The following is a 120,269-nucleotide window of genomic DNA, read 5'->3' as shown; positions in this document are numbered from 1 at the left end:
ACTTGCTATCGGGTTTTTTGTTTTGTTTTTCCTAGTTCGTGGAGATAGGAGAAATGTCAACACACTCATGCTTCATAGATATGTAAGTCAGTTTAATTTTAGAAGCTTTAGAACGTCCCATCTAACTACTTCAAGAAATTATCTGGGGCGGGGGGCACTGAACAGATGAGATGGGTCAGAGATTAAGAGCACTCATTTCTTTTCCAGAAGATTCAGGTTTAATTACCAACACCCTCATGGCACCTCATAACCATTCCAGGGGATTTGTCGCCCTCTCCTGGCCTCTCCTCTATAGGCACCAGTCACATGGATGCATAAACATAAGAGTAGGCAAAACACCCACCCATATATATATATATATATATATATATATATATATATATATATATATATATATATATATATATATATATATATATATATATAACTTTTTTTCCTTCTTTTCGAGACACGGTTTCTCTGTAGCTTTGGAGTCTGGCCTGGAACTAGCTCCTGTAGACCAGGCCTGCCTCTGCCTCCCGAGTGCTGGGATTAAAGGCATGCACACGGCCCCTCCATATACATAAATTTTAAAAAAAAGAATTGCCGCGGGACAGTGGTGAAGCGGGACTTTAATCCCAGCACTCCAGAGGCAGAAGCAGGCGGATCTCTGTGAGTTCTGAGCCAGCCTGGTCTACATAACCGGCTCCTAAACTACACAGAGGAACCCTGTCTCGAAAAACCAAAAGACACAAAAGAAGGAAGTAGGGAGAGACGGAGGGAGAGAGACATGGGGGGGGGGGAGAAAAGAGAGAAAGAGGCAGAAAAGAAAGAGAAATTGCTTTCTAAAAAGGATATCGCCAAAGACCTGTACCTAACAGTATACACTGATGTGTCTCCTATTCCAGGCTCTGAATTACTGGAGATGGTAGGTTTGCAAGGGGTAAGGATCCCTAATATCAGTGTTTAGCGGTAATTGAACAACCAATGTTTAAACAGGAAGATACCTGTGTTCTATACAGCTATGTATTAAAAGCAAACGTATAAATCTCGCCCGTTGATACAGGCATCAAGGATACTACCAACTGGCAATAGTAACCAGAGGCCTTAAGCCTCTAGCCTTTGAACCACACATCATAGATCTAGTGAAACTTAAAACGGGACTTCCAAATTAATTGTCTAAACTGGAAGACAGGAATGATCATGTAACTATAGAAACAACGGATTCTTTAACTCAGCACTATTAATAATTTGTGATTTGACCTGCTGTAACACTAATAAATGGCGCCACCTGGTGTTTTCATATAGTTGCTACAGAACCTGGTCTTTGCTGCACACGTTTAGGCAAATTTCTATTTACTAATAGGTATTCTCACTTCTCTTTCAATGCTAGTGAGTGGGTTTACAAAGTGTAATTGCTCATCCAAAACTACTTTAGCTACACACACACACACACACCATTACTCTCATTTGATCTGAACTGCATGGGCAAATCTAAGTGATTGCTTTCCTTGTCTAAAGATGATACTCAGTTGAAAAACAGAAAACATGAGGGATTATAACTATTGAAATTGTGTATTTTCAGGCTAAGGCTAAAAATAACTTTTAAAATTCTTCCCAATCCAAGCAAGCCGTCTAAGTATCATGCTCCTTTGAGATGCTAGTATGGCAACAGGTTGAAAGTGTTCTCTTTCATGTACGAGTGAAGAGAAGCGACTCCCTTTACAAATGTCATCCTTCTCTCCAAGATGCAGCTGACCTCCACGCGGACGTGCTGGTTGTGCATGTCCAAAGCAAATATACATGGTGTTCAAGGTCTCCAGATGTTGAGATGCTATAGTATTTAGTGATTCTTATTTATTATGTACAGTGTTCTGTCTGCATGTATGCCTGCAGATCAGAAGAGGGCACCAGATCTCATTACAGATGATTCTGAGCCACCATGTGGTTGTGAATTGAACTCAGGACCACTGGAAGAGCAACCAGTGTGCTCTTAACTGCTGAGCCATCTCTCCAGCCTGAAACTGTTATAGTAGTCTTGTTTAAAATTATTAGTTAAGATTTTAGAACTCATCCTAGGCAAATAAGATGCAGAGGTCCTAGAAAATTAACATGCTAGAGCAAATATTTGCTCATCAACCCAAATATTTATTGAGCACCTTTACATTCAAGGTACCGTGAGAAAGCTTGAGATTAATGAATGCAGTTGTAAAGAAAATAGCTTTCAAGTCAATGTTTCTAAAGCTGCTTTCCTCCTGGTGATAGTGCTATCTTATGAGCAGTCTACAATGAAAGAATATTTTGTCTCAAATTTTCACCTTGTTATGGTTTAGCCTCCTAACCCCACATCTATCACTGCTGCCTAAAACTGTGTCTCTGTAAACCAGTTTTAAATATACGAAAATTAAAGATTTTAAAATTGTGTATTAATTTTATTTCATATATATAATCACCTTCTTCATCTACAGGCAATAATTCTACCTACCTTCGCCTCACTATGTTCTCTCTGGCTAGCCTGAAACTCACTATATAGAATAGGCCAGCCTTGAACTCACCTGCCTCTCTGACCTCCCAAGTCCTGGGATTAAAGGGATGTACCAAGTCTCTTTTTAGAAGACAGGGTTTAACTACGCAGTCCTGGATGGCCTAAACTACATACAACAGACTATAAAATGGTTTTGTTGTTGTTATTTCTACATTGAGGGGTTTGCACATACCACAGTGCAAGTTCGTGGTAGAAGCTGATTTTTCTCCTTCTGGGGACTGAACTCAGATCACCAGAGTTGAATGCAAGTATCTCTACCCAACAAGCCATCTCACCAGCCCTAGCTTTAATTTTCTATGTACTAAGTCATTCATATATGTGTAAATTTGTTTGTGCAAGCAGGTCATCTGCATTTGTATGTGGAGCATGGAGACCAGAGAACCAGCTCTAGTACCATCCTCATGAATGCCACCAAACTTTTGGGACAGGGTCTCTCACTGGTCTGGAGCTCACCAATTTGGCTAGTCCAGCTGGCCAGAGAACCCCAAGGATCCCAGTACTGGGATTACACACCTGGCACTTTTACTTGGGAGGGAAGCACTTTTCCTAGTACATGTGGATGTGAGTTTTAATTAGCAAGGATACAACACGGGACTATCAAAAGATCCTTATAGCACTTTCTTCAACAATTCTATTCAATCAATTTTATTGATTCCTTGAATACCAGCAATTCTCCATGAAATGAAGGGATAAACCTGAAGTTCCTGAAAATGAGCTGCCTACACTATCCACAGCTTAATTCTGGAAGAGACAAAGATATAACTATTTTGCAGACTTGTCCAAGGCACACTGATCACACAATTTCACTATAAATAACTACTACAGTCAGGGAAAATGTATGAAACTTTGCCAAAAATAATGTATAAAGATGTGTGTGATGGCACATGTCTTCAATCCCAGCGGGCAGAGGCAGGTGAATCTCTGCGAGTTTGATACCAGCTTGATCTCCAGGCCAGTCAGGGTTGTATAGTGAGATCCTCTCAAAAAAAAAAAAAAAAAAAAAAAGGCCTACTATTTTCATCCATAATGTTGTGGGAACAAAAACCAACTGCACTTATAAAGTACACAAAGTAAACACTTCTATGAAGTTTATATAACTAAATTTGATCTGTTAATTATCTTAATAGCAATGTTTAAGACTCCCATAAGAACACTTTGTAATATTATGAAACCCCTTCACACCTTGGCTTAAGAACATCTATTAGACTATCAAGATGGCTCAGTGAGGTTAAGTCTTTGCTGTGAATGCTTGACAAGCTGAGTTTGATCCCTGGTAGGAGAGAAGCGAATCCACAAAGCTGTCCATTGATTTTCACATGTGCACCATGGCACACGTGAATACGTATTTTAAAAGAACATATACAAATTTTAAAAGAACATTATTGTCCCTAGCCACAAAGACTGTGTTGATGTCCTATTGCTCTCCCAAGGCAACGCTGAAACTAGCTTTTACTAAAAATGGTAAATATTTGTCCTAAGATTGTACATAATTTTGAAGTCCCCAATAAGACATGCTGCAAGGGCTACACCACCAAAGGTCTCCCCAAATGGCACATTTTTAAAAAGCTTTAAGGACAAGAAGCTTCTAAAAAGATCTTCCAATGGCATCCTCTCTCAAATGTATCTGAGGACATTGAATTCTCCATTCAGGCATAAACCTCCCAACACCAAGTTCTGATTTAATTAGTATAACTGGTTTATTTTGGGTTCACATGTCTTTCCTTTCAACTGCCAAGCCTGTTATTTCTAAAAAAATAATCACTTTCAAAAGCAGAAATGAAAGATATATATTTAATATATAAAAGAAAATGCTAAATCTGACATAATTATATTCTTAAAAACATTCCATTTATTTACAGGTGTATAAAAAGGCGAGTGATTGGTCTACTGAGATCATGCTTAGCTAGGATGGGAGTTTTTTTTCAGGTTCCTCCAATGTTTTCACTTAACTTCACCTTTCACAATCATACATGTAATTTTCATAGACCAGTTTCTCATAATGTAAGGTTACCCTAATGCAAAGGGTAGGAGTTTGGGGGAGATTTTGGATTTCTGTCAAGACTACAAGATTGTTCTGAAGACTAAGCCCTCCTCAAATAGCCCTGATAGCTCCTAAATCTGTCTTAAGAACAATGCATCTTGGGAGTTTGTAATACCATCTGCAGCTTTCCCTGAACACCTAGAACCAAACTTCATTTCTAACTTTCTACATCTCTCATAAATGCAACCAAGTATTTTCCAATCAAGAATAAACTCTGACCTGTTTTGCCTATTTTTTTCAAATTATAAAAAAAAGGAAAAAAAAAAGAGAAAAAAGAAACAAGTGTTAGAGCTAACATACATGGTCCTTCTTTTCCTGAGGATTATCATTCACTCCCTTGCTGCTTCTTGTCTGACTTTCTAAAGCCAGAAGGAAACACGGGAAGGAAACAGGCAATAAAACTGCTGGAAACTGCCATACCCGGGCTAAAGAACTAGGTCTCCGAGGACAGCTGGTAGCAAGGGTGACAGGTGCTGCACTCCTTGGCTAAGGCATTGGATGAAGTCAGCTGGGTAAAGGACAGAAAGGACAAAGGAGAAGCTGAGAAATACTGTTTTTACTATGTCAGGCTTTTGTAGTAAACAGGGACGGTTAAGTGCTGATGAGCTGTCCAGGAAGGCAAGCAGCACAAAACCAATGAAGAATTTACTACCACTGCATTTTGCAGTGGAAGATATTTTATCATTTCAATCTGATGATTATCAGAGTTAATCTAAAAAGGGAATCAAATATGGAAGTAATCATTCACTGGCTAGATTCATTCCAAAGTTGGTCTCACAACCTAGGTCTGAAGATACTCTGAGTGGGACTTGAGATAAAGAAGGCAAAGATGTAAAAGAAATAGAATTACCCAGGCACGGCCCAGGCACCGGAAGCACTTGTGTTAAAGTGTTTTACAACACAAGCAAATCCTGTCACTGAAGACAGAACGGGTTACATTCCAAAATATAATTATTTAAGAAAGGCAAAATGCAGCAGCTAAATCTCAGTCTATACATTTTCAGAACAGTGATTCTTGCCCCAGGAGCTTCCAAGAGACCCCTCAAATGCACCATGATTATTTACAAACTAGATAGGAAACATTTCTATACTCAATACAAATCTCTTCTAGGTTGAAAACTTCATCCCTTGAGAAATCTATGAAAACAACTATACAAAAATATAAATATCTTCATCTTTACAGGTTGTCAGTCCTTCACATTCTGACAGTTACTGAGTGAAAAAGCTCTACAGATCATTGATGCCATGGCAGCAGATAAAAATATATCTTGTGACTCAAACACTGCCTTGCGTCCCTGGTAAAGAACGACCACTGTGACTCGCCTTTCTTGTCACATCCTGTGCAGGTGACAGTGAACAAAACCTTCAAGCACCTACAGGCTGGTTCCATTTGGGAAATATCCAGCCTCACAAATTTTTATTTTGGCTATGGCCTCTGGTCTGGGGAGAAACTGCTTTTCATTTTAGCTGTTTCTGGAGTGGCAATGATTTTGGAAAGGGAACGAATGACTCTATGTCTACCTTCAAAAAACTAATAATGGGTATAAACCCCTGGCATCATGAATGGATCTTTCAATACCACAAAAGACAGCAAGGAAGTATCTCTTTTTATGTGTCTCAAAATAAGTACATTAATAGTAAAAGTTAAAAGTATATTCCTACTTTACTAGAAAGCTTAAAGTTTATAATTTTGACTGAAAGGGTAAGGGAACAGCTATTCAGGATATCAAACAGTCTGTTGAATGACAAAAACCTTTCACTTTGGTATTCTATAGTATCCATCCTACCTAGCATAATTCTTCCCTCCCCCCGTCTGTGGTGTGTGTGTGTAGGGGGGTCCTTTATAGACCAGGACAGATACAAACTTGCAATTCTCTCTCTTTAGTCTTCTAGTGGTGGAATTACAAGTGTGCACTATCATGCCCTATTGTTGAAATAATAACTAAAAATTCTCTCTAGCTCCTTTTATACAACTGTATCACAAGTCTCAGAATTTAGACCTAATAATTATCACTTACAGTTTAGTTCATAGTAATTCCAAGTCTTAAGCATTTTCTCAGGGGAAAAAAAACAGGGTACTCGATGGAGCCAGATTCTTATTATGAATTCCTTGGGCAAGAGGGATCGCACCTTCTTAGAGAAGATGGGGGACCCAGCACCACAAGTGAGGTAACATTTTTAACATGATCAGAATTTCAAACACCAGGACCAGCACCCTAACCCCCCTTTCTCCATCAATATCCACACATAATCAAAGTCAAAGATTATAGTTCCATAAGACAAACAAACAGATGCCTGCAGAGAAAGGAGGTAAAATTCAATTCCCCCTCATAGCCTGGCTTCTGTATGAGGATGAATGAGTTCATTTCCCTGAAGAACTTGATGGAATCCCAGAGCTGCCTAATTTAGCCACAATAGGTGCCAATGTAGGCATCACCTTGTTCTCTCGGCCTTCCTGGTCATTCCCTGTTAAGTTCATTTTATGTCCAACTTTGGCAGCTATAGGTGCCAAGGAAGGCATCACCTTGAGACTTTGACCATCTGTGTCACTAGGAGGATTAGCTGCTTTTAAACCCAAAGGGGCCAATTTTGGCATAGGCCTCCACAAAGTATCTGTGTTGCTGTTCTCTGGACCAGTCTTCATGTGTAGGATGGGTGGTGAGGATACACCTTCAGGCTCTGTAGGGAGACCAGAAGTACTCTTCCCTCCATCACTAGATTTCCTATGGGGAACAAGAGAATCCTTCATCTCAGAGTTGATAACAATCTTAAGGACATCTGGCTCAGAAGCTGTGTCCCCAAGTTGTTTTTCATTCTCAGAAAAGTCATCATCTTCCAAGTGCAACAGGAGGGGGCTGATGGATTCACTCTCCTCTTGGACATCAGGCAACTCTTTCAAACCCGTTCCCAAGTGTCCAACTTGGAAAGTTGATCTGTTCCCAGGAGCAAGTTTATTGATAAAAGCTCGCTGAGCATCCTCTGGGAATTCTGAATCCATAGAATCAGGCATTTCAGCCAGGCCAGAGTCATCATTTAGTTGCTGATTAAGAAAGGCAATTTCATTGAGCAGTGAAGTCAGTGTCTCATCAGTGTCATCCTCATCTTCCACGTTAGTCAGCAGCTCACTGGGATCAAGGGCTGCATCCTCAATAGCTGAAGCTACTTTCCTCAGTTCCATCTCAATGCTTGAGTCCTTGAGCTCCTTCATCTTTAATTTATGAAACTGGGGTTCCTTTGACTTCAGTCTCTCTCCTCTCAGTTCACACTCTTTCCATTTATACCGATGTCCTCTCATATCACCAGAAATCTTCTTAGGTACAAACTCCTGTGCAGCCTGCATACTGGGAACGTCAACTACATGTGGAAACCCAGGATCCTTATTTGCCAAAAACACTTGTGTTGGAGCCCGGGCCGTTCTGCCATCTCTATGGTTTCCTCTGGAAGAAATTCTATCTGTATCTGCTAGGGAGCTAGCTTCATTTCCAACAATGTCTCTCAGGTGGTCAAGTGGCTTGCCATCAGGAACTTCATGAGGGTATTTGCTGCCACCTACATCTATTAACTCTTCCTCTGCAGCCAATGATGTCACATTAACAATTCGTGGCATCATAAATAAGTCATCATTCTCTGAAAATTAAAAATAAAATTCGTTAGATTTATAGTAATGAGAATTTCTTATCTCTTCCTCTCTTTCCCAAGTCATTCTACCTAAATTCATCAGTCCACTTTTATCAGAAAGATGGATGAAATAGTAACTCAAGTAAAATCTAGGCAAGACACTAAGATATTTCATTATTAGTAATAGCTCCATTCAATTATAGAACCCAGGGCTTTGCCTATACTAGGCAAGTGTTCTATCACTAAACTACATTCCCAGCCCTAAATTTAGACAGACTTAGAATTTTCCTATGTAGTCCAGGGTGGGCCTCCAATTCACAAAAATCTTGCCCTAGTTTCCTGAGTGCTGGAATTATAGGCACAGGCCACCATCAAAAGTCCAGCCTGTCAAGCTAATTCTTGCCCCAAGGTAGAAAAACCTTTATTTTGTTAACCCAATTAACTGCTAGTTAGAAGACAAAATGGAAGTCTAGGGTCAGCATAGTGAGAGAAAAGGGAGTTCTCCAGAGTAGGCTTGGCAGCAGAGACAAGTAACTGTTGTTGTAATGGCAACAAAAACACGACAGTTTTACGAGTGATGAGAATACCCTTTCTTAAGGAGGTATGAGTGCTGGGAACCCAAGCCACCAAAGTAATACTTTAGTCTTTGCTATGAAAAGGGTGGTACTCAAAACAAGCATTGTGTTGTGATCCAGCTGCCCTCACTCCCCCTGACTGACAGCAGAACTTCCTTGTGGTCTGTAATTGACAAGGACCTTTGTGTTCTTTCTGGCCAGTGGGTCTCCACAGAAGGAGTAGAGGTATAAACGGTTGTTGGGCAAAATAAAGGTTGCTGTTCTTCCACCTGAAAAGAAGCCTCCCCCGGCACCCCTCTCCCCCGCCAGTCTTGGCTATCCAGGCTGAGCTGGCCGCAGCAAGTGGAGGTCCCACTGAGATCTGGAAAGTGGGGATACGTGAACGGGGTTACTCCAGCCGCTGGCTAAATCAAGGAGCATATTGGGGAAGGTAAAGTGTTCTAATTTTTCATCCCCCAGATATAACTCTGAGGGATATCCTCCAAAAAATAAGCAAGTATAAAAAAATGGGAGGGTGAATTGAAAGGCCTCAAAAAGTAACTGAAACTCTTAAAGCAACAAGGCACGGAAGTAACAAGGAAGACAGCCAAAGATTTTGTACAGGAGGGGGTTTAAATGTTCCAGACTGGGAACAAGCCAAGTAAGATTAAAATGAGTATGTGTTTATTCATCCCCAGAGACGCTCTGAGGGGTGCCCTCTGGCAGACTGGCCAGTAGGGAAGAAATAAAGAGGAGGCAGGAGGGTGAATTGAGGGCCTCAAAAGATAGAATGTGTAAAAATGTATGTTATTCTGTTGATTGTGTTGTCGTTTGTGTTCTGGACTGGAGAAAGACATTTGATCTGGGAACTGCTAAGAAAGGTATTTTGACTTTAAAAATACAGGCCTAAGGATTTGATGCTTTAGAAAAGAGGTTCTGCTTTTGTCTCCACAGAGGACGAGAACCTGTGGATTCATTACAAATTTATGTGGTTTGAATCACCAAGAATCCCTGAAATGTTCATGTAAAATACCACCCCAGAATGCAGCACTCCCACTCAGCAGGAAGTAGCTAGGTTGACGATGCCCAAACTCCCTAAAAGATTGTTAAAGTGGAGCCCCTTCAATGGTTCTGGAGCAGGAGCAGCCAGCCTGCTTCCCTGAGTTCTGCTCCTCTCCACGCAGCAATTTGGATCCAGAGAGAGTGCAGCTGGGGCCAGAAGGAAGCTGGAGCAGAGCTTTGCCACCACAGCTACTGCTGCCGGACTTGCTCTCTCACAGACTGTGCAGACGGCTGAGACTGTCAACCAGCTTGCTGAAAGAGTCAGCAATGCTTTGGACATATTCAATTGGGCATATTGACCTTAAACCAACAAGTGGCTCTGGTTCAGGAGCAAGTGAACTATCTTTGGACTTTTCAACAATTAATCATGTTATGTGAGTAACTCATGGCACTGTATTACATGCTTCTGCTACTGTTATGGAACTCAACTGTCATATGAGAGGGCTTTGGAATACTGCTTTTGTTAATTTACCACCCAGTTAGTGCATGCTAGATGGTTGCAGTGCTGGTCTGGCTCCTTGGCACCGTCAGTCCTGGGGATACTTGGTTTAGGTCTATGTGTCTGGGTAGCCACGGACGGGCAATACTTTGGGGGCAGGATGCTACCTAAGACAGGGAATATTAGAGGGCTATTCCCCATGACAGGCAAGGTATTATAAAATAAAACAGGGGGGGGTGTTGTTGTTGTTGTGATCCAGCCGCCCTCACTCCCTGACTGACAGCAGAATTTCCTTGGGGTCTGGAATTGACAAGGATGTTTGTGTTCTTTCTGGCCATTGGGTCTCCACAGAAGGAGTAGAGGTATAAAAGGTTGCTGGGCAAAATAAAGATTGCTGTTTTTCCACCTGAAAAGAAGCCTTCCTGTCTCAATCCCGGCACCCCCCCACCCCCCCCACCCCCCGCCAGTCTTGGTTTTCCAGGCTGCGCTGGCTGCAGCACATTGGACTGGTACCAAGGGAATACAGCCCTTCTGAGGCCAACACAAAACAATGAATGATCAATACCAAAAACATAAATATCGGCCCTGCCAACATCATCATTTTGACATCGTTTTAATTCTTCCCCTGCTAAAAATTTCACTAGAGTTCACAAAACAGTTTAAAATCCCAGGTAAAAATAAAACTTCCCATCAAGCTAGATTTCTTACCAAGGCAAATGCCAACAGACCAACTCTGGATCACTAAAGAACAGATCCAAAGGCTTCCTATCACTGAGATACCATGGATCTTTTTTTCCTAACCACAGAGGATACCACCACATACCTGACTGAGCCATAGTACTACTTGCAACTTGAGGCTTTAGATCAGCATCTAAGAGAGCAGAAGGAACAGCTACCACTGGTCCTGAGAATAAGGGGCCTTTTAGGGTAAGCAACTGTCCTTGTGGAGTCATCACCAGGTTGGCAGAGGAGTGTGAAGTGTTAGAAGTCAAGGCATTTTCTGCAAAGAAAACGAAAAATTAATAAAACAAACTTTCAATTAATGCTGGTATCCTCCAGAGAGAGGCAGCCGTAAACCCTGACTTCAAAGATGCAACGAGAGCTTAAATGAAGGTAAATACAAGCCTATTCACAGGTTTCCTGTTCTATATACTCTTATAAAAGTCATTCAAGTTTCTAGGCCATAGTTCGTGTCTTTCCATCTGTGAATTCAGGTAACTGGTCATTTAACTCTTTTCTTAAAACACTATTATTTCACTCTGTAATGTTAACATTAATTCTTATTTTAGAACCCACCTGGATCAATAGACATCAGAATTCTTTTTGTTTGTTTTTGTTTTTCGAGACAGGGTTTCTCTATAGCTTTGGAGCCTGTCCTGGAACTAGCTTTTGTAGACTAGGCTGGCCTCGAACTCACAGAGATCTGCCTGCCTCTGCCTCCCGAGTGCTGGGATTAAAGGTGTGCGCCACCACCGCCTGGCTAGAAGTCAGATTTTTCTGGTCCATATATCAAGCTATCTTAAGAGTAAACGAGAACACTCCCCCTCTAAGACATCAGCAAATAACTGTGAATCACTTCCAAAATCAAGGTAAGAAAGAAATTAAAGTCAGTTTCCTTTGCTCTTTAAGAGAGATAATAAAAAATGGACTAGTTCAAAGAAATTAAATTATTCCTTAAAAAAAAAATAGTGTCACTTTTACCTAGGCTGACATCAATTCTGAGCCTTAAACAACCTACCTGTGTTAGCTTCCCAGGTAGAGGAGACTATAGGTACATACTACCATGTCCAACTTAACTTAAACAAACAAAAAAAAGTTTTTAAAAGTTCCAATTTATTTAACCCATAGTAAATTCAAGAAAATCAAGTGTTCACATACACAAACAGCTATGTATTTACTAGAAACATGTACTGTAGACACTGCTATCAGAACTAGAACTCATACATTAGAATACTAATGTCTTAGAGTTATTATATGTAAAAAAAATTGAAATTTACAACTTAAGAGTTGTTTTTTTTTTCTTTATACTTTTGGCTTTTGTTTGTTTTTTGCTTGTTAGCAAGACAGGATTTTTCCATATAGCCCTGGCACTCATTCTGTAGACCAGGCTGGCCTTGAACTCACAGATATCTGCCTGAATGCTGGGATTAAAGGTGTGTGCCACTACCACCCAGCTATAGTTCTTTTTCTTAAAACTCATCCCAATTCAATTAATTAGGACTATAGGCAAGAGAAGACATTCAGTCCAATAAAATAAATTGATGTATACCTACATTGAGGAAAACAAAGATATCCATCCCTCTTACCTGTAGCCTGATCTCTTTTTCTGGAAAGAATCAAAGGTTTCCCCCTCCTGTTATTTATGAACATCTGTCCAAGATCTACAGATGATGTAGAAGATCCCTCCAGCTGTTTGCTGATTCTAGCAGACACACCAAACTCATCTGATCCCATCTTCTTCTTTCTTTTTTGTGCCTCTAGTGCTTGTTGTTTTGCATAAATATACTCTAGCTTCTTCAGGACCACTTCTTCTGTCTTACCTACAGATTGATAAGGAAAAATATCACTCTCTGTATGACCCCTAATTATGAGAAATAATTAGCTGAAATCTAATTGATTTAACTATATTCCCCAAAACTACAGAAGGCAAGAGTGAATACAATTTAGAAGATATAACCCACTCAAAGGTAACTGTGCTGCACACCCAGGATGCCAATCCTTAAACTAAACAGACTCTGAAAGAACCAGTGAGCATTTCTCCTTGCTAAGGCTGTTTATTATGCTCTTTCCCACATTTACAAAACTTACCTGAAAGAGATGATACCTTCCGTATTAAAATACTTCGTTTTCGACTCAGCAGATTTTTCTGTCCTATCAATTTATCTGCCTGGTCTGTTAACCCTTGAATTTCACTGAATGCCTAAAATAGAAACAGTATGTCAATGGAGCACTAACTCCTAAAAGTACAGGAAGCCTACATAATTTATTTAATCGAAGTATTTTAAGCTAGTATATTAGAGACAATTATGAATAACTACTGATGTTTCAGAAACTGGTTAATGGACCAAGTCACTGACTGTGGTACTGGAAATAGAAACTTAGGGTCCAGTACATGCTAGGCCAAGGTTTACACACCCCAGGCTCTATCACCAACCCAACATTATTTGTTAAATTGTTTTCTAGCTTATATTTTTAGGGAATGTAGATAATGATTATTTCTAAGATCATCATTGAGTGGTAAACAGGCCTTCAACTACTACAAGGAGATATAAAAATTCATTTTGTGCTCTCTCTTCCAGCCCGGCAAGATGCCCAAGGGAAAGAAGGCCAAGGGGAAGAAGATGGCCCCGGCCCCACCGTCGTGAAGAAGCAGGAGGCAAAGAAGGTGATAAATCCTTTGTTTGAGAAGAGGCCTAAGAACTTCGGCATTGGGCAGGACATCCAGCCCAAGAGAGATCTCACACGCTTCGTCAAATGGCCTCGCTACATCAGGCTGTAGCGACAGAGGGCCATCCTCTATAAGCGGCTCAAAGTTCCTCCTGCCATTAACCAGTTCACCCAGGCCCTGGACCGGCAAACAGTTACCCAGTTGCTTAAACTTGCCCACAAGTACAGGCCAGAGACCAAGCAGGAGAAGCAGGGGCTGCTGGCTCGTACTGAGAAGAAGGCTGCCGGCAAAGGGGATGTCCTAACTAAGAGACTACCTGTCCTTCGAGCAGGCATCAATACAGTCACCACTTTGGTAGAGAACAAGAAGGCTCAGCTGGTGGTGATTGCCCATGACGTAGACCCCATTGAGCTGATGGTCTTCCTGCCTGCCCTGTGTTGGAAGATAGGGGTCCCCTACTGCATCATCAAGGGAAAGGCCAGGCTGGGGTGGCTGGTTCATAGGAAGACGTGCACCACTGTTGCCTTCACACAGGTTAACTCGGAAGACAAGGGTGCTCTGGCCAAGCTGGTGGAAGCTATTAGGACCAATTACAACGACAGATATGATGAGATCCGCCTCCAACGTCCTGGGTCCTAAATCTGTGGCTCGAATTGCCAAGCTGGAAAAGGCAAAGGCCAAAGAACTCGCCACTAAACTGGGTTAAATGTACTGCTGAGTTTTCTGTACATAAATATAATTATAAAACTTCAAAAACAAACAAACAAACATTCATTTTGTGCTTAGATTTTAACCAAATTTTAAAATAATGTTTATACAATCTGTTTCATTTCAAGAGAGGAATATGAATGTTAGATATATACTTCCCCAGCTTCTACTTATTAAAAGTCATGAAACGGTATTAATTTAAATGATTTATGCTCAGAGCTAAAACTTCTGCTAACTTGACCATTTCATTTTCTTTTTAAATGACTGTTAGCTATTAAGAAATATGTTAAGAATTATGGCTGTAGTTAGTTGGTAAAGGACTTGCCTCACATGCATGAAACCCTGTGTTCAATTTCTACCCAAAAAATGGTGTGTACTAATACTCTTCTGCTATGCATTTTACACTATGACAAACTGTTCTAAATGATATGGGCAATAATATAAAGACACTCGCACACAGACTTAAGAATTTCTGACTTGATAGTGCTTTCTATATATTTTTTTGACATGGTCCCTTACAGGCTAGAGTTCACCAAGTAGGCTAAGCCGACTAGCCAGTGAGCCTGGAATCTGTTTATTTCTACCCACCCAAAGCTGACATTAAAAACATGTGCCACCACATCTAGTTTTTCTGCAGTTTTTTTTTCTATTTATTTGTCCATGTGTGTGTCTATCACACGTGTGGGTGTGCTGTCAGAAGACAGAGTGTTGGATCCCCTTTGAGTTACAAGTGGTTGAGAGATGCCCAACAACAATGCTGAGAACTGAACTGGGGTCCTCGAGTAGAACAGCAAGTGCCTTTAACCTCTGGGTCATCTTTCTAGCTCCACCCAGCATTATTTTTAAATGTAGCTTCTGGAGTTCTAGAACTCAGGTCTTCATGCTTCCAAGGTGAGCACTATGTCAACTGAACTATTCTCCCAGTGCTCGGATTCTGACTTAAAAAACTTAAAACATTTGTGGTTAGGAAGATGGGTAACAATAATAGTACTTACAAGCATGAGGGCCTAAGCTTGAATCCAGAGCACTCATGTAAAAAACTAAGCATGGCTACACAAACCTGTAACTCTTAACATCGAGATGAGGAGACAGGCAGATCCCAAAAGCTCAATGGCCACCAGGGCTAGCCACAAAGGCAAGCTTCCAGATCTATGGAGAGACCCTATCTTAAAGTAATGAAAAAGAAAATGATAAAGGCAAACACCCAACAGCTTGCTCTCATCTCTGTATACATACTCATGGGAACATGTATCCATAGACTCGTGTGCTTACACACCACACACACACAAATCTTCCCCGCTCTCCTGCCTTCAGACACAAAAGAACTTAACATTCAATGTAAAGTTATTCTCATTTAACATAAACATTTTCCCCCCTGAAGTACTTACTGCTAATTTACTGGCCCTGCTTTTGACACAGCATCACTCTGTAGCTCAGGATGACCTTACACTGAAGGCAATCTTATTGTTCAGCTTCTCCAATGCTGGCATCCTAGATATGAGCCACCAGGACCAGCCACTAGCTTCACTAAATTCTTAAGTACAAGTGACTCGTTTCTATCCCCCTAGGTGACAATGGATTTCCTTTATCATAATATCCATATGACTCTCTTAGTTGAGTGTGCATTTACATGTGTTATTTACAGAATGCTTACCCGAGTAAGAATGAGACTTTTGGAAACTTTGGAAGAATGAAGTAATCCCAATGTAATCTTCAATTTTTCAAAGAGATCCCTCATTTCACCACGCCGCCGTCGCTCATTGGCAGTATGTGTCCGACGGTAATATGCAAAGGCTTCTGTTTCTTTCTGGGGTTTATCACTCCAGCAATCATCTTTCAATTTTGGAGAAATTAAAGGAACCTGTCCAAAAACATTGTTTCCTCAGCATCTTTCACATATACTTGCCCTCTTCCTCCATCCCAAATGATACACTTCTATTTCAGATATACTTTCTGTCTGAATTGTTATAATGTCCTCTCAGTTGTTCATTTTACCAACCTATCATTCCTCCAAATCTCTTTAACAATACCAACAGTATGAATTCTAATATATATTAACATAATCATATTGCTTCCCAGTTCAAGTTTTGGTGATTCTCAAATGAGGAGGAAGCACTGGGAGTTAGGAAGGAAAGACCGGGAAAAGCTTATTTATATAATTTATCATCATTAAAATTAGTTTTCAGAACATAACAAAAAAATATCACAATCCTATGTGTGTGTGTGTGTGTGTAAATATATATATTTCCTAAGACAGAGTTCCTCTATGTAATAACCCTGACTGTTGTGGAATTCACATTGTAGACCAGGGTATTTCAAATTCACAGAGATGCCTGCCTCTGTCTCCCAAGTGCTGGGATAAAAGGCGTGTGCCACCACCAGAGAAATTAAATATTTTAGGGCGACTATAGAAATGGCTCAATGGGGGGCTGGAGAGATGGCTCAGAGGTTAAGAGCATTGCCTGCTCTTCCAAAGGTCCTGAGTTCAATTCCCAGCAACCACATGGTGGCTCAAACCATCTGCAATGGGGTCTGGTGCCCTCTTCTGGCCTGCAGGCATGCGTACAGACAAAATATTGTATACATAATAAATAAATAAATATTAAAAAAAAAAAAAGAAATGGCTCAATGGTAGGGTAGGGTGCTTGCTGTGCAAGCATGAGGACCTGAGTTGACATCTCCAGCATCCACAGAAAAGCTAGGCAGTTGAGTGTGTGCCTCTATAGGCTCACCTAGCATTGGACAAGTGGAGACAGGTAGACTTGGGGCTTACAGTCAGTCAGCTAGCCTAGCTCCAAGAGTGAATTCCAGCTTTTATGAGAGACCTTATCTCAAAAGAAAGGTGGAGGACATTGAAGAGACACTTGATATCTACCTTTGGCCTCCATATCGGGCAAGTATTGCACATACACAAAAAGAGCTTTCACAATTTGGGAAAAGAACAATTGCCATTATCTTATTTTTGTTTTTTGAGGCGGGGTTCCTCTGTGTAGCCCTGGCTGTCCTGGAACTCAACTCTGTAGACTAGGCTGCCACGAATTCAGAGATCTGCCTGCGTCTGCCTCCTGAGTGCTGAGATTAAAGGTGTGTACCACCACATAACTGTTTCCACTCTCTACTAAATAAACTTTCTATCCAGCCCTTTCTTAAAAAAAGAAAAATATTTATACTTAATTGTAGTGCTAATGGCAAGCAGATGACATACTGCATATGCGGAGATCAGAAGACAGCTTTCGGGAATCAGTTCTTTCCTTCCAACTCATCGATCCTAGGGCTAAACTCAGATCATCGGGCTTGGGGCTGAGCCATCTCACCAGCTCCTTTGGTCATTTCTAACTGTGAGAAATTCTTCAGACACATTACCCAACGCCACACTTTCTTGCCTAAATTGCTCAGGCTTTTGAGTGGCGTGGATTCTTTATCCCTGGTTCCTCCCAATCAATGTTACCACCACACATTTTTTCAGGGAGGTCTTTCTTGATTCTCAGCATACAAGGTCTCATTTGTTTTATTTATTCTATTTCAATTTTAAATTTCCTCATTTATTTATTCATTTGTTGTTTTTCGAGACAGGGCTTCTCTGGGTAGCTCTAGCTGTCCTGGAACTCGATCTATAGACCAGACTGACCTTGAAGTCAGAAAACTGCCTGCCTCTGCTTTCCAAGTGCCAGGATTTAAGGCGTGCACTACCACTGCCTGGCTTAAATTATTTTTTTGAGATTTATTTTTTTTTAATTATGGGCTTGAGTACAGGTGCCAGCAGGGGCCAGAATCATCAGATCCCCACTGAGTTGGAGTTACAAGTGGTTCCAAGCCTGACATGGGTGCTAGAACCCCAACTTAGATCCTCTGGAAACAGTACATGCTATTAACTGCTGAGCCAACTCATCAGTCCTAAAATGTATTTTTAGAAAGAAATTACCGACAATACATAAAGTTGTAAATACATGCCAAGTATATTGGATATACGCCCTTCACCTCTAGCAGGATCCTCAGGAATGACAATGTGTCACATGTTTATGTGTGGCTTCTTTTGATTCTTAAGTAATAATATAAGCTTATTTTTGCTGTTGCCAATGATTTTTGACTTTTTCCTATGCATAAAAGGATTTTGTTCACATTACTCTTGTGTATCTCAGCACTCTCTAAATACAGTTTCTAACTCTAGTTTTTCTATTCATTTTGAGCAACATACATAACACATCTTGTCCCTTTGCTTTCAAAATGCTATTAATATCTGTATCTTTCTTGCTATTCTTCCTTTTGAACATGTTTTAAAAATTGTTTTCAAGCCAGGCATGGTAGCATTCCTTTAACCCTAGCACTCGGGAGAGAGAGGAAGGACCCCTGTGAGTTCAAGGCCAGCTGGATCTAAGAAAGTTTCCAGACAGCTGGAGACACACAGAGAAGCCCTGTCTCCGGGAGGAGTGGGGTAGGGATTGATAGTAAATCTTCCATATTTTAATCTTGGGTTAAAAATGTCTTAATTTATTTATTTATTTTTTTTTGATTTTTCGAGACAGGGTTTCTCTGTAGCTTTGGAGCCTGTCCTGGAACTAGCTCTTGTAAGACCAGGCTGGCCTCAAACTCACAGAGATCTGCTTGCCTCTGCCTCCCGCGTGCTGGGATTAAAGGTGTGCGCCACCACCGCCCAGCAAAATGTCTTAATTTTTAAATCTATTATTTTACTTAATATGTACTTTTTTTTTCAAATAAACAGATCTATTTTCATAAACTATATTCATTTAACTCCTCCAAATTTATTCTATCCTCTGAGAGGAGTAGAATTAAGAAAGGAAAAGAGCAGGTAGCATAATTTTGTAGAAGGGCCAAGTTACTTTTAATAAATTAAAAGTCCTTAAAAAATAAACTAACAGGGGGCTGGAGAGATGGCTCAGTGGTTAAGAGCATTTGCCTGCTCTTCCAAAGGTCCTGAGTTCAATTCCCAGCAACCACATGGTGGCTCACAACCATCTGTAATGAGGTCTGGCGCCCTCTTCTGGCCTGCAGGCATACAAGCAGACAGAATACTGTATACTAAATAAATAAATAAATATATTAAAAAAAAATAAAAAAAAATAAACTAACAGATCTTATGTTTTAATCATAAAACAAATGTTATTACCAATTTTATTAAACAATTATGTTAAATACATTCTAAATACCTTTCGACTCTTTTCAGAAGCTTTCTCATCTGTAGAGATATGGCTATGACACCTAGATAAAGAAAGGAGTTTTAATGTTTCACTGAAATCCATTAACATCAATCTATTTCACATCTTTATGAAACTATACCATGCCAAAGTTCCTAAATTACAACCATTTTTCTCCAAGGTATACTAGATAATTTTCTCCCTACTATCCAAATAGTTACTAAGATTACAAATGACTGTTTTTCATCCACTGTTTATTTATTGGCAGGGTCTCATCATGAAGTCCTGACTGTTCTGAACTTGGTATGTGTGGATCAAGCTGGCCTTAAACTCAAAGAGATCTGTTTCTGTCTTTAAATTTAATTTCTGTTCTTTTATAGTTTTTGATCTTTGCACAGTAGTTAGTTATTCTTGGCTCTTTATTATCCCAATCTAATAACACGGCATATGTATTTACTGAATTCTTCATTGTCTCAATATAATTTTCTTCAAGCTTTACACAGCTTGACAGCTATATTACAGAAATATATACATGGTTGCAATCATTTCAGAAGTATCACTATGTAGTCCTCGCTGACCTGGAATTAGCAATGATCCTCTCACCTTAACCTTTCCAGTACAGGTATGAGCCACCAAGGCAGCCCAAAACCATTTTTAAATATAAGAATTGTCAGGCACATCAAAATCCATTTTATGAATCACAGTGAAAATATAGTATATGTGGAGCTAGAGATGGCTCAGTGGTTAAGAGCACTGGCTGCTCTCCCACAGGCCCTGAGTTCAATTCCCAGCAACCACATGGTGGCTCACAACCATCTGTAATGAGATCTGGTGCCTTCTTTTGTCTAACATGCAGACATACACGCTGGCAGAACATTGTATACATAATAAATAAATAAATAAATCTTTAAATTAAAAAAAGAGAATAGTATATAAATTGTCAGTGATTTCTTTTTAAAGATTTATAGCCTATTAAACTATATTCCCAGAAAGTTTTTATTGCTGTCACTGTTGAAAATGGTTATTTTAAAAAAGTTATTTTTAAGATTACATTTTTCTTTGTTGCTGTTTAGTAACTTGGGTTTAAAATGCAGAAGTTTCCAATTAGCTATCTGAAACACTACTGAATTTAGTAAATATAATTAAGTTTTAAGGGATTTAAACACGTTCACCTTAGGCAATAGGTAACTGAAGGAACCTGTAAAACAGCTATGGAGTAAAGATAGTCACTTGGAGACTGTCTTAGGAAACAAGATAAAGAAGCTGGATTTTCCTTCCTGTCTGTTTTCATGCCAATCCCCAATCCCTACAGAGCTTCCAACATAGTGAGATATCATACCACAGCACACTCCTGTGTCTTTTATCAGTGACATAAGTAGAATTTCATACCTGTATCTCATTTATTCATCCAGTACAATAACTAAATTTGTAATTTTAATGCTTTATTAGTAAAATATAGAACAACTAACTTGTTGAGTAATCAACTCATATTAGAAATTATGGAAAATGTGTATGCTATTTCATCTTATACTCTAAACAGAGGGCATATTGGTTCAAAGAAATTATAAACTTGTCCAAGGTTAAATACCTATAAACTTTCAAAACCAGTATTTCATTTTTTTACTTATTATTTTAAAAAGGATCTCACTGTATATCTCTGGTTGGTCTAGAACTAACTATCTAGACCAGTCTAGCCTCAAATTCAAGAGATTGCCTGCCTCAACCTCTATCTCCCAGGGACTACCATAAAAACTAGTATTTAAACACAAGTGTACCAGTCTCTAAAGCATGTTACTCATATTTACATGCTACCTGCTAGCAAAGGCCAAAGCAAGTAAATTACTTCCTTATTTCAATGGCTCATCTAAACTACCCAGGAGGAAAGAAAAATCAGAATACAAACCAATAAACCCTAGGAAAATAATGGAAGTGGGTCTTTCCCCAGGGCTTTTAAATAAAGTATTTGGTTTCATCCCAAACAATAACCCAAAGGTTTTAAGTATGACTTACTGCTGTTTGAAGGAGTATGTGTGAGTTGTTGTGGTCTTTTTGTAGGCAGTGTTAATTTCTTCTGAGAGCTCTTCTATAGTCTCAACATCCACCTGCTCATCATCCTCAATATAGTCTACATAGTTATTCTGAAATATATTATTAGAACAGTAAATAATGTATTGGGAGACACATACCTCAAATTTTCAAATGCAAGCTCCCTTAATAAACCAACTAGTTCCAAAGAAAGAATTACCTAACCTGAACTTATAACCACACACAGAGATTATGTCAGAAAGTTAACACAATTAGAGTTAACATCAACAACCATATTAAGTAATAGGTGTATATTAAACGGCTATCATTAACCTTAGGCTGGAGAGTCTCTAGAAGGCTATATTTGATGTTTTGATATTATTTCTAGAGGATAGCATTCACGTGTGATGCATTAAGGCTTTGACTAAAATCTTAAGATCAAATATGCTGAACCCCTCATTCCTCCAAACCCATAAAAGCCTGTTTTAAGGGGTGCTTTACAACTAATATCTGATCAAATGCCCATAAATCAACACACATTAATATAAGACAGACATGGAAATGGGATACAACTCCATAGAGTAAGAGCTTTTAAAGAACTTCAGTTTTCAAAAGTAATCCCAAGTGTAGTTCCCTATACTAGAACAGAGGCAACTGAGTAAAACTGAGCACCTGTCCCAGAAACTCATCCAATTCTTTTATAAACTTATATGCATGATGTGAGACAGACATTTTCAAGTCCATCTTTAAAAGCAGTACTTACTACATCAGAAACTAAAAATGTATTATCTTTATATATATTTGCACTGCACTTCAGAGGCATAATTCAAAATGAGGTATCCCAATCACCTTATTAAAACTCTTACACATTTATAATTTTGGAAAAATCATCGCCAAATTAAAGGCTCCATAAGGCTAATAGACACTAAATACAAGCTATCATTATGGTGCCCACTTCAATGTAAGCATAATTTAAGCAATATATGTTAAATTTAGACAATGTATATTATAATTACTCCTACGGAACAAAACCGAACAGAATCTAAAGTTACTAATGTAGGTTTGATTTATAACACTTGAACTGAAGGATGTGTGCCTATTTCATAGATTTATGACACATGTATTTGAGGATAGCCTCAAATCAGCAATCCTCCTGCCTCTACCTCCTCACATATATGATTATGGGCCTGCACCCCACATCCATCTACTTCAGATTTTAACTGTAGGCTTTGTAAATAGTATCCAATAATCTCAATAGAAGACAAAGTAGTTATTTCCTCATACCATTCAAACAGAAGTCTAGTAGTAAGTGTCAAGAAAATTTTGACATGGTATATGCATATAAATGATACAGAATTTAGACTCTTTAGAGATCATTCACATGCTTTCTTTTAGGAATCAGTGTAAAAATTTTGTAAGATTATTAGTATATCCAAGCAAGAGCCCCTGTAAGATGAAGGCATTCTACAGGTTCTTCAAAGTTAGTTCCACTGATAGCTACAGTCCTCGCTAATTTTAAAGTTGGACTGTTTTGTTTTTGTTTATTGATGCAATTACTTAGACTAACCAAAAAAGGAGACTGTAAAAATACAGTAGATTTGTAATAGAACCTTACAAATTCCATATTCTTGGATTTACATCCCTAAAAAAGATTAGCCCACAGAAAAAGTATAAGGCAAATACACATATAAATTATCCAATTTTAGAGCTATATAAGTAAATTATTGAAGTACAGATATAACACAAGATTAAAATGTTTTAGAGGGTTGTTTTGGTTTTGTTTGTTTTGAGGGGACTGTTTCTGAGACAGGGACTCAAGGTTGGCCAAGTCAGCCTCAAATTCAAGAGACCCTACTGTCTCTGACTCAAGAGATACGGGATCACAAGAGTGTGCCACCACACTCAGCTATCTTAGTTTAAAAACACTATCTTTTTGTTGCAATTGATAAAGCAATTAGGTATTAACAAGGAAATAACAGTAGATACAGGAACTAAATATATCTCAAGACAGAGTCTGAAATATAACTGGTGCAAAGGTTCCGATCATCTGATCCTGAAGAGAGTTGACCATTAAGTTTCCGGGCTTCCTGAAGCAGCTGTCTATGATAGTGGTCAGGAAACCAGAGCCCACAGCATATTTTGTAGTTTTACTGGAATACAGCCACATTCATTCACTCTCATGTCTGTGGTTGCTTCCATACTACCACAGCAATGGAGTCATTTAATCTGTAAAGCGTAAAATATTTACCACCTGGCCCTTTTATAGGAAAAAACATAATGTCTTGCTCTATATCATGCCAGACCCTCAGTTACTTAATTCAGTTAAGAGACTCCTAAATAGAAAACCTTTCAAAAAATGAAAAGAACTTGAATTAAAACATAAAACTATAATAAAAGTCACATTGTAAAGGACAATGATCAAAGTCTAGACTATATAAATTATAGCTATAACATACTTAACACTAGAAGATACAAAGCAATTTTGGACAAGATTATATTGAAGTGCTAGGTACTTTGACATTTTTCTCCTAGAAAAAAACTTCCCTCTAAACTCCTTCTCTTCCATTTCTAAGATGCCCCCATTCATTGTTTCTTATTTTATCTGTTATCAGATGAGTGTCAACCACATCACAAACAATGTGACAGAAACTACAGGGACTTAAAAGATACAAGATGTCTTTTAAATTCACCTTGGTAAGCACTCTATACCATCTATACTCCAAAGGATCAAGCCACCTTTATAATAGCAACAAGCAAAACACGGTGTTGCCTTAAACACTAGCCATTTAATAATGATCTAAACTTAGGCAACCAAATTAATATATTAGGTATTAGTGATACTCTAGAAAAGCTACTATCTCTAATCATTTAAATCCATGAGGTTTCAGTCACAACAAAAATGGGCTCACCACCTTTTCTACATCAACCTCCTCACTCTGGTAGCCAGAAACAACATCCACAATCTCATCAATAGAATCATCGGTTTTCTCATTCTCATCTTCCTCATCCTCCTCTTCCAAATCCAAAACAGTGAAGTCAGCACTGCTTCTCCCACCCTTTGTCTCTTGCTTTGGTTTTATCTGTTCTCTTGGGAGTAGGAAATGACCCTGAAAACGTCTGCTCCCTCTTCTTCCTTTTGTAGCTCTCCTAGGAATGATAGAGAAGGCTGCAGAACTAGAAATGCTACTCCAAGAACTACCCTCAGGTTTTAAGATTACATCACTCTCAGTAGTTCCGCTTTCCCCAAGGAAATCAGAAATGTCCCGGTCAGAATTTTCTTGACATGGCTTTGTTTCTGTAAAGAACTGCATGTTTGCCTCTTTCTTAGATTCTTGTGAAATTCCAATGTACTTCTGAGTTAAGGGACCCTTCAAGTGTTTTCTCCATCTCTCTCTAAGACTGTCCTTTCCCAAAGAATCTTTACAGTCCTTCTTGGCCTCTGCCTTTGAGTTAGATTGCTGTTCCTTAACTTGGGTCCCTAATAATTCAAATTTACTTTCTTCCTTAGTGATGAATAGAAATTCATCTGGGTCCTCTGGATTGTCGGATCCTTGCTGCTGTTCCATCTTCACCCCAGCGCGTCTTTGAGGCCGTGCTTTACCGGCATGCTGGACTGTCATCATATTGACCTTTTCAGAAATGCTCTTAACTTCCAGGAGAGTCTGTTTTTCCTTTGGATTGTTCTGACTCCTGTTCCCAGATCCTTCATCACCATCTTTGTCTTCATCTGTGTGAGATCCAGTGCTAGAAGAGTGTTCATAAGTTCTGGAATCTTCTATAAGGGTTTCTTCATCCAAAAGATCACCCCCATCATCAAATGAATCATTCAAGTTATCTTCTGAGGCATTAATTCCTGAGTTTTGCTTAATTATATCAGTCTCAGTGTCTACAACTTCTTCTTTTGATGTTAGAGTTTTCTTAGTTTCCTCCTCTCTTTTGATGGAGTTTATTTCATCTTTCTGGTCTGCATTATGAGATTCCTTTTTTACCTGAAGGGAAGCAACATGCTGAAGAATGGAGCTAGAAACAGGCTTTTGTCCTGGGAGCTGCAATAAGGCAAAGCTACCTGACTGCAAAGGAATAAGACTAGCAGTTCCAACATGCTGCCCTCCAGTGCTCGGTGTTATTTTGCTTTCAGAGACTGTTTTACTTGTTAAGTTTTGAGGTTCAGGAGGAGAAATCCTCAGGGTCAGTGTACCAGCCTGAGAGACAAAATTAGATGCAGAGGAAAGCAACGAAGGTGCCTGAGTAATGACATTTACTGTCGGAGAAGACCCAACAGCCTGAATTACAGGATTCATGACAGAGAAGGCAGAGGATGAAGTAGAAGATGACGGGGTCTCAGAAGATTTGGAAGGAGCTGGTAGTCGGATTCCCACCACAGATCCTGGTAAGAAAAAAGAAAGAATTTAAATCACCACTGCTCATCTCATTGAGTTTTTTAAGGTATGATTCCCAGTTTAAGAGACTGAGAAAGAAAAAGTCTAGTATACCCAATGCACCACATGGTCAAGTGATTCAAAAACAAAACCCATCAGAAAGACCTCTAACTTAATACCTGGGTTCCGAAACACCACAGGCTGTAAACTGGGCTGGGTATTAGAGCCTCGAATCTGATGTAAAGGTAAAAGTTGAACAATCTGCCCATTGGGGTGTCTGAATAGATTCATTCCACTTGGGCTCCTAACAGGTTGTAAGACCATCCGCTGTCCTGGAAGCTGTGGGTTTTGAACTGGTCTAAGAGTAGGAGAACCCTGTTGCACTGGAATCAACAACAATCGAGGTCCAGTACGTTTCACATTATTAGGAGAGATCTGTGGAGTAGTCACTGGAATTTGAGGGGTATTTTCTGAAAAACAGAAAAATGAGAAGCTACTATCAGAATTTATCTTTCAGAATACATGGGTAAAAATATGAGATTAGATCTAATAATACTGCAAGTAATGTCTAACTTGAATCATAAAGTTAATGAAATACTGTCCCTCTGTAGTACCCTATTCAAGTTAAGAATATAATTTGTTTTGTTTTTATATCTTGACACAGGGTCTCTTTATGTAATCCTGACCATCCTGAAATTCGCTATGGAGAACAGGCTGGCCTCAAGCTCAAAAGGACACGCCTGCCTCTGCCCTAAGAGCCAATTTAAGATGTGCATCACCATACCTGGATCTTTATTATTATTATTATTATTATTATTATTATTATTATCATTTTAGAAATCACATTGCCAGTGACGGTGCATGCCTTTAATCCCAGCGTTTGGGAAGCAGAGGCAGGTGATCTCTGTGAGTTCAAATCCAGTCTGCTCTACAGAGTGAGTTCCAAGATAGCCAGGGCTACACAGAAACCCTGCCTCAAAAAATAAAAAAACAAAAACAAGACATTTCATTCAAACCATTAATAGTAACAAATGAGATTTAATGTTTAGAAGAGCAATTCAGAAATACAACATGAGAAAAGATAGTATTTTAGGATTCTGGGATAAAGAAATGGGTATAATGCTAACAGTAAGTACAAACAAAACTTATCTGTTATTGCTAAAAAATCTCAAGTTTGCTATTTTATTGTCTGTGAAAATAGCACTATGCAACTTGAACAAAAACATGGACCTGAGAGCTAGAGAGACGGAACAGAGAATGCTACTCTTGCAAACGACAGTTCAGTTCCTGGCAACCATGTTAGGAAGCTCCAAAACTGCATGTAACTCCAACTCCAGGGAATTAAAAGCCTCTCCTAGCCTCCAATGACACAAGCATAAAGGTACACATCCACCTTTTTAAAACATGCATGTAAATGGCTCATATTAAGAACACTGGCTGCTCTTCTATAGAACCCAGGTTCACATTTATGACAACTCACAACTGTCTGTATCTCCAGTCCCAGGGGAAACCAACATCCTCTTCTGACCTCCATGGGTACTGCACACATGTGGTGTATAGACACACGCAGGCAAAACACCCATACAAATAAAATAATTTTTAAAAATGCACCTGTTTGGGCATAGTGACACACATCTTTAATTTCAGGACTTCGAAGGTAGAAGCAGACAAACCTCCAGGAGTTCAAGGCCAGCCTTGTCTACACAGAAGTTCCAGAACAGCCAGGAATACACTGAAAGACCCTCTCCTATGGGAAGTGGGCATCTAATATGATTTAAGAAACATACACATTAACTTTTCAGGTAATTAGTTTAAAGTTCCAGAACAGCCAGGGATATACAGTAAGACCCTCTCCTATGGGAAGTGGGCATCTAATATGATCTAAGAAACATACACATTAACTTTTCAGGTAATTAGTTTAAAGTTCCAGAACAGCCAGGGATATACAGTAAGACCCTCTCCTATGGGAAGTGGACATCTAATATGATCTAAGAAACATACACATTAACTTTTCAGGTAATTAGTTTAAAGCCTAATATACTACTTCATTCAGACAAAGAAACCTTTACTATCCTCTGAGTATGTGATTATTCAATTAAATGTGCCAAAGAAATAGGGGGAAAAGGTGGGGGTAGAACAAATAAAAGGTCAGTTACAAAGTGTCTAAGCTGAGATTCCCTTTAAGAGCTGAGAATATATTCAATTTAGCTCTATTAATAAAAATGAAATTTCTTAATTTTACATTTCAAGTAGTATGTGAATACAGATTATTATTATTTTATGGAAAGATTCCATTTCAGTTTTAATCCTTTGATTAAATAAAATAAAAATAAACATCTTTTTTCCTGCAGTATTGAGATTTGAACCTAGAGTCACACACATGCTAGGAAAACGATGTATTGCTGACCTCTCCTTTTTGTGTGAAACAGGGCTGGAATTACAGGTATATACTTCTTTATCTAGCACTAAAGTACTAATTTGTCTTATTTTTTATTTTTGGTTTTGCTGTGAAATAATCCTTTTATATGCTGTAAAGATTTGTCACTTATATTGATTTAATAAAATGCTGACTGGCCAGTAGCCAGGCAAGAAGTATAGACAGAGCAACCAAACAAAGAATGATGGGATGAGGAAGGGTGGAGTCTAAGGAGTCGCCAAACAGACAAAGGAGTCAGACATACAAAATAGGACAAAGGTAAAAGCCACAAGATCCGGAGCAGCACATAGATAAATAGAAATGGGTTAAGTTGTAACAGCTAGTTAGTAAAAAGCCTGAGCCATTGGTTGAGCATTTTTAACTAGCTATATTAAGTCTCTGAGTCAATTATTTAGGAACTAAAAAATAGGTAGAGGACTGCAAAGTTGGCTCAGCAGACTACTCTTGCAGAGGATCTGGGTTCAATTCCTAGAACTCACATAACTTGTTATCAACTATAACTCTGGTCCCAAAGTATTCAAAGCCTCTTCTGATCTTTTCAGGCACCAGGCACACATGTGGTACACATAGATACATACACACATGAACACACACACACATACATACATGAAGGCAAAACACAATACATATAATTAGTCTTAAAAAACAATTTAAATAATCGATATAAACAGCAACATTAATGTCCTCTATACTATCATTTACTTAACTAGGAAAAAATATCAGTAAGATAGAATTGCTGCTGAGCTGTTTCTCCTATACTCTTTCCTCACATTAGTACTATTAATACTTGTGTGTGTTTATGGTATGCATGCGCATATGTATGCAAAGGTCAGAGGATAACTTTGTGGAGTTGGCTCTCTCTTTCCACTTTTATATGGGGTTCCAACAAATGAACTCAGATTGCCAAGGTTGGACAACAAATGCAACCCACTAAGCCGTTTCCCTAGCCTCCCTACATTAATTCTTTGAGAGGACTCAAAAGAATTTATTTACATATTTTTAGCTAGTTGTAGGGGCTGGAGAGACAGCTTAGCACTTGTTGCATAAGACCTACATTCAGAGGACCCCACAACCTCTTCTATAGGCACTTCATGCATATGGTCCACTGACATACAAGGATACATAAAATAAACATACAAATAAAAATTTATTTAAAAACAATTACAGTAGATAAGTATACCATTTTAAATTCATGTAACCTAAGCCAACTTAAATTTGGGGCTGGTGAGATGGCTCAGTGGTTAAGAGCACCACTGGCTTTTCTTCTAAAGAACCCAAGTTCAGTTCTGCATACCTACAAGGTGGTTCACAACAGTCTGTAAGCGGCACACACCCTTAATCCCAGCACTTGGGAGGCAGAGGCAGCCTGAGCTCTGATTTCAAGGCCAGCCTGGACTACAGAGAAAATTCCAGGATAATCAGGGCTACACAGAGAAACCCTGCGTTAAAAAAAAGCAACAGGCAGACAGACAGACAGACATAAAATAAAGCAGACTGTAACAACTACTCCATACCTGGTCTCTGGCTCACTGGTGGGTTTCCATTAATTCCTGAGAGTATAATAGGTACAGAACTCAGTGATGAAGTTGGTGTGGTCACCATGGAGGAAGATGCAGCTGTGGTTACCATGACTATGGAGGTGGAGGCAGTGGAAGCAACAGGAAGAGTTATAGTTGGAGATGCTGCCAATGATTTAGGAAATGCAACTGAAGCCACAGGGCTAGTAGTAATCCCAGTAGTTTTTATAAGGTTCACAGTGGCTGTAGACTGGGTAGATGTTACAGGGGTAGTGTTGTTTGTTTCAGAGATCTCAACAACCCCAGGAACAGAGGCAACAGAACAAGTAGCTTCTTTAGCTCCCGCATCAGAAATAGCAGTCATAGATGTCACAGCAGGAACATTTTCTAAAAGCATTTGAGAAGTAGTGACAGCAGCAGTCACAGTGCTGCACACCTGAACTGGCTCAGAAGAAACCACAGGTGTGACAACCATTACTGGAGAAGGCCTGATACTGAACTTCTGTGGCCCTGTCAGGGGTTGGGGTGTGCGAACTCCAGGTATCTTCTGCTGCAGGGCTCCAACTTTGCTCATCACAAACTGTGTGAACACACCGCCAGGAGAGGGCCGAGCCGCTGCAAATAAAAATTTCCAGGTCAAAAATGTTCACTTCTCTTACTGTGCCCCCTCTTACTAAATAGCTGTGATTATTAATATTAGTTGCACCCACTGGGTCCTTTTCTTTTTAATTTTTTGGCTTCTCAAGGCAGGGTTTCTCTGTAGCTTTGAAGCCTGTCCTCGGACTCTCTGTAGACCAGGCCGGCCTCAAATTCAGATTCTCCTGTCTCTGCCTCCTGAGTGCTATGATTAAAAGCATGCTCCATCACTGCTCAACAACTATGCTTACCAATATTAGTTGGGCCCATTGGGCCACTTTCTTAATCCACCTACATGAGCCAATTTCTACCCACAAAAATCAAACACTTTCCTCAACCCAAAGCAAAGCTTTATAATTCTGATAAAAAAATAAATAAAACTGAGTGTTCTGACTAAACTTTTTCAGGCTACAAAATATATCTAAATTATTAGGACATTAGAGAGAGAGAGAGAAAGAGAGAGCTGGGTACAGTGGCACATGCATTTAATCCCAGCACTAGGGAAGCAGAGGCAGGTGGATCTCTGTGACTTTAAGGCCAGCCTGGTTTACAATAGTTACTTCCAGGGCAGCAAGGGCTACATAGAGAACCAGTCTCAAAATACACAAATTAAAAAAGTGCAGTCACTAACATTATGACCTAAAACATATGGAAAAAGAAAGGACAAGATTCCCATCACATACCCTTACTTCCCCATTTAAAATGTGTTTCTACCATTTCCTCCTTCAGCAGCTTCACCTCTACGGCTGTCCTTTTATGATAGTTAAGCACTACGTATTTCTAGAATATAAACACATTTCTCAAAAGAGAAGAGTAGTATTATCTTTTATTATTCTTTTAAATTCTAATTAAAGCTGTACTACAGAGAGGCAAAAGTGGGTTCTTTTTAAAGCATTAACTCCCCATCCTCCAGCCTTCAGCCAGATAGTTCAACGTCCTGTTAGAAGAATAAAAATAAAGACTTTACTTTTAAAGACTTTACTTAACATTCCTAAAGATAACTGAAACAACAAAAGAGGAATTCCATAAACCAACTGTAGAGCTTTCAACTAAAACAAATCTTTCAAGAAGGCAATTAATTTAGTACAAACCATAGCACTAAAATGTTAGGCAAAGATTTCATATACAAGACAGGAACACTACATTATTTTGAAAATTATGATTTATAAGAGCCCTTTATTTTTAGCCTATACTAACTCATTCCACTAGCTCTTGCTAGTTTCTTAGATTTTTCAAGTACAAGGACTATGCATATGGTTGGTATTACAAAACATCAACCCTCATAGGAAGAAAGAAAATATTTAAAAGCAAAGTCCTAAGTCTTTTCTATATTAATATAAAGTCTCAAAGTCTTTAACTTTAAAAGTGGAGTTCAAGTTATCAAATAACATAAACCATTAGAATTATTTTAAAAAATATTTAAGCAAGGGCATTAATAACAATGCCCAATTCTGTATTTCTCTACTTTTAAAATATTCATATTGTAATTATTGGCCAACACTAAATTACAGGCCTTTTCAAACCACTTACCAATTGGCCTTTTTGCTGGAACAAATGCCTTCGGATTCTTCCCAGAGCGATTTGTTGTTGGGCCAGAGGATGCCATTTTGGAATTGGATGTTGAAGGCAACAGGGTGCGTGGTTTCCTGGATGCAGCCACCTTGGCATTGGATGCTACCTTGGAGATGACAGTACTGAGGGTTGAGAGGTCCAGGACTGAGGGTCGCAACCTGCCTGTGATATAAGCAGCTAGCCTATTGGCTGGATGCAATGCCCCCATCTGTCCCAATAGCAACTTAGCCTGCGGGTAACTCTTACCATTAACCTGAAACAAGTGGCAAAGAGAAATTCTGTAAAGATAAAATTCTCTTGCTAATAACTCCTCTCCCTTGACAGGGGTTTCATTTTTATAAGGTGTTTTAAAGTCTATGTTTCAGATGTAAAAAGGGAAAGAAGTGAAGCTTTTCTATTCAGGATAATCCGAGTAATTAATTAGATAGTTATCATCTGATACCTGAACTAGGCTCAGCTTCATTTATAGTTTGGAAATAGAGAATCTTAGAAACTAAATGAGCTTTTACATTATAGGTATGTAAAAGACATAACTGTCCAACAATTCATCTGTTTTACTTTAATAAGCAATTGTGGTTATTAATGAATCATAAGCAAAAAGCATAACTGTGAACCACAGAATCTCTCTAAGACCAGAGGCATAATAAGCCCTCAAGACAAGGGTCTTCTCAAGTATCCTTCATCTTAAAAAAATACAATCTACTTTTGAAGTTATAGGACACTCAATGCTATAACCTAAGCTACTAAGTCACCCCAATTTTAGTTGTTGTTTTCCCCTTAAGATCTTATTTATTTTCATGTTATTTATATCAATATTTGTCTGTGTACCAGGTATATGCCTGGTGTCACAGAAGTCAGAAGAGGATGTCAGATCCCCTGGGACTGGAGTTACAGACCATTGTGAGCCACCATCTAAATGCTGGGAATTGAAGAAGGGTCCTCTAAAGGAACAGCTAATGTTTACAACGACAAAACTGTATTTTCTAGCCCCGGTTTTTTTTTGGTTTTCAAAGGGGTAACTCTAGAGATACTGTCTTCATAATGTATATAGAACACGCTCAAAACAAAATGTTGGTATAAACGTAATTCTAAATGTAGTCATTAAGTGGTGAGAATAAAGAGAGCTAACAAATGAAGTATATATTTCTTGTGATGCGTGAGTCGATGACTGCCCATTTTAGGCAACAATGTAGAAAAAAACTGTGTGTGTGTGTGTGTGTGTGTGTGTGTGTGTGTGTGTGTGTGTGTGAGAGAGAGAGAGAGAGAGACAGACAGAGACAGAGAGAGACAGAGAGAAAGAGAAAGAGATCGAGCGAGCATGCATATGTCCAGGTGTGCATTTAGAGAAAATACAGAAGCCTCTCATGTTTCTTATGCTTTCTAGCTCATACTACTAGGTAACATCTAGAGAACATAACCTTTTCTGTCTCCATCATCGTTTAAAAGTAAATGGAGTAAGTCATCTACTCTTCAAATTAATAGGGAAATAGTAAAGAATCTATAGCAACCCACTACATAAGACAAAATTACTCTTTGCTACTTAATTACGATTATTCTCCGCAAGATCAGCAATCCCAATCCCTCAAATCTGATATCAAGAAGGGAGATTTTTTTTCCATCTAAAAGTAAGCCATACTAGCTTTTAGCTATACAGAAAATCTCACACATACGTAAGGATCATAGATAGTTTTACAATAATAGAAATGTACTTGCATTCTGGCTACAACCCATCACATGAGGTCAGTTGTGGAATTTTCTATTTGCTGATGACCAAAAAGACTTAAAGTTTGGATAATTTCAAATTTCAGGTATGAGGATTAAGACTGCTCAACTTGTAATACACACTGACTCATCATCCAGTTATAGAGTAACTTTCTTTTCTTTGGTTTTTTGTGAGATGGTTTCTCTGTGTAGCCCTGGCTGGCCTTGAACTCAGAGATCCAACTGCCTCTGCCACCTGAGTGCTGGGATTAGAGGTGTGTGTTATCATGCCTGGTGTATGGCTCACATGTAATTCAGAACTTCTCCCTCCTAAGAATTTTCTGCAAGCCAACTAACTTCCTAATTTACAAACAGTAAGGAGGTATTTTTTTTAATCCTCTAATAGTTCTACACAAAAAATTCCAAATAAAAAGGGGAAAAACTACAGCTCATTAAAAAAAACTGTATGTGTGAATAACATCTTACTAAATTAAATTTTTCCTATGATACTAATGTAACTTGGTGGTAGAGTTCAAATCTGCGTAGGTTCAATCAATACTATTGTAAAACGACAAAAAAAAATAGCTCCCCTCCCTGTTAACTACAAATTTATACTACCTTTAATGGTTTGGTTTTTTGTTGTTGTTGTTGTTGTTGTTTGTTTGGATTTTTCAAGACAGGGTTTCTCTGTTGTAGCCCTGGCTGTCTTGGAACGCACTCTGTAAGACAGGCTGGCCTCAAACTCACAGAGACCCACCCGCCTCTGTCTCCTGAGTGCTACTAGCCTGGTTTATACTATCTAAAAGTCAACTTCTTATCTCTACTATTACTAGTAGTCTATATATTTGTTTTGGAAATTTTATGCCAATAGATATTCTAAGACTCAAACTAAATGCCTATTATGCTTAGTTATCAAAGGATCATTAGAACCCAAGCTTATGAAAAGAAACTTTCTAGAATGAAATAAAGATAACCATACAATAATGTGAGGGTCCATACTTCTGTTTATATAACAGCAGTTCACCTTATCTAACCTACACTTATCACAATAAATAATGTTTTATTATCCAGTTCCCAGAAAATTTGAAGAAATATGACCTAAAGTTAATAAAGGGCTTTGGGGATATATATATACATCTTGATATATATATATATATATATATATCAAGATGTTACCTAAGTATAAAAAGTATACCCAGACTAAAGATAATTCTCACCTGGATAAGCCCAGATGTAGTTGAACTGTGTTTACGTTTATAGGCCACAAGCTTCCCTGAAGGAGAAAGCCCTGCATAAAAAGGCAGACCTTTGCCTCCATGTAATCTCTCCCTCACTGAATCCAGGGCATCTGTCTGCACAGAAGAGATATCATCCATTTTCCCAGGGGACAATGGACCATCAGGAGTCTCTGATCCAGATTTCTCAGCCATATCATCTTGGTCTTGACTTGATGGCATAGAGATTTTCACACGAGAAGAATAAACAGGAGGGCTCTTCTCGCCCCGACATTTCCGCTGAGAAGCCAACTCAATGATGAAGCTGCCCACCTTAAGTGACTGTGGCATGTTGCTATTGATGTGCTGAGATAAGATACTTAAGATCTTGTTACGATCTTCTTCCCAATTGCAGTCTGAGATGATCTCTATCAGTTTGGTAGGACCACCAGGTGACCTCTGATGTACATAAGAGGTAGAAGAGGATTCTCCTTCATTGCAGGGGGATTTCCAGCTCTTTTCTATTTAAGAAATAAATAGAAAGACCCTCTATAGCACAGCCATTCTGTACTTAACTTTAATATATTGACTGATTGAGGGGGGAGAAGCAGGGTTTCTGTATAGCAGCCCTGGCTGTCCTGGAATTCACTCTATAGACCAGACTAGCCTCAAACTCAAGAAAGACCCACCTGCCTCTCTCCCAAGTGCAGGAACTAAAGACATACTAATAAACTTTGAAAGAAATTCAAGTTTCCCACTCTTCCATTTCCTAATACTTTCAAGGGCAAACTAGTATGTAAATTTGACATTCTGGAGTTTTTAAGGAGAAAAAAAAAAGATCTCACAAAACTAAATAGACAGTTGTATTTTCTATCCCAAAGACTACATTCACCCATAAAAAGGAAATATCCTTGGCACTGCTCTAGAAGGCCAAAAATATAAAAGTTTTACTTTGCGGAGTGTGACCTATAGCAAAGGTAAAGTTGACTTGATAGAGGTTATTATACTGATATCCAAATAGGCCAAACACAAATACTTGGTAAGCCTGCTTTGAAATATGTGAAGGCAGGAATCAACATTAATTGTAAAATGTAGTGTTTTTGTTTCTAAAAATAAAACTAAGAGGCTGGTGAGATGGCACCTGTGGCTAAGCCTGGTGACCTGAGTTCAATCCCTGGGGAACTGGAAAGAACCTACTCCTGCAAGTTGTCCTCTGATTTGCGTCATGGCAAGCAACCCTCTCACACACATAAAATAAACAAGTGCAATTTTTAAAAAGCCTTTTAAGGAACATTCTACCACTAGTTTCTACTACAAATGCCGCAATATCTCTAGATATATGGTTTCCCCATGTCTACAATGTATACCAATGACTCAGCTTCCCAATGTATCCCTAACCATGGTGACATGTTGACAAAATATAGATTTCATAAGCACCAGATTTCTACAGTAGAACTTCTCAATGTGCTAGAATTATGTCAAGAATACAGGCTCCAGCTCCATCATCCCCAGAGAGCACATAGTCTCAAGCAGGTTTCCTCTACCCAAGCAGTTTCCTCTACTTTCTTAAATGTTGAATCAAAGTATTTTATTTAATGATACTATGTCATTATAGGAAGAATGCTGCTGCATAGGTGTTGCATAACCAAAATCAAACAGTTAAATTCCCTATTTGTTTATACAATCTCTTCAAAGAAATTCTAGCAGTAGAGATTTCTAGATCATCAGAGACAGTTGTTCTTCCATTCTCCCTTTTACATATCCCCAGTGGTGGTTGGAAGACCTAAGGAAAATTTTAATAGTGAATGATGCCTATATCCTTGAGGTTTGAAAAGACAATAAATTTTTCACTGACATTCTTACAAGTCTGCTGAAATAATAAAATATCTAATCAACACAAGCAGACCTTTTAGGGATATTAAGCACAACAATGGGGAAAGAGTTCTGCTTGTTATCTCTTAGCAGAAGTTAGAAAAAGCACAGTGACATATTCTGGATTGCTGGTTTAAGAATTTCTGCCATTAAATAATTCAGAATTACACAATAATTAGTATCAATTGTTAATATCTAGTTTTTATTCTGACCTTGTGATTTATCAGAATCATCCTCCAAGTCACAAATGAGTTGCTTTAAGGTATGTTCAGAATCAGGTCCCTAAAGAAAAAAAAATACAGAAATACTTTAATTAAAAATGTATTTATTATCTACAGTGAAGACATAAATCAGTAGAAAAATCTACAACTTCATATCTGCCCAGTTACATTACTATCATATTATATAATCCTGGGCAGAAAGAAAAGAAAGAAGGAAGGAAGGAAAAGAAGAGAAATAAAATGTAGCCTCATTCTCCAAGTTCTTACTAATGATTGAGTCACTTAAGAAATAATTTACATTATATGTTATCATATACTCTAAGGAAAGAATACTGAATATTTAACAGAACAAGCTTCATTTAGAAAACTAAATCGCACTAATAGGTAAGTATTTTGATTTAAAATCAAAGTGTTTATTTTAATTGCTAAAGGATTTTAGCAAATAACACCAAGACACTAAGAGATTAAACAGGCAAGAGACATAGGCTTATTTACACTTCACAGACAAACACAAAGATTATGATGATCACAATAAAAATTCTAATAGCAATAGGCAACTGGAAATGTAAAGGTTATTATGAACCAAGCAACTCACCTTTGTAATATGACTCTCAGGACTAGAATAACATGAGCTCTGCTGCTGAAATAATAAAGATGGGGACAGGGGAGGAGATGGTTGTCTCTGTCCCTCTTTCTTTCGTTCATATATTCGAACTCGGGCACAAGTCATCATACTTTCAAAGTACAAATAGACTGGGTCTTTGTCCTCTTCTCGTATCTGTAAGTTTCAAGTAACAAAACACACTATTATAATGATGGGGAAAGAAACTTATCCTAGAATCCAAAAGAAGAGTTTAATCTTTGTTTCCATTACAGAAGTTGATTTTTGGGGGTCTGCCTTCCTTCCTTCCTTCCTTCCTTTCTTCCTTCCTTCCTTCCTCTATGCAGCCCTTGTTATGCTGGAACTACTTCTATGGCCCAAGCTATGTCTTTCAAACTCAAGAAATCCACCTGTCCCTCTCTCCCTACAGCCTCTAACTCCAGTTGCACAAGAACCTACATCTGGGTTCTAAGAGCACACATACATATATGGCAAATACACATATACAAAAATAAAAAATAAATTATCTATGAGCTTGAAAACTTGGCTATCTTCAATTATTACTAGCCACTTCCACTTTTATCACAACAAATAAACTAATGAAGCCAGAGAAGAGCCCTACAGACCAATTACATCAATCTTCACTAAATATGAACAAAAACTCAGCTTGAAATCTATCACCTTTACAAATGGCTTGTGAAACTTACAATAAGAAACAAACCACAACTCCAGCCTTACCACAGGATTGGGTTTGGGAGTATATGCTCGTGCTGGTTTAATTCCAGTGGGAAGCTTGCCCTTCGTGGTAGTAGAAGTTATGTCCGGCTGAGGTGACACCAATGGTTTCACAGGATCGATGACAGAAGGTGTTGGGATATAAACAGGCTCTGGATCTACTTCTCCTTCTACTTTCACCCACAGTGGGTAATGTCGAACAGGCTGTTCAGGTTCTGCTTCACATACGGCTTAATAGAAGAGGAGTACATGATTTTTATGTGCTTCCCTCACAAAGTACAGTAACTTATAACAAACAGATGTTCCTTGAAGACCTCTAATTGTCTTCATATACATTATTTTATTCAGCTCCAAACAAGAGAAAAGCTAAGAATAAAACAAAATGTGTGTGAATGCATACATATATCCTAGGCATCTTTTGTTAAATGTATCATGTCTCATCTCTTTAGCTGTTATTTTAAAAGTGGACGTGGGGATACACCTGTGTGAAACAGAGCACATGTAGAAGTCAGAGGAAAACTTTTGTAAGTAGATTCTCTCTTTCCATTATGTGAATTCCAGGGATCAAACTCAGGTCATCAGGCTTGGGGGAGCAAATGTCTTTACTGCCTAAATAATCACATCAACCTTTGGATGTTATTTTAAATGGTAATTTTTATTTCAACTTCCAACTGTCTCTTGTTTATACATTACATACTAATGATATATGCTGTGGTCTCACTAAATTAATTCATGCTTCTAGCAGCTTAGGATTTTTCTGTGGAAAATGTTCAATTTAATTCTTCCTTTCCAATCTGGATTCCTTTATTTTTCATACCTTAATATACTAGATAGGACCGTCAGTGTGTAGTTTTTCTGGGATTGGTTTGTTTTTGAGATGTAGTCAGGTTGGTCCAAATCCTGGATTGAGTAATACTCTTTACATCAGACTCCCAAACGCTGAGACTATAGGCCATGGCAATGCACTTGAGTCAATGCAATGTTGTTTAGGAGTGATTGAAAGCACACAAATTCTTCCTCATTCTGTCTTTGGGGGAAGAGGAGCAGTAGCTCAGTCCTTCATGATTAACACATTGTAAAGTGTTTCACAGAGCTCATTATCAGACAGATTTTGGCAATTGGTTACTTTGGGTTTGTTTTGTTTTTGTATTTTCAAGACAGGGCATCACTATGTATTTCTGGATATCCTGGAACTCACTAGGTAGATCAGACTAGCCTCAAATTCATAGAGATCCACATACCCATGCCTCCCAAGTGCTGGGCCACGACGCCAGGCTGGATTTGCTAATTCTTTAAAAACAGTCATTGAGAAGATTATATGGCTTCTTAAAAGGTCTATCTCGTCATAGAAAACTGTTAAATTCATTTTCTTTCATTTCTTCTTCTTGTTTTTTTGCTTCAAACAGAGTCTAACTATGTAGCCTGGGCATATATATGACCTATGTAGGTCTGGCTGGCCTCAAACTCATAGAGATCTACTTGTCTGTGCTTCCTAAAAGCCAGGGCTAATGATATGTACTGCCATTCCTGACTGTTGATTTGATTTTCAATTATTAAACTAAGTTCAGGTTCCTGGGATGTAATCTTGTACTCTACTTAGTCATGATGCATTATCCTTTAAATACATAGATTTGTTCTGCTAAATTGTGTTTGGAATTTTAAAATCTATGCTCATCAGAAATATTAGTGTACAGTTTTCTCATAAGGTCACTGTAAGTATAGCCTCCTAAAAAGAGACAATTTTATGGGATAGTTTTATACATTAATGTTATTTATTCCCTATGTATGTTACAGAATTTAAGAGTGAAGTCATTGCCGGGCAGTAGTGGCACATGCCTTTAATCCCTGCACTGGGGAAGCAGAGGCAGGTGGATCTTTGTGAGTTCAAGGCCAGCCTGGTCTAGAACATGCTCCAAAACCACAAAGAAACTCTGTCTCAAAAAACAAAAACAAAAAAGTAAAGTCATGTGAAGCTAGTGATTACCATAGATGTTTTTACTATCAGTATAATTCTTTAACACAATAAAATATTTTTCTGCAACAGGGTCTCACTATGTAATCCATACTGGCCTTGAACTCTAAATATTCAACATTAGCCTACTAAGTGCCAGGATTACTAGCATACACAACCATTCCCAGCAGTTCCTCTACTTCTATGAGTTTCACGTCTCCCAAAGAATTTGTCTGTTGTCATCTGAATTGTCCTATTGGCACAGAATTGTTCATAACATTAATCTGTTGCCATTCTTTTGAAGTCTATAGTCTAGTCACCTGGGTTCCTAATACTTTTTTCCCTAATCAGAAAGGTTATATTTAGGACCAATTATTTTAATCTTCACAACAGATTGTTAGTTATGTCTTCTATCGCCAACAACATTTTAAGAGGGCTTAGGTAACAGGAATGCCAAATTTTTGGGCTGGGGAGATGGCTCAGCGATTAAGAGCACTATCTGTTCTTCCAGAAAATCCTGATTCAATTCCCAACACCTACATGGCTCCTCACAACTGTCTGTAACTCCAGCTCCAGAAGATTTAACACCTTCACACAGATAAAAATGCCAATGCATATAAAACAAAAATAAATCATTAGAAAAAATAGAATGCCAGGTTTTATCCTATTATGTTTGATATTTCTCACAGCAAATAGTCACACTGTCTTTACACAACTAGCCATACTTTTTTGACAAATCAAAGGCTAAACAGGTGACAGAGTGAAAGTCAAAAGGGAATATTAGCAGGTAAAATTAAAAGTTCAAGAAACCGTCATGTGGTAGTGGCATACACCTCTAATTTCAGCACCAAGGAGGCCAGCCTGGTCTACAGAGTGAGTTCCAGGACAGTCAGGACTACACAGAGAAATCCTGTCTTGAAAAACAATCAATCAATCAAACAAACAAACAAAAAACCTGAGGAAACCATACTTTAGAAATCATACCAGAAAAAACACGGAGTTTTACAAGTCAGAAAAACTATATAATCTTGGATAAGTTAAACTGAGACTAAATATCAATCAAGTCATTTGCAAAATAGAGAATAAAGCTTCCTCAGCGTAAGACTGCAAAATGTATATGGTATCCTTACAAGGTATCTGATAATGTTTTCCTCCTTCACACCAATAGATTAATGGGTTTTAAACAATATAAATCCTTTAAGTCATCACAATTACAAAAAAAAAGCCTCATAAAGGTCTAGATTTCATGCCATGAGAATATAAAGTTTTAATTTATATTCTAGTTATACAATATAAACTTGAAAAAAATTAAAATCCTGTAAAGAAACATGCAAAGGAAAAACATGTCTTCCATCAGAGATCCACTGTCCCTACTGATAACTAATTTTGTTTGTTTTGCTTTTTGGAACAGTTTCTCTCTATAGCCCTAGCTATCCTGGAACTTACACTGTACACCAGGTTGACCTTGAACTCAGCTCCAATAACTAATTTTAATCATTTGTAATTTTAGTGGTTATTGTCATGATTTAGTGGAAGCTAATTAAGCACTGGAATGGAAGGAGGTGGGTACCTTACCCTTCTTCCACTTCTGCCTTGTCAGCTCTAACAACCATTGGGTTTATGTTACTGATTCCTGCTCTATATCATGTCTGAGTCATTGCTGGTTTGTGTATAAGTCTCTCTACTCTAAAAACCACAGAACCTATCAATTCATTTCCAAAATCATGCTTAAGTGATTAATCCTTATAGAATATATACAAACCACTTTTTAGAGAGAAATTTAATTGTGTATCACTAACTTTATTTCGATTGTTCAGATGGAGACTCATTACTTTTACTAATTGCTCAAATTTTTACCAAAGCATTTACAGTTACTCTTATTTCCTTGTATTGAAAATTTTGCCTTCCTGGAATTCTTGGTTTGCACTGATGTGGCATACATAAACATATCACCCAGGTTCACAAACATGATTGGCCTATAAAGAAAATAAATCTAGTGCCTTTTAACTTTCTTTTTTTTTATATGCAAGTAGAAGCTGTAATCAAGACTGACTCTTTTTTTAATATTTATTTATTTATTATGTATACAATATTCTGTCTGTGTGTATGCCTGCAGGCCAGAAGAGGGCACCAGACCTCATTACAGATGGTTGTGAGCCACCACGTGGTTGCTGGGAATTGAACTCAGGACTTTTGGAGAGCAGGCAATGCTCTTAACCGCTGAGCCATCTCTCCAGCCCCTAACTTTCTTATCTATAACTTGCAATTTTCTCTATTTTAAAGACATTGTTTTCTAGTCTAGCAATGTAGCTAATATCCAATGAAGTTTTTCTATCTTCTTGGGTCAAGTCTACTTTATATTAGATGACTCTTTACGCTCGTCTTTGGTTGGGGAGGCAACTAAGACAGAGTATCTCTATAGGCTAGGCTAGCCTTGAATTCAGCTATCCTCCTTTCTCAGCCTCCTAAACGCTGAGATTACAAGTATTAAGCCAGCAAGTTCGGAGAAATTTCTAGTAAGCACATAAAGGAAGGCTAGGGAGATGACTCAGTGGATAAAGTGCTGCCATTCAAGCATTTAAGACAGAGTCTGGATCCTCAGAACCTACATAAAAGTAGGGAAGGCAAGGCAACCAGCCACCTGGCATCCTAGTACTTGAAAGGCTGAGATGGGGAAATCCCTGGGACTAGATGCCTCGCTAAACTAGCTTGTTTCAACAAGAGATCCTGCCTGCATAAATAAACCAAACCTCGGTTCAGTTCCCAGCACCCTCGTGGTGGTTCAACCATTTGTAACTCCAGTGAAGAGGATGTCTCTTCTGATTTTTGAGAGCTCCTACATGCAGGTGGTACATACATTCAGGCACACACACGTGTTAAATGAATAAAAAAAATTTTTAGAAGAGACTGAGAATTTAGTTCAATCGTAGAGTGCTTATCAAACAAACATAAGTGCTGAGAAAGAGTGCGTGCGTGTGCGCACACACATATACACATACACAGGCTGAAGAGAAGACTTAAGTTATTGAAGTGTTTCATATATAGACACGAGGACCCAAAGCACAGATCTCCAGCACTAACATTAAAAACCAGATGTGGCAGTACCAGAACTGGGAAAGTAGAAGCAAGAACCATGGGAATTTGTTGGCCAGCCAGTCTAGTCACATCAATGAATGGAAGACAAGTGGGCAGTGGGGGGCACACATCTTTAATCCCAGCACTTGGGGAGGCGGCAGAGGTAGGTGGATCTCTTTTAAGTTCAAGACCAGCCTGGTCAGCCAGGACTGTTATACACAGAAACCTTATCTAAGTTTTACAAGGGAAGGAGGGAGGGAGGGAGGGAGGGAGGGAGGGAGGGAGGGGGGGGAGGGAGGGAGGGAGGGAGGGAGGGAGGGAGGGAGGGAGGGAGGGAGGGAGGGAAGGCGGGCCAGTGAGATGGCTCAGCACATTAGGAATTTGCTATCAAAACTCACAACCCAAGTTTGATCCCCAGGACCCACGTAGTAAAGGGGAAAACCAGACTCTTCAAGTTGTCCTCTGACTGCTACACTTAAGAATGCATGTGCGCGCGCACACATATACACACACACACTAAATAAATAAATAAATAAGTGTAATGTAAAAAATTATTTTAATCAAGTGGAAGGCAACTGGGGAAAACAAATGACTTTAACCTCTACATACATTCACAGAAACAGGTACAAACACATACAAAAAGTATATTTTTACAAAAAATAAAAAAAGACAGTTTTAAATTAACTAATACTCACTATAGGGTGGTGGTGGCACACACCTTTGATCCCTTCATTTGGGAGACAGAGAAATGCATATCTCTGAGTTTGAGCCTCGTCTACAGAGCAAGTTCCAGGATAGCCAGGCTACACAAAGAAACCTTGCCTTGAAAAACAAAAACAAAAAAAAGAAAGAAAAAAAAACTCACTGTATTCCAGCTTCTTTCTCTTCTTTTTCTCCTTCAATTGTTCCTCATCTTCTCTGACTCCCCCTCCTTCTTTTGCTTCCTCTCCCAGTGTATCATAAAATAATGGATCTCGATGAGCAGCCTTCTTATGGAAATGCTTTGTTTTGGATCCCCCTTTAACCAATACAACTTTTCTTTTCAAACAAGTGCAGCCAAACATGCAGTCTGGGCGACGGCAGTGAGCAGGTTGGCGCTTCTCCAAAGCTAAACTGGAACATACACAACCCAGGCGACAAAAGTCATTGTTGCATGGTGGGGCTCGTTTCCTTATGATTGTGTGGATAGGTTTAGTTTTGAGAGATGCCTAAAGTTGAATGAGAAAGTAAAAATTTTACAAAATCATCCCAATACCACCAACAATTTAGGAGTCACATATTCATCTACCTTCTGATTATGAGCACTAATACAAGACTAACACAGACGCAAAGGTCAGACTACAAATATAATTAGGGCTGAGTAAACAAGTTCCCACTCAAATAGATTAGCACATATCAGAGAAAGAAATTTCTCATTAAAAGCAAAAAAATCAAATATAGATTATTTATTTACTCACTAGGAACCATACGTAATGTTCTTCTGCAGAACTGACAAACCTAAGGTGAAGAGGTCAAACTTAATGTTTCATATGGTTTTCCTGGAGCACAAGCAGGCTCATATTACCTAGATTGCAACAGCAGAGTGAATAACACTCCAACAGCATATATGTTCTGTAAAATCTACAATAATTACAATGTACTATTTTGTACAAAATGCCCTAAATAACCAATAAAAAGTGGAGAAAATCATGAATGAATCTTTTGTGAGTGACTAGTAAATACAGGACACAGACTAGAGAGTTGACTCAGTGGATAAAGTGCTCCCATTCAAAGCAGCCACCTGTAATCCCGGTACTTGGGGGCCAGAAATGGTGATCTCTGGAGCCAGCTGCTGGCTTACTAGCTCCAATTTCAACAAGAGATCCTGCCTCCATTAAATAAAGGGGAGAGGGTCTAAATAAGATCTATCACTGACTTTTACCTACATACACATATGCATGTACACATGCATGTATGATCATACATAGAAATATACATGTATACATGCACATATCATACAAATTACAGAAAGCATTTACTGTTGATGTCTCATGATCTTCAGTTCTAGAATTCAGTACAGAATTTTATTTTATTTTTACTTATTGTTTGTGCATGATGTGTAAGGATGCACATGCCAAAGCACATATATGGAAGTCAGAAAACAAGGCTGTGCAGTTGGTTCTCTTTACCCACCTTTACATTGTTTCTGGGGATTGAACTCAGGTCGCCAAGCTTGTGTAGAAACCATTTTTAACTACTAAGCCAGCTTGCTAGCCCCAGAAATTTATTTTATTTTTTTGTATTTATTTGTGATACGTGTACAGTATATGAATGTGTAACTGTGTGTATGCTACCCCATGCATACACGTGTGGAGGCCAGAGGTCAGTATCAGGCACTTTTATGACTTTCCACCTTCTTTTGTTTGAGACAGGGTCTTACTATGTAGCTTTGGCCTGGAGCTCACTATGTAAACCAAGCTGGCCTCAAATTCAGAGTTCTGACCTCTGTCTCCTGAGTACGGGGACTAAAAGCATACGCGAAGCCAAGAGACGGGCAGATGTCATCTAGGTAATTAAAATGCTAAAACCCAACTTATCCATTTGTCAAAAGCATCAATGTCTAATTTCTAGCTAAGCACCAATGTTTACAGAAAACAGCAAATACTCACTTGAGCAGTAAGAAGAGTTGTCAAGGAAACATCTGCTCGCTCTTCAGTAATATAGGTCCTTGGTTTTCCTTCCCAGAGCGCACAGTCTTCCAGGTCCATAAGCTTTACTTGCGATTTCGACAAGCCCGGAGGACGTGTTCCTTGCTGTTGCAGCTGCTGTTGCTGTGCCTGCCGCAAACTAATCTGCTTTGGAAACGAACTTTCATCTACAGCTGGCACAACGAAGTTAGTCACCTGATTATCTGAGGTTGTATTTAAGGAATTCTTGGTAATTTTATCTCCTGGGATCACATGAGAGTTTTTCTGCTTTGGTGAAACAGGGTATGGTAAAATTGACTTATAAGATGATTTAGTTCGACCACTGAGTGCTGTCTGTTTGCTTTGAGATTTTGTTTTTCGAGAGGCAGTGGTTACGGAATGGGGCTTCACAGAATAAGAGGTAGAAGGAGAACTAGTAGATTGCTTCTTTAGTACACTATCAAGAGTTCGAACATAGCTGGTACTCTTGGTAGGTAGTTGATAGACTACTGGAGACGTGGGCGCATTGGAAGAGAAGCCCATGCTTGTTTCCATCAGCTTGCCTTCATTTTCCAAGTACTCATCCAGCTTATCACTACAGAAGGCAGAACGGTTTTTCAGTGAGGCCTCTGCATTTCCACCTAGAAATAAGAACATACAAGACATTTAAACCTAGGAGAGTTTCAGATCTCTAGGAAAAACATTCTACGAGGTCAGGAATACTGAGATAGATGCTATTGAGACTTCTCTAAACTATTTCTACTCAGAAAGAAGGAAAAATAGAAAACCAAGACAAATGACACAGTGTCTCTTTTTACCTAACTATAAACCAGTGATGAATAAAAACATAACAGCAAGGGGGGAAAAAAATTAAAGAAGACTTCAACAGAATGCCAGGGTTATTTAAGAGATCTGAGTTCCACAAAATTAAATAAATAAACACAGACACACACACCAAGCTGGGCAGTGGTGGCATATACCTTTAATCCCAGCACTTGAGTCACAGAGGCAGGTGGATCTCTGTGAGTTAAAAGGCCAGCCTGGTCTACAGAGCTAGTTCCAGGACAGGATCCAAAACTACAGAGAAATCCAGTCTTGAGAAAAAGAAAAAGAAGAAAAAAAAAAGAGCATAATCTTTAAGAGTTTTCATTTGTTTGGTTTTGTTTTACTTTGAAGCAAGTTCTCACTATGCAGCCCTAGATGTCTTTGATATGGCACTAGGCCAGACCTTTTGCAATTCTTTGTTTAACTCCCAAGTGACTGGACTACAATGGTGTGTATCACCAGACCTAACAACATCCCATTTTTAGGAAAGCAAAATATTAGTAAAGATTTAAACATATTACCATTGTTATAAAACTAGGCAAACTCAAACATGAAGAAGGCTTATTTTGGATAAATGGTAAACTAAACTGTTTAGGGTATAAATAGCAAACCATGTAGTGAGAAATAGGTTCATATTCCCAAACAAAACCTTTGGGTACAAGTTTATTCTAAAGCATAAGACTATCAGAACTAATAGACAATTTTGAAGTATATAGTTCTGAAATGATGCATAGCAAAAGGAAACAGTTTGAAAGCTGCATCGATAACTAAGTTTGAAATGAATAGGAGTCGAACCCCAGGGTGCGGCTAGGGAGAAAACAAACACCAACAAGACTGTTTTCACTTCAGTTTAGAGAGGGGGGGTAATGACAAGTGGTTGAATGAGACTGATTTGATTTGAAACAGGGTCTCACTATGTAACCCTGGCTGGCCTGGAACTCGCCATGTGGTCAAACTGGACTCAACCTCACAGAAATCCTCCTCTCTCCAGTGTTGGGATTAAAGGCAAGTGCCACTATCCTAGGCCAAGGCTACATTTTTTCAGACCATATGTAAAGTTTAAACAAACACTTGGCTGTGGCAAGATGGCACAGCAGTTAAGAGCACTGCCTGCTCTTCCAGAGGTCCTGAGTTCAATTCCCAGCAACCACATAGTGGCTCACAACCATCAGTAATGAGATCTGGTGCCCTCTTCTGGCCTGCAAACATTCATGCAGACAGAACTCTGTATACACAATAAACAAATAAAGCTTTAAACAAAACAAACAAACACTAATGACCAGCTAGGCTAGGTGGCTCGTGTCTGTAATTTCAACACTTGGGAGGCTGAGCAGGAGGACTGGGAGCTCAAGCCAGCATTTCACAGTCAATGAGCTTATATCTCAAAAACAGAAAAAGAACTGGGCTTTAGTTGAGTGGGAAAATGCTTGAGAAGCTGTTAGAACCCTATGTTTAATCTCTAGTACTAGAAAATACAAAACAAAAAAAACTAAAAATCTAATTACCGTCATTCCTAGATGCAGAAGCACTATGAAATTTTCCTCTCCATCCCTTGATCTTGGTGAAGTCATTGGTCTTCCCTGTCCTAGAAACAAAAGGAAACCCAGCATCTATAAAAGAAAAAGCAAAAGAAATGACCAGAATTCTAGTCAGCCAAATATGTCAAATTACTGTTTCTCTACTATGATACATTCTATTTATTAATTCAATGCCAAGAAACAAAAGACTTACTCTCTAAAATATCCTAAATGGATATCTAAATATCCTAAGTTAGCGAATAAAAGTAATGTTTTAAAATTTATACTACAAATAATCTAAACATTAAAGAAGAAAAATATTATTCAATTATAAAAATGCTACTACACACTCACCAGGAGAAGCAGGGTTGGTTCCTGTAAGGTTCCAAAAGGGAAAACTGGTGGCTGGAGCCAAAGGCAGTTGTACTCCCAAGTATTTAAGATCAATGCTCATTGTTGGATCCACTGAATTCAGTTTTAAGCCCACTACAAGAAAAAAAGATCACACCTCATATTATCTCCCTTCTGTCTTTGGGGAAGAAAAATACTTTTTTGGCTCAGAGTTAACAAAGCAAACGGTAAAGGGCAAAATGATTAAGTAAACAGTAACAGCCGCACTTAAATCCTTACCTTACAGTGTTACATATTACCTACCCTTGGATAAGGAAAAAAATCTATGATTTGCTTACATCCAATGGAATGTGGTACAGGGCATGGGAACCTACAAAATTATGTACATGTGATAACCTAGAAGTGTTGTTAAGGATGCAAGAAAATAAATTCTGTCAATAAGATGGGGGGGATTATTGGTGGTGGTGCATGCTTTTCATCCAAACACATGGGAGGCAGAGGCAGGCAGATGTCTGTGAGTTAGAAGTCAGCCTGGTCTATAAAGTGAGTTCCAGGGCAGCCAGGGCTGTTACACAGAGAAACCCAGTCTTGAAAAAAATCAAAGGGAAAGAGAAAGGGGGGGTGGGGGGAGGATAAACTAAGAGGATATGGAGCAGAATCCTCTCCAGCAAATAATGAAGAGAAAAAGGAAAACATGCCTTGCCAATTGCTTCATCAACATCTTGATTATAGTCTTTTGAGAACCTAAGCAAGTGTCAAGCCATGTTTAGATTACAAATACACAGAAAATGTAAAATATAAATGTATTCTGTGTAAAATATAAATGTTTTCCATTTTAGGTTGTCAAATTTGTAGCAATTCTCTAAGAAGCATAAATAAAAAAGCAAAATCCAAATCTTTTATTTTTTAGGCCTTGAGGTTCAGAAGCCTTCTTGAGTTCCAATAAAACCTTGCCACAGATAGTTTCTGGCCTGATTATGGGCACTAACTCTCCAGTTTTTATCAATAAACCTAAAATGAGACTTACTTATAAAGAGACAATATTTTGAGAAAATATTTTACCAGAATTTTTAAAAAACCAAGGCCAAAAGGAGTTTAAAGATTATATAGAGTAGCATTGTAATGAATAGGTTACTACTAAAAACAAACAAAAAATATATTAAGTAGGCATGTAAGTACTGGAGAAGTGAAGAAGATAAGATAGAGGCCAGTCTAGGCTACAATATAACCCTGTAAATAAAGTAATATAATGTGAAACAGAAGTAACAGGCTGAGGTTTCCAATCAAAAACTTACAAAGGATCTAGGAAGTTAACATGAGGAAATCAGAATAACTTGGGCAGAAATTGTATCTCTCTTTCTCCTACAGGGATTCCAGAGATTGAAATCTAATCATCAGATTTGGCAACAAGTACCTTACACTACTGAGCCATCTAAATTTTTTAATTAAGTTCCCAATACTCCTCCAAATGTTATATACTTGCAGGCACACAATGACAAAAATACTCTTGTATTTATGTGTTGATGCATGCACATGGACATGCTCCAACACCAGCACCTATGCATGTGGAGGTTAGAGACAGAGAGCAGTTTCACAATCACCCTTTATTTTTTCTGCAAGTTTTCTCACTGAAACGGGAACACACCAATTTAACTAAATAGATCAGACAGCACAAATCAGAGATCCTTTTGTCTCTTTTTTCCCAAGCACCAAAACTGCAGGCACGTACCACAATACTTGGCTTTCTTATGTGTGTGCTGGGGATCAAAGTAAGATCTTCATACTTCATAGCAAGCACACTTTATCTACTGAGCCATCTCTTCAGCCCCAATAAAAGTGTGTGTGTGTGTGTCCTTAATATGTTATTTAAGAAATAAAAACACGACTCTCAATCCCAAAGCAAAAAAACCTCACAAATGCAACCAATTTTAAAGATGCAAAATGCTCCCATTTTGAAGAGAAAATACTGCTTCCTGTGATACACTTTATATATACACACATCTTATAGCAATACATTATATATGTGTACTATATATATCTTATAGTACATGCTATATGCATATATATTACTAGAATAAGGAACTACATGTGCTTTTAAGTTGAAAAGAACTTTAGAAGCAGAGAAAATAAAAAATTGCTAGTTAAGAGGTACTGAAATGAAATGAAGGATAGGAGGAAAAGAGAGAATGAAGAAATAAGCAAAAAGGGGTAGGAAGAAAAGAAGAGAAAGGAGATAATGAACAAAAGACAAATTGGCTTGTCCACACTTAGAAACTAGTACCTTCTTGAAGAGCGGGATGTATCACCTGCTTATGCCTCAAAGACTTCAAATCTTCTATTAATTCCTTTTCCAACTGGGAAATTCTTGTTCTGCAATCTATTGACAAAACAGTGATAAAATAACAGTGTACGTATCAGAGAGAATAAATGTTCCACACTTCACTACTTCAGCCCCAATAGCAAATATATCTGAATTTATACTGTTTTTATATTTATATAATACCTGGGTCATTTGTGGCTGTAGTCGGAAGATTAGAAGTTTCTTCTGTGGTCCCATCAACTGCATGAATATCTAGAGCCTCCTATATATTAAAAATAAAATCCAGTTTATGTTGCTTCTAAAATTTTTAAAGGAAATTTAAAAAAATGATGATGATGACCAGAGGCTGGAGGGAATGCTTAGTAAGTACAGTGCTTACCACGTAATCATGAAAACCTGGTTTATCCCCAGTACCCATGCAAAAGCTGGGTATAGTGGCACTTTTCTGTAACCCCTAGTGGGGATCAGGGTGAAGGAGACATGAGACTGTCTGGAGCTCACTGGTTAGTCAGCCTAGCCAATCAGTGAGCTCCTGAGGATACACTACCTCAAAGAGTAAGACTGAAAACAATGAAGAAGGTGCGAACCTCTGGCCTCTGCAGACACTCACGCAGGCATGCACACTGATACCCAAATACATGTATAATCACTCATACACACAGAATCTTTTTAAAATAATAATAATAAAGGACTAAGAATATAAAAAGCACCAATAGCTTCAAATTCATAGAACAGGAGTACCTGTTCTCATACTTTGGGGAGTTTCTTGTCCTTGGGTGGAGGGGTGGTGGCGGCAGCAGGGTTTAATGTAACACAGACTGGATTCAAACTCATTAAGTAGCTGAGTGTGCTAGTAAATTCCTGATCATGCTGCTCCTCTATCTCCCAAGTGCTAGGATTTTAGGCATGTATCACCATATCCAGTGTAATGTACTTTATTATTTTCTATAGTATTCACATTCAATTATTTTAATCATAAGGGGCTAAGATGTAGTACAGAAGTTCTTATTATGCATAAGGACCTAGGTTTGATCTCCATCACTGTTCTCCCCGATTCCTGCTACAAACATAGGGATGGGATGGTCAGGGAGGGAAGAAAAGAGGAAGGAGAAAGAAGAAAAGAAGGAGGGGGGGAAGAAAGAAGGAAAAACCACCACCACCTAGAAAAGAAGCTTTCTCAGTAACAGAGGAGGAGGAAAAACCAGGTAAAAAGACATCCAACATCTACAGCCAACTTAGAAATATCAAACTCCTTAAAATATCTGCACGAAAAATATTATGCATGTAGAGTGAGAGGAGACAAACCAAAACACTATGGGTAAGAATCAAGTCATCAAGACGGCTAGCACTGAGCTGGACATGGTAGCACACACCTTTAGTCCCAGCTCTCAGAGGAAACAGCAAAATGATCTCTGTGGGTTCAAGGCTAGCTTAATCTACAGAGCAGACTGAATTCTGGTACAGCCAAAGCTATGTAGAGAGCCCTTGTCTCCAAAACAGGAAAGGAAAAAAAAAAGGACTGCTACTAGTTTGTTCTCCAATATTCTACACCACTGTTACTAGCCAGTAGTAGGAGAGATGAACTATCTTGCCAAGGCTGGTCCCCGACAGTATCTCAGGGGGGGTAAAAGTGAACTTTTCATGAATTGTTAAGCTTTGAGTCTGCAACAATGAAAATTCTAAGTTCAATTTCCAGTGCCAATGTCAGCTCCAGTGTAAACCAACACCTCTGGTCTCCACAGGCACCTACATTCACATACACCAGATACACATAAATCTTTTTTTAATCAGATAAATATCCTGAGTAAATTAGAGTGAAACCTAAGCAAAGGTCCATTTTTAAAGTCTATTTCAAAGGAGGTATATTAAGAGGTGATTGCTGTTAACTAAGCCAAATGTAAAGATAACCATACTCATTTCCTTTCCCCAACATACTCACAAATAGATACATTAACAAAAGTAGATCCTAAATTTTAAGCCAATTTACAATTCAAAACAGACCTCAGAAAAAAGCTGATCATCACAATCTTACCTTTGATTCAAAGGAAACAAAGAGCACACCATCTACATCTTCTAGATCAGGCTTCACATCAGGAAATGTAGTTCCAGGACCTACAGGAACATTCTTTGTAGCAGTTAAAGACTTTCCCGTGTTTTTAGGTGGTCTCCCCGCCTTAGAGAGTCTCAACTTTCGAGGCCTTCCTCTTTTTCCAGGAGTGTTTGGAGAGGCACTCTGACTAGCAGTCACAGTCTTTGAAGGTGTTGTCATTTTAAGCATAGTTGTTCGCTTTTTGCCCAAATCCTCTTTTCCTGAAAATGAGTCTCCAGATGATCCCTTTGAACTATCATTTATCCTTTCTGTGCTACTGTTATCAAATATGTCCGGATATTTCCACTGAGGTTCTTTAAGTAAAGTATACTTTTGTACCATTCTGAGGTCTGATGAATGTTTTCTGAGACTATTTTCTGAATCCTTATTTAAGCAAAAGTCAGTCCCACTGGAATTTTCAATATATGCAGGCAAATATTCTAATTCTGCCAACACTGATTTATCTTTTCGAGATGTGGAAAGCATATTATCGGGAAGTTCAGAAATTTTCACTGTGCTTTTGGTGACAGCACAGGGCTCTAGGTAAACCACTGGCATTTTTCCAGCATCTAATTTAAACATTTTAGCTTTAGCAACACCTGGGCTACTTGGTAGCCATTTATAAGATGGATGGTCAGATTCCAAGTTATCAACCTTATTGTGTCTCTTTAGTTGTTTCTCTAATATAGGATCATCATCGCTGTTTGAATATACATCCGTTTCCTCATCTGTCTCTTCTTGCTTCACAGTGACCCCTTCCGGGCATTCACTAAGTTCATAATCATAATCATCGAGAGGCTCCTCTTTAATGACGACATTAAAGCTTCCATTCGGGTTTAATGGTGAGGCAATCTGGGAATCATCTTCCAAACTGTTCCCAATAAGACTAGAAAGAAGATAAAAAGTACAGAACTGTCCATAAACAAAACTCAAGAAGAGAAAAACAGTTAAGATCAATTAATGCATCAGATTTTATGAACCATTCCTTAAAAACTATCTGTAACTTAACAAAGGGCTCAAAAGCAATTTACTGGGGCTGGAGAGATGGCTAAGAGGTTAAGAACAGACTGCTCTTCCAGAGGACCTGGGTTCAATTTCCAGTACCCACAAGGCAGCTCACAACTGTAACTCCAAGATGACACTCTCATACAGACATATATGCAGGCAAAACACCAAAGTACATAAAATAAAAATAAATAATTTTTTAAAAAGCAATTAACCAACATAACACATTTATCAATGTTTCATGAAAAAATATAATTCAAGAGCAAAGTTTCAGGGCTGGGAATGTTGGTAGAACATTGGTGGTAGAACAGCTGGTAGAATACTTGCCTAGAACAAAAAAGTCCTGAGTTCAAACCTCATCACCACATAAACTGACCCTTCTTATATAAATAAAACATGGGAAAAGAATATAGTTTACCTTTATCGTTAAATAAAAATGCAGAGTACCTTATAAAACATGTTTGCCTTTAGATATTGATCAGATATACGGAACTCCATATTGAAAGTCAGCTAGAACTGATCAAAAATCAAATCAAACCTCATGCATCATCAACTGCCAATAAGGAAGAGGGGGAAAATGTCTATCACTACTAGAAATCACAATAAAATATTGTGCTTTCAAGCTGCTAGTTCATGTCTATATTTCAGATGAAATATCTAAAATAAAAGTTAACATCTTAAGCAATACATTATAGTTTTCTTAGTATACTCAGGTTACTACCAGAAGATTTTCAATTTTTCAAAACTCACTTTCAAGAAAAAGGGGTGTGGCTCAGTAGTAGAGTACTAGCCCCTCCCCGCCTCCAGAAAAGACTTGCTTTCAATGCAAGGATTCACCACAGCAGCTGGGCATGGCATTCATGGAGGTGGTAATGGCATGTCTTTAATCCCAACACTCAGAAGCAGGTGGATCTGAGGTGAGGCAAGGTCTACAAAAAGAATTTCAAGCCAGCCAAGGCTACATAGTGAGACTCTGAATCAAAGACAGACAGGCGGACAGACAGATGAATGGACAGACAGATAAAGACAAAAATAAAGAGTTTTGCCACAAATTCTTCCAAAGTAAAAGGCTAGGTTACATACAGCTGGGAATGTTCCTCAGTCTGTAAAGTACTCGCACAGCATGTACAAAGTCCTATAGGTCAATCCTCAGCAACACATAAATCAAGCATAATGACACATATATGCAATCTTAGCACTTAGAAAGTAGAGACAAAGAACAAGAAATCCAAGATCAGGCCTTTGAGTTGGCTCAGTGGTAAAGGTGACTGCCGTTATGGCCTGTATGTGATCCCTAGAACCAACATGGTAAAAGAAAAACCAATTCCCACTAGTGCGCACACACACAGACACAAACTATAAAAGTAAAAATAATCCAGAAAAAGTCAGCTAAGTGGTGGTGGCGCATACCTTTAACCCTAGCACTCAGGAGGCAGAGACAGGCAGATCTCTGAGTTCAAGACCAGTTTGGTCTACAGAGTGATTCCAGAACAGCCAGATCTTGTGGGTGATAATTTTATTTGTGTTCTGACAAATAAAGCTTGCCTACAGATCAGAGGGTAGAACTAGTCACTAGTTAACATAGAAGTCTGGAGATCTGTACAGACAGGAGACAGGAAGTGATAAGGCAGGGTGTAGACGGATCTTAGCCCTTTTTGGTCAGAGAATTCGGAGTTAAGAAGTGACTGTGGCTACTCCTTTGCTTCTCTGATCTTTCAGCTTTTACCCCCTGATATCTGACTCCAGGTTTTTATTAATAAGACTAGGATTGCACTTCACCAGCACCCAACTGACTGACTGGTGCTGTGTAGAACAGTAAAATACCGAGTGGGTTTTCAAGGCAGCTACCTAGTTTGGCAGCAGTCCAAGGAAAGGGTCCAGGGAAAGCCCACAACCCACGCGGAGAGGTAGCCTGCTGTCTGAAAATTGCACACAGTGGATCGTGGGGAAGAAGCACATGCGGCGGGAGCTACCTAATGGCAGAGCTGGTCAGTGGCGAGGGGCTAACTCCAGCAGCGTTTAGACCCCAAGCACCTGTGGAGTTTGATGCAGATAGGCTGCAACAGAAAAATCCCAAACTCATTCAGAGAGCTTGAGAGGAGGAAAAAAAGGAAAGCCTAGTCTGCAGAAAACATGAGAAGATCCATGCTAATTGATTAAGAAAAATAAATTTTGTGGAAAATGGCTAAATTTCTGAAAGCTACCTACAAATTAAATGAAAGTCCCATCAAAATTCCAATGACTTTCTTAACTGAACTAGAAAAAAAAAAAAAACAACCCTAAGATTCATATGGAAGCATTCAAACCTCCAAATACCCCAAGTAATCCTAAACAGAAAGAACAATGCAAGAGACATCATGGTTTCAAACAAATAACAAAGCCATAGCAACAAAAACAACATGGTACTGGCACAAAGACAGATGTATAAAGCAGTAAAATGTAAAACACGTTGTGGGATAATGTTTTTGTACACTGTAAAGATTTGTCACTCATAATGATTTAATAAAATGCTGATTGGCTAGTAGCCAAGAAGAAGTATAGGCAGGGCAACTAAAATAGGAGAATTCTGGGAAGAGGAAAGGCAGAGTCACCAGACAGAAACAGAGGACGATGAGAATGTCATACTGAGAAAAGGTACCAAGGCACATGGCTAACCATAGATAAGAATTATGGATTAGTTTAAGTTGTAAGAGATAGTTAATAATAAGCCTGAAAAAATAGGCCAAACTGTTTACAATTACTATAAGCCTCTGTGTGTTTTTTTGGGACTAAATGGCTGCAGGACCAGACAGGACAGAAACTTCCATTTATAAAAACAGAGAACACAAAAATAAACCATGTATCCACATGTACCCAATTTTCAACAGAGGGGCTAAAAACATACATTATATATACACACGCAGGCACACATGTATGTACAGGCACATAGCATAAATAGCCTCTTCAACAACTGGTGCTGAGAACAGGATATCTCACAGGTAAGTATGAAAAAAAAATCACTGTGATGGTTAATTTTCATTGTCAATTTAAGAACATTCTGAATCACCAGAGAACCATATTTCTGATATGTTTATGAGGTTATTTTCCAGAAAAGATTGAGGCCGGAGGGAACACTCAACCCAGATATGATAAGCTTTCCCATCCCATGGGCTGGGATGTCAGGCTGAATAAAATTCGAAAAAGAGAAAGCCAATGGAGACAAACCCTGTATCTCCTGATAGTGGAGACAATGTGGCCAGCTATTTCACATTACTGCCACGGTGCCTTTCATAACATGATGGACTGTATCCTTAAAACTGTGAGCCCAAATAAATTCTTTCTTGCTTAAATTGTTTTTATCAGGAACAATTAAGTAACTATTATACTAACCCTACACAAAAATCTATTCAAAATGAATCAAAGACTTTTATGTCAGTCCTAAAACCCAAACAGCTTAGAGCAACGGTACTCAACCTTCTTTTATTAATACAGGTCCTCATCTTGTGGCAACCCCCAAAGATAAACTTATTTTGTTGCTACTTCATAACTGTCATTTTCTGTTATGAATCATAATATAAATATCCATTATGTAGAATATCTGATATGCATCCCCCTACATGTTGAGTACCTGAACTAAAGGAAAACATGGAGGGGGGGGAACAACAAACAACAACAAATACAGGCACAGGCAAAGACATTTTAAAGAACTTTTACAGATTGAGAAATAATACAAAATGACAAGCAGGTTGAATAAAGTTTAAAAAGGCCTGCCAAGGAACAAAATAAATAGCCTTGAACCAAAATAAATAGCCTTTACCACAGAGGTCTATACCTCTGTGGTAAAGCATTTACTTCTTGGTACTACTTAAGGCAAAAGAATGGGAGAAAATCTTTGCCAGCTATACATCTCACAAGGGACAATATCAAGAAAGGAAGGAATGGAAAGAACACGAGAAAGATGAATAATTTGAGTCCATGAATCCAAAAGCAGCCTGAATAAGAGTTCGAGCCTGGTTTACAGTCTCAGGACAGCCAGAGCTGTTACATATAAAACCCTGTCTCCAAAAAAAAAGGGGGGGGGGAGTAGAAGGGAAGATAACTCAGTAATTAAAAGCACACCTTTAATCCCAACACTCATGAGGCAGAAGCAGGCTACACAGTGAGTTCCAGGGCAGCCAGAGCTATTAGTGAGACCCTGTCTCCAAAAAAAAAAAAAAAAAAAAATCAGAAAAAAGAAATCAGTAACGAGACAGAACTCAGCAGTATTATCAGTTACGTTTACCAAGTTAACTGTAGACGATTATATTCAAAGGCGAGCTTGGTGAACACACCTGTAACCTCTACACTTGGGAGGCTAAGGCAAAGACTATCATGAATTCAAGAACTTGGGCAACAGTGAATACCAGGCCAGACAAAACAAAGCAAAAGACACTATCTTGCAAAACAGAAACAGAACACTTCACTCACTATCTATAAAATATATATATAAATAAAGTATTAACCCTCCAAAAGACACAGTAGGCTGGCAAATACAGCAAAGCCTTATGCTCTTGGGCAGAAATAAACTCAAACAATAAATGAGTAAGAAACAATGCAAATATCAAAATGTATAGAATGTAAACTAAAATAGTATTCAGAAGCAAAATTAGTTTTAAATATATATGCTAAGAAAAGCAAAAGTCTAAAATAAATTCTCTATTATAGAAATTTATTTTCTGTAAAAGGCTAAAATATAGTAAAACATTTAAACTATGCCAACTCTCTGCCACTAAAACACAAAAGAATCCATGCAAAGCATAAACACAGTTATGATCCAACAAAGAGCCTCTGAAATTTCAATTACATAATTTTCAGAGATCATGAAATATTATTCCTTCTTTTTCTCCTATCTAACTAACCATGTAAGAACTATTACTGGCTGGCAAGTCACACAAAACACAGTTGATGAAGTATGGACCTAAGTCTTGACTTGCTAACCCCTGATAAAAGGATTAATTAAAGCAAAAGTAAATAGAATTAACAAGATCCAAAGGTAGAAAAATAAAAAGTTCTTTGTCATGCAGGTACTAGCCTATAATATAAACACACACACATATATATTTAAATGAGTATAAATACGTAAAGTCTAAAAGCTTAGAAAGACCAAGAGATGATAAAATTGGGTGATAAGAAAGGATCACGTTGTAGGCAAAAGGACACCAACCAGGAAAAAGAATATAAAGCTAGTATGTTGCTAGTTTCAATTCTGTCATAGTTTTTATTCTGTGGATTTTTGAATTAAAATTCCTGTGTGTTGAAATAGTAAAAAACATTTCTTCCATAAAGACAATACAATGATGTCACAGAACTTTTAATCCTAGGCAGAGGGACCTCTGAGTTCAAGGCCAGCCTGGTTTACAGAGTGAGTTCCAGGACAGACAGGGTTACACAGAGAAACACACACACAGCATTCCAAAAAAATTTTCTAGGAAAGCTGGTTAGCTTTCTAGTTCCACTGACCATTAGCCCAACAGGCATTAGACACTACTAACCAATCACTAATACATTTGTCACACTAATCCATTTAGGAAAAAAAAAAGTTTTAATGTGTTCTGAAGAATTTTGTAATTTGAAATTTTTTCTTTTAAGACTGTATTGCTTTTTAAATTTATAATTGTATTGTTATACATATAGTTTCTTGAGGTGATAAAAATTTAAAACAAAATTAAACACCAACTTGGAAAGTATGGGACACTTCTAGCTTTTTTCAGGGGAAATTTACAACCATGATACCTACCCATGGGAAATAATACTAAAAATAGCTATCTCTCATGAATTTAGATGAAAAATTTCCACAAACTCAGCCCAGCAATATTAAAAAGATTATAGCTGCCGGGCGGTGGTGGCGCACGCTTTTAATCCCAGCACTTGGGGGGCAGAGGCACGTGGATCTCTGTGAGTTCGAGACCAGCCTGGTCTACAAGAGCTAGTTCCAGGACAGGCTCCAAAACCACAGAGAAACCCTGTCTCGAAAAACCAAAAAAAAAAAAAAAAAAAAAAAAAAGATTATAGCTGGTTATGATATATACCTTTAATCTCAGTACTTGGGAGGCAGTGGCAGGATCTCTGTGAGTTAAGGCCAACTTGGTTACAAAGCAAGTTCCAGGACAGCCAGGACTATATAGAGTCCTTGTCTCAAAACCCAAAACAACAACAAAACTGTATTACTATAAATAAGGTTTAGTCCAACAATGCAAGGCTGGGTAATAGCACCCCACAATAAAATTTATCAACAAATGGGGGCGGGAACATTATATCCCAATTAATATGAAAATATGTTTATGAAATTTACTGATTATTAACAACTCAAAGTAGAGAGTGGAATAAAAATGTCTCCTCATGTGATAAAAGATGCTACAAGAGATACATAAAAGTGCTAACTGATGGATCCTATTCTTGTAAAAGAGTTCTCAACATCTACTCTGGGTTGCTCACAACCACTTTTAACTCCAGCTCTACAGGATCCAATACCCTCTTCTGGCCTCTGCAGGCATCCGAACTCAAATACATACCACACAGACACCAAAATAAAAATGAAAATAAATCTTTAAAAAAAATTTAATTATAGTGAAAGGGCCACATATATACATACAGCCAGATGATCTCCGTTCAATCCCTAGATCCACATGACAGAACTGACTCCTGCAAGTTGTCTTCTGACTTCCACATACGCACCACGACACAAGCACATCCACACACATATACATATACAATAAATGTAACAAAAAATTGTTTTAAAAAGAGAACTAGGTAGCCAAGTGGTGGTGTGCACACCTTTAATCCCAGGACTCAAGAGGAAGAGGCAACGGGATCTCTGTGAGGTCAAGACCAGCCTGGTTGTTCCAGGACAATTAGAGCACAATCAGAGCAACACAGAGAAATTCTGTCTCAAAAAGCAAATGAAAATTTTTAAAAGGCAAACTTATAACTCTCACACATGAGTCTGTAAGTGTCTCTGAAACAATTATTGTATATAGCGTGAAGAAGGGAGCTTATACTTTGCAGTGTTCTGTCATTGTTTACTGAAAACTAGCCAACACAGAGAGGATAAAGGGGAAATAACAATCATGAGGTTTGTATTCAGTAGTTTCAATATGTCCCTCAAAAGTCTGTGTATTAGAAACTTAACCCAAAGTGATGTTAACACCATCTGGAGAGGTAAAGATTAAAGGAGTGCCTTTGCAGAGCATTCACAGCGTTTTAAGAATAAAGAAACCAAGACTAGACCACCTGCTGCCTCACAGTGATACCCTATGTTATGATGTGGTGAGAAGACTTCACAGATGCCAAACAGATACCACTTCCATGCTCTTCAACTTCCCAGCCTTCAAAACAAAAGGACAAATAATTTACCACATCTCTGGTGTTTTATTCAAACAAAATAAACTAAGCTAAATTGTTGTATTGGCAAATAATTTTAAATGGTAAAGGATGCATATGTAGTTCAGTGATAAAATTTATCTCATATGCCCGGGGTTCAATCCTGAGCACACTAAGTTGTAGGTCCTGGTGCCAAAAGCTTATTATCTCAGTAATGAAAGTTAAAGCAGAATGATCACAAATTCAAGGTCTACCTGAGCTAGACTGAATTTGAGGCAGCACAGGCAACTTACTTTGACACTTTCTCAAAAGGAAAAAAAGGAGGGGGGAGTTAGAGGTTAGTCCTGTGGTAAAACACGAGTCTCTGTAGTCAGTTCCCAATACAAGCAAAAAACAAATAAAATAGGTAGTATTAAGCTGGTAGAACATCTACCTGCCATGCCTAAAACTTTTACTTCAATCCCCACAACTTAAGAAAGGGAGAGAAGAGAGGGAGAAGAGAAAGGAGGGACAGTAACATGTAAAATTTGGAAAATTGGTAGTTGGGAGCTGAGTAAATGGCTCACTACTTGAAGTAAGTCATGGCAAAATTGGAAGAAAGGATGGCACAACAATCTGAATTATAAACTGCAATCAAGAGACAAAGCAGCTGGGCGATGGGGCCACACGTCTGCCTCCACTCGGGAGGCAGAGGCAGGTGGATCACTGAGTTTGAGGCCAGCCTGGTCTACAGAGCTAATTCCAGGACAACTAGGACTACAAAAGGAAACCGTATCTCGAAAAAACAGAGAGCAAACCCAGGCAAGCACACCTTAAATCCCAACACATGGGAAGCAGAAGCAGGAGTATCTCTTAAGTTTGAGGCCAGCTTAGTATACATATTGAGCTCCAGACCAACCAATAGTAAGACCGTGTCTTAAAAAAAGAGAAGGGAAGATGCAAAAGAGAGAACAGAATAAAAAATAACATCGAACTAGTTGGGAGTCAACAATGACTAATTTTAGAAAAAGACACTACAACAAAAGGTGAACTATGTAATAGGACCATAGTAGGGCAGTTAGGACTATAAAGTTCTAGTAGTTTAAAAAACAATGTAATTTTGACTTTAAAGGTACATAAAACTGAACACAGGAAGAAAACAATAACCAAGGAAGATGCTCTCATATATAGTTCTCAAAGACATCAGAAAAATGAAACCTAAAACTATAATGCTCTCACCTTTAGCAGTTCTACACAACACAACCCAGGACACTCTAGTTAGAGCGACTGGGAGGGAGGGAGGGAGGGAGGGAGGGAGGGAGGGAGGGAGGGAGGGAGGGAGGGAGGGAGAAGCTTAAAACAATTTTTCTTAAAAACAAGGTCTTACTTGTTTCAGGCTGACCTCAAATTTGATATATAGGTGAGAATAACCTTGAACTTCTGATCTTTTTTCCTGCCTTCCCTTCCCAAGTGCCAGGATTACAGACATGTACCACCATAGAGGGGTTTTGTTTTTTTTTTTGTTTTTGTTTTTTTTGTTGTTGTTGTTGGTTGGTTGGTTTTTTGAGACAAGGTTTCTCTGTAGCTTTGGATCCTATCCTGGAACTAGCTCTTGTAGACCAGGCTGGCCTCGAACTCAAGAGATCCGCCTGCCTCTGCCTCCCGAGTGCTGGAATTAAAGGTGTGCCCTACCACTGTTCAGCCATGCAGTTTTTATATGGGGTTGGAAATCAAAGGTATGGCCTATAGTGGGCAATCATTCTATCAAAAGAGGTGCATCAAATGTCCTAAAGTACAGTTAAGTTATCCACAAGAAATGGTTGCAATTCCTATACTTTTTCTATACACAGGTAACTAAGATAAACCTCAATTCATAAATTAGACACAATAGATTAAAAACAAAGAATATCATAAAATTATAACAATACACTATAATAAATGTAAATGAGGTCGCCTCTAAAAGTATTTTACTATACAGAACTCACCTTTTTTTGTGATGAACTTGGAAAATATCTCTGATTAGATACATGAAATATATAACACAAGCACTGTGCCAACAGCATAGGATAATATATAAAGCATAAACCAAAAACAACAACTACAATTCTTCCACAATTCCCTTTCTTATTGAGAAGGCTACTAAGTGACTCGAGAGCAGGTAGCATACACAGGTGGATATCCTAACACTGGAGTGCACATCTCATGCAGGACAGAGCAGGGCAACACAGAACTTCATCATGCTATTCCTAAGTGTTCAACTTAAAAATTAATACATCATTTTGGAAGGAAGTTCAGTACTATATATTACTCAGAACTTTAAACATGTTAAGTACCACTGAGCTACACCCTTGGTCAGAGAATCTTTCTGTAAATGTTTAAAGGTGGGGTTTTTCTTGTTTGTTTATTTATTGGGTTTTTTTTTAATGCTTAAGTAAGGGGATGGTAAGAAACAAATCTGTTTTCAAAACACAAATGGGGTGACTGGAGGGTTACCAGTTGTTAAAAGCATCTGCTGTTCTCCAGAGAACCCAAATCATGTAGCTCAAAAATACCTGTAACTCCAGCTCAGGGGAATCTACCCTCTCCTGGCCTACACAGGTACCCACACATACACATTTAGCATATACAGCACATATAGCACATACCCACACATTTAGAAAAAATAAAAATCAGTCAGGCAGTAGTAGTGCACGCCTTTAATACCAGCACTCAGGAAGCAGAGGCAGGTGGATCTCTGTAGACAGCATAGTCTACAGTACAAGTTCTAGGACAGTTAGGGCTACACAAAGAAATCTTCTTGAAAAAAACCATAAATAAATAAATATGTTTTTAATTTCTTTTAAATTAATATTCTTTTAAATAAAAGAATCTTTTAAGTCAGGCATGATGATGCATATCTTTAATACTAGCATTTGAGAAGCAGAAACAGGAAGATCTCTCTCTGTGAATTCAATTCCTGCCTTGTCTACATAACAAGTTCTAGGCCAGCCAGGCCTACATAATAAGACCCTCTCCCAAAAAACTTGAGAATAAAAAGAAACATAGAGTCAACCATAGGTAGACACCCACAATTCACCTGTATTTCCAGTAGCTGAGAAAGAGACAGAAAGATCTGGTATCTGGGGCCAAGATGGGCTAAATATAGCAAGCTCCAGAAAACTAGGCTATACACTGAAACCTTGACCCCCCCCCAAAGAAAATTAAAATAGAAGCATATGTATTTACATACACGCATATATATACATATACATGTATACACACACATACACACACACAGGCTTTTACAGTGGATAATACACAGCCTCTTTTTCAACAATGCATATACAACTAAAATGAAGAATCAGTATAAAATATAAAGAAGCTGAGTACCTCTTACCTGAATTGCTTGGTATTTAGAAGTACTCCAGCTTTTGGAGAATTTTTTTTTTTTTTTGCTTTTTTCGAGACAGGGTTTCTCTGTGGCTTTGGAGCCTGTCCTGGAACTAGCTTTGTAGACCAGGCTGGTCTCGAACTCACAGAGATCCACCTGCCTCTGCCTCCCGAGTGCTGGGATTAAAGGCGTGCGCCACCATCGCCCGGCTTTGGAGAATTTTTTTAAACACAAAATTTTCAATTATATACAATGAATTCGTTTCTAGAAAATACATTAGGAATATTTTCACAGATAGTAATTTTTTGATTCTATTTTATTTGGGCAATATTTATTTATTATGGCTATAAATTCAGCTTATAATGAGTACATCTTAGGCCTTAATTGGATAAACTGTTTCAGTTATAATTTAATTTTTCTCCCTGTTCCACAATCATAAATTGTCTACATGTGTTAACAAGGAACAACCCACAAATAAATAAAGTTCCCTATTTTGATAAATTTTCCAATCTGGCTGCAATTCTACAACCTGAACTCAGTAGCTATTCCTTACACCAAAATAAGCTGTCAAAGAATTAAAAGCAGGTGTGGTTTGCTTTACAGCAACTGACATCAACATCTACCTGCATTCCACGAAACCAATGAACTAACTCCAAAATCTGGCCCATCTCAATCTTCTTTTTATCTCTAAAAACAGAAAAACTATTTCCCAACTAAAGAGATGATCAGTGGGCAAAGGTGGATGCCACCAAGCCAAATGACCTGAGTTTGATATCCTAGACCCAAATGATGTAAGAGGGAACACCAATTCCCTAAAGCTGTCCTTTGACCTATACCACACACATACAACACTAAATAAATATAAGAAAAACTACGACTCACCTTTCAGAAATTTCATGCTTCAATTGAGGAACTTCAAGTGCAGAATCAGAACTCATAAAACCAAGGAAGTCTTGTTTTACATTATGGAGTGGCTTCTCCAAGCCTAGGCCTGATGTTTCATGACCCTTTAACACAGGATCAAAATCACCTGAATGTGTTTCTGATCCCTCGCCTTCAGTAAGACGAACACGATGACCAGGAGAACTAGAAACACTATTCACTTCTTGATCAGAACTATTTCTTTGTTTTCCATCTCTCTGGGGTTTACTGCTCAACCCATCATCCCGAAAGCCTTTGGCAAATGGATTATAATCTATTTTCAACTGGGTAATCTGAATGTTTTGATAAGCTGTTACTGCAAAGAATTCAGTCTGGGGGAAAGTAAAAGTATGAACACCGGGGCCATTTAATTGTATCACTTCTGTAGCCTTTTCTGCAGGCACCAAATGAAGCCTTGGCAGGTAACGGTGCATAGAGTGCAAGATAATATGACCTTCCTGGTCCAGTGTATTGTTGGTAAGCTTGAGTTTATAAAAAGATACTGGCTGATGCATCCAATAATGACCTGTGGAAGGAGATTCTGGATGAATAAAAACTCTTCCCAAAATATGGGGCTCAGCCTTCCCACTGGGTTCCCACCAACGACCATTCCACTTATAACGATGGTTATCCACAGGAGATATGTCCATTACAAGAATATACTTTAAATTTGAATCTAAGCCTGTTATCCAATAGCGACAATAAGGAAACATGCGTCTTCCTTGCTTGGTCAGAATCATCTCTGTACTTCGATTATGGAACTCATTCCACATACTGTTGTTATCAAGGGTAACAGTGATTCTTCCCACAGTACAATCAGCTGGAAGGCAAATCTTCCCTTTGGATTTTCCTGGTGATGACACCCTACTAGACAAAGCACAGGTATCTCGATTAGTAACCAAAATTCCTTGATCAGTTTTGCCATTTCCTGGCTGTTTGAGGATGACAAAGAAGGTAGGTGCTGCTCCTGTCACTGTCCCACCATCTTGATTAGCTAATATAATTTGCTGTTTCTCTTCCATGATTCCAGTGAGAAATTCAGTAGTAAGAAACTGTAGTCAACACATAGTCACAAATGCTTCTCATCCTAAAAACAAAAACAAAACAAAACTTTAATCAACTCAGAATTTTGCAAACAAATACAACTGTGATGACTGGAACTCTAGCTCATCTGGTAGAGATTTGTCTAGCACTCATGAGGCCTGGGTTCAATTTTCAGCTCTGCATAAACCAGGAGTGGTGGCGTAGGCCTGTACTCTCAGCACACTTGTGAGATGGAGAGAGAAAGAACACAAGTTCATAGTCCATGCTTGTCCAGCACTTGTCCATGTTCCAGTAAATAAACCCCTGCCCAAGCTACTTAAAACTCAGTGGAGGCCAGTGAGATGGCTGAGCAGGAAAAGGAACTAGTCAGATAAGCCTGTTGATCTGAGTTCAACCCCTGAATCTTACTTACATAAAAATGAATAGAGAAACTGAATTCCAAAATTTTACTTATGTCTTTAATTTCCATGTTCATAAGTAGGCATGCAGATCCACACAAACACACAATAACCATTTATTTTAAAACTTTAAATTCACTGAATTACAAAAGAAAAAGAAAAAAAGCATTGAACTTGAGAAGACGGGTTTCAACTGCAGAGGGGTGGAGAGGAAGAGAGAAAAAAAGGGTAATGAGTAGAAATATAAAATGATTTAAAATCTGCTGGATGGTGGCAGAGGCAGGCCGATCTCTGAGTTCAAGGCCAGCCTGGTCTACAGGGCGAGTTCTAGGACAGATTCCAAGCTACATAGAAACTCTGTCTCAAACAAACAAACAAAAAAGGATTTAAAATCCATTATATACAAGTATGAAATGGCCAAAAAATAATTAAAAAGAAGTTCTAGGGAGTTTAAGATAACCCTGGAACACATGAGATCCTGCCTCAAAAAAAAAAACTGATTGTTATTCAAAAAATATTCCTAACTCTCTTAAGATACTGCTTATCTTAAGATACTGCTTATAGCCTTCTTTCAATTGCTGTAAAGGTATTCATTCTAGAATACCTAATCACTCTTTAAAAAGAAAATGTGGGGCTGGAGAGATGGCTCAGAGGTTAAGAGCATTGCCTGCTCTTCCAAAGGTCCTGAGTTCAATTCCCAGCAACCACATGGTGGCTCACAACCATCTATAATGGGGTCTGGTGCCCTCTTCTGGCCTGCAGGCATACACACAGAGAGAGTATTGTATACATAATAAATAAATAAGTATAAAAAAAAATTATAAAAAGAAAATGTGGGCCGGGCGGTGGTGGCGCACGCCTTTAATCCCAGCACTCGGGTGGCAAAGACAGGCGGATCTCTGTGAGTTGGAGGCCAGCCTGGTCTACAAGAGCTAGTTCCAGGACAGGAACCAAAAACTTATGGAGAAACCCTGTCTCGAAAAAAATAATAAAAATAAAATAGACATATTTTTTTTAAAAAAAAAGTGGGAGTTCTTTCTTTTTTGGTTTGTTTTTTTTTTTTTTTTTTTTTTTTTTTTTTGGATTTTTCGAGACAAGGTTTCTCCGTAGCTTTTGGTTCCTGCCCTGGAACTAGCCAGGCTGGCCTCGAACTCACAGAGATCCACCTGCCTCTGCCTCCCGAGTGCTGGGATTAAAGGCGTGCGCCACCATCGCCCGGCTTAAAAAAGTGGGAGTTCTTAAGACAGAGTCAGAGTCTCACTATACAGAACAGGCTAGCCTCAAACATTAATCCTCTATCTGGCTCTCAAGTACTGGAATTATTACAGGCCTAGGCCACTACACACAGTTATCTTAATCATTTCTATCATTTTTGTAAACTAATTTTAATCTAATCTAACTCGGTAAAAATTATTCATATCCTATCTCTCAAAAAAATAATAGCCCTGTAATCTTACACAAACTAAAAGTATGCATTTGTTTTAGAAAAACTATATAAACTGGTGTGGTTCTCATGATATCCTAGCACTTAGAAGGTTAAGGCTGGCCAAGCAGTGGTGGCACATTTGCCTTTAATTCCAGCACTTGAGAGACAGAGGCAGGCAGATCTCTGTGAGTTCAAGGCCAGCCTGGTCTACAGGGCTAGTTCCAGGACAGGTAGGGCTACACAGAGAAACCCTGTCTTGAAAAACCAAAAAAGGTTAATGCAGGTAAAGATTACTTAAAATAAAGGGCAGTTGGGCTACTAAGCAGTCAGAGAAGCTCTCAGGTACAGAAGATGGCTGTTCTCTTTGGCAGAAATCTACCTTAAACTTCTACTTGCTTTCAAATAAAACTTCGTTCTACTTCAAAAAGGGGAAAAGAGAGATGTAGGCTCAGTTGACAGAGTAGCCACCTATTAAACCAACTAAAAGGCCTGAGCATAGTGGCTTAGCGCATGCTTATAATCCTAGCACTAGTGAGATGGAAGCTAGAGAGTCAGAAGTTCAAAGTCATCCCGAACTATGTGCGATCCTGTCTCAAAAAACAAGCAACAAAAAAAAAAACAACAAAATAAAACTAAAGGGAGAGGAGAATGAGAGGGAAAAAATGCATAAAATAATTTGCATTTTAAAAAGGAATGGTTATGAAATAATTTACAAAAAGATTCAGTTATATCAAATTCTTTGGGGATGGGTAAAAATTTTAATTTTCACTCCCATTCCAAAGAGAAACTGCAGAATTAACTTTATTATTAGCTGTACTGGGAGTTGAACGCAGGGCATCAAGTACGCTCAGAAAGTGCTCTAACATGAACTATATACACAATTCCAGAATTAATTCTTTATATGGCACTGACATGATTTCATAAATATCATATCCAGCTAGTTCTAGAGCGGTAATTCTCAACCAGTGGGTCACAACCCCTTTGGAGTTGCCTAAAACCATCATAAAACACAGATATTTGAATTATGACTCACAACAGTAGCAAAATTACAGTTACGAAGTTATGTGGTTGGGGGTCAACCACAACATAAGGAACTGTATTACAGTTAATATTAAACTGTAGTAGGAAGACTGAGAACCACTGTTCTAGAGAGATCCAATCTTGGCCTCACCAGAGCTGCGATTACAAATAGGCTACCATGCCCACCTGGCTTTTTATCTGGGTACTGGGGACAAGAACTCCAGTCCTCACACTTAAGTGCTTCACCTCTACAGGTCCTGGTGCCCATTTAAACTATGAATTTTATGTAAGGTGAAGTATAGCTCAAAAGTTAATAACAGCAGCAGCACATGGTGGCACATGACTTTAATCTTAGAACATGGAAGCAGAGGCAGGAGGATCTCTGTGAGTTTGAGCCCATCCTGATCTATAGAGAGCTCCAAGACAGCCAGGACTAAGTAGACCCTGTCTCCAAAAACAAAATGTTATAGCCAGACTTGATGGCTCACACCTATAATCACAGCCATCAGAAGAAGGCTGCTAAGGCAAAAGGATTGCCATGAGATGAGATTAGGATAAAAGGGGCTGTGGGATGTGTTACAGCTTTGAAGGGAAAGGTACCCTGGAAGTCAGGAGCCAAAGAATAACACACACCGAACAACAAACCTCACACAAGAGATTTACTGAGGAAATACTGGAGGGTGGGGATACCACTGCTTCACCAAGAAGCAGCAAGAACTGAGCTGGAGGCAGGTTTTATATAAAGTTTCTTAGGAGTGGAGCTTTCCAGGTGGCCTGATTTCGGTCTTTTTTACTCTGTGGAGCAGGGCCACATCTCAAGGAGCTGGGTCCTGCTGTTATAGTTTTTTGTGGCACAGCTAGGCATAGCCTGGCAGTTAGTTGGAAGTCATCAGGGGCAGGGCCTGGCCACTTCCAGCTCAAGGGGCTTAAAAAGAGGGGATCTAGTTGTTAATACTAAAGCATTAACATCCATGAGCAAAGAGAAACTCTTCTGGCTTAGAGTAGTTTTTGTTTCATCTTGATGTTTGTTGGTTTGTTTTAGACAAGGTCCCTCTATTAGCTCGGCTGACCTGGAATGCACTCTTCAGAAATATATTGGGCTCTGGAGTCCTAGGATTCAAATGACTTTAGTATGTGGATATTTATTTTATAGTGCTAGTAATTAAACCCATGGCCTAAAATAGGTAAGAATTTAAAAGAATTATTTTCTGAAACTGACTTAAGATTTTATCCATAAGGATAACTAGTTTTCTAAAACTAGTATGTTTAGACCTTACCTATCACACATTGACAAAGCAAAAAGTTTCACAAGTCACCTGGTGACTGTAACATACTTAAGCTTAGAGAACTCACCAAAAGTTATACACCATAGTAGAAATAACTACGTTTAGCTTTTCCTTTGTCTAAATAGTTAAATGCTAAAAACTCAAATTGGGGAGGAGATGTAACTCAGTCAACACAGTGCTTATCTAGTATACAAAAAGCCAATGCCCAGCACCACATTTAAAAAAAAAGGAAGAAAGGAAGGAAGGAAGGAAAGAAAGGAAAGGAAAGGAAAGGAAAGGAAAGGAAAGGAAAGGAAAGGAAAGGAAAGAAAAGGAAAGGAAAGGAAGAAAAAAAGAAATCAGCCAGGTAGTGGTAACTCATACCTTTAATCCCTTGAACTTGCCATACATAAGACCTGCCTGCCCCATCCCTCCCAACAAAGAAAAAACTCAAACTGCCTTATTTCAACTTTGTACACAGTCATCTAACAAAAATGTGAAAATACACATGAAAACCAGGAAAAGTCAGAACTTGCAGGCTTGCATAAAATCTTAAGCCCAGTACTTGGGAGGCAGAGGCAGGCAGATCTCTGTGAGTTCGAGGACAGCCTGGTCTACAAGAGCTAGTTCCAGGACAGACTCCAAAGCTATCAAGAAACCCTGTCTTGGAAAACTTTAAAAAATAAATAAATAAACAAATACCCAAACCTAGCAATTTATTCCATCAGTTAACCAAAATACATAAAATCGAAGAGCCAATTTATGGCCCCAAAGTATCAGGAACTTGAGATACAATGGCTACAATTAAAAACAGGATTCCCTTGTAGTGCTGGTAACTGAACCCAGCCAGGGATTTTCACATGATATGCACCTGGAATACCACTGAACTACATTGTCAGCCCTATATTTGATTTTTCTCATCTACAGCTCGTCAATTAGTGCACATGCTGTTTCACACTTATGAAGAGCACTCTAAAGTCTAAGATAGCCATAAATGTTCACTGCAAAAATCAAATGTACTTTAATCAGGAAAGAAAAAAAAGCCTCCTTTCCAGCAATACTGGAATACTCTGTATTTTGCTCTCTCTTTTTTTTTTTTTTTTTTTTTTTTTTGGTTTTTCGAGACAGGGTTTCTCTGTGGCTTTGGAGCCTGTCCTGGAACTAGCTCTGTAGACCAGGCTGGTCTCGAACTCACAGAGATCCGCCTGCCTCTGCCTCCCGAGTGCTGGGATTAAAGGCGTGCACCACCATTGCCCGGCTGTATTTTGCTCTCTTAAAGTTTTAACAAAGAGCATAAGTTAGTGGTGCGTATCTTTGATCTCAGCACTGGAAAGACAAAGGCAGAAGGATTTCTCTGAGTTCTAGGCCAGCCTTATCTACTTACATTTTAAAATTCAAAAATGTTTGGTTCAGCCTTTTCTCGTCAAGCATTTACCTAAAGTGCATTAGAAAGGGCCTTAAATTTAGTTGTAAAGGGAAAAATTCTTGGTGATTCTTGATGTTCCTAACTACATACACAACCTCTAAGGTATATGCTTTACAACAGTGTAGCAAAGTGCACCAAATGTAACAAAGTCAGAGTACCAATTTTTTCATCCAGTGGTGTTGGTAAATTTTTACTATAATTGTGACCCTGATACAACCCACAAAACACACTATGTAGCAACTTAATGATTTACATACTGTGTCAAGAAAATTTAACTACACCAAGTCAATTTATTACTTTTAAAACACAAATTTCAAAAGATGGTCAGCACCATTTCTGACTGTTACACTTTCAAACAATAAGTTACTGTATTATGTATGGCAGGTTCACTACGATGTTTGTTCCTTACATTTTGAAACTTAAATTTTATTAAATATTTCCATTCCTTGGTATCAATATAAAACAATTCAGGCTAGTAAGCTTTTAGGTGCCCACGAAATACTAAGCAGAATCTGAAAAACCTTTACAGCAGAAATGGACAGAGAATTTTAAAAAAAATATGCCGAAGCACCAAGAGAACTAAATTTCCTTTATTTTGTAGTTAAGGGGACCCAACTCACTACCTGTGAATTTAAAAAACAAACAAGCAAACAAACAAACAAAAAAGCCCCAATTATTTCGCTTTTCAACTACAGAAGACTGCTTAGCCAGAAACGTTGAAAAACTGTCGCAAAGAAAACTCTTATGGGGTATAGTCCCAAGGATCACGTGCAGCCAGGCGGAACCCTGTGGTCCTAGGGCTGTTTAGTCGCTTTAGGTTACCTTGGAGACTACAAAAGGAGCCACCGGGCCGGCCCATTTCCCAGCAGCAGTCACGCCGGCACCTTAACTGCAGCCTTGCTGCGGCGTCGTGCCCGAAAGGAAAGCAGGCCTGGCAGGGATTACTAGGCACTCGGCCACTTAAGGTTGGCGAGCTCAACACGCAAAGGCTGAGCATAAGTGGGCCCTAATGTCTCAAGATCCACGTGTCGGATCCGGCGGCGAACAAGAGAAGGGTCTCCCTCAGACGGAGATTCTCCCGTTCTGCCAATCAAGTCACCCTCCTTTTCACTCTCCACCCATCCCTGCTTCCATCATTTTGCCGGAGGAAAGGAACATTTCCGGGGAACAAAAGTGAAGGCAAAAAACTTCACAGCAATGCAATACACTCTGCTAACGATTTCTCCAGTTCGAAAAGACTCCCAACTTCTCTACATAATCTTCGAACACAGATTCCCCAGTTTAGTGGTGGTAAGCTTACTAATGCCCCTGCTCACCTTACAAGACACAACCTACTTGAAAATTCAACAGAAAGGGGAAATCCTATGAACAGAAAACCAATCAAGGCTGCCCACAGAGAAAAAGAAAACAACACCTGCTCTTCCCCCACCTGTTTTCTCCACCTCCGATTTGCACTAACAAATCACAGGTCCTTTGTTTACAAAGTTCTCACTCCCATTCAACTCACTCAACGCCCCCTCCTAATTAAATTCGTGGTCTTGCTTTCATTTGACCAGAAATTAAAACGCTGGGGGACGTTTGTATAGGTGTCAAAACATCAAGTTACTTAGAGAAATCGACGTGGGTTGTTTCCATCGGAGAGTTGAAACCCCGAGAGCTGAACTCTAAAACTCGCGCTTATTCAGCACAGGTTTAAGACCTACAGCCAGGCTAAAAATCGTCACGCGGAACGTGCCATGCTGTTCAACACCCCACGCACGCGAGGGCTGGGCCGCGCCATGGGCACTTCTCACCCCGCCCGCCTCGTGGCCACGGTCTCCGGCGTCGATGTTCCTAGTTAGTTCTAGGATCGACACGGAAGTGAGGTCGGGGAGGAACGCGAGATGACATGCGCAATTCACTCAAGGGACCAAAGGCTGCATCGCGCAGGGCCAAGCCAGGCCCAGGCGTGCGAAGCTCTCTCTGCGGAACGCTAGTCAAGCCATTCAAATACACAAGTGGTTTAAACTCTCAAAAAACTCCAATCGGGCCACTACTGAAGCGATGCCCTCCACCCAGGCCAGAGAGTTACCGTGCGGGGCGTGGTCGGCCTCACCCCGAGTCCTTCATATCCCTCTAGGGGCGGGTTAATCTGAAGGGTTCGCACACCGTGTGTCCGCTTCAGCTGAAGAGCTTGCGCACGCACCGCACGTCCACGTCACCGCGCACGCGCTCCTACAAGCTTGGAGCCCCCCGCGCAGGCGCAAAGGGAGGCACGAGCAGCACCTCTTCACCCCTCCCCCAACATCAGGAAGCCAAACGGCCCGGAGCAGCGTCAAGACCCTTGGGATCCGCCCCCGAAGCCGAAGCGGCAGTCTTTTCACGTCTTAGAAACTCAGAAAGAGCTACTGAAGCTTCCAGAATCAAGAAAGGCAAGGCAGGAGAAAGGTACCCAATACCTTCAACCTTGTACTCGAAGCCTTCGTGAAAATTCTGAAACCACAGCCCACCGGGCCTTTCTCAATTAGACTTTTGAGCCTTTCCCAGGGGATCCTCAATGGTCCCGCCCTGCCGTACCCGACCCCACCCACACAAGGCTTCGTAGACCCACCCTGGCTTCACAAGTCTATCAAAAAAGAATCTGAGGACCTCCTGTACTGAGGGGTTGGAAAGTGCCAGAGCACTGGAAAACTATGAAGCAAACACCATATAAGAAGAGTAAGCAATTTTCCAATATTCACCAACAAAGAACGCTGGGAAAATAAGAGAAAGCTTCCCTGAGAGCAGAGAATGGAAGCTTATGCCTGTAATCACAACACTGAAGCTAAGGCAGGAGGATTGCTGCGAGTTCGAGTCTAAACTGAATTCTATAGTGAGTTCCAGTTCCAGGACAGCTTAGCCTGCTGAGACACCCTGTCGAAATGAAAAACAAAGGAAAGAGAAGTTCGCTAAAAGATGGAGAGCTGCCACTAAACTGCTGATACCAAGATGAAAGATGTCTTAAAAAACCATTTGCCTGAGAGCTTTATCTAAGATATAGTGACTTGATCCTGTGTATTTTTTTGTTTCTTCGAGGCACTGAAGCTTTTAAAATGCAAAGAGACCATGAACCAACAACTTTATCAGGCTGTTGCAAAACTAGGTCAAAGAACAGTATTTCTCAACCAAACATCAAAAATTTTAGTTTTCTTTCTCTATTACTTACTACTTTCTAATCCACCAGTAAATAATGTTTGAAGTGAATGGGGGTACAAAGAATTGAGTAGGAAGACAGAAACTGCAGTCCACATTGCTAAACTTTTCACTCTCAAAAGAACTGAGAGATAATAGGGAAAGTTATTCTGTGCTAGGTGACAACACAAACACACTTGGGAAAAAAACAAGACTGTAAGGATAGAGCCAAGAGGATTGATTTGACTTGCTTCTTTTCACTTAGCTCTTCCTGAGAAGACATTCAATACATAGACAGAAATTGCTTATTCTAATCAAGTCCAGAACTAAAGTTTACAGACTTATGAAATCATTCTGAAAACCATGATTCAAACAAGAGCATTGACGATCTTAAGCAGAACTGAAAAAGCAATTGTTTCCTTAAGATGTTCCTCTTCGACTTCAAGAACCAAAATGCCTTCTCAAGGGTTGGGATGTTTCCTCAAAAAATTCCATTTCCTGAGACTAAAACTTGAGTTTATTTAGTATTAAAATGTCTACCCCTAAGATATGAATGACTTCATAGCACCTCCAAAAAGACAACCCTAATAACCTCTCTAATTGGAAACTCAATGAGAACAACTTGCATAAAGAGGGCCATGGAAATGCTCTTTGGTGCTCTTTCCCCTGCTCCCTGCAAACATGAGATGCCCCATTTCAACAACTTTCAACAATTGCTTACTGATTTTCACTTATAAGACTCATTGGTTTTCTGAGCATAATTTTTTTTGCCAAAATCCTAAGTATATTTGCCCTGACATTTTGGGCTTTCTTCTTTTCTCTGAAAACTGCTCCCATCATTTCTAGAGCTTCTTGCAGACCAGCATTGCTGACTCTGACTCAAAAGGCATGACTTTCTTACACTCCCTCCAACTAACAAGATTTACAGCTTGCCCATCCTGTGTTCATTCTCTCTCTCTCTCTCTCTCTCTCTCTCTCTCTCTCTCTCTCTCTCTCTCTCTCTCTCTCTCTCTCTCTCCTCCTCCCTCCTCTCTCCTCTCTCTCTCCTCTCTCTCTCTCTCTCTCTCTCTCTCTCTCTCTCTCTCTCTCTCTCCCTCCCTCCTAATGAAATGGTTCTCCAGGTTATTTTTTTTTTCTTTCTCTTTTTTTGGAGGGTGGGGAGGGTTACTCTGTCTGGAACTAGATTTATACCCCAGGCTAGCCTCAAACTCACAGGACTAAAGGCATGTGACACTACCATCTGGCCAGGCTAATTTTTTTTAATTAATAAAACATTTTCAAGAGGCAGCACTAGATGATCTAATGGGTCACTACCCACAGGTTTTCAAAGTGGAGTCTACTTAACCTATAAATGTTGAAAGTTAGTGTCTGAGAGTTCTCTGAAAATTGTGTTTTTATATACTAACCTACAATTAATAATACAGCCATACCTATTTCAGTGATTTAGTTTGCATTTACCAAATAACTATTTTGCTTAAAACAGGGTTTCATATATCCCTGACTGGCTTCAAACTTATATACTCAAGGCCAGCTTTTCACTTCTGACCCTCCTGGCTCCACGTCAAGGTACAAACAGGTGCTATTGACAAACCCGGTTTATGTCTGCTAAGCAATCACTTTACCAATTGTGCTATATTCCAGTGACCAAGTGACATGATTATTTGGGGTTTTTTGGTTTGTTTGTTGTGGGTTTTGTTGTTATTTTGTCTTAGGGGTTTTTATTTGTATTTTGATTTGTTTGTTTGTTTGTTTGTTTTTGTTTTTCAAGACAGGGTTTCTCTGTGTAGCCTTGGCTGTCCAGGAACTAGCTATATAGACCAGGCTGGCCTCGAACTCACAAAAATCTATCTGCCTGCCTCTGCCTCCTAAGTGCTGGGATTAAAGACGTGAGCCACCACTGCCCAACTGTTGTGTTTTTTTATATTGCTCTTTCAAGTAATTGCATAAATGGATACATTCTACTTTCAATGCAGTATTCTTCAAATTGTACTTAAGTTATATTCTATTTTCCTTTAAAGTCCATCCTTGGCCAAATGTGATGGTACATACCTTTAATTCTGCACTTAGATGAGGAGGCAGGTGGTTCTCTGTGAATCTAAGGCTAGCCTGAGCTACATACTGACAACCATAGCTCCATAGAGAGACTGTCTCTCAAAAACCAGGGGGGGGGCACAGAAGTGTATTAGCCAGAAATGATGGTGCATGCTTATAATCCTAGCATTCAGGAAGATCATCAACTGCCAAACAAGCCAAAGCTATAGAGTAAGTTTCAGGTCAGCGTGAACTATACCTATCTCCAGAAGAAAGGAAGAAAAGGAAAATTACAGCAGTGGTAGAGTACTTAAAAAGTACATGCACAAAGCCCTAGGTTCAGTCTCTAAAAATCTAAAAGCTACAACCATATGCATTTCACAGTGAGATTAGAGTGGGGAGGAGTTTTGAAAAAAAAAAAAGAAATTGTTACAACAAAAGTTTTAAAATGCCAAGCCAGGACTGACTGCCTTGAATATAGCCAACCTAACCACTAAAGCTGATGCTAGGCTTCATCTATCTTACTGGAATTTTCAACTTGTTGCTCATGGGTCACCTTGTTTATTCAAGCCTAACTCACACGATCTTTTCCTTGATTTTTCTTGGTTTAACTTTCAAAATTTTACTAAATATTGAGGGAGAAAAAAATTATGCATAGAATATAAAGGATCTGCCTTGAATGTACACAGATTTGATCTATGTATGTATATGTAACATGTATTTTGTTAAGCAAGGAAACTGCCTCCCCAACACTGAGAATAAGCCTGTGCCACCACACCCAGCCTTTTATGTGGATGTTAGGATTCAAACTCAAATGCTCACACTTGTGTGGCAAGTGCTTTACTGGATGAGTTATTTTCCTAGTCCATCCCTACACACATACTTTTTCTACTCAATAAATAGAACAAATGCCTGCTAAATGATGAGGACAAAGGGAAATATTGTCATCTCACACACCATTCAAATTTCTACACTAGAATGCTTGGCATAACTTAAGTGACAGATTCAACACAAAGAAAATGTATCGTAAGCAATTTATTCAGATTCTCCCTCTTCAGTTCTAAAATGGTATGCCTTTGAGATTTTATGTGCATGACTGTTTTGACTGCATGTATGTCTGTTTACTACATGTGTGCCTGGTGCCCATGGAGGCCAGAAGTGGATATCAGATCTCCTGGAGCTGGAGTTACAGTTTTGAGCAGTATGGGTGCTGAGAACCAAACCCAGGTCCTGTGCAAGATGAGCTGTTTGTAACCACTGACCCACCTCTCCAGACCTAGACATACTTTTCTTAAATGCCTAAAAGAAAGCTGGGTGGTGGTTGCATGAACCTTTAATCTCAGCTCTTGGGAAACAGAGGCAAAAAGAATTGTGTGAGTTTGATCAACCTGGTCTACAAGATAAGTTTCAGGATGTCAAGGCTACACAGAGATACCTTATCTCAAAAAACCAAAAGACAAAAAAGAAAAAGAGTAAAAAAGGGCTTCACTATTACAAAGAAACCATTAGCACCCCTGATGGAAAGAGTCAACTTCAAAAAGTTGTCCTCTCACATCCACACCATATCATACACATGCAACACTGAAAAAAAAAACTTAAATGTATTCCCTTTTACAGCCTCATATGGCACAGAATCATGTTTCTCACATTTTACCTAAGGGGATCTTCCCTAATCTTTCATACTTAAATGTCACTTTTAGTTAAAGAAACTCCTACTAACAAACAGAACTGGATGAATATAGCAAGTGTACTGCACAGTTGAACTCGAGGAAAAACCCAAAAGCCTATATGGCAGAAGAAAAACACTGAAAAATTATACATGAAATAAATCATACTTACTTTCCATGAAGAGCACCACTGCCTCCTAAAAATAGATAATGGTAATCGACATAGGCGTTTCTGCCACCAACTCTGATGTCCTAAATACAATTCCTGGCAACCCATATAAAGAGCCAGGGAGTGGTGGTGAATGTCTGTGATCCCAGCACTCAGGAGGCAGAGGCAAGTGGATCTCTGGGTTCAAGGTCAGCCTGGTCTACAGAGTGAGTTCCAGGACAACCAGGGCTACACAAAGAACCCCGTCTCCAATAAAATAAAATAAAAACCTACCTACCATTAGTTGCCTTCTAATTTCCACATGCATTCTGTGGCACATGTAAATACACATACACCCCACGCATACATACGCGTAAATCAAAAAAAGTATACCATTTACTATATCATGTTTTATTTTTAAAAGGGAACATTTTGAGATTAGATACTAGAGAGGGCATACCTTACAATGAATAATCATTTTAGAAAGCTAAAATTTATTCATATTTCCTTAGTTTTTTTCATACTGTAAAATTTTACATTTATTTATTGTGTCTGTGTTTAACTGTGTGAGCACACATACCACAGTACCTTTAGGGAGCTAAGAAAAAAACTGTGGGAGTCAATTTTCTCTTTTCTACCATGGGTCCCAGGGGTTAAACTCAGATCTTCAACCTTGCCTCAAGTGCCTTTACCTATTGAGTCATCTCACTGACCTATGAATAATCTTTTTTTTCTTTATATTTATTATATATACAGTATTCTGTCTACATATATCCTATAGGCCAGTAGAGGGCACCAGATCTCATTACAGATGGTTGTGAGCCACCATGTGGTTGCTGGGAATTGAACTCAGGACCTCTAGAAGAACAGTCAGTGTTCTTAACCTCTGAGCCATCTCTCCAGCCCCCTTGAATAATCTTAATACATTTATATGGATGGAAGATTTATATACCACTGAAAATGTCCCTGCAGACAGGTATTTAGAAATTATGATCAGGCACATAGCACCCTCCCCAAATAACTATGATTTGGTCTTCTGAAGAAAAAAAATAGCACAAAACAAACTCAGAATGGGATATAAATCATCTTGCCAAGAAATCAATAGTCAGCTTCTTCTCAGAACAATAATGTCTAAGCAAGGAAACACTCCAATCCAGAACAAATAGCACTTGTAAAATTAATACATTACTAAGTATCGAGAGGGAAGCTGGGCGGTGGTGGCACACACCTTTAAACAGAGCACTCAGGAGGCTAAGGCAGGCAGATCTCTGAGAGACACTCAAAAGAGGGTAATAACATTTATACTGATACTTTTGTAAAGTATAGAAAAGGTAGTACAGCGAAATCACCAAATTGTTCCATATGTAAGATAACTTGGAACACACGGTGGCTCTCCACCTTCCACCTCCCACGTGTTAGAATTACAAACCTGAACACCACACCTAGTTTATACAGCATTGGGAATCAAACCCAGGGCTTTGTGCATGCTGGGCAAACACTCTACAATCAGATTCTCATCACCAACTTCCCTTTCCACACACAGTTTTGTTTTTGAGGCTGGCTTTGAAATTTTGGTCATTTTTGTGCTACTGCCTCCAGAATGCTGATATTACACATGTACATACACCACTATGATTGGCTGAGATTTTAAGATGTATTACAATACATATGGGACAATACTTCATTCTACAACATGCTCTAGGTCATCTTAGTTAAAAAATGAAGAGGCCAAATATAATTAAGTACACCTTTAATCCCAGCACTAGGGAAGCAGATGTACTGTCAATCTTTGTAAGTTTGAACATTGAATTCCAGCTAGTTAAGTTTACACATAAGAGAGACCCCGTGTGTGCGGCGGTGGAGGGGGGGGGGGTAATAAAATCACTGTCTTCGTTTGCTCTGGTCATCAAGTTGAAACAACCTCGAATATTATGAAAAGGGAGTCTTGTTTGAGAGATTATCTAGCTCAGATTGCCTTGTCTGGGGAGAACTGTCTTGATGGTGGTTTGATATAAGAGAGCCCAGACCACTGTGAGAGGAACCAGCCCTAGGTAGATAGTTCTGTATCAGAAAGCTAACTAAAAGCAAGATGGTGGAAACACATGCTTTGAGGAAGGCAGACACAGGCAGATCTCTGAGTTCAAAGCCAGCCTGATCTACAGAATGAGTTTCCAGACAGTCAGGGCTACACAAAGAAACGCTGTATGGGGGGCGGAGGGGGGACAAGGAAGGGGGTGAAAAGAAAGAAAAGAAGGCTAACTAAGCATGGGCCTATGAGTGATCCAGTAAGCTTCATTTCCTCCATGTTTCTGCTTTAAATTCCTGATTGAAGTCCTGCCCTGAATTTAAACAAAGATGGAGGGGCTGGAGAGATGGCTCAGAGGTTAAGAGCACTGACTGCTCTTCCAGAGGTCCTGAGTTCAATTCTCAGCAACCACATGATGGCTCACAACCATCTCTAATGAGGTCTGGCACCCTCTACTGGTGTGTGGGAAGCAGAATGTCGTACACATAATAAATAAATAAATTTAAAAATAAATAAATAAATAAACAAAGATGGACTTACAAGCTGTAGGCTGAAATAAACCCATTCCTCCTCTAAGTTGCTTTTAGAGTGTTTAGTCACAGCAACAGATGCAAAGGAAAAAAATTAATTTTAATTATTAGTTTAACTAAATAAAATCACTTAAATACTTGTTGAGCATTAATTACATGTTAGAGAATGATGGAGGAAGGTCATTGGTTAAATAAAAAGAAGCTGCTTGGCTCTCATTGCTTAGGAGATAAGTGGGAGGAGTAAACAGAACAAAACGCTGGGAGGAAGAGGAAGTGAGGTCAGACTCGACAGCTCTCCTCTCCGGAGCAGACACCTCAGAGAGAGACGCCATGCTACCTGCTCCAGGGAAGACGCACGCTATGAAGCTCCGACCCAGGATGGACTTAGGCTAGAATCTTCCCGGTAAGACCGGTGCTATACAGATGATAAGAAATGGGCTAGTCCAGGTGGGAGAGTTAGCCTAGAAGATGCTAGGTAGATGAGCCAAGCAGTGTTTAAATGAATACAGTGTCCGTGTAATTATTTCGGGGCATAAGCTAGCCGGGCAGGCGGCTGGGGCTTTGGGGACGTAGCCCCGCCGCCGCTCCCCCTATTACTACAAGAGAATAAAGCATAGGTAAAGAGTAAATAAATGCAAGAACCCTCAAGAGTAGATACATGAACGCAAAGTCATAGCTTACAGAGTTCAAAAAAGCTTTGGGGGGCACAATAAGAAAACAAAGAACATACAGGGTCTAAAGACACTACAAAAAGGATTCCCAGTGGTTTTTTGTTGTTGTGTTTATTTTTCTGAGAAAGGGTCTCATGTAGCCAGGCTGACAGAAGTGATATTTTGTTTATGTTTTAACAAAGCTTGCCTGAAGATCAGCCAATAGAGGTCAGGAAGTCCCCAGGACTGGGGAGACTGAGACAGACAGAGAGCTCTATAAATTCAAGGCCACCCTGGGCTACAATCTGTCTAAAAGAGTAACAGAGCTCACAGAAAGGTGATCCCAGGACTTGGGAACTCTATGCACTAGAGAGGTGGAGACAGGAGTGATATAGCTGGGCAGAGAGAGTAATATAAGGCGGGAGGAAACAAAACCTCAGTGCAGTCTGAGGATCACCCTGCAGTCTGAGGATGCAGTCTAAAGAGACAGTGTGAGTACAGGATCACCCCTTTGGTCTGAGCATTGGTGGAGGTAAAAGGTCTCTCTAGTGGCTGGCCACACTGCTTCTCTGATTTTCAGCATTAACCCCTATATGCGACTCTGGGTTTTTATCATTAATACCAACTAGAATTTGTGCTACAACTGATCTCGAATTCATGATTCCCCTGTTTTGTCCTCCTGGGCACTAGGATCAGAGGCATGAACAACCATCATGTATACCTTCTACAAAATCAATAAACAGAAAAACAGTAAATGATCCAAAATTTGGAAATAGGATTTTCTCTATAAAAGGCCTTTGGGGAAAAAGAAGATTGGTGCTGGAAAGATAACTCAGCTGTTAAGAGCACTGCTGCTCTTGCAGAGGACTCAGGACGCAGTTCCTAGCACCCATATGGTCCTTTACAACTGTTTGCAACTCCAGTTCTAGGGCAGCTGGTATACCTCTGCAGGCACCAGGCGTGCCACAGTACGTTTAAAGACTGCAGTGTGCATACATTCACATAAAATAAAAATATTTTTAAATGAAAAAACACTTCAAAATATCAGACATGGTGGTGCACACCTTTAATCCCAGCACTCAGGAAGCAGAGACAGGCAGATCTCTGTGAGTTCAAGGCCAGCCTGGTCTACACAGTGAATTCCAGGATAACCAGGGCTATATAGAGACCTTGTCTCAAAAACAAAACAAGAAAGAAAATAATACTTTAAAATGTTAGCATACAAAGCAATATTTTTCATTATGAAATTTTCATACACATAAATCATTGTATCTTGCTCACATTTCCACACACAAGAATAAACCATGGGCTAGCAATGTGATACATGCCTATAACTCTAGCACTTGGGGGCAGGGGTAGAAGGATCGAGTTCAGGATCATCCTTAGCTACATAGAGAGAACCTCTGTCTTAAAAGAATAAAACACTTAAACAGAGATAAATGCAACAAGAAAGACTGACACAAGGTACATTATCAAATTCACTAAACAGGAAAGCAGATTATATATTGATAACTTCCCTATGAAATGAGCCTGAGCACTTGAACAATATAGTATCACGTCTTTAAGTCCATGAAGCTCATGATATAAATTCACCTATTCAAACATTTATACTGTTAAATATTTGTTAGAGGTATAAAAAAGAAAAACTAGCTGAGCTGTGGTAGCTCACGCCTTTAATCCCAGCATTTGGAAAGCAGAGGCAGGTAGGTCTCTTAAGTTTGAGGCCAGCCTGGTCTATAGAGTGACTTCCAGGACAGTGTGGGTTACACAGAGAAACCCTATCTCAAAAAAATAAAAATAGTAATAATAAATAAATAAAAACCTATAAAAACTTAATGGAGGAAGAAACTACCCTGGAGTTATTACTAAGGCTATTTTAATAGTCTTCAAATGTTAAGCACGTAAAGAAGGGGCTGCCTTAGTAAATATCTCCCCCCAGAAAAAAATAGAAAAAAAATTATACAAAGGAACATGATGCAAATAACCAGAGGATACCTTAATTCCTTAAGTCAAGCATTTACTGATGATGTAGCATGTATAAATCCTGGAAAACAAAGACAAGATCTCTGCCCCCAGTAGCCTGCAATCACTGATCATACAATTTATTATAATCAATGATCATTAGTAACAGCAAAGACTAAAGAATACTACTGGTTTTCTCTGCTGAATGTAAAGGAAGCACAAAGGATAATAAAATAGGACTAAGAGTACATAGAATTCCAAAATAGCTGGGGATGCAGCTCGCTAGTAGATAATTTGCCTAGCATACACAGAGCCCAAGTTTGATATCTAGTGTCACATAAACCAGGCATGGCGGGGCAAGCCAATAATATCAGCAATCAGAAGGTGGAAACAAGAGGATCAGAAATTCAAAGTCTTTCTTGGTCACATCAAAGCCAGTTTCAAATATATGAGGACCTGTTCTCAAAATAAAAAAATTAAAAAGAGAAACAGGAGAGATGGCTCAGGAATTAAAAGTACTTGCTGCTCTTGTAAAGGACCCAGTTTCTGTTTCCAGCACCCACATGGTTATTTTAATAGCAGTTCACAACTATAACTCTAGTACCAAGTAATCCAGTGCCTCCTTCTGAACCTTGAGGGCCCCAGGTACACAGGCTTGTGATATATATACATATACACGCACATGTATGCACAGGCAAAACATTCATACACACAAAATAACAACAAAAATATGAAAACAACACCCCCCCAAAAAAGGAAAGGAATGGAAAAAAATAAAGCAAGACCTGATAGCTACCAGTAATCCTAGCACTTGGGAGATAAGATACACCCCACAAGTTTAGCGCACAAAGCCAGCCTAGGCTCCTGTTGTCTAACAGTTTCCTACCAGGACTGAAACATTTCATCCTGAAAGAAGCCCCTTTAAGCAGAAAAGTAAACAACTCATCACAGCATCAGGAAGTCCCTGAAACTAACCAGAAAAAGCCAATCTCAAAAACAAAAAAAAAAAAGTTAATTAAAGCTATATGGCTGTTATGACTGCACTGTTGCAAAAGTTATATATTAAATTCTTTCTTTCAGCTAGGCAATGATGGCCCACATCTTTAATCTGAGATTTGGGAGGGAGATGGAGGTGGGATTCTATGAGTTTTGAGGCCAGCCTACTCTACAGAGTGAATTCCAGAACAGCCAGTGCTACCCGGAGAAACTCTGTCTTGAAAAAACAAAAACAAAATTGCCCAAAATTTCAGGAATATGTCCTAATTTTTTTCTTGCCTTTAAGAGAAACTAAAAAACTATGCTAGATCCTATAATTACTATGGCCCTAGGCACTATGCCTACTGTGCCTAATAGAAAAAATCATTATTGTTTCCCAAGGCTAGCTTATCTCTCTTTAAAAAAAAACTTTTTAATATTTATTTATTTATTATGCATACAATATTCTGTCTGTGTGTCTGCCTGCAGGCCAGAAGAGGGCACCAGACCCCATTACAGATGGTCATGAGCCACCATGTGGTTGCTGGGAATTGAACTCAGGACCTTTGGAAGAGCAGGCATCACTCCAGTACGCTAACTTATCTCTTAATAGTACTTTTATGTGATGTTTATTTTTCTTATGTTCTTTTTTTTTTCAGACAAAGTCTTACTCTATAGTCCAGGTCGGATGGAACTCATAGCAATCTTCAGCAGCCTCCAAAGTGCATGGATCATAGGTATGAGCCATTAATACCCAATTTAACAGAACTAGAACAGTAACATCCATACGTACAGATGGTAACCTATATACTTCTAGTTATTTTTCCAGGTATGAGAATGAAAATAAAAAGCCAGCTTATTTTTTCTCACCTTATTAAGCAAAATACCAGTAAGATAAACAGCTAAATATTCTGGGTTAGATTTCATATGATCTTGAACTTTTGGTTTTGTTTTTGAGAAAAGGGTCCTGTTGTGTGACAAAACTTTTCCAGAGGAGACACAACAGACCTCAACTCACCCTAGACAGGGAGTACACAACAGATCAAAGTACAGATACCACCAAAGTCCATTTTGGTGAATGAGTTTTATTAGGGTTACTCACAGGAATATAGGTGAGGGATTGTAGGAGCAGGTTCATCAAAAACAAAACCAGGGCTGGGGATATAACCAACTGGTAAGAAAGCTTGTCTAGTATATATAAGGCCCTGGGTTCAATTTCCAGCACCAAATAAAACCAAATATATTAGTACACATCAATAATCTCAGCATTAAATTAAAAGGTAGAAGCAGGAGAATCTTAAGTCCATGGTCAAGCTTAGCTATATGGAATCCTGTTTCAAAAAAGGGGTAGAGGGACAGAGAACAAGATGGCTCAGCAAGCTAAAGTCACTTGCTGAACAAACCTAGAGGCCTGAGTTCAATCCCCAGAACCTACATAAAGATAGAAAGAGTGAACTCCTGGGGCTGAGAGATGGCTCAGACGGTAAGAGCATCACTGCTATTCTAGAAGTTTAATTCCCAGCACCCACATGGCAGCTCACAACTGTCTCATGCCCTCTTCTACCTTCTATGGATACCAGGCATACACGTGATGCACAGACATACATGCAGGCAAAGCACCTATACACATAAAAATAAATGTTTGAAAAAAAAGTGAACACCACAAAACTGTACTTTAATCTCCATGTATATTTTTTGACATGTACAACCCTCCTTTCCATAAACACATCACTCATATGTACACACAAATACAATAAAAATTTTAAGAAAGAAACAAGGGCTGGAGATGTAGAGCATTTTGCACAGCAGGCACAAGGTCCTGGGTTCAATCTCAAACACTACAAAATTCAATTGACAAATGGATTTAAACAAATAATTTCATTTTTGTAATTATTCATATCTCCCTTAAAGGTGTCAGGAAAGAAAACAGAAAAAGTCAAAGTGTGGCCTTCTATCTGAATTTTTGGCCAGCCTGGTCTACACAGAAAGTACACTACACTAGAACAGCCAAGGCTAAAGAAATCCTGTATTTAAAAATCAAAAGCTGACAGGAAAGGTTTGCCCTACCCAAATCTTCAGTAAAAGCATTATATTCAGAGGATAGCATCCTCAAAAGGAGGAGGAATTATTACAGTTTTAATTAAGGAGAATGAGGAAATTCAATATGCTTCTATATAAATATAATCTGAAAAACTTTGTTCTTTTCAAATATATCCCAAATAGCACAAAATCTAATTATCTTAAGTTCTTAGTGCCAACATAAACTGCTAGAAGTCGGTGTGCACTGTTTAAAAAATCAGTTTAAAGACTGAAAAATAACCTGCAGTGTTGAAAAGCTTTCATTTTCAAGACAGAAATACAGTTAACAGTTTGGATTCTTTTTGTTTTTATTTTTCAAGACAGGGTTTCTCTGTGCAGTCTTGGCTGCCCTGGAACTCGCTCGGGAGACCAGGCTGGCCTCAAACTCATTGAAACCCACCCAGCACTCAAGTGCTGGCATTAAAGGTGTGCGCTAAGACAGGCTTACCGGCTTGGCCAGCTAAGACTGGAAAAGACTAACAGATGCATACTCCTGATAAGGCCACCAGGTAAGGAAAGGGCACATTTGTAATATAGTGCTCCTTCCAAACTCAGTGAACATAACTGAGAACCAAATTTCTGTGTGTCTATAAACCTCCATTTACCAGTTACAAGGTTCCATTTCCATTTCTTAGAATTCTAAAATCCTCTAGATTTTAAGATTAGTGTTAAGTCGGTGTCAAGGTGACAAAGACAGCCCCACAGTGCCTCCCTTCAACACCCTGAGGAGTTTCCCTCAACTTTTAAGTGCCTTGACTCAGGACAAACCAAATTCATAGCTTTGATACTAAAAGAATTTCAAACTAGCCAGTATAGTAAGCAGAGTTAGAAAGTTTACTAAAGATATTTTAATGTCTTATCAATTCTTTGAAGATTCCATATATCATACTCATCTCTTCCCCCATTAAAGACATTTTAGTATCTTCAATATTTATTTATGGTATTAAATTCAGTTCCAGGGGACCCAGTGCCCTCTTCTGGCCTATAACAACTTGGTGTACATAAACTTTTTTTTTAATTATTTATTTATTTATTATGTATACAATGTTCTGTCTGTGTGTATGCCTGCAGGCCAGAAGAGGGCACCAGACCCCATTACAGATGGTTGTGAGCCACCAAGTGGTTGCTGGGAATTGAACTCAGGACCTTTGGAAGAGCAGGCAATGCTCTTAACCTCTGAGCCAACTCTCCAGCCCTGGTGTACATAAACTTACAACATGTTCATACACATAAATAAAAATAAATGAGTCAATCTTACTAGGGAGTCACCAGTGGTGCCTTAGTGTAGTGCACCTCCTTTCCTTACTGATGGCTTCTGGTGAGATTCTAAAAAACTGCAGGTTTATGGCTGGGAAGAGAGCAGTTGTTATGGAATTTGCCTTCAATGTGGCAAGTCTAGCAATTTGGGCAAGAAACTGCTCTTGTCTGGACTGCTTGATGGTAATGCTGTATGAACTGGATATGCAGGACCCACAGAAAAGTGCTGAGCTTTCCAAAAAGTTCCTTCAGGGTTCCTGCATCATGAAAGAGTCTGCCAGATATTCTATGGACACAGGAGAAAGCAACTGATGAACTTTGTCATTACAAGGCAAAACAGATCTTCAAATTTCCTACTTCATAGAAAAGTCTGCTGGATTCTATGTGCCTGTAATCTGAAGATGGATGTCCCAATATTACAGAAGAACTTTGGATGATGTCTCTGTCAATTCTAAAACTTTGGAAGTTGTTTACAATGCACTTCCTGTTTACTTAGGCAATATTACATCCTTCTGGGGTCTTTGAAGAGTTGAAGACAGATATAGTTTTCCTTAGTTATGATAAAGAATAAATTAGATATAAAACTTCAGACTTACAAAAATAAGGATAGAGGTTTTCCTTAATTTCCCAAATATAAATGGACTAAATATTGTAACTATAATTCTTGTTTGATAACTGTTTTGTATATTCAATTTTACTATGTTAAAGTTAAAATCTTACTTTTTATTTAGACAGAAAAGGGGAGATGATGTGGGATGCCCTTCTGTAAATGTGTTGTTCTTATTGGTTAATGAATAAAGTTGCTTTAACCTGGATGGAGGTGGGTGGTCCTTGGACTTCCCACAGGTCAGGGAACCCTGATTGCTCTTCGAGCTGATCAGGGAGGGGGACTTGGTAGGGGGAGGGGGAAGGAAATGGGAGGCGGTGGCGGGGAGGAGGCAGAAATCTTTAATAAATAAATAAATTTTTAAAAAAAAATAATAAAAAGAATAAAGTTGCTTTGGCATGTGGCAGGGCAGAATATACATAGACTGGAAGAGATATAGAGAGTGAGTAAGCAGAGTCACAGAGACACCATATAGCTGCTGAAGGAGAAAGATGCCCAGAATTTTACCCAGTAAGTCACAGCATTGTGGCAATACACAGATTAATAGAAATGGGTTAATTTAAGATATAAGAGCGAGCTAAGAATATGCCTAAGCTTTTGGCCAAACAGTATTGTAATTAACACAGTTTTTGTGTGATTATTCGGGTCCACGCAGTCGGGAAATGAACAAGCAGTCTCAGTTTACAAGACTCTGTCTCAAAAATAAATATAAAATAGATAATCTAAGCTAGGCTGTAATTCCAGCACTGGGAAGGCTAAGATAGGAAGATGGCCATGTGTGCACTTGTGTGCATGCACACACACACAAATACAAATATGTTTTTTTAAATGTTTATAATATTTTTAAGTAGAGAAATGCCAAGTTAGCCTCTGTAATACCGGTAAGTAAATATTCATTGGAAAAAGTTGGAAACTAGTGTAATGTGATAGCAAAACTAGGAACTAGGAAAATAACTCAGTAAAGTGTTTGTCATGAAAGCATGCAGATCTGAGTTTGATCCCTAGTACCCATTTAAAAGAAAGCCAGGTAAAGTGTTTAATGCCTATAATCCCAGCATCAGGAAAGCAGAGAAAGGAACATCCCTGAAGCTTGCCAGCTGAATCGGTGAGCTCCAGGTTCAGAGTACACTGCTTACTGTGCAATCATGAACAACTGAATTTGGATCACCATCTTCCTTTAAAGAGCCAGATATGCTGCAGAGTATCTCTAGTCCTAGCAGGGGGAGCAAACAGAGGTGGACCCTTCCAAACTGGCCAAAGAGACTGCCCCAATCACTGAGCTCCAGGGCTCAGAGAGACCATTTCTGAAAATTAATATGGAAAGTAACCAAAGAAGACACTAAACATTAACACCTGGCCTCCAAATGCACATACACACAATTCTACAAACACATATTTTACACATACACACACACAAATAAAGAGACTGACAAACTCATGGAGATCCCAAGAGGGTACTGTCTGAACAACGCATCCCATCATTAGAAAAGGATATGAAACAAACTGTCTTCCCTAATATTGTGACAACAGTTAAGCTTTTAATAGGAGCCATACTAAAGAAGAACTAGCAAGCAGAAGAGTCATATAAGGGTGGCTGTATAAAAAATAGTAAACTACAACTCCACAGGCCATGCCCTACATGCTTTGATATAGTCCACAGGCTAACACACAGATACACATTTTCTTTTGATTTGAGATAGGGTCTTACTCTGCAGCTATGTCACTGACCTAGAACACAAGATGTAGGCCAGGCTGGACTGTGACTCAGAGCAATTTTTCTGCTTTGGTGTCCTGAGTGCTGGGATTACAGCCATGAATCAACCCTGCTGAGTCTCTATATCTTCCCTTTTTTTTTCCTAGCACTGAGCTAGGAATTTTTTTTTTTTTTGATTTTTCAAGACAGGGTTTCTCCGTAGCTTTTTTTGGTTCCTGTCCTGGAACTAGCTCTTCTAGACCAGGCTGGCCTCGAACTCACAGAGATCCGCCTGACTCTGCCTCCCAAGTGCTGGGATTAAAGGCATGCACCACCACTGCCCGGCTTATATTTTTTTTTTTTTTTTTGCTTTTTCGAGACAGGGTTTCTCTGTGGTTTTGGAGCCTGTCCTGGAACTAGCTCTGTAGACCAGGCTGGTCTCAAACTCACAGAGATCCGCCTGCCTCTGCCTCCCGAGTGCTGGGATTAAAGGCGTGCGCCACCACCGCCCGGCCCGGCTTATATTTTTAAATAGTTAGAAAAAAATTAACTTTTATTTTCAGTGCTGCAGATGAACCAAGGACTGACTTTGTCTATGCTAGACTTCTGAGCTATATCTTCAAAACAGTAACATTATTTTACATAAAACAATTATATGAAATTCCAGTTTCAGGAAGCATAAATTACTGGACATAGCCATGTGTGTACTGTCTGTAACTGCGTTCATGCTGACAGCATATGGACCTCTGTGAATTTATGGCCAGCCTGTCTATCTATATATCTAAGTTGCAGGCCAGCCAGATATACATAGTAAAATCTGTCTCAAAAGAAAAGAGAGAGAGAGAGTGAAGAGCAGTGGTACATATGCTGATTCCAATACTCAGGAGCCTAACACAGAAGGCCCAAGAGTTTGAAGTAAGCCCACGTGATACACTGTCTCAAAAAGAGAGTAAGCAAGATGGCTCAGCTAGTAAAGGTGCTTGCTGCAAAGCCTGAGGATGTGTTGGATTCCTGGGATCTATATGGTGGGAGGCAAAAATTCCTGCAAGTAGTCAGTTAATCTTTGAATGCTATACATACATAACACAAAAATATGTATTTTTAAAAAGATGTTTACAGAGAATGAGGGACAGGGATGTTCGCCAGTTCTTAAAGTATTTATAAGCATGAGGGCTGAGTTCAGCACACATTTAAAAAAAAAAAAAAACCTGGATGAGGACTGAAGAGATGGCTCTGTGGTTAAGAGCACTGGATGCTCTTCTAGACCTACGTTCAATTACCAGTATTCATGTGGCAGTTCGTAGCTGTCTATAACTCTAATTCCAGGGAACTGGAAACTCTCTACTGGCCTCTGTGGTCTTCGGGTAAACACATGATGCACAGATATATATGCAAGGAAAACACCCACGCACATATTATAAAAATAAATCTTCAAAAGAAAGCAGGTATGGTGGTGCACGACTTTAATTGCAGAGGCGTGTGATTTCTATGAGTTCAAGGATAGCCTGGGGGCTGGAGAGATGGCTCGGTAGTTAAGGGCACTGGCTGCTCTTCCAATGGTCCTGAGTTCAGCTGGGCAGTGGTGGCGCACGCCTTTAATACCAGCACTCGGGAGTTCAAGACCAGCCTGGTCTACAAGAGCTAGTTCCAGGACAGGCTCCAAAGCTACAGAGAAACCCTGTCTCAAAAATCCAAAAAGAAAAAGAAAAGAGGTCCAGAGTTCAATTCCCAGCAAACAATTGGTAGCTCATAACCATCTGTAATGAGATCTGGTGCCTTCTTCTGACCTGCAGACATACATGCAGACAGAATACTGTATTCTGTATTCAGAATACTGTATTAAAAAGAAAGATAGCCTGGTCTACTAGCAAACCCCAGGCCACCCAAGGCTACACAGTGGAGCCCTGTGTCAAAAAAACAAAACTGGTCATATCTGTAATTCCAGTTGTGGGAAGGTGGAGACAAGCAGAACCCTAGAACTTGTAGGCCATCCAGTCTAGCCAAATCAAATGAGCTCCAGATTCATTGGGAAACTGCCTCAAAATAATAAGGTATAATAAGAGACTTCTCAGTCATTCAAGTGCCTGCCACAAACTAGAAGGAATTGAGTGTGGATCCCCAGAATCCAGTAACAAAAATAAAATAAAATAAAAAACAGTGTGATCCAATGAACACCACTGCTGGAGAGTGAGGTGAGGAGAGGAGACAGGCAGGTCCTTAAAACTCATTGGCTGGCCAGTCTAGCAGAAATGAGCTACAGAGACCTAGTGGTAGAGAAAATATAAATAAAGATGAAAAGAGACCCAGCATGATCTTGGACCCTCTTATCCATGCAGAGCTCTATGTATGCACACCCACACCGACATTTGTACACACCCACACTAACAAGTACACATACAAAAACATGGTGAAAAATGATTGGGGAAGACATTAGATGTCAATCTCCCCCACATGCACACAAACACATACAAAAAATGGGACTATAGATGCACTGGAGACGGGGTGAGGAAAAAAATTATATGCATGCAGAATTTGCAAGTCAAGTTCAAGTGATGCAAATTAGCTGAGTGTGGTAGTTCATACCTGCTATCTCAACACTTGAGATGCTGCAGCAAAAACACCAGAGAGTCCATCTTCAATTCAGGAAGAAGAAAAAAGCTGAAAACTAGCATACGACTGCATATAACTCTTGAGAATGTAATTATGGATTTAAGAAGTTCAAGTCCTTGACATATCACTCTGCTTTTACTGACATACTTCTTGTTAAGATCAAACTACTCTTTATTGTTACGTTTGAGTTCCTCAACAATTTGCCAAGATCTCCTATACAGAGAACTGCCTTTTATGTCTTTCTTAGGCTCCCCAGGAACACCTCATTTTTGGCCCCTAGAGGGAAGGTGCTCAATACATGCTGAATAACAAAATAATCAACTCTACTGTGGACTCACAGACCGAAACTCTCACACTTACAATTCACACCATTAATTCTCCTTCTTATGCAACAACTAAAAGGACATTCCTGGGGTGACTGCTGAGTATACTGGATTTATTACATTAGGTTCCTTTTCTGGCAAAGAGCTCAAAGTACATATGCAATGTTAAAATAGAATTCTTGACTACTGAGAAGGTAGGTGGGAAAGTGGGCAAGAGAAGGAAGAATCTATTGTAACAGCTGCTTCCAAAGAATAAACATTATTCAGCCCTAGAGACTAAAAACACTCCTGCCATGTCTTTGAACTGACTTCCTACATTATTTCTTCAAACTTTGTACTGGCTAACTTGTATCAATGAATATCAGTGAAACTAAAACCTGCCATAATAAGAGTCTAAAAAAAATCAGCTAGAAATCCATGATTATATATTGTTGGAAAAAAGATTGTTTTTGAGACTTTGAGACAAAGTCTCAAGTAGCCCAGGTTGGCCTCCAACTCACTTCACTATATAGTCAAAGATGACCCTGAACTCCTGATCCTCCTGCCTCCACCTCCCAAGTGGCTGGATTACACGTCACTATGATCAGTTCATGTGGTATTAGGGATTGAACCCAAGGCTCTGTGCATTCTAGGCAACCACTCTACCAACTAAACTATATCCCCAGATATAATTTTAATTTACTTATTAGTCAAATAAAAAAATATAAACTTTCTAAGCATTATCATTAAGCATCTGTTCACATGCCAAGCACAAACAATGAAAATGCCAAGTGATTTTATATTGTGCTATAAACAAAAGTACAAACAGCAGCTCTGGGAAAGGAAATGAAGTAAGAGATCAACTACCCATCCAAATTGGGAGAAAATACATTGCTACCTAATTTTAATTTTTTTTTAAAGCACAAGTACAATTTCATTAAAATTTAAGAGAAAAGCCGGGCGGTGGTGGCGCACGCCTTTAATCCCAGCACTTGGGAGGCAGAGGCAGGCGGATCTCTGTGAGTTCGAGACCAGCCTGGTCTACAGAGCTAGTTCCAGGACAGGCTCCAAAACCACAGAGAAACCCTGTCTCAAAAAAACAAAAACAAACAAACAAAATTTAAGAGAAAAATATAGTATGGGTTAGGCAAAAATCCCAGCAGCCACCAGGTGATAAAGTCTTGTCTTTCAAGTTAGCCATGAATAGAAATATCTTCTAAAGAAAGGAAATCAGATTAGTGGGATGACTAAGTCAGTAAGGGTGCTTGCTTTCAAGTTTGAGGTCTTTATTGATCCCTGGGATCCACATGGTAAAGGAGAAAATGGACTCCTGAAAAGTGCTCATCCACAAACAAGTATGAGTGTATAAAAACACACACACATACATGCACACACACACACACACACACAAACCAGAGGCATTAGATATCCTGGCTCTGGAGTTATAGGCAGTTGTGAGCCACTTGACACAGGTGGTAGGAACTGAACTCAGGTACTCTACAAGAGCAGTAAGTGCTCTTAAAGGCTAAGCTATCTCTCAAGCCCCTTTTCTGTTCTTTGTTTTTTTGTTTGTTTAGTTTTTTGTTTGTTTTTAGAGTCAGAGATTTTTTATGTTGCCCTGGATATCCTGAAATTCTCTCTGTACACCAGACCAGGTTGACCTCAAACTCAGAGATCACCTGTCTCTGCCTCCCAAGTGCAGGGATTAAAAGTGTGCTCCACCACTGTCTGGCTCTTAACTTTTAAGACAGGGTCTCACTGTGTAGTCCAGCCTGCCCTGTAGCTTACTATGTAACCCAAGCTAGCCTTGAATCTAAAATGATCCTGCTACTCAGCTTCCCACATGCTGGGATTAGTTATTATCCTGACTTTTGTTTTTTGGTTTTTTTCAGACAGGGTTTCATGCAGCCAATGCTGGTCTTGAACTCCTAGTCTTCCATCTCTCAAAAAAAATCGACTAATTTTTGTTTTTTAAAAAAAATTAACTTTCTCATCAGACGGGGGTAATGCATGCCTTTTATCCCAGCACTTGGGAGGCAGAGGCAGGCAGATCTCTGTGCGTTTGAGGCCAGCCTGGTCTACAAGCGAGTTCCAGGACAGCTAGGGATATAAAGAGAAATCCTGTCTCAGAAAAAAAAAAAAACAAAGAATAGAAATGGGGGCTTGAAGAAATGGCTCAGGAGTTATGAGAGCTTACTCAATGCCTTCTCAAAGAACCCAGGTTCAGTTCCCAGCAGCTCACAACTGCCTATAACTCCCACTCAAGAGAATATGACTCCCTCGTCTGGCCTCCAAAGGAACCAGCATACATGTTACATTCATATACTCACACATACATACATACAAATAAGAATTTTTCTAAAAAACAGAAGGGGGGTGTTGTAAGCAGAGGCCTGCTTGTTCATCCCAGCCACCCAACTAGCTCAGTTGGTAGAGCATGAGACTCTTAATCTCAGGGTCGTGGGTTCGAGCCCAACGTTGGGCACCAATTGTAAGGAGCAGCCCGCTTGTTCATCCCTGCCGCCCATCTAGCTTAGCCCCGAAATAACCACTCAGAAAGTATACTCATGGGGTTGGAGAGATGGCTCAGTGGTTAAGAGCATTGCCTATTCTTCCAAAGGTCCTGAGTTCAATTCCCAGCAACCACATGGTGGCTCACAACCATCTGTAATGGGGTCTGGTGCCCTCTTCTGGCCTGCAGGCATACATGCACACCAGATAGTGTATACATAATAAAAAAAATAATAATTTAAAAAAAAAAGAGAAAGTATACTCATTAAAACAATGCTTAGCCGGGCGGTGGTGGCGCACGCCTTTAATCCCAGCACTCGGGAGACAGAGGCAGGCGGATCTCTGCGAGTTTGAGGCCAGCCTAGTCTACAAGAGCTAGTTCCAGGACAGTCTCCAAAGATACAGAGAAATCCTGTCTCGAAAAACAAACAAAAACAAACCAAAAACAACAACAAAAACAAACACACACACACACAAAACACTGCTTGGCCCATTAGATTCTAACTGGTGTCTGTCTCAGGCAGAGGATCCATGGCTTCTCCCTCACTCTGTTTTCTTCCTCCCAGCATTGTTTTCCCTGCCTACCTAAGTTTTGCCCTATCAAAAGGCCAAGGCAGTTTCTTTATTCATTAACCAATAAAAGCAACACATAAACAGAAGGATTTCCTACATCAGGGGAGGACTAGAGAGAAGGAAATGGGGCTGGAGAGATGGCTCAGAGATTAAAAGCACTGGTTGCTCTTCAGAGGTCCTGAGTTCAATTCCCAACAACCACATGGTGGCTTGGCTCACAACAATCTATAGTGAGGTCTTGTACCATCTTCTGGCCTGCAGACATACAATGCAAACAGAATATATACATTAATTTAAAAAAAATAGGAGTGGGTAAAAAAGGGAGGTGGTGGTGCACAACTTTAATCCCAGCCCTCAGGAAGCAGGGGCAGGTGGATCTCTGAGTACAAGGCCAGCCTGGTCTACAGAGAGTTCCAAGGGCTACACAGAAAAACCTTATCATGGGGGCTGGAGAGATGGCTCAGTAGTTAAGAGCATTGCCTGCTCTTCCAAAGGTCCTGAGCTCAATTCCCAGCAACCACATGGTGGCTCACAACCATCTGTAATGGGGTCTGGTGCCCTCTTCTGGCCTGCAGACATACACACAGACAGAAAATTGTATACATAACAAATAAATAAATATTAAAAAAAAAAGAAGAAAAACCTTATCATGGAAAAACAACAAGACAGACAGAGATCTCATCGTGTAGCCCTAGGCAGACCAGGCTGCCCTTGAATTCAAAAAGTTCTGCCTTCTGCCTCTTAAATCCTGGGATTAAAGATATGTGCTACCATGTTCAACTCTGGGGTTGAAATCTGAACACTTCCCTATTCAATAGCTACCCCTGGCTTTCTAGTAGGCATCTCATGCTCAAAATATTCAACTACATCTGAGCACTCAGGAGGGAAATGTGGGAGGATCATTCCAGTCTTGGTCTATATACAGAGAAAGAGGCCAACCAGGAATACATAGCAAGAACTATCAGAGTCATCTGATAGTTTGATAACAAGCAAACTCTGAAAAAATATCGAGCCAAAAGCCTAAAAAGACCTAGCTATCTGAGTATGGTGGAATGTGCCTGAAATTCAAGTATTCAGAAATTGGCAGTGTTCCTTCTAGGGCAAGAAGGTCAGGTGTTCAAGACCAGCTTCAACTACATAGCAAGTTTGAGACAAATCTAGGCAGGTAAGAAGAAATAAAAATGGGGGATGGAGGCCCTAGTGGTGGTGGCACACACCTTGAATTCCAGTACTCAGGTAGCAGAGGCAGAGGATCTCTGTTGAGTGTAAGGTCAGCCTGGTCTACAGAGCAAGTTCCAAGCCAGGTTCCAAAAGCTACACAGAGGAACTCTGTCTCAAAATATAAAAATAGAAAAAATGGGAAGGGAAACACAGGAACAAGATTTTGACTACAAAAAGTATGTTCTGGTACTACTGCTCAATTTCATCTACTCAAGTATATTCAAGAGATTGAGACAAAAGGATAAAAAATTTCAAACCAATCTGGGCAAAAAAGCAAAACTTTTATCGCTAAACAAGTTTTGAAGGCAAGAATTATTTTTTCTTTTCACAAATCTGAATCTTTATTGTTCTGGGCTTCTTTTTAACATTTGTTTATCTATTGTGTGTCAATATACTGAAACGTGTATCAGTAAGTGCATGCCACAGTGTACATGTAAAGGGAGCTAGTTCTCTCCTTCCACCATCTGTATTCCAGGGACTGAACTGGGATGGTCAGGCTTGGGAGAAACATCTTTGCCCACTAAGCCATCTCAGTCTAGCCTTAAACCTGTGGTAATCCTGCCTCTGCTTCCCAAATGCTGAGATTACAGGCATGTGCACTGACCTCTGCTGTTTACTCAGTTTTTTCAAAGCAGCAATCTTGCCTTTGTTTTTTTTTGGGGGGGGGGGTTATTTGTGGGGGTTTTGTTTTTTTTTAAAAAAAATATTTATTTATTTATTATATATACAATGTTGTGTCTGTGTGTATGCCTGCTGGCCAGAAGAGGGCACCAGACCTCATTATAGATGGCTGTGAGCCACCATGTGGTTGCTGGGAATTGAACTCAGGACCTTTGGAAGAGCAGGCACTGCTCTTAACCTCTGAGCCATCTCTCCAGCCCGTTTTTTTTTTTTTTTTTTTTTTTTTGGTTTTTCAAGACAGGGTTTCTCTGTAGCTCTGGAGGCTGTCCTGGAACTCGCTCTTGTAGACCAAGCTGGCCTCGAACTCACAGAGATCTGCCTGCCTCTGCCTCCTGAGTGCTGGGATTAAAGGCATGCGCCACCGCCACCCGGCCAATCTTGCTTTTTAATTGAGACAAGACTCACTATGCAGTCCATGCTGGCCTGAAACTCATCATTAAAGAGGTATCTTTACTTCTTTACTTTCGAAATACTGGCATTACAAGTATATATACCACTCACTTGGTCCCAAAGTAGTAATTTTCTAATTTCACCCTTTTTGGGGGTGTGGGGAGGATCAAGACAGGGTTTCTCTATATAGCCCTGACTCTCCTAGAACTCACTCTGTAGACCAGGTTGGCCTTGAACTCACAGAGATCTGCCTGCCTCTGCCTCCTGAGTGCTGGGATTAAATGAGTAAACCACCACCACCCCTGTCCTAATTCACCGTTTATATTTAAATAATTAATTCACCTGAGTTTGATTTAAATGTATGGATTTTTTTTCCCCAAATGATTAGCTTAATGGTCCAACATTTCCCACAGGGTATTCATTATTTTGTTTCATTGTCCTGTTTACTTCAAGGTTGCTACGTAAATTATGTGTGTTGGTTTTCTGCTTTGAAACAGGGTGGCGGTATGTAACCCAAACTAGCCTATCTCCTTCTAGAGGGCTGAGATTACAGACTAACCATTTTGATTATTAAAGGGTTTTTAATATATTCACTAATACAAAAAGAATTTTTTTCAAAAACGTTCTTAAAGGCTGGAGAGATAATTCAGTGCTAAGAGCATTTACTGCTCTTGCAGAAGAACTGAGTTTATTTCTCACCACCCACACGAGGCAGCACACAACTGACTTGAACTCTAGGTCCAGGAGTATCCAATGCCTCCGGCTCTAAGAACAGACAGACAGACACAATTTAAAGTAAAATTTAATTTAAAAATTCTCCTTCTCTATAGCTGTACTTTTCCAATAAATTTCGGAAGCCTTGAGATGTAGGTCAGTTGGTAAAATGCTTGCCTGGTTCCACTGTGTTCCATTCCAGTATTAAATAGACCAAATGTGGGTACTGTAGCACATACTTGTAATCCAGGCACACAAGAGATAAAGGCAGGAGAATCAGAAATTCAAGATCATCCCTGGCTACATAGTAAGTTCAAGATCCATAAGGCCTACATAGAACATACACAATACTTAGAAATCCAGGCTATAAAGATGTTATTAGCTGAGCGGTGGTGGCACATGCATTTAATTCCAGTATTTGGGAGGTAGAGACAGGTAGATCTGAGTTCAAGGCCAGCCTGATGTACAGAGTGAATTCCAGGATGGTCAGACAAAAAAACCCTGTCTCAAAAACCAAAAAAAGGTGTTAGCTATTTGTGTAATTATTCAAAAGTGACACCTATTGATTGTTCAATGAATATTTTCCACACTGTTTCCACAAAATCCCAAGACATTTTAAGTAAAGATAAGTCAAAAGATACTATAAACAGTGGTACATAGGGTGAAGTCCAGTGGTGGAGCTCCTGTCTAGTGTGCTTGAGGCCCTTGGGCTTGATCCCTGACGCCCTAAAAAAATAACTTAAAAAAAGGTTAGGTATGTTATCTGCCAGGCATGATGTCGTGCACACCTTTAATCCAGCACTAAGGAGGCAGAGAAAAAGGATCTTTGAGTTCAGGACCAGCCTGGTCTACAGGGCAAGTTCCAGGGCAGAGAGGACTATATATAGAGAGAGACTTTGTCTCTAAAAGTTAAAAAACTGAAAATTATAAAACGTGTTATTAGCAGTGATTGGCAATGTATAATTTATAGGTTTCTCATTTCTACAAAGCTTTGACCTTGATAAAAAACAAAGGCTGGATGGTAGAAAGCTTCAACATTCTTACAAGTGTTAAGTTTAGGCCCTTTCAGACAGCTTTGGGAAACAAATATACAGCAAAAATGGAACTAATCAAGACAGATAAAGCCAGATGGCATGGTGGTACATCCTTTTAACTCCAGCACTTGAACAAAATCTGTTAACTCGAAGCCAGCCTGGTTTACATAGCCTCAAACCGAAGAGGTAGATGGAGTGGTTGAGGGCAAAACTTGTCCGGTAATAAATATCAATAATTTGTTCACTGTGGCCTAAACCTTCTAAATTCTAAACAAGCATTCTGTAACTGAGCCTCACTCCTCATTACCACCTGTTATTTTGGTTTTCTGCGCATAACTGCGGCCAGGAAATCATGGGCCTTAATAAGACCTTAAGAAACAATCATCTCTACCTTGCTTTTAAACTATACATAGAAAGATTACAAAACTGGCCAAAGTCGGGGACCCTGTATCTAGCCTCCCAGATTAAGTAAGGTTCATTCCACTGCACCGCACAGCTTCTCACGGATGCTTGCCAGGCTTCGAGAAGGGAGGGGTAAAAGTCGACCATCAGGCCTCAGCAAAGTCGCTCGAAATCACAGGCTCGCGAGCCGCGGACACGTGACTCGCCACGCCCCGAGCCTCCCCCTTCCCCGCGCCAGCAGCACGCGCTGCCAACCTCGTCATGTGACCTTCACGCGGCCCCAGCGTTGCCCCTGCTAGGCGACTGTTTCCAGCAGCCATTTTGCCGAGAACTTGTCGCCGGTGCTCGCGCGGGAGCCGGGCGAACACAACGTCGCCGGCAGATTTTCCAGGCCGCACACGCGCTTCGAAAAAGCGCACCACCAGTGAGGGCCCGCCCGAGCCTCACGGAACACGTCGCACCCCGGGGCGCCAGGAGGGCTGCGGGTGCGCCTCGGCCGGGGATAGGCTGCGGTGCGCACGTGACGCCACGGCGCCCCCCTCCACTCACCCTCGCCGTCCCCCTGCCCACGAAAACACCCACGACAGACTCTCCACGCCTCGGGCCGGGTACACGCTACTGGGCGCGTAGGGACGAACGGAAAGCGTGACAAACGAGGCGCCTGCGCGTACCTTTGGGGTGGACGGGAGTCGGCCCACGCCGCGCCGCTCCGGGGTCCCGGGATCGTCGCGCTGCCGGACCACCCGGCTGGTCATTGGCTGCCGGGCCCAGTCACGTGCCGCTCGCGGGCCCGCCCACGGCCGCTAATCACCTGGCACGGTGCTCGAAGCGGCACCGAAAGTGGCTTGCACGCGCAAGGGGAGCATGGCCGCAAGACCTCCTTCTGCCCTTTACGGGGTGGTATCCGTAAAGGGGAACCGAGAAAGTGGGGTCCCGGAACTAAGTAAGATCACACCTACCGGCTTAACTTCGCCTGCCCCTCCAGGAGCCGTGAACCATCGCCCTTGGGCGCTCCCCGTTGCACGCCGGGATGCGTCTGGCGCCCCTCAGTGTGCTGCAGAGCATGCCGGGAAAGCCACCTCTCCCGTTTTCCTGGCTGTCACCTCTCGGGCTTTGCTTTGGTGTCCCTTTGAAAGCCGGTCCCTGGACGAGGCGGCTAGGGTAATTACCGGACTGTGACAGTACACCAGGCACTTTCAGTCCCTCCTCCCCTACACGTTTGATCGGTGTGTTCTTGGGAAAACCGCTCAGCCTGCCTTCGTGGAGCACTGCCTGCCGACAGTGACCATTGGAGAAAAACAGCCCGGGTGTTTACCTACAAGAACCACCAGCCTTTCGTGGTCAATGGACTAGAACGCTGACTTGAATCCCGTCTACCACAACCACCACTTAAGAATGGTTGTAATTCTTAGAATTTCTCTAGGGATAGCCGACCTTTCTCAATAAGCTTATTGTTGTAGAAATAGGAGGAGTAGGGTTGTTTTATTTTTTTAAAAGATCGACAGAGTGTCCCCAGCATAGGCCCTGGTTAACCTAAACAATTTGTAGCACATTGGAATTATGCAAACAAAAATGTGCTAACACTAAGAAAAGGTGGGCTTATACTAGAATGAATTGGTTTTGTAATGCATTAGCAAATTCACCACTGAGCTGAACCTAGTATTCTACCCACAATGAAGCCCCTACTTACAGTAATTCACACCTCGTCTGCTTTGAATTACACTTCCCAGCATTGAGGATATCAAAACTGTGGTAAGTCAAAGGATGTTCAGCTTGAGAAATCCTGACTCTCACAAGGTCACAGTTATAGACTAGATGTTAGTTAACAGGTCTATTTACAGTACTACAAGCCAAAACCTATTGTAAGAGCACACTCCTGGTTAGAAGGTACTCATCACTCTAATATCCTAAAATTAATTCCTGGACAAGAAACCAAAAGCATTAAATAAACATATGTTGTCATATCTGTTGAAGCTTATTTTAAGAAACCCGTCTTTTTTTTTTTTTTTTTTTTGATTTTCGAGACAGGGTTTCTCCATAGCTTTTGGTTCCTGTCCTGGAACCTTGTAGACCAGGCTGGCCTCAAACTCACAGAGATCCACCTGCCTCTGCCAGTGGCCCAATCGGTTAGCGCGCGGTACTTAAATGAAACCCATCTTTATATTTAACTCTAGCAAAAACTCTGGAAGCTACTGATGTTACCATCCCTCGGTGTCTTGTGGAAATCAGAGAAAATATATTTTAATATGTTCTCTAGGCAAATTGATAAACTGGGCTTAATATCCACTCTCTAGAGCTAGGAATGTAGCTCACTTGGTAGAGGGCTTATCTAGCATGCAGAAAGCGATAAGTTCAGTCCTCTGCGCCCCAAATAAACCATGTTTTGTGGCACACGTCTGTAATCCCAGCACTTGGAAGGCAGAAGCAAGAAGGCCAAAAATTCTAGGTCATCCTTAGCTACAGCCTGTTTGAGACCACTCAAGGTTATATAACACTTTATCTCAAAAATAAAATCCATAGACTGTAATAGAAAGAGCCTTGAAGTCTGATAGATGTGACAGCTTGTGATTCACTTCCTGGCTATGAAAAGAATTCAGAACTTTTTTTTTATATCCAGTTCCTTTCGTTTAAAAAAAAAAGGAAAGGAAGGAAGAGAGAGAGAGAAATAGAAGAAAAGAGAACTAGGGACACTGTTACCTAGTATTTGGATGGTCATAATGATTTTGAGGGAAAAAATTTAGAATATCTGTCGTAGTTCTTGATTACAAACCATTCTAAAATGTCAGTAGTAATTGTTGCCAATGGTTGCATTCGAACACAGTCCTGTCTCTGTCCAGTACAGCATATTCTTTGTTTGTTTTTAAGATTTTTCTATTTTTACTTTATGTGTATGAGTGTTTTCCTGCATGTATGCATCTGTAGCACACGAGTGCCTAGTGCCCGCAGAAAAGCCAGAAGGGGGCATCAGATCTTCTGTTGTTAGCCCCCATGGAAATGTGGGAAACCAAATGCTGTAGGAAGTCTTACAGCCACGGGGGCGTGGCCTCTTATATTACATATGCCCATGTAGAGCGTGCGTCCCATCTCTCTCTCTTTTCTGGCTACAGCATTCAGGTTCTGATCTTCGTTTCAGCCCAAGATTCTGATTTGTGAGTCTACCCCTAAATAAATAACTGTCTATTTCTCAATTCTGAGCTAGTGTGCGATTTCTTTTAAGCGTCCTTCCACAACCAAACCTCTGCAAAAGTAATAAGTGCTGTGATCACTATGCCATCTCTCCAGTTTATTTTTTAAGAGGAGGTCTCACTGTATAACCTTAGTTTGATTGTTTATTTTTTGAGACGAGGTTTCTCTGTAACTCGCTGGGTAAACCAGGCTGACCTTGAACTCAGGAAGACCCACCTGCCTCTGTCTCCTAAAGGCTGGGATTAAAGGCCTGTGCCACCTGCCCTGCTGGAGATTTCTATGAAGACCAGGCTGTCCGTGAACTCCCAGAGATCTGCCTCCAGATTGCTGGAGTACAATATGTTCTTTTCTTTTCTATGTTTTCTTTTGAGACAGGGTCTCTCTTTCTGAATCCTGGAACTTACTGTGTAGATCGGGCGTGCCTTGAACTCACAGAGTTCCACCTGCCTCTACCTCCCCAGACCTGGGATTGAAGGTGTGCCACCCCTAGCCTACTATAACATACTCTTGAATTTTTTTCTTGACGACTTTGTTCTTTCCCTCGCCTCAACAGTGCTAGAGGAGCACTAACAGATTCTTTTTCATTGTTATTCTGGTTTTTCAAGACAGGGTTTCTCAGCCGGGCAGTGGTGTTACATGTCTTTAATCCCAGCACTCAGGAGGCAGAGGCAGGCAGATCTCTGTGAGTTCGAGACCAGCCTGGTCTACAAGAGATAGTTTCAGGACAGGCTCCAAAGCTACAGAGAAAGCCTGTCTCAAAAAAAAAAAAAAGACAGGTTTTCTCTGTGTAGCTTTGAAGCCTGTCCTGGAACTTACTCTATAGACCAGGCTCAGAGATCTACCTGCCTCTCCCTCCTGAGGGCTGGGATTAAAGTTGTGTGCCACCACCGCCCAGCCACTAATACATTCTTATACTATAGATCTCTTTGGGACTTCATGGTGACACTGTCCATCTGATGGGAAACATACCATACATTAGTCCTGACTCACGTATTCTTTTTCTTTCTTTTATTTTTATTTATTTATCTATTTGGTTTTTATTTTATTTGTTTACTTTTAAACAAGTCTCATGTAGCTCTGGCTGTCCTGGAACTCATTATGTAGAGCAGGCTTGCCTCAAACTCACAGAAAACCTCCTGCCTCTGCCTCCTAAATGCTGAGACTAAAGGCGTGTGCCACCATGCCTAGCATGAGTTCTGGTAGTTGCAAGACTTCTGTTTCTTTGTTGTTTGCTGTTCTAGTGGTGTGGGAGGTCCTTCTGTCTATGTGTTGCTTTTATTGGTTAATGAATAAAGAAACTGGCTTGGCCTATAGCACGGAAGGAGAAAGGTGGGGTTAGAGAGAAGTCATGGAGCCACCGCCAAAATCAGACATGTTAAAACTTTGCTGGTAAACCACTGCCATGTGGCGACACACAGATTAATAGAAATGTCTTAAATTAATATGTAAGAGTTAGCCAATAAGAAGCTAGAGCTAATGGGCCAAGCGGTGATTTAATTAATACAGTTTTTGTGTGATTATTTCAGGTCTAAGCTAGCCTGGCAGCCGGGAACCAACATGCAGCCCCTCCTACTATTCTAGAGGGTTTTTGGGGGAGATGGTTGTTGTTTATTTTGTTTTGTTTTGGGTTTTGAGATGGGGCTTCGCTGGTAGTCACTATATAGCCCAGACTGACTCATTCGTGGCAATCCTACTGCCTCTGCTTCCTGAATACTGAAAATAATTTCCATACTATTATCCAATATTTTACTTATTATTTTACTTCAAAGAATAGGCATAATTATATTTGTCCTAGTGCATTTGAAGTGGAGAATGAGTATATAACTTTTTACCAATAAAATATAAATGGGAATTTTGTGAATCACTTCTGGGAAGAAACTTTAATTTATCAATGCAGAGTTCAACCGTTCTGTCTTCCCTGCAGCTATGAGCAATGCTCCACCTGGTGGTTGTTCCATCAGCGTTGGTCTCTTTTGAGGATGACACAGAGCAGATTTCCTCAGTCAGTCTGCAAAGACTATGTAAGGTGAGCAAGATCTAACTTTCGATAAGACTCTCATCAGATTTGCACTTATCTGTTACAACAGAGAACACACTCAGTGGCACAAAAACAGAAGTTGCTAAATCTCGAAAATCCCATCTGGGAAAGAAAGGTGCCAATCGCCAGTGTCCAAGTTGTGACACAAACTTAGAAGGAAACTCTTGGCATGGTGGCACCCTTGCAGTCCCCGCACTAGGGGGACTGAGACAGGAGGAGCAAGAGTTTGAAGCCAGCCTGGGCTACATAACAAAATGTCTCAAGAAACTAAGGCCTGGGTATCTATCAAAGTGGAAAGCACTTGCCTAGCATGCCCCGAACCCAGGGTTTAACTCTTAGCACTGCTAAGGAAGGAGGGGCCAGGAACCAGGGACACAGCTTATCCATGGAGTGCCTATGTAGCATGTGTGGGCTTTGGTTCCCCAGTACAGCAAAGAGAAAAGGAGTGGAGCAGGGAAGGATGGAGGGACCAATGGAGACAACAGACTAGCAGCATCGAGAGACCACTTTCTGAGGATAACCCAAAGAAAGAACATTCACTGGAGCCTTAGACAGGGGTATTTCATTTGGGGGAGGGACATGTTTAATGTCTTTTGGTTTTACTTTTAATTTTATTTATGTGTGTCAGGAGGTGTGCCATGGTGCAGGTGACAGGTGTGAGGTCAGAGGACAACTTCTGCTTCCATCATGTGGGTCTGGGGGATCAAACTCAGTCAGTCAGGTGTAGTGGTATGTTATTTGCATTTTGATAAATAAATCCTGCCTGAAGACCAGAGGCAAAGCTAAAGCCACCAGAGGTCAGGCAACGGTGACATGCACCTTTAATCCCAGGATTTGGGAAACAAGCGTCAGATGGAGTTCTGTGAACTCAAGGCCACCCTGGGATATACAAGATCAATGCAGAAACAAATCCAGGTGGTGGTGGCTCACACTTTAATACCAGTCCTAGAGGGAATATAAAATGGGAAGAGAGAGAGGCTTAGTATGCTTAGTTTACGATCACCCAGCCTTGGTAGAGGTCAGACTTCTATAGTGGCCTGGTTGTTTTGCTTTTCTTTTTTTTTTTTTCGCGACAGGGTTTCTCTGTGGCTTTGGAGCCTGTCCTGGAACTAGCTCTGTAGACCAGGCTGGTCTCGAACTCACAGAGATCCACCTGTCTCTGCCTCCCAAGTGCTGGGATTACAGGTGTGCGCCACCACCGCCCGGCCCTGCTTTTCTTTTTTTTAAAAAAAAAAGATTTATTTATTTATTTTGTATACAGTGTTCTGTCTGCATGTATGCCTGCAGGCCAGAAGAGGGTACCAGATTTCATTACAGATGGTTGTGAGCCACCATGTGGTTGCTGGGAATTGAACTCAGGACCTCTGGAAGAACAATCAGTGCTCTTAACCTCTGAGCCATCTCTCCAGCTCCTGTTTTGCTTTTCTGACCTTCAGGCTGAACCTCAATTTCTGTCTCTGGGGTTTTATTTATTCATGCTACGGTCAGGCTTGGCATCAGACACTCACTGAGCCATCTTGCCAGCCCCACTTTTTGCTTGTTGTTTGTTTGTTTATTTAAATATATAACTATTTAGTTCAGACTGGCATCCAATTTGTAAGCCTTCTGTCTCTAGCTCCCAAGTGCTAAATTGCACCTCTGTGCCCAACCAGTCATTGCTATGTTATGATCTTGTTTTATTTTCTTTCCTTTTATGACTACAAATAAAAGTTTATTGAACAAAATTAAGGCCTTTATATTTCATAGTTTACTAAGGCTAGAGAAACACCGGGTTATTTTAGTTCTTCTCAAAAATTGTCTTTATTTCACCAGCCACTGAAACGACTTGACAAAATGCCCCTACAAAACACCTCCAGCAGCAACAACCTGTGGGAGTTGGGTAAGGGGTGTTGAAACAGGTCTCACTATGTAGCTCTGGCTGTCCTGGAACTCACTCTGTAGAGAAGGCTGGCCTCAAACTCAGAGATCCACCTGCCTCTGCCTCTGCTTCCCGAGTGCTGGTTTAGAGGCATGAGCCACCACATCTGACTCTTACCCATCATTTTCAAATTCAGCAAAACCAATGTCGTGCCTGCTAGATACCAGATGAACTTCTTGGGATAGATTAAGCAGCAAGAATAAAGTCATCTCATTAGTCTCTTTCAGTAATAAGGAATAAAAGTTAATTTGACTGGTAATCAGGGACCTGAGGATTTGGTTTCTAATTTCCTTGGATATTGACTGGATTTGGTATTCCCTGGCCAGCCCTTTATATTTGCAGTTATCAAATCATTTCTACAGTTTGAACTTTCTTTGCTCTTTTCCTCCCTCCTCTTCTCCCTTTGAAAGTGGCTGGCTGTGAATTCACTATGTAGACCAGGTTCATCCTGAATTCAGAGATCAATCTGTCTCTGCCTCTCAAGTGCCAGGATTAAAGATGTGCACCGCCAGGCTAGGACCCTTAGCGTTTTTTCTCCCTCCCTCCCTGTCTTTTCCTTTTCTTGTCAACAAAAGTACCAAGCACTTTAGTTTGAGGGTGTTTTTTAAATATGTGTTTATTGCCAGGTAGAGGCAAGAGGAATCTCTATGAGTTCTAGGCCAGATGAATCTACATAGCAAGCTTCAGGACAGTTAGGCTGAAATGAAGGGACTCTGTCTTTTAAAGAAATTATTTTTACTTTTTTATGTGTATGAGTCTTTTGCCTTCATGTATGTATATGTGCCACGTGTGCATGTGGATGTCGGAATAGGGTACCAGATCCCCTGGAACTGGAATTATAGATGGTTGTGAGCCATCATGTGTTGGGAACTGAACCCTGGTCCTTTGTAAGAGGAGTGAGTGCTCTTAACTGCTGAGCCATCTCTCCAGCCCCCAGTGTGTCTTTATGGCACATGCACACACACGGGCACGCACACATGTTTTTAAGGAAGTAGAGCTGTGGGTAAGATACACGTCTGTAGTCCCAGCAAGGGGTAGGTAGAGACAAAAGTCAGGAATTTGAGGGCAGTTTCAGCTGTACAAATCAACACCCGCCTGAACTACAGGAGCTCTGTCTCAAAATAAAAAACAAAATAGACGGCTAGAGGGATGGTTCAGGAGTTAAGAGCTCTGGCTGCTCTTCCAGAGGACCTGGGTTGAGTCCCAGGACCCATGAAGCAGCTCACAACTGTGACTCTACTTCCAAGAGATCCAGTGGCCCCTTCTAGACTCAGAGGGAACCAAGCATCCAGTTCCTACATGTAGACAAAACACACATACATATAAAAATTAATTAAAATTTAAGAGAAGGCAGAGCCGGGCGGTGGTGGTGCACGCCTTTAATCCCAGCACTCGGGAGGCAGAGGCAGGCGGATCTCTGTGAGTTCGAGGCCAGCCTGGTCTACAAGAGCTAGTTCCAGGACAGGAACCAAAAGCTACGGAGAAACCCTGTCTCGAAAATAATAAATAAATAAATAAATAAATAAATAAATAAATAAATAAATAAATAAATAAAAATAAGGCAGGCAATACAGCTCAGTGGGTTAAAAGCTCTTGCCACCAAGCCTGATGACCTGAGTTCAGTCCCCAGGACACACAAAGGTGGAAGGAGAGAACAAGCTCCACAAGTTGTTTCCCGACCTCCACACTCATGCTGTGGCATATGTTTACCCATACACACAAAAATAAATAAAAGTAATATTTTAAAAAGAAACAAATTTGGAAGACAGGAGAATCACGAGTTCAAGTGAGTTTCAGGTTAAGGGCCTATCTTGAAAGGGGAGTCAGGACTGGAGAGACAGCTCTGCAGGTAAGACCACACACTACTCTTCCACAGGACCAGAATTCAGATCCCAACACCCAGCTCAAGCCAGTCTCAGCTGCCTGGATCTGCAGCTCTAGTACCTCCAGCTCCTTCTGGCCTCCACAGGATACCGCAATCAGGTGCACATAGCCCCCCAAAACCACGCATACACATAATTAAAAATAAATCTTCTTAAACGAATAAAACTAATAAATATCAAGGATGTGGAGAAATTGGAAGCCTTGTGCGTTGCCGGTGGGAGTGTAAAACGGTGCAGCTGCTGTGAAAAACAGTATGGCATTTCTTCAAAACACTAAAAATAAAATGCCATATGGTCCAGCAGTCCGACTTCCAGTATTTACCCAAATGAATTGAAGGCGGGGTCTTGATTTTCCTTTTGTTTTTGAGTCTGGGTTTCTCTATGTAGCCCCAAATATACTGGAACTCCTATGTAGACTAGGCTGGACTCAAACTCACAGAGATCCACCTGCCTCTCCATTGCTGGGATTAAAATCACACTCCACAACACCCAGATTTGTTTTAGCTTTATTGTTGTTTTGGAGACAATCTCTCCCTCCCTTTATCTATCTATCTATCTATCTATCTATCTATCTATCTATCTATCTATCTCTATCTTGTTTTTGTTTGTTTGCTTTTGGTGGTGGTGGTGGTGGTGGTGGTGGTGGTGGTGGTGGTGGTGGTGGTGGTGGTGGTGGTCGTTGTTTTTTTTGAAACAGGGTTTCTCTGTGTAACAGCCCAGGCTGTCCTGGAACTTGCTCTGTAGACCAGGCTTGCCTCAGACTCATAGAGATCCTCCTGCCTCTGCCTCCCAAGTGCTGGGATTAAAGCCATGCACCACCAGCACCCGGCAGAGAGAGTCTCTTGATCCCAGTCTAGCCTGAAACTATATACTCAAAGGTGACCTCAAGCTCTTGATCCATCTGCTTCCACCTTCCAAATGATAGAATCACACGGACTTTGCCATTGTACCCAGCTGAGAAAGCAGGTGAGTTTTGTTGCTGCTGTTTATTAAAAAGGGGGAGGTGGCTGGGCAGTAGTGCCATGCATCTTTAATCCCAGCACTCACTCAAGAGGCAGAGGCAGTGGATCTCTGTGAGTTCAAGGCCAGCCTGTTCTACAGAGAGAGTTTCAGGACAGGCTCCAAAGCTACACAGAGAAAACGTGTCTCGAAGAAAAAAATAGGAATCTCATTATGCAGCTCAAGCTGGCCTGGAATTCAAAATGTAGACCAAGCTAGCCACAGAAATCTACCTGCCTCTGTCTTCTGAATGTTGGGATAAAGTCATGGGTCACAACAAACAGAGTGTTAAAGAGATTATTTGTACACCAACAATCACAGCAACATTACTGGCAATATTTGAAAAGTGGAAGCAGCAAATATACATCAATAAATAAATGGATATATAAAAAGTCACTATATGTATATATTATATATAAGATATTAGTCCAACTTTTTTTTGAGACAGGGTTTCACTATATCGCCTTAGCTGTCCTAGAAGTCTCTCTGTAGACCAGGCTGGCCTCTAACTCAGGGATCTGTCTGACAATGCCTCCCGAGTGCTAGGATTAAAGGTGTGTTACATCACCAGCCAGCATCCTTTTTTTTTAATTATTTATTTATTATGTATACAATATTCTGTATATGTGTGTGTCTGCAGGCCAGAAGAGGGCACCAAACCTCATTACAGATGGTTGTGAGCCACCATGTGGTTGCTGGGAATTGAACTCATAACCTTTGGAAGAGCAGGCAATGCTCTTAACCACTGAGCCATCTCTCCAGCCCCCAGCATCCTTTTTAAAGATTTAAAAATTTAAAAATTTTTAAAATTTCTTTTTAAAGATTATGGATATTTTGTCTACAAGTATGCCTGGGTACCATATGCATACAGTGCCCAAAGAGACCAGAAGAAGGCAATTAATTCTCTGGGACTAGAGTTATGTTTCTGAACTGTGATGTGGGATTTCCCTCTGTATGCTGTGATTGCCATTGATAAAGGAACTGCTTTGGGCCTATAGTAGAGTTATAGGGGAACAAAGCTAGGCAGGGAAAACTAAGCTGAATGCTGGAAGAAAGAAAGTGGAGTCAGAGAGAAGCCATGTAGCCCTGCCAGAACTTTACCCAGTAAACCACAGCATTGTGGCAATACACAGACTAATAGAAATGGTTTAAACTTTTTTTGCTGTTGTTTTGTTTTTTGTTTTTTGAGACAGGGTTTCTCTGTGGTTTTGGAGCCTGTCCTGGAACTAGCTCTTGTAGACCAGGCTGGTCTCGAACTCACAGAGATCCACCTACCTCTGCCTCCCAAGTGCTGGGTTTAAAGGCGTGTGCCACCACCGCCTGGCTGAAATGGGTTAAATTAATATGTAAGAGTTAGCCAATAAAAAGCTAGAGCTAATGAGCCAAGCAGTGATTTAATTAATATAGGTTCTGTGTGATTATTTTGGGGCTGAGCAGCTGGAAACCAACAAGCGACCTCCACCAACAATTTGGCGCCTAATGTGGTGGACTAAATCTATGTAAAATCTGAGAGGACTTGGAAATGAACTCTAGACATGAAAAAACAAAGTTTAGCTGCTTTTTTTTTTCAGCTGGTGGCTTGCCGCAGCTCCTTTAAGAGAGATTTTCCTGATTCAGTGGTAGCAAGAAAAAGCCGCACCATTTTGAAATGCTGACTTTCTGGGCCATGCTGCCTCGCAAACTCTGACTCTTTCAGGCAGGAGGTCCAGCTAAGAGCATTTGAGTGGGGTTTGTGAGCACACTGCTGCAGCTTGCTTAATGGTGGCATGGACTGGCTGTGTGCCTGAGAATGGGACTGTGGGCATGTCTCTCAGAGGCAGCAAACAGCTCCTCCATGCTGGGCTGAGCAGGGCAAGCAGGAAGTACTGTATATACCCTAGTAGTGACACCACTTAAGTTTTTAAGAAGCGCTTAGCATTTTAAGAAGCGCTCCTGGATAGTAAGAAATTACAGATACACAATAGGATAGATTAAGACATAAAGACCTCTAAATGGGTCACAGTGTTGGACAAATGTACATAGGCTTGGGAGAGAGAAGAAAAGGAGTATAGAGAGTTATCAAAAGAAAAAGGAGTAAAGAAAAATAAGCCATATAAAAATGGAAAATTCACAGAGAGTCTGTATTATGTATATTATTGTGTTTTCTTTGAATTTTTTGACTGTGAAGGCGCTAAGTAACCAACATACATACTTTAAAGGTATCTTGACTTCAGAATTTGAATCTAAGGATATGTTGCTTTGGAAAAGAGGTTTTTTTTGTTTCCACGGAGAATGAGAACCTATGGAATCCTTCCAGACTAATGTGGTTTGATGAAAGGTTGTCATGAACACCCCTCAAAAAAATTACTTCACTCAATAAACAACAGGAAGAAGTTTGGAAAGAACTATGCCCATATTCCCAAATATTGTCTATAAATGTTTGTTTACATTTAAAGGGGGATATGCTATAGAGATTTGCATTGGTGTAGATCTTGCTCTATTGTTACAAATTTAAGGTCAATTTTGTTATACTGTGTATATATATTTTTGCTCTGGATTAAGGTATTGTGATTATGTAGCTCACTTAAAAATGTAATGTATAAAGAAATATAGGTTAATAGATAATCATCTATAATAGTCAAACTAATAGTCATGTTAGTTAGATTTTCTAGATGGATAGATGTGTATTTCAGATGGATAGGCATTTTGTTGTTGTTGTTGTTTTCAAAACAAGGTTTCTTTATAGCTTTGGAGCCAATCCTGGAACTAGCTCTTATAGACCAGGCTGGCCTCAAACTCACAGAGATCCACCCACCTCTGCCTCCCAAGGGCTGGGATTAAGGGTGTGTGCCACCACCATCCAACTGGATAGGCATTCTTCAAACTTTTCAAAGACTACAGAATATAGCATTTAAAATGTTTAAGAATTTAGGACTTTTCATGACAAAGAGACACATCTGCTCCTGGGAGCACCAGTCTACTTCAAGAGAAAGATGGGCTTCAAAGAGGTGAATAATGGGGACTGTGATTACCATTGATAAAGAACTGCTTTGGGCCTATAGCAGAGCTATAGGGAAAACTAAGCTGAACGCTGGGAGAAAGGAGATGGAGTCAGAGAGAATCCATGTAGCCCTGCCAGAGACAGATGCCAGAACTTTAGCTGGTAGGCCACAGCCACGTGGCATACACAGATTAGTAGAAATGGGTTAAATTAATATGTGTTACCCAATAAGAAGCTAGAGCTAATGGGCCAAGCAGTTATTTAATTAATACATTTCTGTGTGATTATTTCGGGACTGAGCAGCCAGAAACCAACAAGCAGCCTTCTCCAACAGAACTGTCATGTGGGTGCTAAGAATTAAGCCTAAGTTCTGGAAGCCTCCACTGCTCTTCATTGCTAAGCCATCTCTCCAGTCCCCATTATTCACCTTTAAAAGGAAGTAAATTTGTAAGGTATTGGTAAAACATGTCTTTAATATCAACACTCTGGAGAAAGAGATAGGATGAGTTTGAGATCAGCTTGGAGTGTATAGTAAATTCGGGGCTAACCCGAACTACACAAAAAGACTGAAAATTAAAACCTCTATGGGTTGCCGATCAGTGGTGGAGGAGTGCTTCACCAGCATGCGTGAATATTCAGGTTTAATCCCCAATAGCAACAACAATTTTTTAAAAAAAAAATTCACCAAACATCAAGTAGAGGATGCATTAGCAATGACTTATGAGCTAGAAGATAGTTCAGCAGATAAGAGCCCTTGGTTCCAAGCCTGGAAGACCTACGTTCAACTTCTGGAACTCACTGATGGAAAAAAAGAACCAACTCTTGCAAACTGTCTTTAGATCACATGACTACATGTGTACCAAGTGTGTGAATAAACACACACAATAATAAGAATAAATTATTTAGAATAAAAGAGTTTGGGCCATGGAAATATGTGTAAAAGCACTTGCCACATATACCCTTGGGTGCATACGCATTCACATAAAATAAGTGTAATCAAATAGATTGATTTGAGGCAATTCAGGTGTGGTGCCTTGAAAGAAAGTGGCCCTATTTGAATATTTGGTCCCCGACTGGTGGCTATTTGGGAGGATTATCAAGTATAGCCTTGTTGGAGGAGACGTGTCACTGGAGGTAGGCTTGAGGTCTCCCTGCCGTTTTCCATTGCAGATGCATTTGTCTGCCTCCGCACCCCATCAACATAGACTGTGACACCCTGGAACCACAACACCAATTAAACTCTTTCTTTTTATGTTTTGTTTTGTTTTTGTAGCTTTGGGGCCTGTCCTGGAACTCTGTAGACCAGGCTGGCCTTGAATTCACAGAGATTCGCCTGACTCTGCCTCCGAGTACTAGGATTAAAAATGTGTGCCACCACTCCCTGGCCTGTATGGCTCACTAGTATGGGTGCTTTGCCCTCTGATCTTCATGCAAGTTTTATTTATTAAAGCACAAATAATATACCACTATACTCAATAGTATTGAAAGCTTGGTAAAGTGCTACAGGTCAGTACTCCTAGTATTTGGGAGACTTAAAGATTTCTATGAGTCTAAGGCTAGGGAGTCCAGCCTGGGCTATAGTATAAAAACCTATCTTATAAGGCAAATATAAATAAATAAAATCATAATAAAAACAATAATGAATCTTCTGATCCATTAAGATGAATTCACAACACATATATCTAACAAAAGATAAAAATCCAAAGTATATATTTTTTAAAAACCCTGACTCAATAAAACAAATCAAGTCCCATCTTTTTATTTTGAAGGAACAGTAAAGTCTTGGTCTAATATGTAGCTAAGGATGACATTGAACGTCTCACTCCCCTACTCCCATCTCCTGAGCACTGGGATTATGCCATCACATCTGGTTGCCTGGGATCCAACTCAGGACTTTGTGTGCTGTAGGCATGGATTCTACCAACCAAGCCACACTTCTAGCCCCAACATTTTTTACATAAGCAAAAGATTTAAACTGATGTTTCCTTTAAAAGTCATACAGATGGCTAGTGATCACACGAGAGCATTCATAGTGCTACTGATTGTCAGGGGGAAAGAAAACCACAATAAAATACCACTCCACCTCCTCCAGAATGTCTAAAATTAAAAAAGACTGACAAGTGCTGACTAGGATCTGGGATAACCGAAACTCTGCTTCTAAGAGTGCAGAATGCTTTGGAAAAAACAGTGGGGTAATTTTTTATGAAGCTTAAGGTCTGCAGACTCTTTTGTTGCCATCAGAAAGTCTACCTTGCTTTATTCGTGTTCCCTTCCTCCTCAGGATTTCACTCTACATTCCAAATGAATAAACCTTCACTAAGGGATCTGACCTGCTGTGGGATAATGCGCTTGTACACCGTAGAGATTTGTCATTTGTATTGGTTTAATAAAATGCTGATTGACCAAGCAGGAAGTACAGGTGGGGCCAACCAGACTAAGAGAATTCTGGAAAGAGGAAAGGCAGAGAGTCAGTCACCAGTCAGACACGGAGGAAACAAGACAAAAATGCCTTACTGAGAAAAGGTACCAAGCCACGGTTGCTAAACGTAGATAAGAATTATGGGTTATTTAAGTTGTAATTGCTAGTTAGTATTAAGCCTGAGCTAAAAGGCTAAACAGTTAATAATTAATGTAAGCCTATATGTATTTATTTGGGATTGAATGGCTACAGGACCAGTCAGGACAGAAACTTCTGTCTACACTGGCCTCTGGTCCACTTCCAAACACTAACTAGAGGCTGGAGAACAACTCAGCTGCAGGGTGTTCAAGTACTTTGGGTGAATGGGTAAGGCCCTCGCTTTGATCCCTAGCGCTGAAAACAAACAAGACACCAAACTGTCTCTTTCAACCTCAACCTTCTGAGAATTATTCTTTGCCCTAACATAGTTCTCATGTAAACATCCCCTACTGCTCAGAGATTCAAACGGGCTGGAAAGTTGGGTCAGACATTAAGAACACGTGTTGCTCTTACAATGGACCAAGGTTAGTTCCCAGCACACACATGCTTGAATATTGTAAACAGTATTAAATAAAGTCAACCATAAGTCAAGAGGTGAGCAAGCAACCAGTTGACAGGAAGTGAACATAAGATTATTAAGAAAAAACAGAGATTGTTTGAGGGGTTCAGAAGGACAGAAAGAGAGAGAGATGCACAGGAAGTTGAAGGGAGGGACTCTCAGTGTGAAGAGTTGGTTTTGAGACAGTGTAGGAATTGGCAAGAAAGGAGGCTTCTTGGACATCAGCTGAGGAGGAAGGTCAGCTGGGTGTTTTCTCTGCCTCACTGAATTAGCAGGCTTTCATCCCAGCATCTGGCTCCCAAGTCTTTATTACTAAAATTGAATGGTTTTGTTAAAGGGCTGGAGAGATGGTTCAGAGGTTAAGAGAACTGACTGCTGTTTCCAGAGGTCCTGAGTTCAATTTCCACCAACCACATGATGACTCACATCCATCTATAATAAAATCTGGTGCCCAGAACACTATATACATAACAAATAAATTTTTTAAAAAAAGATTGTGTGTGCCAAGCCTGATCACCTAAGTTTGCTCCCTGCAACATGCACGGTGGAAGGTGAGAATCTACAGACTTACATAAACACTCATCTTTGTGGCATGATCCTGTGTACATGTTCACACACACACACACACACACACACACACACCAAATGCACTCAAATAAAAAACAAAAAGCAACAGAATTTTTGAAAGTGAATTGGAGGCAATGGCGGGAGGATCCCCAAAAGCTACAGGATAGCCTGGTCTACATTGTCAATGTCAGATGTTCTACAGAGTGAGTTCCAGGCCAGTCAGGGTTACATGGTGAGACCGTGTCTCAAACATTTAAAAAGTGCTGTGGGACCAGCAAGATGAATCAATCAATAAAACCACTTTGGAAAGAGAGAAGAGACTCTGGTCCCCACACAGTTGCCATGGTAGGCACATGCACATGTATGCACAGACACATTTGCACATGCACGCACAGATACACACAGACACATTTGCACATGTATACACAGACACACACAGACACATTTGCACATGTATACACAGACACATTTGCACATGTACACACAGACACATTTGCACATGCATACCACACAGACACACACAGACACATATGCACATGCACACACAGACACATTTGCACATGCATACACAGACATACACAGACACATTTGCACATGCATGCACAGACACACAGACACATTTGCACATGCACATGCATGCACAGACACATTTGCACATGCACATGCATGCACAGACACATTTGCACATTCACATGCCTGCACAGACACACACAGACACATTTGTCCATGCACATGCCTGCACAGACACACAAAGACATATTTGCACATGCACACACAGATACATTTGCACATGCATACCACACAGACACACACAGACACATTTGCACATGCACATGCATGCACAGACGCACAGACATATTTGCACATGCACACACAGATACATTTGCACATGCACATGCATGCACAGACACACACAGACACATTTGTCCATGCACATGTCTGCACAGACACACAAAGACATATTTGCACATGCACACACAGATACATTTGCACATGCATACCACACAGACACACACAGACACATTTGCACATGCATGCACAGACACACAGATATATTTGCACATGCACACACAGATACATTTGCACATGCACACGCATGCACAGACACACACAGAGACACATTCATTCCATTTTCCTTTTTTTGGTTTTTCCAGACAGGGCTTCTCAGTGTAGCCCTGGTTGTCCTGGAACTTACTGTGTAGACCAGGCTGGCCTTGAACTCACAGAGATCCGCCTTCCTCTGCGCGTGCTGGGATTAAAGGCTTTGCCACCACACTTGGTACCTTAATTACTTTTTAAAGTTAGTTTGTTACTGGAGGACTAGACAGATGCCTCAGCCATTACGAGCATATAGTACTGTTGCAGAGGACTAGGGTTCAGTTTCCAGAACCCACGTGACTGCTCACAACCATCATAACTCTAGCTCCAAGAGGTTTGGTCTCTGAGGGCACCAGCACCCACATACACACACACCCCTACACACATATACACATAATTCATAATGAAGTAAATCTTTCTGTTGTTGTTTGGCTTCATTTTCTATATTTGTTGTTAGGGTTTTTTATTTTTGTTTTTGTTTAATTTTGAGATAGGGTTTCTCTTTGTAGTCCTAGCTGTCCTAGAACTCACTCTGTAGATCAGACTGTCCTTGTACTCAAAGAGATCGACCTGCCTCTATCTCCTGAGTGCCACCATTGTCCAGTTATAAAATATATCTTTTTATCCCCAAGTTTTTTTTTCTTTTTTTCTTTTGGTTTTTTGAGATAGGATTTCTCTGTGGTTTTGGAGCCTGTCCTGGAACTAGCTCTTGTAGACCAGGCTGGTCTCGAACTCACAGAGATCCACCTGCCTCTGCCTCCGCCTCCCAAGTGCTGGGATTAAAGGTTTGTGCCACCACTGCCCGGCTCTATTCTCAAGTTTTTTTAAAGGGCTAGGGAGTTGGAGAGACAGTTCAGCAGTTAATAGTGCTGACTGCCCTCTCAAAGACCCAAGTTCAGTCCAGAGCACCAGCGACAGGCAACTCACAGTGCCTTTAACTTCAGCTCAAAGGGAATCAGACATTTCTGGCCTCAGAGAGCAGTCACA

General features: G+C 39.9%; 1 protein-coding gene across 10 annotated transcripts; it reads right to left on the bottom strand.

The window, feature by feature from the left end:
- Nucleotides 1-6,572: 6,572 nt before the first annotated feature.
- Mga (MAX dimerization protein MGA) lies at nt 6,573-102,636 on the bottom strand. Of its 10 annotated transcripts, none has more exons than XM_075961845.1 (24): nt 102,556-102,636; nt 65,766-66,891; nt 53,135-54,077; nt 51,286-51,364; nt 51,064-51,159; nt 48,786-48,917; nt 48,420-48,524; nt 46,072-46,730; nt 44,289-44,631; nt 38,401-38,627; nt 37,657-37,839; nt 37,053-37,122; nt 34,972-35,489; nt 32,012-32,306; nt 29,843-30,460; nt 26,071-26,361; nt 24,425-25,899; nt 21,498-21,625; nt 19,500-19,551; nt 15,989-16,195; nt 13,047-13,158; nt 12,545-12,778; nt 11,062-11,238; nt 6,573-8,192 (listed from the first exon to the last, which is right to left on the bottom strand). In XM_075961845.1, exons 2-24 carry the CDS (start codon nt 66,824-66,826, stop codon nt 6,928-6,930), a joined length of 9,270 nt encoding a protein of 3,089 aa, XP_075817960.1. In that variant the 5' UTR covers nt 66,827-66,891; nt 102,556-102,636; the 3' UTR covers nt 6,573-6,927. The 10 variants fall into 10 exon arrangements, with proteins under 10 accessions (XP_075817960.1, XP_075817963.1, XP_075817959.1 ...); XM_075961848.1 differs by having other exon boundaries at nt 32,012-32,159; XM_075961844.1 differs by lacking the exon at nt 102,556-102,636 and adding an exon at nt 102,268-102,400.
- Nucleotides 102,637-120,269: the final 17,633 nt, after the last annotated feature.

The sequence above is a fragment of the Microtus pennsylvanicus genome, chromosome 2 (assembly GCF_037038515.1).
Source record: "Microtus pennsylvanicus isolate mMicPen1 chromosome 2, mMicPen1.hap1, whole genome shotgun sequence".
Classification (NCBI taxonomy): domain Eukaryota; kingdom Metazoa; phylum Chordata; class Mammalia; order Rodentia; family Cricetidae; genus Microtus; species Microtus pennsylvanicus.
This window is presented reverse-complemented; position numbering and strand designations above follow the sequence as displayed.

Bases quoted from the DNA above. Each gene is read 5' to 3' on its own strand.
- Mga (XM_075961845.1), bottom strand. From the start codon at position 66,826: ATGGAAGAGAAACAGCAAATTATATTAGCTAATCAAGATGGTGGGACA. The intron at 54,078-65,765 runs GTGAGTCGTAGT...TCTTCTTTCTAG, and splicing joins AAGCATGAAATTTCTGAAAG to TCTTATTGGGAACAGTTTGG. The intron at 48,918-51,063 runs GTACTAGTTTCT...TTTTTCTTGTAG, and splicing joins ACATCCCGCTCTTCAAGAAG to TGGGCTTAAAACTGAATTCA.